At 32.6% G+C, this 140,216-nt stretch overlaps 18 protein-coding genes and 1 non-coding gene across 50 annotated transcripts; 10 read left to right on the top strand and 9 right to left on the bottom strand.

The window, feature by feature from the left end:
• The first annotated feature begins 6,081 nt into the window (after positions 1-6,081).
• LOC124946357 (THUMP domain-containing protein 1 homolog) lies at positions 6,082-7,743 on the top strand. Its single transcript, XM_047486905.1, has 5 exons — positions 6,082-6,416; positions 6,495-6,662; positions 6,726-6,970; positions 7,053-7,284; positions 7,362-7,743. The coding sequence occupies exons 1-5, from the start codon at positions 6,222-6,224 to the stop codon at positions 7,503-7,505; spliced, it is 984 nt and encodes a 327-aa protein (XP_047342861.1). The 5' UTR covers positions 6,082-6,221; the 3' UTR covers positions 7,506-7,743.
• Positions 7,744-8,080: 337 nt separating this feature from the next.
• Positions 8,081-8,152, top strand: Trnaq-cug. The gene has a single exon. It is a non-coding gene; the product is annotated as a tRNA-Gln (tRNA).
• LOC124948607 (nuclear receptor coactivator 5) lies at positions 8,142-11,967 on the top strand. 2 transcript variants are annotated; one of them, XM_047492442.1, is made up of 7 exons: positions 8,142-8,566; positions 8,695-8,961; positions 9,059-9,941; positions 10,010-10,090; positions 10,158-10,357; positions 10,434-10,859; positions 11,635-11,967. In XM_047492442.1, the coding sequence occupies exons 2-7, from the start codon at positions 8,727-8,729 to the stop codon at positions 11,850-11,852; spliced, it is 2,043 nt and encodes a 680-aa protein (XP_047348398.1). In that variant the 5' UTR covers positions 8,142-8,566; positions 8,695-8,726; the 3' UTR covers positions 11,853-11,967. The 2 variants fall into 2 exon arrangements, with proteins under 2 accessions (XP_047348398.1, XP_047348409.1); XM_047492453.1 differs by having other exon boundaries at positions 8,147-8,566; positions 11,638-11,967.
• Positions 11,968-12,630: 663 nt separating this feature from the next.
• Positions 12,631-16,641, bottom strand: LOC124948611 (SET and MYND domain-containing protein 4-like). Of its 3 annotated transcripts, none has more exons than XM_047492486.1 (6): positions 15,509-16,641; positions 14,770-15,424; positions 14,429-14,715; positions 14,070-14,353; positions 13,520-13,997; positions 12,631-13,236 (listed from the first exon to the last, which is right to left on the bottom strand). In XM_047492486.1, the coding sequence occupies exons 1-6, from the start codon at positions 15,693-15,695 to the stop codon at positions 13,229-13,231; spliced, it is 1,899 nt and encodes a 632-aa protein (XP_047348442.1). In that variant the 5' UTR covers positions 15,696-16,641; the 3' UTR covers positions 12,631-13,228. The 3 variants fall into 3 exon arrangements, with proteins under 3 accessions (XP_047348442.1, XP_047348432.1, XP_047348423.1); XM_047492476.1 differs by lacking the exon at positions 12,631-13,236 and having other exon boundaries at positions 13,271-13,997; positions 15,509-15,768; positions 15,957-16,641; XM_047492467.1 differs by lacking the exon at positions 12,631-13,236 and having other exon boundaries at positions 13,271-13,997.
• Positions 16,642-16,788: 147 nt separating this feature from the next.
• On the bottom strand, positions 16,789-17,771 carry LOC124948627 (prefoldin subunit 4). Its single transcript, XM_047492499.1, has 4 exons — positions 17,593-17,771; positions 17,420-17,524; positions 17,182-17,298; positions 16,789-17,095 (listed from the first exon to the last, which is right to left on the bottom strand). The coding sequence occupies exons 1-4, from the start codon at positions 17,629-17,631 to the stop codon at positions 16,943-16,945; spliced, it is 414 nt and encodes a 137-aa protein (XP_047348455.1). The 5' UTR covers positions 17,632-17,771; the 3' UTR covers positions 16,789-16,942.
• A 220-nt stretch (positions 17,772-17,991) lies between these two features.
• Positions 17,992-21,177, bottom strand: LOC124949330 (leukotriene A-4 hydrolase). The gene is made up of 10 exons (XM_047494240.1): positions 20,825-21,177; positions 20,558-20,670; positions 20,142-20,296; positions 19,972-20,083; positions 19,818-19,886; positions 19,474-19,747; positions 19,106-19,401; positions 18,747-19,001; positions 18,386-18,681; positions 17,992-18,312 (listed from the first exon to the last, which is right to left on the bottom strand). The coding sequence occupies exons 1-10, from the start codon at positions 20,865-20,867 to the stop codon at positions 18,069-18,071; spliced, it is 1,857 nt and encodes a 618-aa protein (XP_047350196.1). The 5' UTR covers positions 20,868-21,177; the 3' UTR covers positions 17,992-18,068.
• On the top strand, positions 20,562-25,542 carry LOC124949334 (cell cycle control protein 50A). 7 transcript variants are annotated; one of them, XM_047494265.1, is made up of 6 exons: positions 20,562-20,672; positions 21,520-21,630; positions 21,718-22,542; positions 22,635-22,800; positions 23,725-23,766; positions 25,224-25,542. In XM_047494265.1, the coding sequence occupies exons 2-6, from the start codon at positions 21,579-21,581 to the stop codon at positions 25,291-25,293; spliced, it is 1,155 nt and encodes a 384-aa protein (XP_047350221.1). In that variant the 5' UTR covers positions 20,562-20,672; positions 21,520-21,578; the 3' UTR covers positions 25,294-25,542. The 7 variants fall into 7 exon arrangements, 6 of the variants coding, with proteins under 6 accessions (XP_047350221.1, XP_047350230.1, XP_047350211.1 ...); XM_047494274.1 differs by lacking the exon at positions 20,562-20,672 and adding an exon at positions 21,005-21,098; XR_007101050.1 differs by lacking the exon at positions 20,562-20,672 and adding an exon at positions 23,017-23,073 and having other exon boundaries at positions 21,421-21,630; positions 25,224-25,335.
• A 146-nt stretch (positions 25,543-25,688) lies between these two features.
• LOC124955978 lies at positions 25,689-29,352 on the bottom strand. Its single transcript, XM_047511252.1, has 7 exons — positions 29,182-29,352; positions 28,912-29,073; positions 28,610-28,839; positions 27,074-28,505; positions 26,827-26,928; positions 26,705-26,757; positions 25,689-26,617 (listed from the first exon to the last, which is right to left on the bottom strand). The coding sequence occupies exons 1-7, from the start codon at positions 29,259-29,261 to the stop codon at positions 25,800-25,802; spliced, it is 2,877 nt and encodes a 958-aa protein (XP_047367208.1). The 5' UTR covers positions 29,262-29,352; the 3' UTR covers positions 25,689-25,799.
• Positions 29,353-29,448: 96 nt separating this feature from the next.
• On the top strand, positions 29,449-32,595 carry LOC124955984 (sec1 family domain-containing protein 2-like). Of its 2 annotated transcripts, none has more exons than XM_047511268.1 (10): positions 29,449-29,910; positions 29,984-30,226; positions 30,318-30,596; positions 30,673-30,858; positions 30,923-31,180; positions 31,262-31,390; positions 31,471-31,699; positions 31,787-31,895; positions 31,975-32,118; positions 32,179-32,595. In XM_047511268.1, the coding sequence occupies exons 1-10, from the start codon at positions 29,713-29,715 to the stop codon at positions 32,390-32,392; spliced, it is 1,989 nt and encodes a 662-aa protein (XP_047367224.1). In that variant the 5' UTR covers positions 29,449-29,712; the 3' UTR covers positions 32,393-32,595. The 2 variants fall into 2 exon arrangements, with proteins under 2 accessions (XP_047367224.1, XP_047367230.1); XM_047511274.1 differs by having other exon boundaries at positions 29,694-29,836; positions 32,179-32,593.
• Positions 31,668-34,639, bottom strand: LOC124956033 (DNA repair protein XRCC2). Its single transcript, XM_047511374.1, has one exon. The coding sequence runs from the start codon at positions 33,234-33,236 to the stop codon at positions 32,415-32,417; it is 822 nt and encodes a 273-aa protein (XP_047367330.1). The 5' UTR covers positions 33,237-34,639; the 3' UTR covers positions 31,668-32,414.
• Positions 33,573-47,670, top strand: LOC124955968 (histone-arginine methyltransferase CARMER-like). 5 transcript variants are annotated; one of them, XM_047511199.1, is made up of 15 exons: positions 33,653-34,311; positions 34,836-34,976; positions 35,107-35,601; positions 35,688-35,954; positions 36,170-36,392; positions 36,493-36,779; positions 37,031-37,167; positions 44,634-44,837; positions 45,192-45,305; positions 45,463-45,812; positions 45,886-46,242; positions 46,321-46,702; positions 46,782-46,926; positions 47,019-47,136; positions 47,233-47,670. In XM_047511199.1, the coding sequence occupies exons 1-15, from the start codon at positions 34,179-34,181 to the stop codon at positions 47,345-47,347; spliced, it is 3,468 nt and encodes a 1,155-aa protein (XP_047367155.1). In that variant the 5' UTR covers positions 33,653-34,178; the 3' UTR covers positions 47,348-47,670. The 5 variants fall into 5 exon arrangements, with proteins under 5 accessions (XP_047367194.1, XP_047367164.1, XP_047367184.1 ...); XM_047511238.1 differs by lacking the exons at positions 45,192-45,305; positions 45,463-45,812; positions 45,886-46,242; ... (2 more) ...; positions 47,019-47,136; positions 47,233-47,670 and having other exon boundaries at positions 33,573-34,311; positions 44,627-44,824; XM_047511208.1 differs by lacking the exons at positions 44,634-44,837; positions 45,192-45,305; positions 45,463-45,812; ... (3 more) ...; positions 47,019-47,136; positions 47,233-47,670 and adding an exon at positions 37,382-37,517 and having other exon boundaries at positions 33,573-34,311.
• Positions 39,653-44,036, bottom strand: LOC124956016 (guanine nucleotide-binding protein subunit beta-5). Of its 4 annotated transcripts, none has more exons than XR_007103065.1 (6): positions 43,297-43,612; positions 42,948-43,084; positions 42,763-42,881; positions 42,276-42,633; positions 41,752-42,171; positions 39,653-39,852 (listed from the first exon to the last, which is right to left on the bottom strand). XR_007103065.1 is itself a non-coding variant. In XM_047511362.1 (6 exons), the coding sequence occupies exons 2-6, from the start codon at positions 43,400-43,402 to the stop codon at positions 41,842-41,844; spliced, it is 1,050 nt and encodes a 349-aa protein (XP_047367318.1). In that variant the 5' UTR covers positions 43,403-43,506; positions 43,621-44,036; the 3' UTR covers positions 39,653-41,841. The 4 variants fall into 4 exon arrangements, 3 of the variants coding, with proteins under 3 accessions (XP_047367318.1, XP_047367310.1, XP_047367297.1); XM_047511362.1 differs by adding an exon at positions 43,621-44,036 and having other exon boundaries at positions 39,653-42,171; positions 43,297-43,506; XM_047511354.1 differs by adding an exon at positions 43,621-44,036 and having other exon boundaries at positions 39,653-42,171; positions 43,297-43,516.
• A 540-nt stretch (positions 47,671-48,210) lies between the features above and the next one.
• On the top strand, positions 48,211-49,846 carry LOC124956039 (PEST proteolytic signal-containing nuclear protein-like). The gene is made up of 3 exons (XM_047511389.1): positions 48,211-48,354; positions 48,937-49,139; positions 49,200-49,846. The coding sequence occupies exons 1-3, from the start codon at positions 48,318-48,320 to the stop codon at positions 49,440-49,442; spliced, it is 483 nt and encodes a 160-aa protein (XP_047367345.1). The 5' UTR covers positions 48,211-48,317; the 3' UTR covers positions 49,443-49,846.
• Positions 49,842-50,929, bottom strand: LOC124956046 (40S ribosomal protein S26). Its single transcript, XM_047511401.1, has 3 exons — positions 50,781-50,929; positions 50,091-50,399; positions 49,842-49,926 (listed from the first exon to the last, which is right to left on the bottom strand). Exons 1-3 carry the CDS (start codon positions 50,781-50,783, stop codon positions 49,894-49,896), a joined length of 345 nt encoding a protein of 114 aa, XP_047367357.1. The 5' UTR covers positions 50,784-50,929; the 3' UTR covers positions 49,842-49,893.
• A 331-nt stretch (positions 50,930-51,260) lies between these two features.
• Positions 51,261-53,224, top strand: LOC124956048 (protein aveugle). The gene is made up of 3 exons (XM_047511415.1): positions 51,261-51,519; positions 51,642-51,755; positions 51,851-53,224. The coding sequence occupies exons 1-3, from the start codon at positions 51,481-51,483 to the stop codon at positions 52,025-52,027; spliced, it is 330 nt and encodes a 109-aa protein (XP_047367371.1). The 5' UTR covers positions 51,261-51,480; the 3' UTR covers positions 52,028-53,224.
• On the bottom strand, positions 52,164-65,861 carry LOC124955992 (neuropeptide Y receptor type 1-like). 6 transcript variants are annotated; one of them, XM_047511303.1, is made up of 11 exons: positions 65,071-65,861; positions 64,020-64,123; positions 58,705-58,817; positions 57,535-57,737; positions 57,316-57,464; positions 56,446-56,567; positions 54,201-54,418; positions 53,745-53,845; positions 53,540-53,630; positions 53,329-53,459; positions 52,164-53,153 (listed from the first exon to the last, which is right to left on the bottom strand). In XM_047511303.1, the coding sequence occupies exons 3-11, from the start codon at positions 58,799-58,801 to the stop codon at positions 52,886-52,888; spliced, it is 1,380 nt and encodes a 459-aa protein (XP_047367259.1). In that variant the 5' UTR covers positions 58,802-58,817; positions 64,020-64,123; positions 65,071-65,861; the 3' UTR covers positions 52,164-52,885. The 6 variants fall into 6 exon arrangements, with proteins under 6 accessions (XP_047367259.1, XP_047367278.1, XP_047367253.1 ...); XM_047511322.1 differs by having other exon boundaries at positions 57,535-57,734; positions 64,020-64,240; XM_047511297.1 differs by having other exon boundaries at positions 64,020-64,240.
• Positions 65,862-69,360: 3,499 nt separating this feature from the next.
• Positions 69,361-73,826, top strand: LOC124957736 (acanthoscurrin-2-like). Of its 3 annotated transcripts, none has more exons than XM_047514980.1 (4): positions 69,361-69,512; positions 70,827-70,962; positions 72,547-72,709; positions 72,792-73,790. In XM_047514980.1, the coding sequence occupies exons 1-4, from the start codon at positions 69,495-69,497 to the stop codon at positions 73,135-73,137; spliced, it is 663 nt and encodes a 220-aa protein (XP_047370936.1). In that variant the 5' UTR covers positions 69,361-69,494; the 3' UTR covers positions 73,138-73,790. The 3 variants fall into 3 exon arrangements, with proteins under 3 accessions (XP_047370936.1, XP_047370946.1, XP_047370927.1); XM_047514990.1 differs by lacking the exon at positions 69,361-69,512 and adding an exon at positions 72,004-72,164 and having other exon boundaries at positions 70,837-70,962; positions 72,792-73,800; XM_047514971.1 differs by lacking the exons at positions 69,361-69,512; positions 70,827-70,962 and adding an exon at positions 71,784-72,164 and having other exon boundaries at positions 72,792-73,826.
• Positions 73,229-112,647, bottom strand: LOC124957699 (mucin-5AC-like). Of its 6 annotated transcripts, none has more exons than XM_047514880.1 (8): positions 112,515-112,647; positions 111,480-111,670; positions 95,930-95,997; positions 95,040-95,301; positions 82,381-82,501; positions 81,923-82,285; positions 75,814-81,837; positions 73,229-75,565 (listed from the first exon to the last, which is right to left on the bottom strand). In XM_047514880.1, exons 4-8 carry the CDS (start codon positions 95,127-95,129, stop codon positions 74,169-74,171), a joined length of 7,995 nt encoding a protein of 2,664 aa, XP_047370836.1. In that variant the 5' UTR covers positions 95,130-95,301; positions 95,930-95,997; positions 111,480-111,670; positions 112,515-112,647; the 3' UTR covers positions 73,229-74,168. The 6 variants fall into 6 exon arrangements, with proteins under 6 accessions (XP_047370836.1, XP_047370844.1, XP_047370873.1 ...); XM_047514888.1 differs by having other exon boundaries at positions 112,497-112,623; XM_047514917.1 differs by lacking the exons at positions 95,040-95,301; positions 95,930-95,997 and adding an exon at positions 86,830-87,257.
• LOC124957720 (putative inorganic phosphate cotransporter) lies at positions 105,617-112,505 on the top strand. Of its 3 annotated transcripts, XM_047514941.1 has the most exons (9): positions 105,617-106,317; positions 107,104-107,167; positions 109,442-109,707; positions 109,852-110,097; positions 110,221-110,305; positions 110,425-110,642; positions 110,952-111,101; positions 111,197-111,329; positions 111,439-112,505. In XM_047514941.1, the coding sequence occupies exons 2-9, from the start codon at positions 107,107-107,109 to the stop codon at positions 111,885-111,887; spliced, it is 1,608 nt and encodes a 535-aa protein (XP_047370897.1). In that variant the 5' UTR covers positions 105,617-106,317; positions 107,104-107,106; the 3' UTR covers positions 111,888-112,505. The 3 variants fall into 3 exon arrangements, with proteins under 3 accessions (XP_047370897.1, XP_047370906.1, XP_047370914.1); XM_047514950.1 differs by lacking the exon at positions 107,104-107,167 and having other exon boundaries at positions 105,618-106,317; XM_047514958.1 differs by lacking the exon at positions 107,104-107,167 and having other exon boundaries at positions 105,618-106,317; positions 109,611-109,707.
• Positions 112,648-140,216: the final 27,569 nt, after the last annotated feature.

Consider the following 140,216-nt stretch of genomic DNA (forward strand, 5'->3'; position numbering starts at 1 on the left):
ATAGATACAGTCTGTGTAACTGTTAAAAAAGCAAAAATCTTTGCGAACAAACACTGACTCTAACGATTGCATTGCACGCAATCGATGCAAATACACATGTTAAAATCGCGAAACACGAACGAACAAACACTGCTTCGAGATGTTCTTATTTATAATAAAAATATTCGATTACATCAAAGGATTGCGAACGATTGCAATGATGTCCTGAAACAAAAAAATACAAAAAAATAATTATTATCACTGTTATAATAAGAAACTACATAAATTACTGAAGAACCATGAAATATAAAAATATATTTACCATAAATATTCCTTGATACTTGCAGCAAAGTTATCATGAGAGACATCCAATAATTACTTGTCAAAAGACAAAGGTGAACTAATCTGATAGCGGTCTAAATAAATAAAAAACCAGTATGTGTTAATAAAAAAAAAAAAACCGAAAATTTCAAGATAATATTTTAAGTATAGGAATTTTAAATTAGAATTATTTTAAGTCCAATGAGTTTTTTCGTCTTTTTAATGTTTAAACAAATCAACAATTGTTTAAAAAGTTATTTATTGCGCTCTGCGTATGTTAAAGACTGTTTAATTAATCAAAAATTAACGAAAATATTAATTTTTATGTTTACGCGATTAGAAATAGAGAGTACCGATGTTCACTGGTCGGAGTGCAAAGGGAAACTATCTCGCGCACTGTCAAAGTTAATAGAACGAGAGTTTATGTTTATACTGCACAAGGCCAACAAACCCGAGATAAAATTTTGAAGTGTACGAATTTTAAATTAGAATTATTTTAAATATCTCGCGCGTTTTCGACTTTTCAATGTCTAAACGAATGCATTATTGTTTAAAAATTTATTTATTGCGTTCCGCGTATGTTAAAGATTATTCATTTAATTAAAAATTAACGAAAATATTAATTTTTATGTTTACGCGATTAGAAATAGAGAGTACCGATGTTCTCTGTTCGGAGTGCAAAGGGAAACTAACTCGCGAACTGTCAAAGTTAAGAGAACGAGAGTTTATGTTTATATTGCACAAGGCCGACAATACCGAGATAAAATTTTGAAGTGTACGAATTTTAAATTAGAATTATTTTAAGTATCTCGCGCGTTTTCGTCTTTTCAGTGTCTAAACGAATGCATTATTGTTTAAAAATTTATTTATTGCGCTCCGCGTATGTTAAAGACTGTTTAATTAATTAATAATTTACGTAAATATTAATTTTAATGTTTTCTCGATTAGAAATAGAGAGTACCGATGTTCTCTGTTCGGAGTGCAAAGGGAAACTATCTCGCGAACTGTCAAAGTTAATAGAACGAGAGTTTATGTTTATACTGCACAAGGCCAACAAACCCGAGATAAAATTTTGAAGTGTACGAATTTTAAATTAGAATTATTTTAACTATCTCGCGCGTTTTCGACTTTTCAATGTCTAAACGAATGCATTATTGCTTAAAAATTTATTTATTGCGCTCCGCGTATGTTAAAGACTGTTTAATTAATTAAAAATTAACGAAAATATTAATTTTTATGATTTCGCGATTAAAAATAGAGAGTACCGATGTTCACTGGTCGGAATGCAAAGGGAAACTAACTCGCGAACTGTCAAAGTTAAGAGAACGAGAGTTTATGTTTATATTGCACAAGGCCAACAATCCCGAGATAAAATTTTGAAGTGTACGAATTTTAAACTAGAATTATTTTAACTATCTCGCGCGTTTTCGACTTTTCAATGTCTAAACGAATGCATTATTGCTTAAAAATTTATTTATAGCGCTCCGCGTATGTTAAAGACTGTTTAATTAATTAAAAATTAACGAAAATATTAATTTTCATGTTTACGCGATTAGAAATAGAGAGTACCGATGTTCACTGGTCGGAGTGCAAAGGGAAACTAACTCGCGAACTGTCAAAGTTAAGAGAACGAGAGTTTATGTTTATATTGCACAAGGCCGACAATACCGAGATAAAATTTGGAAGTGTAGGAATTTTAAATTAGAATTATTTTAACTATCTCGCGCGTTTTCGACTTTTCAATGTCTAAACGAATGCATTATTGTTTAAAAATTTATTTATTGCGTTCCGCGTATGTTAAAGATTATTCATTTAATTAAAAATTAACGAAAATATTAATTTTTATGTTTACGCGATTAGAAATAGAGAGTACCGATGTTCACTGGTCGGAGTGCAAAGGGAAACTAACTCGCGAACTGTCAAAGTTAAGAGAACGAGAGTTTATGTTTATATTGCACAAGGCCGACAATCCCGAGATAAAGTTTTGAAGTGTACGAATTTTAAATTAGAATTATTTTAACTATCTCGCGCGTTTTCGACTTTTCAATGTCTAAATGAATGCATTATTGCTTAAAAATTTATTTATTGCGCTCGGCGTATGTTAAAGACTGTTTAATTAATTAAAAATTAACGAAAATATTAATTTTTATGTTTACGCGATTAGAAATAGAGAGTACCGATGTTCACTGGTCGGAGTGCAAAGGGAAACTATCTCGTGCACTGTCAAAGTTAATAGAACGAGAGTTTATGTTTATACTGCACAAGGCCAACAAACCCGAGATAAAATTTTGAAGTGTACGAATTTTAAATTAGAATTATTTTAACTATCTCGCGCGTTTTCATCTTTTCAGTGTCTAAACGAATGCATTATTGTTTAAAAATTTATTTATTGCGCTCCGCGTATGTTAAAGATTATTGATTTAATTAAAAATTAACGAAAATATTAATTTTTATGATTTCGCGATTAAAAATAGAGAGTACCGATGTTCACTGGTCGGAATGCAAAGGGAAACTAACTCGCGAACTGTCAAAGTTAATAGAACGAGAGTTTATGTTTATACTGCACAAGGCCAACAAACCCGAGATAAAATTTTGAAGTGTACGAATTTTAAATTAGAATTATTTTAACTATCTCGCGCGTTTTCGACTTTTCAATGTCTAAACGAATGCATTATTGTTTAAAAATTTATTTATTGCGTTCCGCGTATGTTAAAGATTATTCATTTAATTAAAAATTAACGAAAATATTAATTTTTATGTTTACGCGATTAGAAATAGAGAGTACCGATGTTCACTGGTCGGAGTGCAAAGGGAAACTATCTCGTGCACTGTCAAAGTTAATAGAACGAGAGTTTATGTTTATATTGCAGAAGGCCAACAATCCCGAGATAAAACTTTGAAGTGTAAGAATTTTAAATTGAAATTATTTTTAGTATCTAGCGTGTTTTCGTATTTTTACGTTTAAACAAATTCACTATTGTTTAAATATCTATTTGTTGTGCTCTGCGTATGTTAAAAACTGTTTAATTAATTGTAAATTAACGAAAATATTAATTTATAAGTTCCCGCGATTAGAAATAGAGAGTATCCATGTTCTCTGGACGGAGTGCAAAGAAAAACTAATTCGTGAACCGTCAAAGTTAATAGAAGGACCGTTTATGTTTATATTGCAGAAGGCCAACAATCCCGAGATAAAACTTTTAAGTGTAGGAATTTTAAATTGAAATTATTTTTAGTATCTAGCGTGTTTTCGTATTTTTACGTTTAAACAAATTCACTATTGTTTAAATATTTATTTGTTGTGCTCTACGTATGTTAAAAACTGTTTAATTAATTGTAAATTAAGAAAAATATTAATTTATAAGTTCCCGCGATTAGAAATAGATAGTATCGATGTTCTCTGGACGGAGTGCAAAGAAAAACTAACTCGTGAACCGTCAAAGTTAATAGAAGGACCGTTTATGTTTATATTGCAGAAGGCCAACAATCCCGAGATAAAACTTTGAAGTGTAGGAATTTTAAATTGAAATTATTTTTAGTATCTAGCGCGTTTTCGTATTTTTACGTTTAAACAAATTCACTATTGTTTAAAAATTTATTTATTGCGCTCCGCGTATGTTAAAGACTGCTTAATTAATTAAAAATTAACGAAAATATTAATTTTTATGTTTACGCGATTAGAAATAGAGAGTACCGATGTTCACTGGTCGGAGTGCAAAGGGAAACTATCTCGCGCACTGTCAAAGTTAATAGAACGAGAGTTTATGTTTATACTGCACAAGGCCAACAAACCCGAGATAAAATTTTGAAGTGTACGAATTTTAAATTAGAATTATTTTAACTATCTCGCGCGTTTTCGACTTTTCAATGTCTAAACGAATACATTAATGCTTAAAAATTTATTTATTGCGCTCCGCGTATGTTAAAGACTGCTTAATTAATTAAAAATTAACGAAAATATTAATTTTTATGTTTACGCGATTAGAAATAGAGAGTACCGATGTTCACTGGTCGGAGTGCAAAGGGAAACTAACTCGCGAACTGTCAAAATTAATAGAACGAAAGTTTATGTTTATATTGCACAAGGCCAACAATCCCGAGATAAAATTTTGAAGTGTACGAATTTTAAATTAGAATTATTTTAACTATCTCGCGCGTTTTCATCTTTTCAGTGTCTAAACGAATGCATTATTGTTTAAAAATTTATTTATTGCGCTCCGCGTATGTTAAAGATTATTGATTTAATTAAAAATTAACGAAAATATTAATTTTTATGATTTCGCGATTAAAAATAGAGAGTACCGATGTTCACTGGTCAGAGTGCAAAGGGAAACTAACTCGCGAACTGTCAAAGTTAATAGAACGAGAGTTTATGTTTATACTGCACAAGGCCAACAAACCCGAGATAAAATTTTGAAGTGTACGAATTTTAAATTAGAATTATTTTAACTATCTCGCGCGTTTTCATCTTTTCAGTGTCTAAACGAATGCATTATTGTTTAAAAATTTATTTATTGCGCTCCGCGTATGTTAAAGATTATTGATTTAATTAAAAATTAACGAAAATATTAATTTTTATGATTTCGCGATTAAAAATAGAGAGTACCGATGTTCACTGGTCAGAGTGCAAAGGGAAACTAACTCGCGAACTGTCAAAGTTAAGAGAACGAGAGTTTATGTTTATATTTCACAAGGCCGACAATACCGAGATAAAATTTGGAAGTGTAGGAATTTTAAATTAGAATTATTTTAACTATCTCGCGCGTTTTCGACTTTTCAATGTTTAAACGAATTAATTATTGTTTAAAAATTTATTTATTGCGCTCCGCGTATGTTAAAGATTATTCATTTAATTAAAAATTAACGAAAATATTAATTTTTATGATTTCGCGATTAAAAATAGAGTGTACCGATGTTCTCTGTTCGGTGTGCGAAGGGAAACTAACTCGCGAACTGTCAAAGTTAATAGAACGAGAGTTTATGTTTATATTGCACATGGCCGACAATCCCGAGATAAAATTTGGAAGTATAGGAATTATAAATTAGAATTATCTTAGGTTTTTCTCTCTTTACCGTCTATTTAATGTTTAAAAGATTATACTCTTGTTTAAATATTATTTTTTCTATTCCGCAAGCAATTAAAATTTTTTAAATATTTGAAAAAAATGTCGAGAGTATTAATTTATTATTTTTTACATTTTGAAAGAGGGAGTTACTATGCTAACGCGTTGGAATGCAAAAAATTACTAATCCGGTAATAGTTAAAGCTAATGAAAAGATCTAATATGTTCATATTTCATAAGGCCAAGTACGCAGAGAAGAAAATTTTTAAGTATTGAAATTTGATGTTATTATTATTTTTTTTTCGCATCTTACGATCTTTGTCATGTTTAAGCGAATTTGTTGAACTTCGCGTACTTTTATATTTTTAAAATAAATCTGAAATCACCGAAAATATTAAATTTTATATGTGCAGGCTTAGGATGAGAGAGCTTGAATGTTTACTCGTCAAATGTAAAAGAGAACTAATTCGAAAAGTTTGAAAGTTAATCAAAAATCTGTGTTTGTTGATGTTAAATAATAGTTATGACTTCGGGTTAAAAATTTGAAATATTAAATTAAATCATTTATTAGTTTTTTATACTCCGTTTATATACTGTTATTGTGACTCAGTTGTTAGTTACGCATGAAAAGAATATTACGTAAATAAACTTATTTGGTATAATAGAGGCATTGGGAGGTTTTACATTTGTAGTTTATATTTTATTCATAGCTGTCGCTAATGTCGCACACGTTACCAGCAAAGGATGGTAAGTAGCCTTAAAACAACGCGGGTTGTCATAATTGATATATAAGTGAACTTTTCAGTTTGTGAAAATATTCTATTTATTATAACAGTTATAATTATTTTGTTTATGTAAATGGAGCAAAAAAGAAAAAAATATTACTTTCCGAATAAGGAAAGTAATCAAAAGAAACGTAAACACTTTACTTTAGAAACAGGCATGACAGGATTCCTATGCACGTGTAATTTTCGTGAAAAGGACTGTGTAAGAGATGCATATAAAATACTTAACGAATTTGCCGATGAAATTTATGGATTAAATAAAGATAAGGTATATCAGTCGGTTAAGTAAAGTAATTGAAACTTTTACGAAAATTGTTATCTATATGCTACATAATTTTTTTTGGAGGTATCAACAATATGTACGAATGATGGCTCTATGGTAAATGAAATACAGTCTCCTGAGAATAATCAGCAAAATAATAGCGATGAAGAAGATATATCAACTGCTTTAAGCAAAGAAATTAATCAGTTAAAAGCAGAGTCTGAGAAACCAATTGCTTCAAGAAGATTTCAGGTAGATTTTCTATGAAATTAAATTTTTCATTATTTGATATACTAACTATATAACTTTTGCTAGGTGGTACATACTGGTGTAAAGAATGTAGTTTTTATTAAAAGTACATTATCTAATCCTTTAGAATTAGTTAGTCATATAATCAAAGAATTAGACAGAACTAAACAGCAACGCAGTAGATTTTTATTAAGACTTTTACCAATAGAAGTTGTATGCAAAGCATATATGAACGATATCAGATCAACAGCAAGTGTGATATTTGAAAAATATTTTTCTCAAGAACCAAAAACTTACAGTATTGTATTTAAGTAAGTATTATTCAGTGATAATCAAGATTTATGCAATTATTGGGAGTATTATAACAAATATAATAAAAAGTCTTTTCTTCAGTCGTCACAGCAATGACAATATACATAGAGAAGAAATTATTAATGACCTAGCAGAAATAATAAAGAAAAAGAATCCAGGAAATAGAGCAAATTTAAAAAATCCAGAACTTGCTGTTGTGGTAGAAGTAATACGGGGTATATGTTTAATATCAGTTGCACCTGATTATTATAAATATAGGAAATACAACTTACTTGAAATTTGTGCTGTAAAGCAAAATATGGCATGTGCCAAGGTATATTATATATCAATGATTATGTATGAATATTAATGATAATTTGCAGATAAATAATGTTTAATTATTTTCTTTAGGATTGTACAATAAAGAATTCAGATATAGACAAGAAAGAAATTGAAATTTCAGATAAGTCTATTACTAATGCTGAAGACTTATTAACACAAGACAATGAAAATGACAATGTAACAAAGTTTGAAACATCAAATATAAGCAAATGAATACGGGATGAAAAGTGACAGTATGTTTGCTTATAATTTAAAAGAGGAAAAGATAATATTTAGTTAATTGTAATCAAAAGTGAGTTCTTGTAAAAAATTCATTTTTCTCTATATAAAGTTTGTTTAGTTATCAAAGTAGAATATAATATTTGAATAGCATATATATATATATAATATATATATGCTATATATATATTACAAGTATATATATATATATATTTGTATGCTATTATTACTGACTTGTTAATATATGTATTGTATTATACGTATGTTCTTACAAAATATTATATATTATTCTTACAAAACTTGAGTAGTATTTTACAAATATTCTAACGTTAATTTATCATATTATTTAACACAAAAAGTTTCTTTTTAAATTTTATTTCATTTTTAACAATTTTTTAGCATTCATATGATACCCATACATTTTTTATGGAAGTAAAATATATTATTTCAATAATACCAATTAAATCATCAATATATTTTACATATTAATATTAAATTAAAGTGTTCTATATAAAAAAAAATGAAAATAAATGTAAGCTATCTACTATTTATAAAACGAAAAATATCAAGGTCCCATGGTGTAATGGTTAGCACTCTGGACTCTGAATCCAGCGATCCGAGTTCAAATCTCGGTGGGACCTGGGATTTTTAATTTTTATTAAATTTCATAATTTTTATTTTTAGAAATGCTTATTTTTTTATATATTAATAAGAACATAATAATATGTAAAAATATATGAGATCTTTTTAGAAACAATAATAACTGAAGAAAACTCATTAATAGATATTGTTGCATATGTTAAAGCCGGACATAAGATTCAGCGCCATCAGCTGACCGTGTCGTTTTTATGAATTAAATTTATTATGTGTAGCGTTGATGTGTTGAAGTACAGCGCTCATTTGTTTAGTGGCGGTTTATATTTGGGAGAAAATAAGATTTCAATGGGTGTGTACTATTGTCAAAATCGAAAAATTAATACGAATTCCATAGATTTCTTATTGAATCATATTTTTGTCATATGCATATTTGGGATAAATAACTGAATTGTAATAACGTAAGTATTTTCGTATTAAGATATAACCTCACAGTCACAAATTGTTTGGAACATCTAACGAATTATCCATTACAACGTTGGACATCGAAATCATATAGCATATCATAATATATTAAAATTGTTTATAGTGTTTGTGTACAAGATAAAAAATTGATTAAAAATGAGTGCGCGTCTTTTAAAAGATCCTGCTACCGTTAGTAGCCGCATATTCGTAGGTCATTTACAAACAGATGATATGACAAAACATGAACTAGAAGAACACTTTTCAAAATATGGAACTATTGTGGGATCACTGATAAATCGAGGATTTGGTTTTGTTCAATTTGAAGAAGAACAATCTGCTCAGAAAGCTATTCAAAATGAAAATGGAGCAATGTTTAAAGGCAGAAGAATAGGTGAAAAATCTTTTCATTCGTTCTCTTTCAAATTTTAATACATTATTTAAACCTTGTTATAAGTACTGTTAAATCAATAAATTCTTCTTCTTTATAGATGTTAGACCTGCAAAAAAAGATTCTCAATCTGGTAGTAATAATGCAGGTGGAGGAAGTAATAGCGGAGGAATAAATAATTCTGGCAGTATAGGTGGTTCTGGTATAGGTAATGCTAACAATGGACCAGGAAAACCACAGGGTAGCTCTAATAATCAATTTGGTAGCACAAACAATCATTTTAACAACGCAAATGACTCCTTTAGTAGTGGAAGTCAAGGCTTTAATAATACGAGCCAGAGTCTTGCTAATGATAATCAATTTGGCAGCAATTTAAAAGGAAACAGTTCTATGACGAGTCAATTCATTGATGGAAATCAGAGTAGAGATAGTACAAATGATCAATTTGGCAATATAAACCAACATCGTGGAAATAATAATGATCAATTTAATAATAATAATCAGAATAGAAACAGCAATCAGTTTGGTACTGGTAATCAAAACAGAAGTGGAAATGAACCATTTGGTACTGGTCCAGGTAATCAGAATAGAGGTGGAAACAGTCAGTTTGGCCTTGCTACAAATCAAAATAGGCCGGGTGGCAACCAAAATCGTAATCAAAATATACCTGGTGGTAATCAAAATTCAGGCAGTGGAGGTGGAGGAGGTACTACTCCAGGTGGAGGTGGTAGATTACGAGGCACTAGAGGTGGAAAAAATAGAAATAAAAATAGAGATAATTCTTCTGGGAACAATTTTAGAGATCGTAGTCCCATTAATAGAGGCACTCGTATAGATGATAAAGCCGGCCGTGATTGGGATCATAAACCAAATGACAGACTACGTAGCAATACTTTTGGAGGAAGAGACTCTTTTAATGATAGTAGCTCTCGTTATGACGATTTCAAAAATTCTGGCCCGCGAGATATGAATATAAGCTTTGGGTAAAATTTTTTTATAAAAATATTGATATTAAAAATAGAATAGCATTTTACAGAAATATATTTTTCAGAAACACTGGAAATACAGATTATCCAGCAATTGCAGCTGAAAAAAATGACTGTGAAATTATAGTAGTTAATAAAGCATTAACGTAAGTTGATATTTTTTACTAATGAATATTTTCTACATATGTCATAACAAATTATATATAATTATAGAGAATATGCAGAAGCCATTGAAATGCGTTTGAAGAAAGTAGGTTTAACGGTAGATCTATTATTTCCGAATGAAGATGTTCTTTTGAGCCGTGTTCTTGGTAATATAGCAAGTCGTGGTTGTTTATATGCTGTGGTAGTGACCCCTATTAACCAGGAACATCACTCTCTCACACTTAACATTTTACATGGTTTACCTCAAGGTAACTAATTGTTAATTGTTTAATTACTTAAGTGCATCTACATATTTGCACATGTATAATTTTAATTGATTTATAGAGCACAGGAATATGCCCGTTGAAGATGCTATTAATTTAATATCAAGGGATTTTGCTAATTACAAAGCAGGAGGTCGTTCAGTTCCTCTTAATACTCCACTTGCAATCGAGCGTCATCCTGACGCCATCCAAGTCCTTTTAAATATGTTAGCAGATAATCGTCAATTGACTGTACTACAATATGACAGAGTTATAAAATATCTCGAAGTTAAAAGAGAAGAACAAGTACAAGTAGAGTTGGGTGATGCAAAAGACATACCAGCTGCAACAACATTGACAGTTAATGATCCGAAACAAGCTGAGTTGCAATCGAGAATACTTAATATTTTGAATAGCAATAAAAGCAACTCGTCAGCACCAGCACCCAGTCCAGTTCCAGCACCAACACCAGCACCGGCTCCTGTCCCTCCAGCTAATTGGGGAACAGGTAAAAGATATAGAATTACACTGATAAACTTTAAATTCTATATACACACTATTTGGTACTCCAATAATTTTTGTAATATAGATATTATTGGTGTGATAGTATCAATAAATCAGGACAGTTCAACATTGAATGTTAAATCAAATATCTAATAGATATCCCATCATTAATTTTTGCTAGCAGCAAATATTAAAATTATATTATTTTTTTATTATAATTTTCTTCATTTTAATATTTAATTATTTCATGAACAGCCTTTCTGTAAAAAATTTATATCAATAATTTATATATTTAGTATAGTACACTGAAGCATAAGCTTAGTGTTATTGTTTTATAGTAAAACTGCAGTTGTGCTGAGTCTTTTGTAATGATTATAAAGGATTCTACTATTTCCTTTATTGTACTGTGGTACAAATCATGTCTTGCACACAATGCTTTATGAAATTTTTTTATACATTAGGGAAGATAATTCCTGCGTGACACACGTCAATATTTATCTTCTCTTTATTTTAATACCGCGTATACGGATTTTTGCTATGCAATTTCCGTTTTTTATCCGTGAATAATACTTCTCTTGAAGAAGTTATTACGTGCGCGTTCTTACGTGCAATTACGATTGTTCTTAATCAGAACGAACTTCGTACGCTTTGAAATTAATTAAGTGCAAAGTGGTGTTTTGTGAAATTGCGGCACAGTGTGGTCAAAGCGAACGAACTTCAAATCATACTTTGTCTGGGCTTGTACCCACCGACTTCATGAACACATCATGTTATGCCAGCAGCATCAACAAATGCCACATCAGCATCAACGACTTCTACAACTACTACGGGAGTTTCTCCATCGCCATTATTAAATGATCCAACGGTTCAAAAGGCTCTTGACAGTTTGTTACAAGGCAATTTGCTCAAAAGTATTGGTGACCAACAACCAGCAGCAGCAGCAGCAGCAACAACAACACCTCTTTTTGCAGCTTTTCCTAATATTGGTCGTTTTTAACTAGATTCACAGTAATTCATAAAACTTTGTTAATTACTCAAACCATTTTGTTCTTAATCACTCATTTTTGCTACCTTATTCAATGATAAATATATTGCACACTTTATGAAAATTATAGGAAAATGACATAAATCATTTTCTTATACTCAATACTGCATACTGTATCCCTATATTTTAATTCTTTCAGAAATGCTTTCTTTACCTACAATCGTATTAAAACTACAATGCTTCCTATACTAGAAAATTCTTTTCTAATAGAATCCTCAAAGTTTGCCTAAATTATTCTAAATGATCATATTACTTTTAATCACGTGTATGTAATTCTTGTATATTATTAAAAACTTTTGTTGAATAATGTAGAAAAATTGAATATCTTATTGAATCTTTATATTTGAACTTACATTTAATAGGGACTCGGTGTAATAGCAGTATGAAAATTTTTTAATTGTAAATGTCTCATTCTCTGATATAAATAATCAGAGATGGTATGTGTACTGCTACTATATGATTTCATCATAAACTCAGTATAAACATTACTATGGTATAATATGATATGATTTTAATTTAATATAAACGCGATATTAATTTGTTCAATTACACATCATGACTTATATTATGGAATATAATGATATTATAAACTTAATCGGCCTTTTATTGTTTTCTAGGAGTAGCAGTAATATCAAAATTTATTTCTTTTACTTAATACAAATAATGTAAAAATATTTTTCATTAATAAGAAGACAGTTACATTTTTAAAATAATATATAGAATCCTATATACAATTAAATCAATTTTTATGTATATATATATATTCTTCAATGATTTTTTTTTATATAATTTATAAACTTTACACTATCATAATGAATTATTAAATATGAATTTCTCAAGTCTTGCTAAAAATAGTTTCATCTTACTTTTAAATGTGACAATATAGTGCATTTCCTTCCGTTAACGAATATTTTTTTTCATATATTAATGATATAGATTTCTTTCTTATTATTAATAGGAATAAAATATACTTACTTTCTTAAAAGGTAAAGTATCGTTACAGACTTATAATGTTCAATGATATAGTTACATGTACACATTAGTTTACTGTAATTCCTTCATATTGACACTGATTGATAAATAAATGTGTGTATGTATATATATATATATATATATATGTATGTATATATATATGTATATATATATATATATATATACACATGTGTGTGTGTGTGTATATATATATACACATTTCTTCAAGTTGATGTAAAAATGATGTGCATGTATTTAGTGTCATCTAGCAAAATATACATATAACTTAAATAAAAAATTTTTAAAAACATTCATGTCTTTTATTAAATGTACTGCTTAATATATAAACCCATGTATTACGGATCTAAAAAACAAAATATATAATATATAATACACAAGTGCATTGTTTATATTATTAATCGCATTAATTCTTTTCATATGTTTATAAATAAAGCAGTAGCAAAATACTTAAATCAACAATTGTTAATGCAAGAAAAGCAACTTTATTAGGGCTAATTTATAAAATGCTAGATGGATAAAGGAAAATAAAGCAGCAGTTTTTACGAAGCATATAAATAAGCCATTATATATAAGCAAGCCAAGCAATTATCATTTCGTTTAAAATAATTTAAATCACTTAAATTTACCTAAATAGTAACTTTTTAGATATTGTTCTGCGTGAACTATCTCCTCACATGGTTGAGATACTTCTTTATATAAAATATTAAGAACGTTTTTTACTGCATCGATATCATAAATATTCTTAAGCAATCTTTGTTTAAAGGGTTTTAATTTTTCTACGAGTTGCTTATTTTGGGTAATCGAACCCACGTGATTACGAAGTATTTCAGTATAAATGGGCCAATTAAATACACATGCAGAACATTGACAATCAAAAAAATAATCCTGCATTATTTTTTCTTTCCTTTCTAAACGTGACATATATGCATATTCAGGGCCATAACTTGTAAAAATTTGATCTCCTGTTAAAATTGGATGTAACGCACGAGTAATCATAGTCAGTCCTTCAAAATGTCTAAACGTATTTGGACTACATGAATGATTGTACAAACTGTGTGTTACATATAAACCTGATCCAGATTTTACTCCTGGCTCTTGTTGTACCTAACAAAAGTAAAACAAAGAATAAAGTAACAAGAAAGTACCACCTACATTTTGCATATTTATGAAACTTACTGAAAAACAATTAGAAGACATAATAACAGATGCCCGAAACATGATACTACCACAAAATTTTAAATTAGAAAATTCTCTTATATCTTCCAAATAATCTATTTCATATTTTTTCCCAAAGAAATTAGTCTGTGTAGCTAGAAGAATAGTAGCAAGAGCTGAAATACATGCAAATGCACTGATACCTATTAATGGTCTAGTAATCATATTTGTTGCAAGACTTAAAGCAGATCGAGCACTAAAACTATAAAATACACCCTCATCTGAAAAACCTGCTGTCCTGTTATCTAAAGGTAAAAAATTACATTTAAGTATGTTATGCTAATTGTGTAATCTATCAAATATTAAAAATATAAAAATACCAGGATTGGATTCTGCAATTTTCGTATCTTCTTGTAATTCCTTTATCTTGGAACCATTTTCTGTTACAATAATTAACAGTCTAATAATTTTAGTAAGCATTCTTATCTTGTCTTTATCAACGTTCAATAAATTTTTTAATAGTACCAAAATTGGACATTCTGTCACATGAGCCATATCCCAAGCTATCTTTTTACATTCTTCTGAACAATATTGTGCAATTGGACAATTTGAACATGGTATTAAATTATAACATCTTGAAAGACATTGATGACAATGGGTGTAGAACCTACAATATTAAAAATATTTTAAAATAAATTTAATTATTAAAATGTCATTATACCTGTCCTCGTAGATGACGTGTGCATACGGATTTTCAATGGTAACTATATCTCCTGGGCTCAAATTTTTTGTAGCTATAAGATGACGTCCAAATTCTTTAGAAAAAACAATTTTGATACCATCGCTAGCAGCAGGACACTCCTTATTTTGACCATAAGCAAGAGATAAAGAACCTTCTTTCTCTAAATATCTTGGCTTTTGTGTTGTACATTTGATAGGAAAATGACTGATATTAAAAAATCGTTTTTCATGATTATCAAGCAATAAATTTCTTTCTTTATTTTTATCATTAATATGTATATCATTAGTATCTGTTTTTGTAATGTCTTCTTTTATATTTTGATTTAAACAAATTTGATCTATAATTTTTTCAATGTTAGTATGTTTATTCTCGGATATTTGTAAAATTTTCTTAAGTTCATCGATTGCTTTGGCTCCCCTTTCCATAAGTTTTGTTCTTTTATTTTCTGGATACCCATATAATAAAGCAGCATCAATATCTATCAAACATTCTTTATACATTTCTTTTCTGAACAAAGCTGCAGATCTATTCGCATGTGCATATGCCATTAACTCTTTATTATTAGCATATGCTAAACTTTTAGTATAACTCTCTATAGCATCAATGTCATCGCCCACAACAAAATGTTGATTTCCTAAAAAAAAAAAAAAAAACAAAAAAAACAAAATTTGTACTCGTATAAAATAAAAATATATTAGGTAAGAAAGTTTTTATTTACCTTCTTCTCTATATCTGACTGCATCCTCTGCATTTTTTCTTTCAACATTTAATGGTGGTAATTGAGATTTTACCATATTTTGTAAAATATGTCCAACAAGAGCTTCACATTCCTTTTGTAAACCGTATCCCACATGTGAAACATTCTTTTGTTTAAGATTCAATATTAACTCTTTTGCTATATCCATATTATAATCATAAAATATTATAAAAATAATAACAATTTACTTTGAAATAAAATTATATATAACTTCTGTAAAGCTGCAAATAATATTGGAATTACAATGAGTAAAAAATATATAAAATCATATATTTTAAAAATAAATTATTCAAATTAAATATTAACATTCACACTACTGTTCAATTCCTTTGTTTATATTAACATCACTGTACTATTCAACAAATTTCTATACTTGTAATAAATATATATTGTATTAGAAGTTGCTTACTCAAAAAATTACAGGCTATTGCATTGGCCGAAGTAGTACATGTACTAAGATTAAGACTATGAGATGAGACTAAAATTACCTCTAGGAAAATGAAAGAGGGAACTAAAGACTGTTTAACTACACAATCAAAACAAGTACACTCTTAGCGTAATTTAATCCATTAGGAATTTATTATATCAATAATACACTACATATTTTGTATGTATAATTAAAGATATAATTTTGGATTTTTAAGTAGTACTATATATGACCTACACGTAATAAAAAACAAACATAACAATATTATATTATTATATTTTTGTGATATCTTACACATTTAAGTGCTGAAAATAGAAAGAAATTGTTTCTAGTATTCAAACCATTTAAAATTAGCTTGAAATATAATAGATAGAAATATATAAAGATTTAATATCTTTAATTATTTATGAAAAAAACAAACAAAACTAAATGATTAATATTATATATATTTATTTTATTCTTGAAAAATAAATTCATGGGAGTATTTATAGAAAATTTTGTATAGGAAATAGATTGCTTATATTGTAACATGAATGTGAATGTACTAAGTACAAAGAACTTGGCTATAATCCAAATTTGCAGCAGTATTTAGCACACAATCATTTATCTTTTATATTCCCCTGTATTATTTTTAAATGTTATAGAAGTAAAAAAATAATCAAATGTTGAAAATAATTTTCTTTAAACTTATTTTTCTCAATGGAGTTAAATTTCTCAAGCCGAGATAAAACTAATATAATTATAATAAAAAATGTATAATATATATATATACATATATATATATATATATATATATAATAAGAAAAAATGCATATTAAAGATATTTGTGTATTATTTTTTTCATGTATTAAATAACAACAACTTTTTGAAATCAGCAGTCGACTGTTATAGCCAGAATAGAAATAGTTTTATATGTCAAATGATTATTGATACAAACTTTCTCTTTATTAAAAACTATTTTAAATAACTCAGTCTTCTTCCCTTTCTAAGTTTATATGATTGCCAAACTTTGCATATAACTGAGTCTTCAATTCACTCATCAATGACTTTAATTCATCGCATTTACTTTCCAAACTTGCTATTTCTGCTTTCTTTTTTTCTTTAGCATTTTCTAAACAATTCTGTAATTATAAATAAATTTAACATATAGTATTAAAATATATATTTTTAAATTATAATTTTGTTTCCATTTATGGATTATAAACACCTGTGTTTTTTCAATATCTTGATAAACAAAAACTTCTCCAATATAATATGGTATCTTAACATCATCGTCTGCAAGAGTCAATTCATCACAAGCATCTTCTAAATTTTTCAATTCATTCTGTGAATATAAAAAAGTAATTCAGTTTCGCCAATTTTACGTGAAATTGAACGACGTATGACCAAATAAGGCTATAAATTAGCAAAACTATCTAAGAATAGATTATTTTTTTTGTAATCACTTGTTTAAATTTAAGTTCTTCTTTATAATCTTCCAATTTAGCATTTTGTCTTGCAAATCTGTTGATTTTCTGTTGATCATCATAAGTAATATGAACATCAGAATCCTGTAAACGTAAAAAAATAAATTAACCTTTCTAATACTGTAATAAGACACCTTTAACAATTCACTTACCGGTTGAAATCCACCTTGTTCATTTTTTCCTCCGGCCATAATTATTTATTTATTTATTAATAAATTTTGAATGATTTATAAATTACGTATATATTTATAAAACGTACTTTACACAAATTAATATTAATCGGAAACCGTATATTCTACTTTCTTATACATCCATAACATTTTGTAATTCACGCGCATGCGCTCGAAAACGTCATGTTAATACGCATGCGCATAAAATCTACTCAGGACTAATTTTTATAAAATAATAGTGATTAATAAATGTTAATATACGTTAACAATGTTTATATATATATATATATATATATATATGTATTATTATGTATATATTGAATGAAGTAATAATTGTATCCATTGAAATTAATTGAGATAATGAAAAAAAGAAAAACTATATATTTTTAAAGAAGATTCATATTCTCACAGAATATGAAAAGCCAATTATTTATTATAAAAATACATTATTGAAGAAATTACATAAATTTGCAGTCATTAAGGTGAAGATCTTTAGCTACCATATGCGCAGTAACATACATCATTTTATTTTTATTTTTTAAATATGTATCAATCGCAGTCTGACGCATTTCCTTCCATTTGTAAAGATCACGAAATATCGGGCGAACAAATTTCAATCGCCCTTGTTCTGTAGCAAAATCTAAAGCATCTGATACTTTTGATGCCCAACGACTTTTTATACACAAACGTAGCCATAAAAATCTGGATGTACAAAAATATTAATAAAAAAATACATCTATTATTTCGCACTTAATTAATTTTATACTTAATTTACCTTATTTCAGCATTCTTTATAGAATTAAAATCATATGTATCTTGCATAGTTTCAAGTTTTTGTAATGACAAAATAGTAGATGATGCACGTAACTCAGCTAAAAATGTTATCTTTTGAATTGCAGTTAAATTTTGTATGTCATTTTTGTCAAAAGGTGATGTAGTAGTTTCATCCCATGAAATCCATTTTTGTGCTAATTCAGTGCAGGCAATAGCTAAACTTTTATCATAATTCGGTATAACTGGTGGCATGCCAGGTGTATTAAACCATGCATTCCAATCCACTGAATCTAATAGCTAAAATAAAAATTTCGTGTTTAATATTTTTTTATTTTTAATGCAATGTGCAATAATGTTGTTACCTCAATCTTATTTGGAAAATACTTGTATAGATATTCCTTCCAAGTATTAGTAACTATACTTTTATATTCATATGTACTTAAATATGATTTTAAAAAGGGTTCAAATACGTCTGAACCACCCAATAGTTGCTCTAAATAAAATAAAAGTGTATGACCTTTTTCATAAGGTACAACTGAAAATGAATCATCAGGATTGATCCCTATTAAGCTTGGAACTAAATTTGTTATCTGATTTGATTTTCCAAGTGTTTCAATCTGTAAAAAAATCTACTATATAACAAATAATATTCATATCTTATATTTAATATTTTCTGAACAAACGTATATAAAGTAATATATCAATATTTTAGTTTACTTACACATTCTTCCAAAGATTTAAGTCCATTTATTGCACTGAATTGTCTATATTTTTCACCAAACATCCTTCCATTTATTTTTCTCTCAACAAACATAGTGAAACCTTCATTCAACCAAAAATGTTCAAAATTTGCATTAGTTACTAAATTCCCAGTCCAACTATGTGCAATTTCATGAGCTACTACATTAGCTAGAGAACGATCTCCAGCAAGAAGAGTTGGTGTTACAAATGTTAGACATGGATTTTCCATTCCCCCAAATGGAAAGCTTGGTGGGAGCACTAATAAGTCATATACACCTAAAGAAGATAATATTATATGAAAATAATCAATTACTAAAAATATATATTTTTTACAAAATAATACTATACCCCACACATAGGGTCCACATATTTGTTCAGCAATTTGTAACATAGTCTCAGTTTCAGCAAATTCATATGCACTGCGATCTATATATTCTTGTTCAGCCCAGACAGTACTTCTAGGACCAATCTTTTTAGATGCTAATACACCAACTGCAATAGCTATTAAGTACGATGGTACTGGAATAGGTTGGTGAAATCTATATATTTTCGTTGTTTCATTATTTGTAACATCATCTAATAAAGCAGACATTAATACTGTCATCTCTTGTGGTGCTGATATCTAAATGATTTACTGCATTTGTTAAATAGATTCATATTTTCATATTATATTATATTAAATATCTGTTTACCTTAGCAGAATAAGTGAATTTGACAGATGGTGTATCTTGACAAGGAAGCACAGATCTAGCATGTATAGCCTTTACAACATAATTTAATATGCTTATATATGTATAATAAAAATTTTTTTTTCTGTAATAATTAAGATATAAATAAAATATTTACCTCACACTGAGAAAATAGATAAGGATGTTTTCCTCCAGTTGTTTGTTCTGGTGTCAACCATTGTAAACCAGTTGCATCTGATGCTGTCTCATAATTAATTTCAATTTTATATCTGAAGATGAAATTTTTTAATTATTAATAAGACTATAAACAAATAATTTAATTATTACCTTGTATCATTTTCATTAGTTGAATCTACAGGTGTTGGTAATTCAATAATAAACTTAGAACCATATCCAATATCACTTTCTACTTTATAATTCAAAGTAGATCCATTATCAACATTTATAACTGATAATATAATAAGATTACGATTATCTAAAATCTAAACATTTAATATGGTACAATTAATATTTTATATATATATATATATATATATATATATATATATATATATATATATTTATATTATATATTATATATATATATATATATATATATTTATATTATATATTATATATATATATGTATATTATATTATATTATATATATATATGTATATTATATTATATTATATATATATGTACATAATATGACATAAAAGATAGAAAAGTAATAGAAAGGGATAATTCGATTAATTTCTTACCACTGTATTCGTAGCTCCTTTTTTTTCTATGTCCAGAATTGCTTTACCTGACAAAACTTTTCTATCAAAATCAACATTTAACTCTAGATGAATATGGGTTACAACTGCTAAATCTGTAAATATTTATTTTTAATAATTGCTAATAAAAATATTATATATGTGTAAATATTAATTTTTATATTTTATACAATTTTTATAATGATATGCATCAAACATATTTATTATAATATACTATATAATTAATGATAAAATGCAAATATAAAATACCTGGTCTAGAAAATGAATTTGGATCATTCTCACTTAAAGCCATTTTATATATGTATATTAAATTATAAACAAATATTTAAATAGATTTTTATGAAATTACAATGACGATGTTACAAGTCACGGATTCTATTAAATGACATGCGCAATGTAACAGAGATAAATTTCTTAGATTTTGTTTATCATTAAAGATAAAGTATATCCATTTTTATCAGAAATATTAGTGAACTATCCAAATTATATTATATGGTGTTCACATAGTATTATTCTTCGAAAGGTACTATTTATGTATATATATTTGTATACATATTATATATATGTGTGTGTGTATATATATATATATATATATATTTCTTATTATATATGTATATTTCTTTTTATGAGGTTATAGTTTCTTGCATTTCATAAAAATTACAAACACATATTACTTTTGAATATTTATCAACTATGTCTACTACGCTATCTTTTTTTTATATTCGTCATGTGTCACAAATTAATAAAAAATTGATTGAAATTATTACCAATTATTAATAAAAAATTCCCTATAGTTAACATTCGTTTAGAGTTTTTTAATCATTCACTAGCTAGAAAGCATTTGTCGATTCTAGAAACTCTGAACTTCATGATTGTTTAGTTTACGAATGATGATAATTGAGTGTGTAGAATTGTCAAACTAATGTTACTTATAATTATTTAAGGGAAGAAGACGAAGATATCGAAACATAGAACTTTATCGTTTTACTTTTATTGAGAAATTATGACACCGATGAGTGATAGTAGTTCATTACCTAAAACAAAAAAGCCATCAGGTAAGAATTGTAATTTTGCATTAATATTGATGAAAAATATTCATTTCATTATGTCATCTTTTGATATATGTCTACTATTTTTGACAGATAGCGCATTCAAACAGCAACGTTTACCTGCTTGGCAACCTATTCTTACTGCTGGAACTGTTTTACCAACATTTTTTGTAATAGGAGTTGCATTTATACCAGTTGGAATTGGATTATTATACTTCTCTGATAAAGTAAAAGAACAAACAATAGATTATACCTATTGTAATTCTAATAGTACTGATGGTAAAAGATGTATAGATATAATAGCGCAAAATCCAAAAAATGCTTGTTATTGTGAAATAAATTTTGTATTATCTACGGATTTTGACGGAGAAGTTTATATGTATTATGGCTTAACAAACTTCTATCAGAATCATCGTCGATATGTTAAATCTAGGGATGATAATCAATTATTAGGAATATTATCAGATGAAGTATCTGGTGATTGTAAACCATTTGCATATGAAGTTAATGAACATAATATTACCAAACCAATAGTTCCATGTGGAGCTATAGCGAATTCTCTCTTTAGTGATGAATTAACATTACATTCTGAAAGAAATCGAAAAGATGTACCATTATTAAAAACTGGCATAGCATGGCCTTCTGATAAAAATATCAAATTTAAAAATCCAGAAGGTGATTTAAGAGAAATATTTTCTTCCGAGAAATTTGCTAAACCAAAAAATTGGGAAAAACATATCTATGACTTAGACCCACATAATGCAAGTAATAATGGATTTCAAAATGAAGATCTCATTGTATGGATGAGAACTGCTGCTTTACCAACATTTAGAAAATTATACCGTAGGGTTGATCATTCTGTTGAAGGTTTTACTGAAGGCTTACTTGCAGGAAATTATACACTTAGAGTTAAATATTGTATGGAAATTTCTTTTTATAAAGGAAACATTTTTTGATTTAATATATATATATATATATGTATATATATTCATATATATATTTTATTTTAGCATATTCAGTGTCTTCTTTTGATGGTACCAAAAGAATGATTCTAAGCACAACGTCACTTTTGGGTGGAAAAAATCCATTTCTTGGTATTGCGTACATAGTGGTTGGATGTATTTGCTTAGTACTTGGAATAGCATTATCAATCATACATATAAAATATTCCAAGAGGTAAGAATTATTATAGTATAAATCAATTTGAAATCTGATTTTATTTTTTTATAAAATGAAAATTGTGTATATTATTGAATAATTGAATATTAAGGAATCAATTTTTCCAATATAAGATTAATAGTAATATTCTATTGAACAGTAAACATTTTTAGAGAATAAAAAAAAATATATACAATTGTTATTGACAATGAATCATTATATAATGTTATACAGCAAACTAATGTAAAGACGACAACAAGAAAATATGTTTAAGGCACCATAATTGTTCTTGTAAGTGTTTGTAAAGTTGTGTTATGTTTGTCCAGTGTAATTTGATCAATCGAAGTATGCATTTTATATCTTTTCTTTTTATAAAGATGTATTATTAAATGTATTGTACTGTCTTTATAATTCGGAATGTCTTATAAAACAAGCTATTTTATTTTTATACAGATTTAGTAGCATGCAATTTAATAGATGAAAAAAATGCATGTGATTGTTGAATGTCATTTAATATTTCAGTTTGTTATTATTTATGTATATATTTCATTTCAAACATTCATATTATATTTAAATATAATTGAAGCATATTTGCATTAATTTAAAATAATCTACTTATAAAAGCATGTCAATCATTTCTGAAATGTGATTATATCATTATTTATATTTATTGCAAAGTTATTTAAAAATTTAGGTCAAATATTATAACATATTGGTAAAAACATGTAATCTTTATTATTTAGAAGATTAAGATTACTTTTTATTTTGTATTAATATGTATAAAATATTAGATATATATTACTCTTAGCATATTTTTTTTATAATTTTAATACAGTTTTTTATTTTTTTTTATGCATCATGTATGCATTTATTGTAATTATATTTTAGACTAATTTTTTTATATAAATAATACAAATATTTATGGTAGAATTCTTTTTTTAGCACAACTGAGATGATTGATGTGAATCCAACTACAGAATATCAGTAAGAGTAACTGGATTTAAAAACAATATTTATTGAATTGTGTTGGGCTAACTACCTCTATAATGAGATATAAATATATAATTTTGTCATATCTGGTCCTGCAGTTAAAAGAAACATTACAGTTTTAGAATAGTAAAAAAAATTGATTTTTATAAAAGTTAAGATGTTATAAATTACTTTATATTAGTAACAACGAAAAGGTGTAATTAATGAAAACACATTTTTGTGTACATCAATTATTATCACTAATACTACACGAAATAGTTATTTTGTATTATATGTTATGAATTTTAGAGATTTATATAGAGAGTGTTTTATACCAAATGCTACATCAGAATTAGTTTCTTCTTAATATTTTTATTTATTGATGTAATATTTTATTTTTAAGTTCTTCATATTTAAGTGATACATATTTGTATTATTTTTGTCAGTATTGCGAGTAAATAATACTAAGATATAACTATTTGAAAGATGTTCTATATATATATATACATATATATATATGTAACTCTAAGTAAAATAACAAAAAGTATAAGTGACAAATTTTATCCAAAGAACATAGATTTTAGAAGTAAATTGTTTTCCTTCTGATTTAAGATCTTATTCCAATCAATAATAATCTTAAAAATTTATAAAGTTGCAATAATGCAATTTTTCCATACCTATATATTATTTTCACAAATAATTAGTAGCATAAATAATTGTTCATAAGCATTTTTAACTTGTACAATTTCAAATATTAAAAAAAATAGTATGTGCCTTATCTATAGAAGAAACTATTGAATTTAGCGTCTTATTTATGTCTTTGAATCTAAACAAAGACACGATTACTATTCTAAATAAACGAATCTTTAGTATTAATTGAAAGTATGTCTTTATTGTCATTATAATAAACTCACAAGTTCGTGCTTTAATGTACTTATGCAGATATAAAAATACAAGCATTAATAAATTTTCTAAATGTAAGCATTACGATTTTCTTATATATAAATCCTAAATGTTCTTTGGTAATTTTACATATTTATACAATACAATAATTGCGAATTGTAAGAGCACAAGTCAAATATTGGCGCCATTGTCGTAATGTTAGGTTATGTTCTTAATCATAGTCAATAATCAACTGTTCCGAATGTAAGGAACTTTTCTCCTTATAACAAAAATCTTTAATAGGTTTTTTTTTTTTTTATTGAAGTAACAAGAAAAGAATTACCTATTTTAGCGTAATTTTGTCAAGGTATATTAAGCAATATAAAATATTTTTAATATCATTTATACGGTAACATAAATTTCATAGATTTATATTAATTTTATGCAGTAATATATTTTTATTTAACAGATGAACACAATTGCACGAATTGGTATTCGTACATGGCGTAGAAAGTATCCTAGCTATAGTACATTACCTCCAGAAGTTGTTGTATTCACTGATAAAGATATGATTATTTGTTGGCATCCAGATCAAGGATTTCCTTACGAATACTCAAAGCCTATAGAAGAAGAAGTTTCAATATCAAATGCAGTACTTAAAATCGGTGAAAAAGATATTGAAGATGTCTTCAAGAAAAAGAATCAAGATGATGTCGTTGCAGAATTAGCAAAATTAACCTTTACTACTAAGCATAGATGGTATCCTCGAAGTAGAGATAAAAAAGCCAAAAAAACTGAACCTGATAGACCATACTTGTAAAATATAAAAAGTAGATCTCTCTTTATGTTGTGTGTATATTCTTTAATTTACTTTTATTACAAGAAATAAAGTTATATATTATCTTCAAATGTATTTTTTTATTTTGATTATTGCACATTATCTTTTAAAAATTAATAAATATGTTATAACTATAAAAAATATCAGTCAACATTTAAATTATATACATGCACTTAATTTCACAATACAATTTTCATTTACATTAATTTTTATGCAGTCTTTGAGTTACGTAATAATATAATCTTATAAGTGGACAGATTATTTACAATTATTATTATTTTTTTATACACATCTAACAAAAATAATTCCTTTAAAATTTTTTACATTTTTATAAATGTTGAGGAAAGAGTTGTCTTTCACCTTCGTGCAATAAAATTTGTAATGCTTTATGTAACAAATATCTTCCAAATCTACATTTATCTCTCGAATTCCATGTAGCTATAATACCATAATATTCACCACTTTTACAATTTGTTAAATGTTCAATACCTAATGCATCTATCATTACTGCTTCTCGCGTATATGCTTCTACCGGAATTGTGTTTTGGAATACATGTAAACATATAACACCATAGCCATCATTCCATATATCTAATATATGTTTAATTTTTTTGTTTAATAAATTTTGTTCTTTTGAAACCCATATGTTAAAAGCGTCATAAAGATGAGAATAGGGTCTAGATCGTTTACCTTTCCCAATGTAAAATATAGAAGAAAGAAAAGTCATCCAAATCTCTGATTCGGAAAGCTGTAAAGTACGATGTGGTAAATCCTGAGTTATACGTGGATCCAATAAAAGATAATTAAAAGAGGTTTTAGATGTTCCTTCACGCCATCTACGAGATGGATCTGGTGAAATGAATTCTTTAAATACATCAGTTTCAATTGTCCTATATAAATTCAAATCATTTATCCAATCTCCAAATGCTAACCATGGTTTCATTTGATTTACATTAGAAATATCTTTTAAAGAAGACGAAGTTGTACACATTTGTTTATTTTGTATATTAACAAGACGTTTTAAATATAAGTGTCTTGTGGTAGTAGTAATTGGCCCAGGCATATCACCTAATTCAGTTAGCTTTTGTCTAAGAATATGATCATCAATGAAAAGCAATTCAGATGGAAAATTAGATGATGAGATATCTAAAAAAAAAAAAAAAAAGACATTAAAAAGTAACTTTTCAAAATGTATACATCTTAAGAATTTCTCTATAAATATTATGAACATACTTGTTTTATTCTTGCTAAAACTAGATTCATTTTCTTTGTTATCTTCTTGAATGCTGAAATTTTAGTCATAAACATTATAACGAAAAAAAAATAAAGCATAAAGAATTATTATGTTTTCTTACCTGGCAGGAGTGATACATTTTCGTCGTTCTAGTAAAATGACTCCTTTTTCTGGATCTTCATACTTATATTCTTCTTCTACACTTATGTATAAAGCAGAAGACCTAAAAATGTAATTATATTATTACATATTATTAATTAATGTGTTAAAAAAAAACTAAGCGTTTAACTATTATCCTATTAAAACAATTTCTATTAAAATTTTTTTATAAACTTTGACATTACATATTATAATTATAAGACACTAACCCTGACATTGATATACTTTGTTCTAATACATTATATTCATTTAGTTTTCTATTCTGTAAATCATTTATTTCTGTATTATTTGATAAAACTTGTTTTTCAATATTTAATGTTGTATATTTTTCAATTTCAGAAACACAGTTATGTGCCTTCATCTTTTTCAAATCCTCACATGTAGCTGATGATTGTATATGATTATATATTTCATAAGGATCATTATTATTTACATGTTGATTATTATTATTAATAATATTTGTGCTTTTTAAATCCGTTAAAGATTGTAAAATATTTGAAGATATTGTTGGATTATCAGAATTGGTTAAAATAGTAAAAGTATCATCATAAGATAAAACATTTATGTTTTCATCATATTTGCCTTCATGTAATTTCACAGCAAATCGTTTATCCACATATCTTTCATTATTTTTCTGTTTAGGAAAATATGAATCGTCTGGTGATAACGATAATATAGAAGTATCACTTGAAATAAGATTAAATGTCTTGTCTGAATGTTCTAATGCAGAATTCTTTTTTTTATCTTCATTTTTCGTATATGGATAATAATATTTTGTCATATCTTTACAAGAAGTCTGAATATGCCTTTGCTTTCTTCTTGGTGTAGATTGAATCATTTCTTTTCTTTGCTCATTGTATTCACAAGAAATCGGTGATTTATATTGTTTTCTTGGATATGGTGTAAAAATGGATTTAATGTATTTGTTTCTAGGATTATTTGATGGAGAATAGCTATCGACATTCGAAGTTTTAACTATATTTTGTCTTTTTCTTTTGTTTATTGGAGTATAAAAATTCGGTGAAGTACTTATAATTGAATTGTCTAAAATACTTGATGACATAAAAGGTAATTTATGAAGATTTGTCTTGGATTTTTTTGTAGATTTAGATTTACAAGACTCAATTAGTGGTTCGTTAAAATCATGCGATAATAAATCTTTTTGCTTGAATTTTGATGTGACATATTTTTTCTTTGACTTTATAGAATTAAATTTAGAACTCGTCTTCTGACTTGAAGATAATAATGGTAAAATACAATTCTTAGGTGAACTTTTTGTAGGCATACTTTGTTTCTCATGTTTTACATGATCTAAGAAGGTTTCATTAATAGTTGCATCACTTGTAAGTGATGTAGAAAGAGAATTAATAATTTCACTAATGAGAACTTTCTCCTTTTTAACATTTTCATTAATGCAAAGTTTTTCAAACATAAAATCTAATTCATCTTTCTTTAAATCTTGTTTTGATGGAAAAGATGATACAATGGAAGTCATACAGGAGTCATCTATATCACTAGATATATGTTCATTAGAATATATCAAAATCATTTTACTTGAGCCATCATAGTTTACACTTAACGAAGTATTTTTTGGTATGATATATTCAGCTACAGCATTACCATTATTTAAGACAATTTTATCTATAACATAAAATAGAAATAAAGTTATTAATAAAATTTTGGAACTCCTTCGATAAATCAAAATTGTATACAAATATTATATGTAACAATATATCTTTGTTTACCTAATGATAATTTATATTTTGGTTTTCCATCTTCATCTATATTATAACCACAATATTTTCCAAGTAGTGTAATAACTTTATAATACTTTCCATCAAATGCATAATGAAATGGACTTTGACCTTCGTCGTCTAACTGTAAAGGATCACCACCATTTGATAACAGTAACTCTAAAATACGTATTCTACCCCAAGCAGCGGCAACATGAACAGGTGTTAATCCATCAACAGACCTATAGAATTAAATATGAAAATTTCGAATTTATTTTATTTAATCTATGTTACACAAGTTGACTGATACTTACTTAACATTAGGATTTCCACCATGTCGTAAAAATAATTTTGTTACTTCTTCTGCAAATATTTCTGAATCATTGCCAATCACTAAATGAAACGGAGTAATACCATGTGTGGGAATTAAAACATTAGGATCTGCCTCTTTATTCAATATAAGAGTTGTCACTTGTCTATAATAAATTAAGTACGTAAATATTAAATGAAAAGATAATTGTATTCACTTATGTTAATTATAAATTTGTATATCAAACATTTATAATAAAAATATTGTACTTCACTTTATATTTGTATCTTCAAGACCATCGCAAAGTGAAGAAGCCAAAAATAGGTCCCCTTTATTTTTTGGCGTAGCTAACATTTTTATTTGAAATATTATATTTACTTAAAAAATAACATATAATAATATAAATAATAACTTTTAAACTTCAACTGGTCAAAGTATGCGATTGGTGCTTACATTATAAGCGGCTAACTTCAAGTATTACAAGTCTTATAGATGGAAGCGCCTCTAGTGTTTATTATTTTATTCAAAATTATCAGTCAAATTACCGACAGCAAGTAATAAATGTTTAACAAACATGAGAATTAAGAAGAATATTGTGAAAAACTTTTTTATTGTGAAAATTATTGTGAATAATAATACAATTAATGATTCGATGATATAGATTTTGTTATTTCTTTAATTATATACATATATAAATAAATATATGATAAAATAAAAGTTATTTTGTGCAATTTAAACTATTTGACAGATCTGTGAAAATAAAGAAAAGGAAGTGACACAGAAGTATTTACATAAGGGAATAAAAATGAATTTCATTGATGAAGTAGAAGAATTTACACATAAATGTTGGAAGAGTATTTTTATGGAGGTACACGAAGCTGTTGTTTTTATAGATTCTGCAGCAACAGAATGTCTTCACTGGCATACAGGTGATCAAGGATATCTTGTATTAAAAACTGCAGGAGCATTTTCTGTACATGAATTAGCTACCTATAGTTTACGTGTACGTATATATTTGTATAGAACAATAAAAATAAGATTGACATAAATATATTTGTTGGGATATTTTCATGTAGAATGTAAAGGATAATAATGATGGAAAAGCTGTGATTATTTCCACTTCTGCTTATGCAAATTTTTATGAATATATTATTAAAATGATAATGGAACAAAATGAATTTAAAAGTTATACAATTATCACTACTGTACACTATAGAACAATGAATTACGATAATAATATATCAAATAAAGAAATAAAGAATTATACAAAAATGAAAGAGGATTTACAAAGTTTCATAAATTCTAAAAATCCCTTGCAGGTAATTTGTTTGAGATATTTCATGTACAAATTAACTTTATTTCTTAACTTTATGAAAATATATATTATATTAACTAAATGTTATTTTATAGAATATTTCCATAGAAATCATTTATGTTCCCATTTTTATAAGTCTTCTAACCAGAAGTTTATTTACTACTCCACCATTTGTAAATTTAATGCCACCAATTCATATACCTGATGCTAATAAAATTAAAGAAACAGAATTGTATATAAATCATTTTGTAAGCTCTTTGGAAAGCTTATTTCATCACTTGGATATTATAGAAGATATATATTCAATCGGTAAATGTAGTGACTATATAGCAGAAACATTAAAGAATTTGCCTGCAGCAATCAAACGTAGATCTGTGAGTATATAATTTATCAAATATAAAAGATAATAATTCCACGTTTATATGTGTGAGTTACTAAATTTTATATTAGAAACTAAATGGAGCATCTGGGTCCAGAATATCTTTAATTTTAATTGATAGAACATTAGATTTAAGTGCAGTTACTAGTCATGATACGAATTCAGTTCTGTCAAGGATGTTATGTATTTTACCACATTTGCCTAACCACACCAATGATATTGCAGTAAATATGAATCCGGTCGTTTGTGAATCAATGGTAAATATATGAATATTTTCTTATTCTGTCATTATATCACATATTATCGATATTATCTTTTAAGATAGATGCACCATTTATTGAAATACCAGGATGCTTAGCAACTACTGATAAAAATTTGATTGACATCTTGATCTCAAAGAAACAGCAAGCTGTCCTTGTAACTGCAAATCATTTACTTCAAAGTATTTTAACATCAAAAGGAAGTCCTAAATCTAAAATAACTACAAGAGTTTCTGTCCATAGTTTAGAAAAGCAAATGTACAAATTTCAGGATAAAAATGAGATATATTCTACATTAGAATCCAGCAAACAATTACAGGTGATGTAATTTTTAATATTAATAACGCTTAGAATATGCTTACAAACTTAATAAATAATTTTTATTATTATGAACTTTCAGATAATTTGGGCAATTGTGCAGTCACTGAAATCAGATAAAAATATGCAGATAGAGTTGCTTCTTAGTATCGAAAAATTGATATCACAAAATGTAGCAGTCAGTAGAGATTCTTCAAGTGTATTAACACAAGTAATTATTAAGTTATCCTTGATTAAATTAATTTACAAAACTATCAGAACACATAAAAAATAAAATGAAATCCATTTTAGCTAAGCAACATCATAAGAACACGACACGATAGAAAATTAGATACAGAAAATCTTCTTGCTTTGTTAATATATGTTTATGCCCTTGCTGGTACAGAAATACATTTTTCACCTGCTCAAGAAGAACTTTTAGAAGAATCCCTTTCTATGGCTTTCTATGAAGACATGAAAGTTTTTAATGAAAGTACAGATATTACAAATGGAGTTTACCAACAAATTTTATTGTTATTAGGTTTGTATCAATAACAAATTTTCATTAAAATAATAGTAATTATATCCCTGTGTTTTAAGATAATTTAAAAAATATCAATTAATTTAGGAGTCACAGATGATGAATCTGCAAAAGAGATATCAATGAAGACAGCAAAACATTTTATCACCATGCTACATGATATAGCAAAAAAACGAGAAGGATTGCGCAATTATGTGTAATTTCATTAAAATCACATCATTTCTTAATTTTGACAAAACATTTTATGGAATAAATTAAATTCTGTTATATTACAGATCTCTGGTATCTGATCCTCATCCTAGTGAAATGGTTCAATATGTTGGTATATTAGAACAATTAGTTAAAGATATAATAAATCCGAAGAGACCTAAAATTCATGATCTACACGCAACATCAATGCATTCCAGTATTAGTTTCAAGTAAGTATATATAATATACTTCACCTATGATCAAATAATATCTAAACTATTATGTTATAGTCTTTTTTCGAAAAGCAAAACGGAACATCATCCTGCAGATAACCCATGGATATTAATATATGTTGTTGGTGGTATTACACCGGAAGAAAGTAGGAAAGTTCAAGAGATAGTGTCCCTGTATAAAACAAATTGTTCCATAACACTAGCAGGATCTCGATTATTAAATCCATCAGACATAGTAAATGAAGTCCTTTTAATGGGAATAAAAGATTAAATTTATAAATGTAAATATTTAATTAATCTCTTTCTGTTATCCACTTAATAATACCAGTATTAATCATAAAGCTAATAGTTCTTGTTTCTTTTTTTGACTCTATTAAGCACAAATGTTTTTCTGAATCATTATTTTTAAATAAGCGAATAATATAATTTAATTCTTTTAAAATATTTGTAGTAATAAATTTTATGGACTTAATATCATTTATAGTCAATCCACTTGGTCTTGTATAAATCGTTATAACATTGTATTGAGATGTGGTTGCTCGAATAAGTTTTATTAAATTTATCACGTAGGTATCTAGAGACTTAATATCATTATTTTCTCTGGTTTGCCAATAATATGCTGATATACTATCGATTGCCAAAATTACAATCTTTTCATTGCAAAATAATATACTTTCTAACGTATGTAATGTTAATAGAAATTGATCATTTCCATAACAATTAATTATAATTAAATTATCGAGCACGTCATTAACAATTTTATTTATCGTTTCATTATTTACTTTCTTTATATCAATGGATTTATATACATCAGTCACAATCGTCGTCATTATTTTAACTAATTTTGATATTTGAAAGTGACAATCAGTATTTATTAATATCGCTGAAGCTGCAAGACCTTTAACATGAATATCGTCGTACCTATAAGGAAGTATGCACTTGGCAAGAATGTTCGCTAACAAAAGTGATTTTCCACTGGATACATCTCCAGTTATTTCTATAATGTCCGTATTTTTTAATCCGTTAAAAAAAAGAGTATCATCAAACTCTGAAACACATAGATTTTTTCTTAACCTTGTAATTAATTGCAATCCACTTTCGAGATTTGATTGCATTGTAATTATATGTTCTATTATTTATCGTCTTAGGTATTAATTAATCACGATGATACTTTATATTCAAATTTCTTTTTATTATCATTTTTGTTTTTTCTTTTATCACAAGAAATCTATGATACATGAAGTTATATTTATATGAAAATACAGCCTTTTCCATTTCCTGAAGTAACGAAATGTATGCACCAATTAGCGAACGCATTCTACACTGCACTATCGATGATTGGTGGTTACCAGTGCTAATCATTGATCAGATTATAAGACAACTGATTGCGCCAACTGGTGGATTCGATCTAGGATACGGATTCTTTTCTTTGGTACGACAAGCATTGTACACTACCCTAACTTTCAATATACTCGGAGACTATACATACTATTATAGACCCGGCACGACGAACTGCGTCTCACGCAACAACTTAGCCGCCATTTTTCCTCCTTTCGACAACCGATGTTTTAACATAATTTGTCAAATTCATTTACATCGGTCAAATGACTTGCATAAATTTACAATAAAAAGAATACAAATTTCAAGATAATACCATAATCTTTGTCGATCTTTAAATATTAATAAACGCGCAAAGAAAAACAAACGATCATAAAAAAAAAAAAAAAAAAAAAAAGAAAAGAAAAAATAATAGAAGTAATGGTAGATCGGCGGTAAAATCTCCCTTTCGGCTTCGGGCATCGAAGGCGGTTAGTGCGCGTGTGCGAACCGCGCCGAGGGGTGGTTGGTCGATGGTCCGATGTGCGAACTCGAAAATTGCGAATTCGGGTGAAATTTTTCATGTTTTTTGCTCGGTCTTGGGCTGTACGTGAACGGTGATTCATTATTTATTTTATCTTTAAAAGGAAAACGTGCGGCTCGCGAGCTGCCACCGCGAAGCGAACGGGTGGCCGAGTCTTTCGTAGGGGCGCACAAAAACGACACGCGGTTGTCGAAAAATGGCGAAAACCTTTCGCGCGGTGACAGTATTGACTTTGTCAAACAATGGACAGTCAATACCAAAGTATAATAAACCGGTCATGCTCAACGTTAATTATGACCCGCAAGGCCTCAGCGTCGAACTCGTCTTAGGTATTTATCGCTTTTGAAAATAACGCCAAAACGTTCGATCGACGATCTCAACGCTGACGCGTTTATTCGCGGCGACATAACCACACTCGCTCGACCGGAATACATTATTCCCTTATTCTTCTTCCCGTTTGTATTGATATTTTCATACTTTTATTTCTCTTGTTCATCTTCATTAGAAAACGTTTCTGAACTATCGATTCTTTCTCTTCTTGAAATTTACTTTCTGTATTATGTTTTGACACGCTTTTTTTTTCCTCTCGTTCTTTCTTTCCGAATATGCAGTCTTTCTTCTTTTTTCCTCTTTTCTTTTTTCTTTTTTTTCTTTTTTTTTTCTTTTTTTTTCTTTTTTTTTTTTTTTTTTTTTTTTTTTTTTTTTTTTTTTTTTTTTTTTTTTTAACTAAAAACGCTAATTTTTAACTTAATATACATCCTTGATGTATATTTATTCATAAAAATTCATTGTACATCTTTTGATTTATTCTTTGATTTCTTAATACCATTTTTTATGTTTTAATATGTTACAGGTGATTCCACTGCAAGAGAAAAGGTTTCATTATTGGAATTTCCTGTAACTCATACTACTGAATGCTCTAGAGTTTCATCGCGAAGTTATGTTTTTACATTGGATTCAGATAGCTTGTTAATAACATTTGCTAATGAAACAGGTGAATAGATACAAAAATACTGTTCTGTTGTTGTTAGTTTTTTTCCTGGTATTACATTGATATATATGTTAACAGTACACTTTCGTAGTTAACAAATACTAATGCAAAATATAATTTTTTAATTATATAGACTTTCGAAACTTTCACTCACAAATATTAAAACTGAAAAATGGAAAGGGTATATCAGCATTTAATGAAAGAACAGAGGAGTCATCGGCCATGCAATATTTTCAATTTTATGGTTATTTATCACAGCAACAAAATATGATGCAGGATTATATCAGAACGAGCACGTATCAACGTGCAATTCTTGGCAATTTATCAGACTTTAAAGATAAAGTTGTGTTAGATGTAGGAGCTGGTTCTGGCATTTTATCATTTTTTGCAATTCAGGCTGGTGCAAAAAAAGTGTACGCTGTAGAAGCAAGTAACATGGCAAATCATGCAGAATTACTAGTAGCTGCTAATAATTTATCAGATAAGATTATAGTCATAGCTGGAAAAATTGAAGAAATAGATCTACCAGAACATGTTGATTGCATAGTCAGTGAACCTATGGGTTACATGTTATATAATGAAAGAATGCTTGAAACTTATCTTCATGCTAAAAAATGGCTAGTACCAGGTGATCACTGTTACATTATTTAGTCTTATTATACATATCCATTTATAATTTTAATTCATATGAGACATGCCATATCTTATTTATAGGTGGAAGAATGTTTCCTTCTAGAGGAGACTTGCATATCGCGCCATTTTCTGATGAGAATCTTTATATGGAACAATTTAATAAAGCCAATTTTTGGTACCAAACATGTTTCCATGGTGTAGATCTTTCTGCAATGAGAAATAATGCCATTAAAGAATATTTCCGCCAACCTATTGTTGATACCTTTGATATAAGAATTTGTATGGCTAAATCTGTCAGGCATATCGTAGATTTCCAGACAGCTGATGAGACTGATTTACATAAAATAGGTATGATAATACAATATTTGTTTTATATATTGTTACGTCTTTTTTATTTATTTTTTTTTATTTATTTATTTATTTTTTTTTTTTTTTATTTATTTATTTATTTATTTATTTTTTTTTTTTTTTTTTTTTTTTTTTTTTTTTTTTTTTTTCGAGTAAAATGGATTTATAAGATTTAATGTATCAAACTGATTTGTGATAAATTATAAATCTTTTAGATATAGATGTTGACTTTCACATATTAGAAAGTGGTACATGCCATGGTCTTGCATTCTGGTTTGACGTGGCATTTATTGGTTCTACTCAACAAGTTTGGTTAAGTACTGCTCCTACAGAGCCTCTTACACATTGGTATCAAGTGCGTTGTCTTCTTGAAAATCCATTGTTTTGTAAAAGTGGCCAATTACTTTCTGGAAAAGTAATTCTTATTGCCAATAAAAGGTAATTTCGAATAAATGTTATATGTATCATTTAATAATGCACTTGTTCTTTCAGTAATTTGATCAAAAATCGATTGCAATAATGATATATTTGATTGCAGGCAATCTTATGATGTTACAATAGAACTGAAACTTGAAGGGACGAATATGGAAAGCAGTAGTAATACTTTAGACTTGAAGAACCCTTACTTTAGGTATACAGGAGCAGCAGCACAACCACCACCTGGCTTAAATAATACTTCACCTAGTGAATCTTATTGGACAACTCTGGATGCGCAAGGTGCTCGACAGGCTGTGAATATGGTTAATGGCATGTCGGTCAATGGTCTTGGTGAGGTCTCAATGGATACAAGTGCAGCAGTTAATCCCAGTAATTTACTTGCAATTGGTAAGATCTAATTTCGGTCGAAAATCAATATTTACAACCTATAGCGATATAAGACATTCATTTGTATTCTACTAATAATATTTCATAGATATTGATCTAATAAAGTTTTAGATTGATTCGAGATATGTGTAAGTAAAAAATGGGTTACTTAGTTAAAAGGCAAATATGATATTTGATAATAAATATTTTGTACAATTAATAATAATAATAATAATAATAATAGTAATAAAAAAATCTAAACTTGTGCTTAGGTGGCCAACCTAATATTCATCCTGGTTCGATATCAAGTACCGGACGTGGTCGAGTAGGAGGTACGGCTACTAGTACGCAGGCAGCACAATTGATAGGTGGTGGAATCACGCCTAATATGTTTACATCTCCAGCTACTGTGAGTGTAACATATTACTGATTGTTTTCTCCAGCGAGCTATTTTCTCTATGATGCTTTTACTATTATATAATAATACATTTTTTGAAACAGAAACACTCAAATATAATGCAAAACATTCAATTGAAACAAGTAAATGGCTCGCTAGGTACTTTATCCTAATTTATAAAAAGATACTAAAGCGTGTACCTGCCTGCGTGTCTTTCGCGCTACAGCTTGGTGTTACTTTCCAGCAATCGCTGGTCCTTGGAAATACGTCGCATTATCCGGTAAATCCAAGTTTAATGATTGGTGATTACGTGACACCTGGAAACGGCATATCACCTCAGACTTACCGGCAATGATCTATGGCAAAATCATTTTGCACCGAGTATTCTCGCAAAGTAAAACAGTTACAGAATGATCCTCGCCATAGCAATTCTAGCAACACTGGTGACAAGGGCAACAATAAGCAAAGTCGTAAGTTGGTGTTTAGTTCGCCAGCCAGCAAGCTTCGACTCGCGTCTGCCGTTCGAATTTTACATGCAGTTGATTTAACCAGTCTTGAACCACATTTTGATCATAGCGGTAACAATGTCGCTTATTTGAGTAAGCCTACAGTTGATTCTGTATTTGGATTTGGTTGGGGTTCTGGAAGAAATAATTCTCAATGGGAGGCACGTTGGAGGAGATTGCGAGCCATCCCCTCGTAGCTGTCAATATTTTGTACTGTCATCTTTTATTTCATCGCCCCTTGAAGATCGGATCTTCCAGATTGAAGTGTGCACGCTTGCCAAATATATCCAGGAAGATATAATATTTTTTAACGACAATACAGTTTACCGTATGCAGCGTTCTACGCCTTACTATTTTACCAAGTCCTAATATGGTCTATACATCAGTAATTTGTAAGGAATGTAGATCGATCATAAATCGTGTTGTGATTTCTTGTCTTTTCCTTTAAAAGACTTTAAAATTTTTAGTACCAGCAAGATATCGGAGATTGTACATCGATTAGTTGTTGGCATAACTGGTTTTCAATATCAAACGACTTTTACACAACTCGTAGAATAGAAAACAACATTTTTAACATTTTGCAAAGTGCAAAGAGCAATAATCTGATAAGCATACAATATTAAGCACTCTGTGGCAGAATTTATTATATAATTATTTTAAATATTTTTTTATATATATATAAAAAATTATATATATATATATATATATATATATATATATATATATATATATATATATTTCGTTCCTCATATTCTTATAATACTGTTTATATTTTAAACTGTAAACAAATTTTACAATTTTTTTTATTTGCATTTTGTAGAGTAAACTTTGCATGAATAGGTGCATAATTTATAAACTTATCTTTAAATTTGGTTATATCCAACTTACATTGTATGTTACCATTCTTCTTAAATATTTATAGAATACAGTCTGATAAAACTTTCTGAAACTTAATTTTGCATAAAACATTTTTTAAGACTATTACTAGTACATGTACATATATATGTATGTGTACGTATTTTATAATAATATAATGTACATTATAGTTTATTGTATCAGTATTTAGGGTGCTTAAATTCATGTTAACACGAGGAACTGATTTACAGTAATGTATCCAAAACCTAAGCATGATAAAAATGTAGTAGGTTCTTTTTTTATCTATAGCGTGTTCTTCCATAATAATAAAAAAGAAAAAAAAGAAAAAAAAATATATATATAATTTATAATTGCATCAAATATCGAATACTCATATTACTTTTTATCTGGCATTCCACAAGTGCTTCTAATATTGTATGATTTGTTGTACATAACATAAAAGCCTGCTTCTCTTCCATTCTTTTTTTCTAAGAAAATGATTATACTAAAAGCAATATTTGAAAGATATGGATAACCAAAAGAAAATTATAAAACTTTTTGTTGCTTTTCTGAGTATTGCTTTCAACGTCATCATTGTATATTTGTGTGAGTGCGCATAGTTTTTCTTTTTATATAATTGCAATACAATGACTGAAAGTTAATGTGACATCTCAGGAAGCGATGCAAATAGTAGATATTTTCATTCTATTTTTTTTTTTTTTCCTTTTTTTTTCAATTTGTTTCATAATTACATGCAATTTATACATTCATTTAAAAAGTCTAGCGCAAGTATGGTGATGCTCATTATTAATATTATCCATTGTTTTATAACATCTATAAATCATTGGTTAATATAAATAAAGATAGTATTTATCATCGTTCATAGTATTAACAATTGCATCAAGCTATTGTTTCTATAAAATATTATAATTTAAACTACAAAAAACAAAATATTCCTTTTTTTTTTTGTTTTGTTTTTTGTTTTTATATGTTTACTTTGGTTTTATATATATTTATATATATATATATAAGAAACTAGCTTGAATGTATTTGGCATACTTTGAGGAGATAAATACTATTTGTCTCATAAATATCATCTGGTAGGTACATAAATACACGAAGGGAAAAGGTTAGAATTGTGTTCAAAATAATAATTATTTAGTATTTTATGGTATAGATAACTTATATAAATTCATTCTAATTACTAATGTAATTAATTACATCTCTACTTCCTCTGTGATGGTTGATATGAATACGATCTTTAGTAAATCTTAGTACAAAATAGTACAAAAAGATGATATAAATTTTCTTTTTATGTCCTTTCTTCCTTTGGCAGCTACAACAAATAACTTCAATTTGTTATGCTGTAAAAACTTATCACTTTTCCATTTTTATAAATTACACTAATGTGCTTCCAAAATATTATAATGATATTCGGTCGAACGCTAATCTAACTTTTACTTTCGTGTGAGAATATGATTTATCATGTTGCATGTCCGATATGCTCGAGAAAAGAATATCGTTAAAAATTAGAATTTATTTTGGTAGTACTGCGTTCATTTCTTTTTTCTTTATTAAAAATAGTATTATATGACTAAATGTGGCTCTTTGAAAGTGTATTGATTACTTAGATATTGATTCATTTCAAGATATTTGATTAATAGCGTGATTTGATAAACGAATTTCAATTGTAATAATAATTTCATTATCATTAACGTGTCATCCTCATTGACTCTTATCATCAACATTATCATTGTATTTTTCAACGTAAGAAGAGCCCACTCGAAAGCGTGCGTGTGTAGAAGCATACGCGACACATGTGCACCATCCAATACGATTACAATTAGTATGCACGCGCCATTTGTATGTATAGCCTTCGTGCGTGTGTGACGAATACGCGTAGTATTTTTTGCATCCATTACATTAATGAGGTTTATTTATACGGCGCATTATATCACGAGCAATTTTGAATTGCACCGACTGAACATCAATTTTGTTATTTACCTATATAAACATCCGTCGTGCTCGATTATTAATTGTAAATACTCTGACAGCTTTTTGGCTTTAATTTGTTTCCTATCTTTTTGGTAGCAAACACATTATAGTGTTCTAATTCTTTGTAATTAATCTACCCTGATAAGTCTGTTAGAAAAATTTTATAAATGTCTACAGACTACAAAGGATTTTTTTTTCTTTTTTTTTTTCTTTTTTTTTCTTTTTTTTTCCTTTTTTTTTCTTTTTTTTGCATTTTCTTCGTAAATGAATTTTAATGGGAGATCATTTAATCTCCGAGACACGTTGTATATAAATGTGTCGAAATTGCATCTTCGGCTCAGCTAAACGGAATAACGATTCCGTTAACTTTAAGGACGGTGCAATTCTAGACAAATCGTGTCGATTAATCGCTGTTTGCATAATAATACTGGTTCCATGAATTACCTTTTATAATAGGATTTTTTTTACTTTTGCTTTCATCGATCTCCCTCCACCATGTTTGTATTCCGCGAGTGTTCTTTTTTATACTGTCCGAAACGACAAGAATGTACACGGAACTCTATTACGTTCCATGACTTCGTTTTACCGCAAGTTAAGAATTATATAAAATTATTGATGACAGGCGATTTAGTAATAATGATATTTATATCTGTCGAATTAATAAATTAAGTTGAAATTTTACCTAGCCGGCTCGTTATTTAATCTCGTTCGAGCAACTTTTTTTTTTGTCTTTTTTTTTTTTTGTTTTTTTTTTTTTTGTTTTTTAAATAAGCCGGTTGTGGAATTGATCTGTGTGAGAATTTCACACTACGACTGAAATTCAACGGCGATGTAGTAAATAATGAATAATTATACAACAGTGTACGCCCGAATATGAATCAAACGAGATATTGTATTTGTCAATAAGAGACAAAATTATATGGTGCGCGGTACATACGATTTTTACTATTTCACCTTTTCTTTATTCTTAGGTATTTCGAGAATTCTTCTTCGATCGAACAATACCAAGGTAAAATAGATTTCATTAATCTAATCTTTATTTGATTTCACATAATGTGTAACACACTTTATACAATCAATGAAATAAATATTCTCTATCTCTTTGATCTCTTATAAATTAGGGCCAGCCTAACATAATAAATTTTAATGATCAACTATGGTATATTTATAACTATCTAACGATTAATGGCATCTATTATTTTCAATTGCATGCTAATACATATGTGATTAATAACAGTACCTTCAATTACGCCGTAATTAAACATAAGGCGTGTGTAAGGGTATATGTTTTCAAGTGTCAGTAAGCATTAGGAGAGAGATTAAATAAAATTTAAGCCCAAACACGTAATGTCGAATCCCAACTTCCAGTTGAAACGGCAGTACCATCCGGTGAAACTCTCAAACAAGACACACGATTTTCGTGTCCATATAAAAGTGCTACTCTTTGGCACTTTAGAGTATCCCATATGTTTACTGTATAATCATTATAACCAGCAAACAATAAACGTCCACTTACACTGAGGTCGATTGTATTAGCTCCGAATATGATACTCTCTTTTGCATAAATAGCTACTTCTTTATCAGCGCGTAAATCAAAGAGTCGGCATGTAGCATCATCGGAACCTGTTGCTACTGCATCGCCGCTTGGATGAAATCTTACCTATAAAAAAATAAAACAATTCGATTAATCGTAATATATTTATCTATCAATTGGAATATTATTATGAGTTAATTAAATTTATACCGAAGTTGTTATATTCATACCGAATTAACATCGGACTGATGTCCTTCGAAGCTTTGAACACATTGTCCGCTACGCATATCCCAAATTAAAACCATTTTGTCACAACTACCAGATACGAATGTATTGCCAGTTTCGCTCGGTGCTAAATCAATTGACATAACGTCGCTAGAATGTCCGTGAAAACTTTGAAGTAATTGACCACTTTCAACATCCCATAAAGCGCACGTACTATCACCGCTTCCCGTTAAAATTTGTTGATCGCTATTGGGAAATGCACAACATGACATATACGATGTGTGAGTCCCAACGGTTTTTTTACGAGTTGTAACATCGTCTTCTAAACTCAATGGATAAACTGTTACTTTGTTATCTAATCCCCTGTAAATATCAATTGAAATAATTTACATTTTCTCTCTCTCTCTCTCTCTCTCTCTCTCTCTCTCTCTCTCTCTCTCTCTAAAAGATTAATTTAAATTATATAGACGTATTATATTTGTAGAGACGTACCCACATGCTACTAAAGCACCACTAGGAGCATAAGCACATGCCATTACCCATATTGTAGGCATTGTAACTGCATGCTCTTTATTTGTTGTGAAAGCATCCCATATTATCATTTTGCCATCCTAAAAGATGATTCATAGATATATGGAAAATGTAAAAATGTGCAAAATAAAAATTAAAATATGTACCTGAGAAGAAGAGACAATATGACGCTTATCAGGAGACCAATCAGAACAAAGAACTTTTGCCTGATGGCCTTTCAAAACACGTCGAGGTTTTACATTTATGCAGTTTATTCCTTCCAATCGATCAGCTACACTAGCAACTAAAAGATATAATATTTAAATTTATACATGATGTTAATTCTTATAATATATAGAAATAAGAAAATACAACATAGCATATTGTTCTTTAATATGGTTTTTTAAATCATAATCATTCTCTCAACATACCTCATTTTTATATAATATAATTTTATAGAATGTAGAAATAAACATGAAAATAATTTATCTTTAATTATATATTTTAGATAGTTACGAGTAACATCATTTAGCTTTTGTCGTTCATCCTCTAAACGTATTTTTAAACTCTCTGCCTCTTTAACCAGCCTATTAATGTGTTCCGGTTCATTAACAGAGTCCATATTTAGGAGATTCTTGAAGATTAGTTTAGAATAATCACAGATCAATCCATATGGGCTTACTTCTTCACTTACTTGTCTTATATCAGCAACTATTAGTATTCCATCTATAACAACCTTTTTCATTTTTTTTCTTCATTAAATTTTTGTATTCATATATTAGTTACAATTTGTGAGATATATTATTTGTTATGAAAATAAAAAATTGACAAGTTTCTTACACAAATTATTAACTACAAGGTTTTTTATATTTCTATATATATATATATATGATATGATATAGCTTTTTCTGAAATATCATTTAATCTTTAATAATTGTTTACGTTATTTTTTTTATAAATTTTGATAAGATTAAAAAGCGGTCATCAATGATAATCAATACGAGTTCACAATAACAAATCTTGACGCCGGTGCAATAACGCTTTCATAACTAGTCAAACTTTATCTAAACACGTTGACTTTTAATGACAAAAATACATTTACACTTTCTACCCAAAAGAATTTATTAATTTTTCTAATAGATGACATATTCATAATTATTAATACTTTTTTTCACGAAACCAATAAAGTTACTACAACATTGTTCAAGATCATCTTAAAACTTCCAGCTCATTTAGCCAATCGCCATTTTAGATTTGAAGGGCGAGTTATTCTACAATTTGTGCAATATTGTTCAGTCGCAAAGTTACAATTATATATTTGTTTTACATATCTATGTTAACAAAAATTAATTTTAGATTAATAAAAGATTTTAAGAATGTATACATACATACATATATATATATATATGATATAGGGTATAATTATTATACCAATGAAATTAAAGAAATGACAATCATGTGCGATTATTATTAAAAAAACAAATATGCATAGTCTATACATACATATTGTAGATTGTGGACAGTATCATTTAATAAGTTTAATTTAAAATTGTATAACTCTCTATAAGAAATATGGATCTTGCGTAGATATTTATTAACCGACAGTTTCTGTGTAATCTCTATATTATTTGAATTTAGCGCGTTTTGCTTATACAACTGGAACGGATATTACTGTTAACCTCCAAGCCAGACCAATTTATAGATTATTCATATTTTTGGCCTATAAATAAGAAAAAAATATTTATTTAAAAAATTGTAATTTCTAAGTAAAACAACTATATTAAACTTTAAAAGTTATTTTATAATCCGTTGTCCATTGAAAATTAAAAAATTTTCTGGATTCGAGGTTACAGCGCAGGTCGATGAATGTAGATTTCCTGTGCTCGAACGATAGAGTGGGGTTAGACAGGACGTACTTTTGCTCGTCGCCGTCTTTATCATTCTTCCTCATTGAATTCGTGGTCCGGTTGACGGGCTTTCAACGTATCAAGATGGCTCTTCTATCTCTACGTCTGGCCTCCTCTTTGGCGAGGCAATTGCCAAATGCTACGATTCAGGTAATTTCTTAAAAAAAGCAAGAATCACTTGTGTCAAATTATTTCAAAGCCGCGGGAGAAATTATCGATAGCGCCGACATTTTATATTTGTTCATTACACGTTTCCACAATTTTTAGGATATTTAATAATGTCTTTTACTGAATATTATATTCTATAAAAAAGATATTCTTCATGTAAAAGCATTAAAAAATAATAATATTTTTATAAACATCGTTTGTAGGGTATTATGTATTATGTAAAGAGAGGAGGACTGTTAAGTTATGTAATAAACATTTAGGGAGTAGATATATGAAGACTTATGAACAGATAGAGATATATGAATACTTCAAGTATATTTCTATTTCTTTTTTTAGGTCAATTGGCCTGCTGTCACAGTAACATCTCGTAAATACCATGTATCCTGTAGTCGCCGTTCTGCAGAAATCTCTTCCATTCTGGAAGAACGTATCCTTGGCTCTGCTCCAAAGGTATGTCTATCTTATAGTTGACTAATTATTTATTCTTTTAATTATACGATAATATTTATGAGAGTTTATTATAAAATTCTTATTTATATCTAATATTTATATTATAATTATATTTAATTATTATTTATTTATTATTCTAATAATAATAAAATTTTAGGCTAATCTTGAAGAAACAGGCAGGGTACTTAGCATTGGTGATGGTATCGCTCGTGTCTACGGTTTAAAGAATATTCAGGCAGATGAGATGGTGGAATTCAGCTCAGGTCTAAAGGGTATGGCTTTGAATTTGGAACCTGACAATGTTGGTGTTGTCGTCTTTGGTAATGATAGGCACATCAAGGAAGGAGATGTTGTAAAACGTACTGGAGCTATTGTGGATGTTCCTGTCGGGGAGGAATTATTAGGACGTGTTGTTGATGCTTTGGGTAATCCCATTGATGGTAAAGGACCATTGAACAGCAAACTGAGATTCCGTATTGGTACCAAAGCCCCAGGTATCATTCCTAGGTAATATATTTAAATTAACAATTATATATAAGTCCAATGACTATATGTTTATGACGTGTATATATTTTTATAGAGTATCCGTAAGGGAACCTATGCAAACTGGAATCAAGGCCGTAGATTCTTTGGTACCTATCGGTAGAGGACAGCGTGAATTGATTATTGGTGACAGACAGACTGGAAAAACTGCCCTTGCCATTGATACTATTATCAATCAAAAACGTTTCAATGATGCTGGTGAAGAAAAAAAGAAATTATATTGCATCTATGTTGCTATTGGTCAAAAGAGATCTACTGTTGCTCAAATTGTCAAACGATTGACTGACAGTGGAGCTATTAATTATACTATTATCGTTTCCGCCACCGCATCTGATGCTGCTCCCTTACAGTATTTGGCACCGTATTCCGGTTGTGCCATGGGAGAATTCTTTAGGTAAGATAAAGTTAATAAGCCGTAATATGTCTATTACAATTTCATGATTAAATAATATCTTAATCTTTCTTTTTACAGAGATAATGGAAAACACGCTTTAATTATTTATGACGATTTATCGAAACAGGCCGTTGCCTACCGACAAATGTCTTTGCTACTAAGGAGACCGCCAGGTCGCGAAGCGTACCCTGGTGATGTATTTTACCTCCATTCGCGTCTTTTAGAGCGAGCTGCCAAAATGAATGAAAGTTTAGGTGGTGGTTCTTTAACTGCATTACCTGTCATTGAAACTCAAGCTGGTGATGTATCTGCCTATATTCCAACCAATGTCATTTCTATTACTGATGGTCAAATCTTCTTGGAAACTGAATTGTTCTACAAAGGTATCCGACCAGCTATTAATGTTGGTCTGTCTGTATCCCGGGTCGGATCTGCTGCTCAAACCAAGGCCATGAAGCAGGTGCTGTATAATATTTTAAATAGAACAAAATGATTAATAATTATACCGTTATAACATTAAATACTCATTGTTGTTATAGGTTGCCGGTTCTATGAAATTAGAATTGGCTCAATACCGTGAAGTAGCTGCTTTTGCACAGTTCGGATCTGATTTGGATGCTGCAACTCAACAATTGTTGAATCGTGGCGTGAGATTGACTGAGCTTCTAAAGCAAGGACAATATGGTAAAACTATATCATAAGATATACAATTTTTTTTTTTTTTTTTTATCAAGTTTTGTCATTTGTAATAATATTATTTTTATAATATATTTTAGTGCCCATGGCAATTGAAGAACAGGTTGCAGTTATCTACTGTGGTGTCCGTGGTTATCTTGACAAAATGGAACCATCGAAAATCACTGCCTTCGAAAAAGAATTCCTTGCTCATATTAGGTAAATAATGTTTTTTAAAATATTCTAATAATTAATTTCTGTCAAGTACAATTATATAGATTCAATAATTTAATTTAATCTTGTTTTATACAATAGGTCTACACAACAAGATCTCCTAAGTACTATTGCAAAGGAAAACACCATCAGCGAAGCATCCGACGCTAAGTTAAAGAAGGTTGTCACTGACTTCCTTACATCATTCTCATCGTAAATGATTGTTAAACATATTTAAGTATCAGTATAGACAATTAAATGAACATTCTTTACTAAGCAAGTTCAGTGCACAGGTGAAATACATTGATATAAAAAGTGTCACCAATGTATATCGTCTGCTTATGATAAATGTTATTAACAATTCCAAATCCATACAATAAATGCGATAGTCATAATAGACGATAGGAAAATATAATTTCAGTATAAATTAACTTACTATTTCTGTTATGATTTAAATATACTTCTCTTGAGAAATATTTACGAAATTACACGAGAAGTTTTATAATGGTATAAATAATAAAATCCAAAATTTTTTTCAAATTATTGATTTCCTTGTATATCCTTCTCCGACCTTGACGACTTTCATTTCTATGAAAAGAAATTTTCCAATTCTTTTTAATATTCGTGTTGATGTTTTTGATAGTAGTGAGGTAATTAAAAAAAAAAAAAAAAAAAAAAAAAAAAAAAGAGATACTTATTACTTTCAAAATATGACACAAGATGGCGCATTATTTTACATAAATTTCTAATTTGTGATTTTGAAATTGTTTGGCAAATATTATATGTTGTTTCTGCTAAATTTGGAAAGAAGACAGTAACATTTAATATTTGAATAGATGAATTGGCGTCATTATCTTAACTTAAAGATCAGTTTTAAACAACCAATCAGTAACTAGTTACAAGATATTATCATATTTTATAAAAGATACATAATTTTCATTATGAATATTATAATTAATAAAAGAAAAATAATTATTGTTACAATTATCCTGAATATCTTAGAGATATAATCATTGTTGAATTAAATCATTGAATATAAAATTCAAAGAATTTTGAAATCTAGTATGAAATTGTTCTAATGTTGCCAGCACTGTTTCTGTTATATCTATACCAAAGTAACTGAAGTAATGATTTTTAGGTTACTTTGGATCAATCGTTCTCGTTCCGGAAACAAGGAAAGCTAAAAAATGTCTAAGAGGAATCCTGGGGACGAATATAGAAAAGGTTTTATTCATTTTATTTATAATTTTACTATTTAAGTTGAATATAACTAGTTGTATTCCATGTTATTGGTAAGAGTACTTAAATTTTACATTTAGAACTGCGTTATTGGAATATAATATTAGATGATTGACCATCGAGAGTTTTATGTGCCGAAATGAGTTTTCTTATTTTTCATCTATTTATTATCTTTATACAAGAAATTTTGCTTAAGTAATATATAGAAAATTAAAAGATTCGATTTAATCGGTGCTTGATGTCGACATTTACGTACATTTATCGTACAAATTAAACTGTCTCGAATCTGTATATTGACAAAGTAACGACGTAATATTGTCAATAAATAAGATTTATGATCGATGATAAAACAATTCTTAACATATTTTATAAATTGTATGATAAAGATATAATTTTAAAATAGATAAATTTTTATAGATTAACTTGTTTTTAACGTATAAGAATAATTTATATTACATTATTTATAGGACAAGAAAGTTGTACTAAGCATGTTGCATAAAGATTTCTGGCTAAATAATCAAAGTTGTTTAACTTGATCTGAACTTTGCCAGTGTTTGACGTTGTCAGGGTCAAGTGTCTACAGAGCAGAGGACACCAGAGGGGACAGCAGAGGAAGGGATCGTTCACCGCTAAGATCAGATGACCACTGTGAATCTGGCAACTTTGGCCATGGTGACGTCAAGAAACAGAAACTTGCATTTGGGTTTGGAAAAAGGCAAACTGGTGCTGATCAAAAAAAGGGAATTCAGATCAAATTGGGTTCCGTATCTGTAAGTATATTATTTATATACGGTATATATGATGTTATATATAATTGATTGTCCTTTTAGAACTCTGCCACAAAAACTACTGTAGTACAGAGACCTACAGTGGCATCTGTATTTAACGCAGACGAAGAGGATGAACCAGAAGAAATGCCAGCAGAAGCCAGAATGAGAATGCGAAATATTGGAAGAGAAACGCCTACCTCTGCAGGACCAAATTCATTTGGGAAAACAAAACAAGGTTTTTGTGACTCAAAAAAGATATTTGAGAAAACACTGAAGAAAGCGATGGAAGAAGCTAATAAATGATTCCTTATTTAATCTACTTCTCAACTTTGTTGTTAATTGTACATTAATTTAATCTGAATCACAAAATTTATTAGATCTTCTCTATATAAAATTATATATAACTTGTGTTTTATTATGTAAGTAATGAAAGTAAAATTATGTTGTTTTATTTCTGAATTTGTTGTCAAGTCGACTTTAAAAATATCTATTAGTATAAAAAATTAGTGCTGAAACTATGTGTTCAATTTGCTTCTTCATATCACAGTCACTATGATTTTCAAAAATAATTGTATCTCTTTGCTTATTCATACTTTACTCTTCTATTGTGTGTCTACATGAAAATATCCTTGAAGAGCAATAAAGTGTATATTTATTCTGTAATTTATGAAGTATAGGGCAAATAAAATGTGTGGATTTTTATTTGATTGATTTTGTTACATTTATTTTTATTTTAAATTCTTACATAGAAAAATTATTTCCTGTTTTGCTGTCCTTGGCGTAAATCCTAAAAATTAAAGATAGTTTTTAACAATCGACAAATAATAATCAATACATGATTTTAATTTTTATTTATCTTTGAACAATTATACAAGTAATGTATTAATAATTAACGAATGTTAAATATTCTATTTTTTATTTAAATAAAATTTGTTATGATCTTATAATTACCCTTGGGAAATTCCGCACAGGAGGTGTCCTAATACGTCTAGCTTCCTTAGATCTATTACGGACCACTTTAGAGTGAATAGCACAGGAGACACAATAGTGTAACTTAGCATAAAGTTTGGGAAGTTGATAAGATGGATATTGACTGGCTTCTGTTATATCCCTTACAGCAGCTGCTTCTACAATATTGCGAATGACAAATTTTTTGATTGCCTTATCTTTTGGCACGCATCTTGCACAATTAGTACAGCGTACAGGATTTACATGACCACGGCCATGCTTAGCACGTCCACCGTTTCTGCGTTTGCAAGTCTGCAAAGATAAAATATTTCCTACATTATTCTTCAGTGTATTTCAATGTTTTTCTTCTAATAAGGGTTAGATATTTACATTAATATAGGCTCAACGATCTTATATTTATCATTAAAATATTTATTTTTATTTAAAAGATTATTATATGGAACGTATATTATTAAAAATTATGACAGATTTACTGTAAAAACCACATGGTTTGCTTTTTGTTTTTTTCTTTTTTCTTTTCTTTTTTTTTTCCAAATTAACACGTTGGATAAAATAAAAATATTTTCAGATTTTATTTAGCATTTACGAATGTTTAAAAAACTTTAATCTTTAAGAATTTCTTAAAAAGATAACAATTCTGTAAAATTTTATATGATAAATAAAACAACTAACCATTTTGCTTCGACAGTCACAGAAGGAAAGATCGGAAATAGGATACGAAACTGATGTAGAGTTTGTGAATGAGTCAAAACAAAGTTCACTTCCGGTTAACTAGTTTTCCTACAAATTATTTAAAACGATATTCATGTTCTCTACGTCCTTTTAAATGAAATAATATAATCTTATAATTACTTTTGCAGCCGTTTCTTTGACATAAAAATGAAAAGACGTAATTAAACATAAAAAATAATTATAAATAGAAATGATTCAAAGAGCAACTTGACGACCAAAAAATCACTATTACATTTAATATTTTAATTTACAATAATTATATTCATTCTATGATTTTAATATTATAAATATGAAAAAAATTACAAGTATCCCACTTATAAAATTAATTTTAAGCCAATTTAAGTATTTTCGTCCGTTTTAATAATGGTATCACTAGTTTTCACCCTAGATTTGTATTGCGATGATCTGTTTATATCAGCAAATGAAAAGATGCCAATCTTCTTTAAAGTTTGAATGAGTTTAATCTATGCTTATTAGTTAAGATCAATGTCACTATGACATTTTTTTTAATTAATTGATGATTATTTTTTAAAAGATTAACAAAATAAAACTGTGACAGGTATATTTTTTAATTTTTTCGATTTGTTTGTGGAATGGATAAATTAAATCATTGAGCAAATATTAAAGTTTTGCTATTACAATGGTAGAAGAAACTGTTAATTCTACAAATAAGCCAAAAGTAAGTTTAAGCTAATTAATGTTTATAGTTATGTTAAACAACAAGATTTGAACTTAATTATATTAAAATGTATTAATATATATATATGTATGTATATATATTTATATTTTATTTTATTTTAGATTAAAACAGCCCGACCTAGACCAGTGTATTTATGGAATGTTTTAGATGTCCAGAAATGGTTACGGAGACATTGCAGTGACTATTATCAATTATATCATGAAAAATTTCTTTATGTAAGTATAAAATATAATTTTTTGTTGGAAAAATGTGGTATTATTAAATCTATATATTTGTAATGTATCTTATTTATTTTTATCTTTCTTCAAAGCATGATATTACTGGAAGAGTACTTTTAAGAATAAATGAAAATATTTTATTAAGGCTTGGAATTGATAATGAACAACATAGAATGGATATATGGAGAGAGATTATGAAGCTGCATCTTAAGACTGACATGTTAGAAATTAGAGATATAGAGCGTCGCAACAATGTGAATTTTGATTAAAATAGGTATTTCTATTTAAATTTTATGACTATATAAAATTATGACTTGCTGTATTTTTAATACATGTTTATAAATGATATAGTTATATTTTTTAATAGATGATATATACAAATATAAAATAATATAGTTTCTCTACGCATGAGTTTGTAGAAGGGACTTTTTAAAGTCTGGTTGATTTTATTACTTTTATTTTTCTGTACATTTATTGACTAGAAATAGTTCAGAAATACTTTAATAGCGTACCACTTATTTAATTTATTTTTATGTTTACATTCTATCCGCTCATTATTAGAACGAGTATATGTATAATTTGATTCTCATTGATATCGATGATATCATATATTAATTTATTTGCATTTTAAATCATTTATTAAAATCAATATTATCCTATTTTTCATTATTTTACATTAAGATCATGTGCTTTGAAAAATTATAATTTAAAATTTATTTATGAATGTAATTTATACGGTGTTCCAATACTTTATGTCATTTCACGTTATTATATTTATAGAAAATATTTGGCTCAGTTTTAATTTGAGAAAGTTATTTAATATGCAAAATACTTGCAAATTTATCTTATATAAATGACTTAATTTAAAATTTCAAATAAAATTTGTAAAATTTTCTTAAATAGTAAAAGTAGTTTAATTTCCGCTTGGAATAATCAAAAGGAATGCTTCGTTATATTATTTTTAACGAGCTATGACAAAGAAAAAAATAATGCGAACTTTGAATATAGTTCTTTGACGTAATTCATCGTAAATTCGTTCCGTTCAGTTTTATAATAATATGCTAAACAGGATCGATCCAAAGAATCGATCGTGGAAGCTAAGATCTCTTTATGATTATGTTTTTATATTAAAGACACAATTCTTCTGTACCGATACTTTTCGTATGTTTGTGTCTGCCGGAGGAGAAGACGTAGAGTTCCATTGGTTTGCTCGGTGATCTTTGATCAGGACAGCATTGATTTTTTTGTTCGTTGCGAGACCAACGTGTTGATATATTTGTTTGTCGAGTAATAGATTCGTTTTTGCTCTTAATGGGTATTTTGGATGATTCTCGCATTGGTACACCTCTATAGAAAGACGGATAACCACTGGAACCTGTTCGTCGCCAATCATATCTGGACAATAGTTCAACGATTATTAAATAATATTTCTTGTAAAAATCCTGAATAAAGATTTTACAATTGAATTTTTCTATTTAATATTTGTTTATTTTTTTTTCTTTTTTTTTTTTTTTTTTTTTTTTTTTAATATAATTTTAAGTAACGAGATTTTATAATATGAGAAAAGCACCTGAGAATGTACCTAATGGATGCTCGTGTACTTTGCGTCTTGTCGAGATCCATACTGTCGGTCGGTGGACTGATCGGTAATTTTCGAGATCGAAATGGGCATCTCTGTTGAAATTCCCGCTTAAATTTTTCCTATAATCATTTTTTAAATAATGACAACGCTCATTTCCATAATTCATTATCCATAATGTGAATTAAGATTAATGACTTACATTATATATACCATAAACGAATGGATTGCAGCAACTATTCGACATGGCTAGCCAATCGCAACAGAACCATATAATGTTTATGTATTGATATCTGCAATAAACTATATTTTATGAAAAATATATGTATCAGTGTATGTTATAAAAATTAATTAAGTTTTATATACAGTTGGTATTTAAAGAAGTTTTGGAAAAACAATTTACTCACTGATTTACTTCTGAATAAGTGTATTCCAGTACGTTGTACGATTGTAATGGTAACCAGCATATCGCGAATAATACGACGACAATTACCAACATTTTGATAACCTGCGTTTATTATAAAAAAAAATAAGTTTCTTTTTTTATGAAAAACAATTCTTTTTTTTCCTTTGTTAAGCACAAATTTGGAGGTCGGTAATGTTCCATGTATCGATAATGTAGCAAATTTCTCTTTCTTATCATAAGGGATTTAGAAAAATGTTTCCATTATATGTCATTCAAGGGCTATATTATCGACGAAGTATGGAGCGTTATCTATTTTCAGGCGCGATGCTTAACAAATTAATGCAATAAATGGACAAATTAATTATATAGCATTGAGAATCTTCAAGATACTCGATATTTCATATTGTACATGAAATTCAGTTTATAGATAGATACGTACGTATAAAAGCGTGAATACCTTTTTTTTATTTTTCATAAAAGCAGCATCACGCGAATCTTCTGCATTTCCAGGCGCTCTGCTGCCCCAAAGTGTCCTAGCCATTCTAGCATACACGACGGATATTATTGAAAGAGGCGTCATGTATTGTAGGAAAACCAATAATGCTCGATACGTTAGCATCGAATTTTCCGACATGTTTTCATTATGGCAGAATGGTTTCAAATGATAACGTCCACCTGAAAATATCGAAATAAGACGTTAATAAAATATCGATTTGTTATTTATCATTCTTATCCTTCTTTTGATCGATTTAAGATTCGGCTATCTTTCGAAATATAGCTATAGTCCCATAGAAAATCTTATTGAAATGTATTGTGTCTTCGAGATCAGTCCATTAAAATATAATCTTGCCTTAAAAAAAATATTTTTCGATTTTGATGTAGCTGACAATGTGATACGTAGGGAGACCATGATCTTTCGCGGTAGCTATTACAATGATATTAGGATCAACTCGATACCTTTAAATGGATCTTTTAAGGACAACATGATCTTGTTACGCAATGCGATACTCTATTGGTATTATAGACTACCTATCAAAATTTTCCTTGCGTTATACTTTTCTTACATATTACTTATATATTATATCCTGCGTATGTTATTTATTCCATTGTAAGCTGGAAAAATCTAGTAAACATGTATAATTTCTCTTTATCTCTCTCTCTCTCTCTATATATATATATATATATATATATGTATATATATATATATATATATATATATATATCACTTTCATTATTTTTCTCATTATTTTTCTCGACGTTCTGTAACATAATTAAAAGAGTGCTTCGTAATTAAAATAAAAATAAATAGATAGACAGATATAGGGATAGAGATAAATGGATAGATAGATAGATAGATAGAGAGAGAGAGAGAAAGTAGTTAGAAAAAAGAGAGGAAAGGCGCGGTATGTATGTAGATTCGTTGACGTCTTCTACGCATAAAAGGTGGAGTCAGTTTTTATGAGCGATATTCATGGCACACACTTCTCTTTTTAATAGATGTTACGTGGATGGAAATAAGACTATTGTTTTTACGAGACAATTAACGGGGAATTACGGATAATGGGGAGAAGGATATTTTTAAAAGTTAAATCAAATATTTGAGCTTTCTTTTTTATTTGTTCATTTTTATCGGGGAATGAAAAAGACATACTCGATGCGACCGATTAAAAGAGCAATTTCTGGCGGTCTTTTAATTTAGCACAAGTTCAAATCTCAATGTATAGAGAAAATCGACCTGTTCTCCTAATGAGCTTGCATTCTCTTCTGTTCAATGCGCTTGTAACCTTCATTATCCGTTATAATAATTCTAAGTATACCATGCGCTATATTCTTGTCTATTATACACTTTGATGCAGTTAAACATTATAAATTCATAGTATAAGATCGATTTGTTCCTTGTATTTTTGTGGAAAATATAAAAAGCACTCTCTCGGCATTTTCTACAAGCGATTCGTCAATAAATCGAACGGGAACACCGCAATAGTAATGTACATATGTACTTAGTCTCTTTGAGGTTGTTCGAGGACTCGAGTAGTGATCGATTGTCCTCTCGTAAATTGGTTGGATTAGTAGAAAGTTATTATGAACGAAGAGTATACTCGATATCCAATTTGTTTTTTTTTTTTCCATGACAATTTCCGTGATCATCCTTTTGTATTATTGTAGTCGAATCGATAGAAAATAACATTCTGATTGTTCATTATCTATAAATTAGCTCGTATACTAGATCGATAGTCCGGATGTTATTGTTAGGAAGATGAAATCGTATGTATTCAATGCCAGATGGACTCTCGTTAAGCCATGGTGAAAAATAAATTTAAAATTAGAATGGAATACAAATAAACAGGAACGTACGTGTGGCGCGTAATAGTGGTCAGCGAATGATACCGTTTGGATTCCTTATGAATTGTTTTTTCAGGACATATTGCGGTACCTTTCATGTCGCGATATCTCGGTGCATCTTCGCACCGATAGACCGATTAAGAGTTTACACCGAGCATTGAAGAAAAATCATCTGCAACCTAAATCGAGTGAAGCACTACGATTTTATCGAGGTCGATCGGAGCATTAACGTTTGTTATTATTTCGAGGCGTTCAATTTTTAAACTTTTGATAATCATAAATCGATGTTCGCGTTAATCTGTAAATTAATTCACGATCGATAGAAGAAAATATAAAAATAAAATTATGAGTTCTCTTACTAGTCATATTTTCTGGTATCATAATCACTCTGAGCGCAAGTGCCATTGGTGTCGCTAAAGCTGTGGCCAGCATCCAAATTCCTGCTATGATGATTCTTGCTTTCAGTTTCGTCGGACTAGCACTGTAAATAATTAATGTGATTAATGTATTAAGATTAAAAAAAGAAAAGTTTACATCTTGAGAACGTCAAACTTAAATAGATCTTTTATTTTTTCGCGTATGTAATGTTTATTTCATCTAAGAATTTCGAGTCCAAAACCTTCTTTTCTTTACAATAAAATAATGAAGAAAAGAAATGTCAAAAATATATATTTGCGAGAAATTGTAAAAACATTTTTTAAGAAAGTCGAGGACGCAAACGAGATTACCTACGTGTTACCCTTCCAGCGAACTTTGTTTAACTTTCGCGGCACGATCGAGTGCATCACCCTAACGAGTTTAACAACGAGATAACCGAGTTTTGTTCAGTCGATTTTTCAACATAGCTTTGGACTTTATTTAGTCTTATCAATAACTCCATTATTGTTTTGTATATAAATCCTTTATAAATTGATATCAATGTTTTTTTGGAAAGCCGTTTTCTCAAGATGAAAAGAAACTTTCAGGATAAAACGGTATGGTGTTCTATTTTCCTGTATTTTCTCCATATCTTTACATATTTTCTATTCGTATTTCTCTCTCTATTTTATTTTAAATTTGAAAGGCCATTTAAAGTCATCCTCATCATTTAAAACATCAACTTTATATATATATATATATATAAGTTAATGTAGACATTCGTTAAGAAAATAAAGAACTTTTTAAAGACAATACAGCCGTAGATGTTAATCATTTTTGATGTATAATCATTTATTTTGACGATATCTCACCTGAGTGGTTTGAGGATGGCACGATGCCTATCGACAGCGATCGCTGTAAGCGTGAATACAGATACGTTCACGCAAAGTATACGAACGAAGGGACAGAAGGCGCACATAAAATGTGGAAGATTCCACCTCTGCAATAAGGCTGCTTGAAACTTGGAAGAAAAAAGAATGTGAAGAATGATATTGAATATATAAAGTATATAAATAGAATATGTTAACTACCTGAAATGGAATGACGAAGAGACCGATAATAATGTCAGCTAAGGCGAGATTGGCGATGAAGAAATTCGTCATGTTTTGCATTCGCCGTGTTGTCGTGACAACCCACATTACGAGAGAATTTCCAACGATTGCCAGGACCGATATACTTCCGTAACAAATACTGAGGATAACCGTCACGCTTGTCGGCACATCGTATAGATCTTCTGGAAATGAATAAATCAATGTGCACAAGGATAAGGTCAAATTCGAGCCCATACAATTCGAGCCCATACAATTCGAGTATCCAATAGTTTCATGTTTCTATTTATCAGACAGAGTTCATTTAAATACATATCCATTGAGTAACTTATAAAATAAATTCACCCAACTTGTAACACTTTCCTCTTCAAGAGAATATTTTGCTCGAAATACCTTCTATATTCTCGTTATGCAAAAAGATTCAATATCATTTGCTCGTAAGACTTTTATACATATGTATATACCTATGATTTATTCCTCCGTTCCATTTTATGGACCTTTTTATCAAAAATACGTGCCAGCTATCTCAGACTTAAGGGATTTTGAGTACCTTCCGAGTATTGTAAACCCAAATATCAAATTTCAAATTAAATGGCCACATTGTTTTTTTTAATCTTATTTAAATAGTATAAATAGTCAATAATACAGGATGTAAAAATACGAATGCATTTGGACATTGGAGGATGATAAAGGAGATCATTATAAATATATCAAAAATAAGAATCACCTCTCTATCTCGCAATTTTCGTAATAGTCAAATGAAATAAATAGCATTGGATTGAATTCTTTTCAAGTATTCTTTCCTTTGATAGAGTTCGAATGCGTTCATTTTTTATCACCCTGTATATATATATATATATATATGTCTGTCATCCATCACTAAAGAATCGGACATAAACTGATCGTATCGAAACATCTGTTTTCGGTGATCGACCGTAAAGAAAAGCGACATTTGTGTTTTTTCTCGATGTTTTCGTGCTTATATCTCGAAATATATTAGATGGAATTTTATATTCGATGAAATGGAAACGTAAAAAATCACATTCCATAAAAAACATGTCTTAAATAAGCAAAGGTTCTTTCGTCTGTTCTATCGTCGGGCTATTTGTTTTCTTTTATTTTACGAAGAAAATCGTGCTTGAAACTCCATACCATCGTTTTCGCCGTAGGATCCGTTTTTGTAGATCCAAAAGCTATTGTTTAACGACCAATCCTCGAGATCCTCATACGACAGCCACGAATCGTTCATCCTGCAAAGGCGAAATCTAAAACACATATTAATATAATATAATTTTTGAATTTAATAAATCGGACTTAAATTTTTAATGATCCAATTCATTAAACTTCGTGGAAATTAATGTGAATTTTGAAAATAATTAATGAGAATAGATAGAAAAGTACCTGTATACGTTTTTATTATTTTCGTTTTATAGACGAATTTTACAATACGATTTGATTTTCGAGCCATGAAAGAAATTGTAGTTAAAATATTACTTTTGGTATGTTTCTATGAATGTGACGTTATAAAATATCTATATTGTGCTATAGTTTCTTTTATAATGTCTAAACAGGATTATGCAGGACGAATGAATTTAATTACAATTTGTTGCGTTACCAGAAAAGAAAATTAATTGTCGTACATTCGTTATCGTTTATTTTTAATAGGGAACATTTTTTTTTCTCATTAATAATAATCATTAAGTTCTATAAATTTTATTTATAAGTAAATCAGAAATATATATTATCATTTTCGCTATTAATATGTCGATGACAAAAACGTATGGAAAGAAAAAAAAAAAAAAAAGAAACACCAGAGGCAGTACTCGTGAAAATCGTTTTTATAATTCGAATGTCGACCAAAAGAGAGTTATTTTTAATAAAGGGAAGGAAATGACAGGGAAAGTAAAACCGATGCGATTAATCGAAGGCCTGTTAAAATGTTCTTTCTCTCTCTTTCTCATTTTCTTTTTCTCTGATGAGAAATTGGAAAAACGCGTTGTGGGAAATTTTTTTTAGGTTTGCCTAAATGTTGTAAGTAACTTTGTAGATTTAGTTATTTAAACGAAGCTTTCAACTTTTTCATTTCATTTATTTCTATCTATACATGTATTATGGTTTCATATTATTTAACGTAAAATAAAAAAGAAGGATATATATATATATATATATATGTATATGTATATTTCAAAAATATCTATGTTTGCTTTCATGAGTATTGAGTAGCATAATAGTGCTATCGTCTATAGCCATATATAGCAATTTACTTAGAAGCATCAATGTGTCTACCTTCGCTTTGGAACTAACGTGGAATTCAATCCGAAAGCGTTCAATGTATATTCCCTTGTGAACTGTTACTTGTTCAAAGCTTAGACATAGCCCTTTATCTTCATGATGTGCACGTTTGCGATTGTATTGTGTTCAATAAGATGCCAGACAATCAGTTTTTCCAAAGATATCATATGTCGATATCATGATTGTTAACATATTTTTTGAAACGTATATTTTTTCAAGTCCGGCGAATCTCTTTAATAAGAAAATACATTCTTTGATCTTTTTTCATATGTCAAACGACATATTTTCGGATACTTGTGATACGTAAATGTACATATATTTCATGTAGATATATCATAATCATATATCATAAACACTGAATTGTTTGTATGCATTAATGTAGTTGATCTTTGAGGTAATTAATTACAATCTCGATTATGTTTTAATTATAATAATTTACTCTTACTTTCGAAAGATAAATTTAAATAAGTTAAACACGTTCTATGCTTTCTCGTAATCATAAAGTGTAAAATTAGTTAATATATATATGTAATAAAATATATATCCTGTTGAATTTATTAAATGATCTATCATCTTATAAAAGTGATTGGTCGCAATGAAAAACGAGCGCTATCGATGGACCGTATTAAACAAGATGTATGCAGGGAATAGAAGGCTTTACGCGTTCTAACGCTTGGAGCATTAACGTGCGGAGCAACGACAATGTCTCGTTACTGCAATGCTTCCTTGGCCTCGCGTATGCACTTTATACGCGATAACTCGATTACACCAGTTGAAGGACACAACACCGGTATATATCAACTAGTTTCCTACAATATGGTTTACCATATTGACGAAAACTTCAAACGTTTGGCAACATTCCATATTTTCTTGATAATAGCGATAGCAAGAGTCATCTATCAAAAACTTCTTAAGTCCCTGACGATAGGCAATATATTCTTACATGCTTCCAACCTGTATTGCCTATCATCAGGAGGCTTGAAAGTGCATATTTGATTGATGATACTTGTTAGTGATATTATCGATAAACTTGGTACATTTGGTCTTGATGTGCTGCTCAACTGTCGATATCTTTAAGAGAGTCTAGTAAATTTCTTCTCTCTTGTATAATGTTTTTCATTCGAAGAAGCAAACGAAGAAGAGCACGCGAACCGAAGAATCTACTGTGAGTAAACATTTGCGAGATATTAGTGGTGCGACCCGTAGAGCCGGCGAAATCATAGATATATAAAAGACAAAGTAGATTTAGCGCGTATGCACGAATGCCTTCCGTCACTGTTTGCACGGACAATATTGCGCGCTTGATCAAAAGCTCGAATCTTTTAAAGTCGCTCGAAAAATTTTCGTAGCAATTTTTTTTTTATTAAAATACGATATGCAAATATTTATATTTAATAAAAAAAAAAAAAAAAAAAGAAAAATATAGAAGAGAAACAAATAGAAATTTTAATAGTGAAAATCATTAAATATCCTTATTCAAATATTTGATGAACCCTTCCGTGTCATCGTTTAAACGTCATAATGCCGTCATTTTAACGAAATGAATTTGTTCTTAATTATAATTTCGTAATCCCTTCAGAAGCATGTTCTTAGTTTGATTAAGATCTTATTTCTTACATCGATTAAATATTCTTTAAGCGTAGCTCTATTTAACTCGTGAATATTATATATGACAGACGTTATCGTTGGTATACGACAAACAAAATGTCTCCCTCTCTCTCTCTCTCTCTCTCTCTCTCTCTCTCTCTCTCTCTCTCTCTCTATGATAAAGTGTAACATCGTTTCTTTTATTTCGCAAGTTAAATCCATAGCTCGATTTCTAAAGAATATTTCATGGACTATCCTTTTTTTCATTGCATAGGGCCTTTAGAGTACAAAGTGCTAAAAGTGTGATTATGGTTCCTTTGTACTATTGCGGTTGTACAAAATAGAGTATTAAGCGAAATACCCTATGTATATATATTTTAATTTTACTCATTGATTTGCATAATTATAACGCGTATATATATATATATATATATATATATATATATATATTGATATATGAAAAGATAATCTTTTTGTTTACTATGAGAATATCCTTTTGAATGTATTTCATGTTATGCGTGATTAACAAAAGAATAATCTTTTATCAAAGAATCGATAATCCGGATGAACATCGTACTTTGAGCAAAAGTATACGTCAAAAATATGTTGAGAAATTATATAAAATGATGGTGATTTTTTGAAGAAGGAAAAAGAAAACTTATTTCACATGCATTCGATATTTACGTATTTTTTTTTACATGCTTTTAATCTCACTTACATATGTATTTTTTTGGATATAGGTACTATCGATCATCGAAAATAAAATGACATTTTACAGCGAATTCGTGTTAGTGATCTGAAGTCACAACATAACGTGTACAGAAAATGAATCGTGGAAAATATCTGTTTACGACAAACCATCGATTATCGAGTGGGTTTCGGTGACAAGTATTATTTATGATCGTATTCGTACTTATATGCTTTTTACAATCATACATACTTCTTTTATGCTATTTTTTTTCTAACGTACGAATATGTGTGCCTAATTAAAATTAATAAGAAATATTTCTATCGTCTTATTTACTTGCCTTGTGTAAAATGATTTTTTTCTAATTACGATAAAAAAAAAAGCAAAGAATAAAAGAAAAACACTCTGGCTTAAAAAAATTCGATGAATTTCATTTATTCTGAAGTGGTTGCGAACAATCTTCTATTTGATTTAACGCATTCTTTTTTTGTTCGATTTATTTCGTTCAATTTATAAAACTCGCGGCCTGTGTCGAGGATGGTGTATGATTGGAACGTAAGTGCATGATGTACGTATCACATGTATGCTATTCGATCAATATATATATATATATACATGAAGGACTGTCACGACAAAATATAACGATGGAGGGAATAATGACAGAAGTATATCTTTTTTTTTTCTTTTTTAAATATTTAAATCGTGTTCTAACATTATTGTTCAATATTTTGTGCCGAGCGTAAAACTTTTCAATGTTTTCTATTATCTATACAATCGCTTCTTCCTACAACACGTTTGCATACTCTTCACTTTTTATTAGTTTATGATTTCTACCCTTCTAAATAGAATTTCTTTTCTTTTATGATTTCTACTCTTCTAAATAGAACTTCTATTCAAAAAAAAAAAAAAAAAAAAAAAAAAAATAAAATAAAATTTATAACATGCAAACACATAAGATCTGAAATAAAAAAGAGTAAGATAAAATTTGATAAAAATATTTAGACTTTTTCGACGTTCGAAGACTTTTATTATGCTTTTCTGTTTATGTATGGACGCTCTAGGTATATTAATAGAATCGATATACAACACTATCTTGTCTATTTCGAACAGAATCTGCTGTTATAAGTTATAGACATCATTGAGTCTTCGTACATTTATGCATTAAGTACGGTCGTTTGTTTCGAAGCCAAGAAATTTCGTAGACTAGTAATATGTGTGTCACGTACACATATTATATATAGTATGATATTATAGTACAATGATCAAAATTTACGAGCGTATTTTATTTCGTCGTGTTAAATTAACTGTTGGATCTAACCATTAAAAATTATATTTTAAAAAGACAGTTATAAGAAAAAAGTCATCGTAATGTAATCGTGACATACATAACATGCAGTATGGGATATATTGTACTAAAGATGTCTCATTTATGCGATTACTCGTAAATAAGATTAAAATAAAAAAATTTGTTCGTCTGTTTGTAAATTAGTAGAACATGAAAAACAAGTAGCCCTGTAAATACTATTAGATGAAGGATATTACTATAAATTATTCTTGATCGTAAAGTTAGTTAATTGTAACGAGCAATTTGATAGAATTTCTAATAAAAATTACTGTCTATGAATAATCGTGCATATGAGTGTGTTATGTGCTTTGAAAATGCATTTTATGTTCACTTGATTGATTTGTTATTCAGAAATAAACGATTATCGACGAACTATTGTATAATTTATTTATTTATACTACCATTGAAATTATCTCTCTCTCTCTCTCTCTTTCTCTCTTTCTCTCTCTTCTGGAATGTCAGTAATTATGTTATTTATCGTTTAACGACGATGTGATTGTAGAAAGGAAATTCGAGTTTAGAAATAAAGTTTTTGGCTATCCTGTCGTTACTTACGCGCCAATTTCATCGATGTTTATTTCGAAACGATCATCTGCCGATACGAGCGAGCGGTAGAAAACTCGGTTGGACTAATATTTGTATCTTGTTTCCCCGTAGCACTAAAAAAGAAATGTTTTATCCAACGGCGTCGATATAAATGTTATCGTAACATTTGTTTTGGAAAGAAGGAGGCTCGTTACTCTTCTCGAATTTTCAAAGAGATGCATCATTCGTGTCTGAAAATGTTATCCTTACTAGTAAGCAATTTTGTTTTTATTTTACCTTGAAATAAAACGCATTATAAAAGGAATTGCTTTAGATTAAAAAATAAATAAAAAAGAGAAAGTACATCGTATAAGTAGAAATGAATAAAAATGGAATAAAAGAATGAGATTCAAGTTTTCAATTTTCTATAGTAGAATAGGATAGTTAAATAATTGGTCGATCATTGTGACAATAAATAGAGTTTAGAGTTTTGCAAATAACTAAATGATTTTGTCTATTTCACAAATATTTATCTGATGTTGTTGCTATATCTATATAAATATTGCGGTCTTACGTAAAGAAGAAACGTCAACGAACATTTCATCGATCTTGAATAAAAATTACATTCGAATCCTGAGAATTTACGAATCAAGAATTCATTTTGTATTTAAATGATCGCCCTGCGGTTTACATAAATGCATTTCGCGTATTCGAAGTCTCTCTTTAATTATTTGCATGTTCTCAAACGAACTTTGGTCATTTGTTTGATATTCTTAAGACGTTTCTCTTGTGTCCTGAGTCTATTGTAAATCAAAATAGGTTCATTGTTTCTGAAAACAATCAGTTTCAATCAGGTTCCGATAAATACTATGAAATTTTCTACGAGATAACATTTATGAAAAGAAAAAAAACAAAGCCAATGAGTTAAGCTCTCGAAGAAATTGTCTTTTTTTTTTTTTCTTTTTCTTTTAATTTCCAAAGGAGAGAGTGTCACGTCCAAACGATATCTATCTAATAAGAATATTACGAAAGTCCGTCAGAGATCGAAAGAACGTAGGATAATAATTTCGTTAAAACTCACCAAGTTCTTTCTTTCCGATAATCAATGGATTCCGTAGCCGATGAAGATTCACTTTCCGCGGTTCAATTTCCCACTAGTAATTAAGTTCCTTGATTAATGACAGACAATAGCAAAAACGATAGACGTCTGACATTAAGGTACATTTTTTTAATTCAATTTAAAGTCACTCCGAAAAAACAAACACCTTCCTTCGCATTTTCATCGATCCTTTCAAAAGATCGATTAATTCGACGATTCTCGAGAAAAAAGTCTTTGCCCTTCCATCGAGGGTGGATCGAGAAATTGCCGAAGGCGCAATTTATTCGACTCATCGTTCATATTGTCTATTTTCGGCTTTTCTTGATCCTACGATGATGATCGCTCGAGGCGTTGATTTTATTGTTTATGTTTGATGTCTATCTTCTAGATAAACTTAGTTATACGACAAAATCTTGAGAAATCTTTTTATCTTGCATCTTCTGTAGAGAATAAAAGGAATTCTTTCATACACAGTGAAACACTTATGCACAGGAGATCCTTCAGCATTATTTTTTCACTCAAGATTTTCTTTGTTATTTTTATTATATTTTGATAACGAAAAAAAAAATGGTCTCACGTTCGAGAATAACAATGACAGGAGAGAGAGGGGGAGAGAGACAGAGAGAGAGAGAGAGAGAGAGAGTGTATGTGTGTGTGCGAGAGAGAGAGAGAGAGAGAGAGAGAGAGAGAGAAATAAAAAAAACGAGAAAGGAGAGAGAGACGGAGAGCGTAATTTTTTCGTGCACGTTTTACGCACGTGCACGTTCGTCGAGGAGTCGCGAGCAAGTGCGGCTCGTTTTGCGTGGACTATCGTCTCCGGTACTGAAAGGTCGGTAGTGGGAAGCATGGTGGGAGGGAGGAAGCATAGCAAAGGGTAGGGAGAAGAACAAGCTCGTTTCGATGTATTTATGTTTTTATCAAATGAAATGCTTCCCACATATCTCATTGACTTTTTCATTAATTAATATAATTATTTTGTTTAACTTATTTTATACATTAACGTCATCCAATTTTTATTCGATTTAACTTGTTCCTTTTAGATCAGCACATTTATAAATTGAAATAGGACACGAGTGTTAAAAAGACATCGTTAAAAAAACGTTTAAAAGACAACGACGAAGACGACGAGTAATGTCATGTACTTCGACATTTCCTATGCTAATCATTTGTACCGATATTGTCTACCGATTTCACACCTTTACGGCCTTTTTTGCGATGCGAAAAATCAGAGTGCAGGCGTTCATTTAGCGTGCTTCTCTTGATTTTATTTGTAATTGTCGTCCCGTATTACGAGCCAGAAATAGCACTTGAAAGGTGCGTTTCTCTTTCAGGAGAAAAGAAAAATTTATTTTTTGTATAAAAAAAATCAAGTGAGTGCGCGTAAGCTCAAATGAAATTATATTAATATCACAATGCTATTTTCGCTACGCGCTTTACAAAACGATATTTCTTTCTGTATTATCGTTAATACGCACCTACTGTTAAAAAATTATCTCGTTACAAGCTTAGACATTTTGTCGCCAGTGACGTAAGATCCGGAAAACGCATGTGACTTTACTTTAGTGATTACTAGCTAAATGCGTAAGCCGATATTTTTGTAAATACTGCCTTGTATTTTGCATGGACTATGACATTTTATTAAATACTCGGGATACGGTTTACTCTTCATCAAATTTTCTTAATTCTTTTTTCTTTTTTAGAGTAAAAAGAAATGGAATCTAGGGAAAAGAAAAACGAGATATATAAGTTTAATTAATACGGACGAACGTTTTTCAATTTCTTCAATGGAATAAAATAAATTTAATTTGCTATAGCAAATAATTTTTTGTTTATCTGATATTGATATCGTTTCGAGTATCTGTTAAATTTACAGAATATGAAAAATGCGCAGAAGAATTCTCGATTGGAGAAAAATAATTTAATTTTCCATGAGAACAATCATAATCTATTTAACTTTGATTCCATACGAAATACAATTATATTATGAAATTGTTTTGCATTCGATTAAAAATGTATTTGTTATTTTTGAGGATTACGAACTTCTTCTAAAATACGAATGTCCAAAAACGTATTGATTGTAAATATAATAATGACCAGAGGTAAATAATCTCCAAACGAGCGAATAGATCGAATTGTTTTTCGTCAGGATCGTTTCGTTCATGTTTTAACGACATCATCATTTTCTGAATCCTTATATAGCGGTCAACAACCATTGTACTCACAATATTAACGTTAAAGACGGAATGTGTTAATAAAAGGATCGCTATATCTTTTATTTGAGAAGAAATTAAAAAAAAAAGGAATAAAAAGTAAATAAAAATAACAAGAAAAATAAAATCTTTAAAATCCTATGAATCTTTATCAACAAGAAAGTTCGATCAGTGAAAGAGCAGGAAAAATGCAAACTTTTCTGTATGCCGGATTGCAGTTCCACAGGCGTCTAAGCTATAGTTGTGAATAACGATAGTCGTAGAAGAGAAGAAGAAAACATCAAACAATACCGTTATAATAACCTAATGTCATATGCAGATTTTCATATACGATTGAATATTCTGAAATTGTTTCTATCTATCCATTTTCTCTTTCTTTCCATATCTTTGCTTTCCGGTCGATTTTTTTTCGTGACAAAAAGAATATAAAAAAAAAGGAAAACGAAAATCGATATTCCATAGTGAAATTACTCACTGAGATAACACGGTTATAGCACAGCTTTTGTCTTTTCTATGCAGTATTGTCAAACAAATTTCCGACGTTTTCCAAATGTAATTTCCGACAGAAATTTCAAATTCTAAAAATGTTTTTCTTTTTTCGTTTGTGATCCAATTAACAGATCATGCCAAAACAATATATTAATGATAAACGAACGGACATTTATTTTACATGGTTTTAACGTTCGAGTTCACAATTAATACATGTTAATCAATGATGGTAAACAATTAGTTTCGTCTCCATATTCATGCAATCTATCATTTTCGGTTTATCGATTCCGTTTATCGATTATTCACATTTGTGTACACGTATACAAATAACGTATTGTTAATCTATCCAGATGTGATGTATCAAGATTTCTCTAATTCTTAAAATAATATCGAATTCTAGCAAAAATTCTAAGCTAAATTCTAAATTTTAAGATTAAAAAATAATCTTTTACTGAAGAGAAGAGAATGAAAAAAAGAATCAACAAGTCACACCCAAAGACATGTTTTTTCTTCTTCGTTATCTATTAAATACATAGAAAGCGGCTTTACGTAATTTCTCAGGTATAAGTAATTATCGGAAGGACTGACATAACTGAAGTTATGAAATTAGAATCAACAACAATCATGATACCGTTAATTTCGATCGTTGCAAATGAGAGCTTTGCTCATCAATATTCATATCTCGTTGTGTGGATATAAAGTTTTGTACAAACTCCCCTCAAAATGTCATTATAACTTAAATCGTTATTGCAACTGTCAGAAATATGGAAAGTCAGAGTTATTCCACATTGTCTTGGAAGTTGAAAAAATTGTTGATTTTAAAAGTATTGGCTCGTACCGATAAAGCATTAACTCGATGATTAATAAAAAATCAAAGTTTGAAATAAGCTATTTTCTATACGAATACATAATGCATTTTTGTTGAATTTATTCGCTAGCATAGATGCGATAAATCTATTCCCTGCGAGAATTATATTATGCGTGCTAGGTAATGAGAAAAGTTAAGTTATTCGAAAAATGATAGGAAAGAAAGTAACAGAATTAATCGAGGATGTCCATATTATAGACTAAAAAGAATTAATAACGATATTCTTATAATTAGCATAGAAATAAAATGAGAGTATGCTTCGCGTGTGAGTAATAATGAATCGAAAGATAATCGAAATGTAAACCCTATTTCGTTAAGAAAGATCTTGAACTACTTCGTAGTGTTGGCACGACTTGGCGAAGATGACGAGAGACCAATCTCGCGTCCTCCGTTCTTTGGTGACGCAGTCAAAACCGAAGGATATCACTGCGTATATATGTATACGTATTTATGCAGGTGTGTGCACGGTAAACGCATGAATGCGTAGACAGGAGGAAAGAAACGTCAGGGTAATGCGATTTCCCACAGGTAAAGGCAGCTCCACGCCTCTAAGCAGGCGTGTCGCGTGGAAAGCCAAGAGATTCCCAGTCCGCGGCCTTGTCAACGGCGGCTCTTTGCTTCAGATCCAACTTCAAACATCTACTCCAAGTATTTCCGTTCGGAAAAAAAAAAAAGAACGTAAGAGAGGGGAGTTGATGGTTAAAACCCGTATATAGAGGATTAACGCGATGTCATTCGTACAGATCGCCTTACAATTCGTGAACCGCCTCACACGCATTTACACGTCTCGACTTTAAAATTCGAACCTTTATTATCTTGAGGCTTCTTCTTGTCGCAAAATGAAGTCCTTTTTGCTTGTAAGTCGATTTATTTTTTCTTTCCTTCTTTCTTCTTCTTTTATTTTTGTTTGTTTGTTTGTTTTCTTTTTTTTCATTCGATATCTGCCCTCGAAGATCGATATTTTATCAATATTTTCACAACGTCAACGAACAATTTCGAGCAAATATTTGTCAAGTTTTTTATTGGCTTTTTTTTTTTTTTTTTTTTGTTAACTTTTCGATTTTGTATTGTGATTTCATGTGAATATTTCAATTGAACTCAATTGAAATATTCAGTGAGTCGTTAAGAAAGATCGAGCTAATGGCTTTGTAAAGAGGAAATGCCGTGATGATAATATAAGAATATAAGTGAAGATTTCTAATAATTCAGTTTGAAAGAAGAATGCTCGAAGCGGTGAAAACGTCCTAATTACGTTAATTAATTTGCAATTCATTCGAAACAGAGATGACTAGATGGAAAATTTATATGCATTTCGATCTATCGCATGTAAAATTCATGAATGACCAAAAGAATTTGATCATCGATCGAACTGTCAATTAATTTTCGCTTAAGAGCTGTTATGTTGGTACGTTAATTAAATTAAAATTCTCCAAGATTTTTTCGTTTCTTGTGATATTTTAAATCGTACACGTCCAATTGTCTTTGGATTATGAAAAACTTTAAAAAGGACAAGACATTGATATGATATAATTAGATCATAGATTACATCTCCTAATATACGCCTATATGGAATGTATGTTAACTGTGAGAGTAAAAAAAACAAGAACAAATATATTTATATAAATAATATTTACTTTTTCAGATAATGAATCTTTTTCTCTTCTTCTATACCTAATATTTGTCATATCGAAACTAATATTTGTCGAAAGTCTATGGCAAATCGTTCGAAGATATTAAATCTCTATTTGTAGATGGATAATATTTATTTGTAAAACTTTCTATTACTTTTGATTTTTTCTCTTTTAAATTTAAATGTATCGATTGAGAAGAAAAAAAGGAAAAAATGGACACTTTTGGAATTTGTCCTCGTTTGGATTTATTTCTTTTCAAAGTTACTTTCCGAATTACTTGCGTGCTAATAATCATTATCATTTCTTCTTTCTTATATCGTACCGTTGAAAATCGCGTATTTCTACATCGGTGCTTGACATTGTTATGATACGTACATATATAACGAGCATGATAATCACATTTAATATTTTGCTTGTCAAAAGAGATACTTATATGTACGTGTAGTAGTATACAATTATGATTACCTCTGTGATTCACGGTATACGATCTGACTGTCTTATGAGATTCTAGAATATTATTAGCCGTCCTCGCTTTTGCAGGTAACGTATCTCGTTGGATTGGTCGTGTTATGCAGTAGTGCTATAGAACTGACAAACTCAAAATTATCGACAAAACTTTTGCCGGTAAATGACGCGAGTGGTACGAAGGACTTGGATACAGCAGCCAGTGATCGGAGTAAGCAACATTATATTCCACTTCATCCATGTTACGTCTGATACATCACGTTCTTTCATTTTAATTATTTTCATCGTATTAGTGGACGTATCATTATACTTTTGAATGTATCGGAAACGAAATAGTTATTTCATTTATTATTTCATTTATTATTTCATTTTTTATTTTAACATTATTTCTTTGACAATTTCGACAATTACATTAGAAAAGTCGATAATAAAAAGTTTTTTTTTTACGTAAAGTGACTTACGATCATTAAAATGTTTATGAAGAAATAAATAGATAGCACTGGGAATCCTTTGAAATAGTTTGACTCATTCTTGATGATTTAATTCTAAGATTAGACAAATGAGCGAACTGGAAGCATGTTAGATTTATGCATAATTCTATAAGAAGACCTTCAACAGACACGTTACATTAGCATCCGATTACATGTACCACCTTTTTCCTTTTACGATAATAACCGTTCGACGTTTCAGAGCGTGAGAACGTTAGCGACACAGATAGTCAATATTCGCGGTAAACACATTTCTATGTATATATATATATATATATATATATATATATATATATATATATGTATAAATATATATATATATATATTTCAACAATAGTATAAGTTCATTTTACTCGTCCAAGTTCACACGATTGTTTACGATTGAACGGCCTTAACCCCTTGACTGATGATATCGTGTGAAACAAGTGATATGTTTTTTACGTATTTAAATATAAAAACGCACAACAGGTATAAGGAAAAAGTATAAGAATTAGGTTTGTGATTAAATGCGCTTTAAATGCGCTTACATTGAATACTATTTGCTATTGGATTTATTATTAGTACTTGATTGCATTCGCATGTGTAAACTGTATTGTTCGTTTACTTGCAATTAACAGTATCACTCTTTTTGAGATATATTTAATAAAGGTCTTATATGGAATGTTTTCGGAAAGGAAAATAAATGCCGACGACTGTTCATATACGGCTAATAATCAAATATTTGATAATGATAGTGAATATAATTATATATTATATCCTAAAAGGGAACGTTTCAAACGATCGATTATTGAAGATAATAACGAAGATGAAGAAGATATGAGCCATCAATCGGAAGAATGGATTTGGAAAATGACAAATAATTATCCGAAGATCTGGAAATATAGACAGATTCGTGGAATGAAAAAACAGTTAGATAAAAATTGTAGTAAGTTAGATGTTTCCTTATACGATATTCGATAATATTATATTTTGGGAAGTCATTGTCACGGAAACGAATCGTTACGCAGATCAAGTTATAAGCGATGAAAATAGATAAAAAATAATCGACGAGACTTAGATTCCTTCAAGATGTAATCATTTAACGTGATTGTTTTCGGTCTCGGCGAGCGATGTGATTTTTTCGTCGATTATGGAACGTACAATGGTTACGAATTAAAATCATAAGGCAAAGGCCTGAAGTAATAACAAAGATTAAAATAATCGTAGGCGATATATCACGTGCTTTAATTATTTTTATATAGTGTCTAGTATTATTTATACGTCGCTTAAATGCCTATGATTATTTTAAGACGATAATTTGATTGCAGCATTCTTAATCGGTAAAGAATACGGTCAGCCAGGCTACGGAGGGTACGGAGGTTATCCCGTATCTATATACGGACCAGGATATCGTGGTACGAATTTAACACCAGGATATAGGGGATATCCGATCGGTAATCCTGGGGGTGTTATTGGAGGTGGACATACTGGGTGAGGATACATTTGTTAAAAAGAATCGTTCAATTTCCAATTAATCGATATCGATAGAATCAGAGAAATTCTTCTTTTCTAGATATGGATATTACGGGAACAGATATAATCCTTATTATAATTATGGTGCTTTCGGTGGTTCCGGTGGTTACAGTGGATATGGGAGCATTGGTGGATATGGTACCTTAGGAGTTGGAGGTTACGATGATCCTTATCTTGGATATGGTAGTTATAGTGGTTATGGCCGTTACGATGGTCAAGGACTCGATGGATATGGAAATTACGGTTCCGGTGGTTACGGTGGAACTTATGGTTCTACGTATGGGATCAAAAACAATTATGATCCTTATGGTTACCGTAGTAGTAGTAGTAGTAACAGTTATGGTAGTTATGCCGGCTATCCCTCCGGATATAGGGGTTATTCCTAAAAGTTTATGAATTTGATATATATGTATAATGCTAATGCATAAAATCAGTAGTCGTTCTTTTTTGTACGTACTTTGTAACAACGTAATAATATTAAAATACGGAAAGTGTTTATTTTTCAAACTAAATGATGTTGTTTCGTATATTTGAATAATACTTAACATACATAATTAATACATGATTTGTAGTAAATATTAACATGACATTTAAATATGAAGTAGGGAAAACTTAAAGAAATAAATATAACCAACGAGAACATAATAATCAGTAATTAGTTCATTATATAAACTGTAATATATTCGGACGTAATAAATTTGTTGAACCTAATTGGATAGTTTTTATAAAAGTATTTAAAATTTTAAACGAATCAAATATCTATATAAATATTGTTAAAATATAATACAATTTATATTAACTAATCTCTTATTTTTTCTAATATATTATAAATAATTGTTCACACACGTATACATGCATAATGATTAATGTTCATTTATCAATATTGGTATTGCACAATATTTATAAATGCGTCTAAGGAAATAATCAAGCGCACTGAAATTGTGTATGTGGAATTATTTTTGTTTTTGCATTTTCCTTGAAGATCTGACAAAATAGCACATAAGGGAATAATATATTTACTTAAGTTTAGTATTCATTAAATGGGTTTGTCGCAATATTCAAGATGAAGAGTAATTTAAAAATATCGTCGGTATAATAAAAACATTAATCTATAAACGACTTATATACTCATACGTGATATTCCATGCACGAATAATCATAATCGTTTAATAAAGTCGTTTGGATGCAATATGTACATGGGTCGGTCAGTCGACATGCATTCTAAAGTATCATGCACAATAAGTAATGTTTAAGTTTTAATATCATCGAATCGACGACCATCTATTAGCTGACCTGCAGCTGGCAGAGGGATACTTCCAATATTTCATATTTAATTCTTATAAGAGCGAATACTTGTCTTCCCCGAGAAAAAAATAATATCTTTTGTATATTAATATGAATAAGTTAACTAGATTCATCATACTACTTTCCTATTTCTGATTTTTCTCTTCTCAACAACGTTTCTGATTGGAACATTCAAAAATCCAAGATTGGCCACACTCAAGACGTCCTTTAAATTTTCAATATTGCCAAGTTGATCTAATTGTAAGCCAAGAAGTTTTGTTTCTATATTTTCACCTGACGTGGTACATGCATTGCATGGATACGGAACAGGTGTTGCGGTGGGATACATAAGTTTCATTTTGTGACTATCTGCCTTGTTGCCGGGACAATACGGTATAAAAATGACAGGAATGAATCCAAGCTGACCAATGAGAGGAGGAGTGGATGTTGTGCTGCTAGTGATATCGTTTTCCTTGTGCGATTCAACTAAGTAACAAGGACAAGCTTGAGGATTTGGTCCTAAGGGTAATGAAAAGGACTTAATATTGACCGGATGTGGTGGTTGAACTCCTGTTGCGTTTATTCTATGATCCGTTTGTTCACCTTCCGACGATGTATTTACCTGTTTCATTATAGCAATAGTTTCGTTTTCGGGGGAATCAATATTTTCTCGTCCTTTGTTTTCTTCATTTCTATCGAACTTCGTATGCACTATAAGGCGGCTTCCTTGATGGTTTATTTCATAAGGTTGTTTTAGTGCATCTTTAATAATATCTTGGGATGCAAAAGTATGATTGGCAGAAAATTTATATTCTTTTCGATATTGTTTCTGACGATAAACAGGGAATTCTTCTAAGTCTTCTTTCGGTTCTTCTGCACGTTTAATATCCTCTATTACCTCGTATTGATTATTTTGCTTACGTTCAATTTTCAATCCGTATGTCTTAATGTTTTTATCAGTAATTTCATCCTTTTCTAGATTTTTCGAGAATGTATGCTTTAAATGATCTGATGTTTTCAATGTATCATGCATTAATGAATTAATTTCTTTCGCATTATGGTTGACATTTCCTTCATTAATTTGTTCATATTCTTGCATTTTAAATTTACTATGATCCAAATCAACGATTTTGCTTACTTTGATAGGATATGAAACCTCAGATAATTTATCATTATTTATTGCACTAGCAATATTCGATTTTATAAGTGATTTTAAATTAATTTGTCCTGGAAAATCTGTTTTTATCGATGAACTAATATTTATCGGTTTATAAGATTTGAGCCGTAAAATTTTCACAGGACCACGAGAACGTGATTTCGCGGAATGTATTACACTTGAGTAATAATCTGGATCACCAGGCCATGGTCCGTCAGGTCCTGGAGATCCGGTTGGCCATGGACCATCCGGGCCTGCTTCACCATCACCACCGACGTCTCCGATATCGCCTATATCACCAATAGGTCCTTTTGGTCCAACAGGACCCCCGGGGCCATTGAAATAAGATGGATATCTAACATGAATTGGGTAATCTAGAAAAATGAATAAAAATCATTACAAATAAAAACATGGCAAAAAAATCCATAAGATTTTACAATTTATCAGAAAATACACATACACAATTCTAATCTGTATTCAATTTTAAATATAAAGTTTCATTATACTATTTCATTAATTGCAATTTATACTACAAATATATAAATCTTAATGAATTTTTTAAGTCCTAAAATATTAAATAATATTAAATTTCTAAATATAAAAGAAAAAAAATAATACATACTTGGCTTTCCAAATAAACCGGATCTTCCGCTCGTTCCCAGAATCCTAGGATATGCTGACGGGTATCTAAGAGATCCATTATAGCTTAGATGTAGTGGATAAGGCAGATAGGGTGGTATATTCGGTCTGTTAGATCTTTCTGACGTGTCAGGATATTCGGCATGTTGTCTTCCTCCTGATTCTCCACGATATCCAGAATAGTCTACTCTACTTGAAGAAGTTCTTGTTCTGTCACGTTCAAGAGGTCTTTGTATATCAGGAGAGATAGTAGGCCTAGGTATAACAGAATATCTAGAATACGTTAGTATTCTTGAGGTATCAGAATTATCGTCGTATTCAGAAGTATCTTGTCTACTTGGAATATCAGATGTATCATGATATTCAGGATATGTTTCTGATGTACCACGATTCCCAGGAATGTCCTGTCTACTTGAAGTATCATAAGTTTCTGGGGTCTCAGAATATACAGGATACGGTTGCGTTTCTGATGTGTCATTCTGGTGTCCAGATGTATCTAAAGTATCAGAAGTACCTGGTATAATATATTGACTATGCGGTCTTGGACTATCTGGAAATTTGTCAGTTTCAGATGTGCCAGGATATGGAGAATGCGGTTCGTTTCTTGATATGTCAGAGTTTACACGAGGCGATGGCATTCCTAATGTATCCAAATGTGCTGGAGGTAGTGAACCCAAATGTACTGGAGGTAGTGAACCCAAATGTGCTAGAGATGGTGAACACAAATGTGTTGGAGGTTGTGTTCTTGTCGGCATTTCTACAATAGCAGGAGTCGACGATATGCCAAGGTATTCAGAATGTGATGGCGTTCTCGGTGTATTCAAATGTGCTGGAGATGCCGGATCCAAATGTATTGGAGGTAGTGAAACCAAATGTGCTGGAGGTGCTGAACCCAAATGTGTTGGAGGTTGAGTTCTTGTCGGTGATCCTACAATAGCAGGAGTCGAAGATATACCAAGGTATTCAGTATGCGATGGGGTTCTTGGTGTACTCAAAAATGCTGGAGATGGCGAATTCAAATGTACTGGAGGTAGTGAAACAAAACGTATTGAAGGGAGTGAAAACAAATGTGCTGGAGGTGCTAAACTCAAATGTGTTGGAAGTTGTGAGCCCAAATGTGTTGGAGGTTGAGAACCCAAATGTGTTGGAGGTTGTGAACCCAAATGTGTTGGAGGTTGTAAACCCAAATGTGTTGGAGGTTGTGAACCCAAATTTAATGAAGGTTGTGAATCCAAATGTGTTGTAGATTGTGAATCTAAATGTATTGGAGGTGGTAAACCCAAATGTAATGAAGGTTGTGAATCCAAATGTGTTGTAGATTGTGAATTCAAATGTGTTGTAGGTTGTGAACCCAAATGTGTTGGAGGTTGTGAACCCAAATTTAATGAAGGTTGTGAATCCAAATGTGTTGTAGATTGTGAATCTAAATGTATTGGAGGTGGTAAACCCAAATGTAATGAAGGTTGTGAATCCAAATGTGTTGTAGATTGTGAATTCAAATGTGTTGTAGGTTGTGAACCCAAATGTGTAAGAGGTAGTGAATCCAAATGTACTGGAGGTAGTGAAACCAAATGTATTGGAGGTAGTGAAAACAAGTATGCTGGTGGTTGTGAACCTAATTCTGTTGGAGGTTGTGAACCCGCATGTGTTGTAGATTGTGAACCCGAATCTGTTGGAGGTTGTGAATCCAAATGTGCTGGAGGTGCTAAACCTAAATGTGTTGGAAGTTGTGAACCCAAATGTACGGGAGGTAGTGAAACCAAATGTATTGGAGGTATTGAAAACAAATGTGCTGGAGGTGGTGAACCCAACTTCGTTGAAGGTTGTGAACCCAAATGTGTTGGATGTGATGAACCTAAATGTGTTGGAGGTAGTGAAGCCAAATGTGTTGGAGATTGTCTTCTTGTCGGTGATTCCACCATACCAGGAGTCGATGATATGCCGGGGTATTCAGGATGTGATGATGTTCTTGGTGTACTCAAATCTGTTGAAGATGGTGTTCTTACTATTGTTTTTACACTAGCAGATATGCCAAGATATCTAGGATGCGATGGTGTTTTTGATATATTCAAATGCGCTGGAGGTGGTGAACCCAAATGTGCTGGAGGTGGTGAACCTAAATGTGCTAGAAGGTGTGAACCTAAATGTACTACAGATGTTGAATTCAAATGAGCCGGAGGTTGTGAACCGAAATGTGCTAAAGGTGGTGAACCCGAATGTGCTAAAGGTGGTGAATCCGAATGTGCTAAAGGTGGTGAATCCGAATGTGCTAAAGGTGCTGAACACGAATGTGCTGAAGGTGGTGAACCTGAATGTGCTAAAGGTGGTGAACCTGAATGTGCTAAAGTTGGTGAACCCGAATATGCTAAAGGTGGTGAACCTGAATGTGCTAAAAGTGATGAATCTGAATGTGCTAAAGGTGGTGAACCCGAATGTGCTAAATGCGGTGAACCTGAATGTGCTAAAGGTGGTGAATCCAAATGTTCTAAAGTTGGTGAAGCCGGATGTGCTAAAGATGGTAAATCCGAATGTGCTAAAGGTGATGAATCCGAATGTGCTAAAGGTGGTAAATCCGTATGTGCTAAAGGTGGAGAATCCGAGTGTGCCAAAGGTGGTGAACCCGAATGTGCTAATGGTGGTAAACCCGACTGTGCTATAGGTGATGAACCCGATTGTGCTAAAGGTGGTAAATCCGAATGTGCTAAAGGTGGTGAACCCGAATGTGCTAAAGGTGGTGAATCCGAATGTGCTAAAGGTGATGAACTTGAATGTGCTGGAGGTGATGTTCTTGCTGGTGTTTCTACAATATCAGAGGTCGACGTTATGCCAAGGTATTCAGGAGGCGATGTTGTTTTTGGTCCAGCAAAATATGCAGGAGATGACGTTATTGTTGTAGTGTCTGTTATAACAGAAGTCGATGGTATGTTAGGCTGGATAAGTGTTTCTGATGCACTCGATTGTGCAGAAGATGATAGTCTCTCTGGGATTTTTGCTACATCATGAATGCAAGACGGTGGTATTTCAGTCACTTTTAATATGTCAATGTATTCAGAAGAGACTGCTTTATCTGAAGAAGAAGTATCTGACGCTTTTACTGATGTTTTTGATGTGTTAGTACGTCTAAGAATGGCTTTTCTACCTAAGTTATTATATATTTTTTGTAAGGCAATCTGCATAGGACGACGTGGTTCTTCATTCCCTGCAATTCTAGAATCCCCAAAATACGTTCGTGTTCTTGATGTGGTAGAAGGTTTAAAATATAGACTACGTGGAGTACTTGGAGTAACAATAATCTTTGGTATGTCCAATTGTCTAGGATCTGTAGGACTGCTTGGAGAACTAGAAGTCCCTGGTGTTCCAAAGGCTTGAAAATGCGGTTGTATACCTGATGTGCCAGGGTTTACAGAATTCCTTGGCGTTATTGTTGTACCCAAATGTGCAAGAGATGTTGGTTGTTCTGGGATTTCTTCAATAACAGGAGTCGATTGTGAGCCAGAGTCTCCAGGTGGAAGAAGTATGTCTGATGCACCCGACTGTACAGAAGATGGTAGTCTCTCTTGAGTATCTGCAATATCACGAATGCAATGCGATGGTATGCGAGAATGATCATCATATGATATTTCTTTTGATGTGCCAACGTATTTAGAGAAGTCTAATTTACGTGATGTACGAGAAGTACTTTGTATGGCAAACTGTGCAGGAGGATCTGTTGTAGATGAAGAAAGGGAAGTATTTTGTATTGTTTCTGATGCATGAGTATGTTTAAGATCATCTTTATCTATTTTATAAACGGTAATAAATATAGGACGATGGAGTCTCGTAGAATTAGAAGATCCTCTACTACGGTTTTTGGGTAATTTACTAATTTGTAACCCACTTGGAATACTAGAAGGCCCCGCTGTGCCAGGTAATGATGATATTTCTTGTGTGCTCGAATGTGCAAGAGATGATGTTCTTGCTAGTGGTTCTGTAATGTCTGGAGTTAATGGTTTGCCAGAGTGTGTTATTTCTGATGTGCTATGTTGTCCTGGAATGTTTTCCTGTTCAGGGCTGAGTGGTATTTCTGGTCTCTCATAGATGTTAGTACAGAATTGTCTTCTTATTCTGCGAGGAAATCTAGGAATATTGAGAATTTCTCGTTTTCTTTTGACAACGGCAAGAATTTTAGAAGATGATGCTAATTGTGAGTTTGGTTGTGTATCTGGGGTTAAAGAATACGATGATGATTGATCTGTGGGACTGTCTGATCCACCTGAAGTACTCGAAGTTCTAATATCTTGCTTACCATAACCACTAGAAGTCGCAGAAGTTGATGGCATGCCATGTACTGCCATAATACCAGAAGTCCATTGTATACCAGAATATGTAGACTGCGAGTGGGTTCTACTACGCGATACTATTTTAGATTGATTATTGGGTCTTCTACGTGTTTTTCTTACGTTTGGTCTCTTTCGTTTTTTGTCTGTTTGAGTACTTTTATTGCATTGTTTAGCAATTTTAGAATAGGATGATTCTTCAGGAGATGCAACTACCTGTGACCACATACGTTTTCTAGAGTGTTCAGAAATATCTGTTTGTGTAGAAGTGCTTGGATGTGTAGAAGTGCTTGGATGTGTAGAAGTGCTTGGGTATGCAGAAGTGCCTATCTGTTTAATTGTCTCTGGTTTTTTTGAACTGTCAGAAATTTCTGTTGTTGCTGCAGCAATGCTAAGAATTTCAGAAGATGGTGATTGTGAGCTTGCTGATTTTAATATAACATTGTCAGTTATGTTAGGGTGTGAAGAAGATGATGATAGATCTGAAGAGTCTGTGGTAAATGTTTTCGAGTACATTACTTCTGGTGTGCCAGGAGTTGAAGGATTCGATGGTGTTTTTAATATGTAATATTCTGATTCACTTAAAAAGTTCGAAATTCGAGTTAGTACAGGAATATCGGGTGAATTTTGAGGATCTAGTATACCTTGATTATTAAAAACCACTCCTGCATCCAAATACGCAGAACTCAATGGCATGGCAGGATGAAGAATTATTCCTGAGGATACAAGTTGCGATGATGTTCCTGGTGCGTCAAATTGCTGAGGAGCTGGTAATTCTTCTACTCCAGAATTATCTACTACGTCTAAAATATTCGAAACTTCTGATGCGGTAGAGGTTGAAGGTGATGAAGGACTGTCTTTGTCATCCGGATTATTTGAAGTTCTTGTTGTGTTCAGGTATGTAGGTTGCGGTAGTGTTCCTGGCGTTTCTGGTGTTCCCGGACTTCCAGGAGTCTCTGGTGTGCCAGGATTTCTGAATTGTATTCCGAATGAATTTGGACCAAGAGTGTCTTGTTTATCTGGTGTAGTAAAAGTTATTGATGTATCAGGGTACGTAAGATGCAATGGTGTTCTTATTATGCCTGGAATGTTAGAAGTTCTTGATCTTTCATAATAGCTCGGATAATACGATGTTCCTGATGTACCTGGAGTAAGAAAAGTTCCAGGAGTTTTTGGTCTACTTAAAATACTAGGAGTATCTGATTGCATAGGATGCGATGGTTTTTCTGGAATGACAGGAGTAATGGATGTGTCAGGGTGTGAAGGTTGGAATGGTTTTCCTGGAGTAACAGATGTTCCAGATGTGCTAGGATATTCCGGATAATATTGCTTTTCTGGTGTGCTTGGAGTACTAGACATCCTTACTCTTGCAGGTTTCCTAGGGAATTCAGGATGTGATGGTGTATCTGGAATGTCAGGAGTTTTTGGTTTTCCTGGAATGTTCGAGGGCCTAGGAATTTCTGGTGTGCCAGGCTTTTCAAAGTATTCAGTATGCGATGGTGTTCCCTGTTTTCTCGGTGTGCCTGGTCTTCCTGGAAGATTAGGAGTTCTTGACGACGTTGGAGATTCTGATTTTCCTGGAATCGTAGGAGTTCCTGATTTTCTAAGGTATCCAGACCGAGGTGGTGTTTCTGGTGTACCAGGAGTGGCAGGATATTTAGGTATTCCAGGAATTCCTGGGGCCCCAAGTGCTACAAATCGAAAATGAAGGTTATGAAATAATTTGTATAATATTAATACTTATATCCGGATAGTATTTGTTTAAAATTTTCTTACTTTCTGGTTCTGATGGTGGTATCACAGTAGGATTAGTATTCGTTCCTTCAAATTGTGCACATATGGATGGAAAATGTAACTTGTCCCAAGCTCTTAGAATGCCGTGATGATCATGATGATCGTCATTATCATGCTTATGAGATTGTCTATTCTCATGATGTTCATGTTCGTGAAAAAATAGTTCGACATTTTGTCCTGGGTGGACTACTCTATATCCCCATCCATCACTTATGTAAAATGTTGTTTTTAATTTTCCAAAAGGATCTACATAGCCGTAACATCCATATGTAATGTCGTCTGGTCCATGCACTTCGTGATGAAATTGTCCATTAGGACTCACCTCATAACCGTAATTATATGCATCTGAAAAAAGGTACTTCTAATTTAAATTTTTTCCTCAAGAAAATGACGTCATTGTTATTTTATAAATAATTTTATTTTTAAATATTATTACTTACTTGAATAAAAATCTTGATTTAAATATTGAGCCTTGTGTTCATCACTAATGTCTAAAATTAATTCCGTGCCTTTTCTATTTTCTTCTAACTGTGTGAACTGCGAGACTACAATGGTAATAACCTTTGGAAAAAGATATTTTTCTATGTTTAATCATTGTCGTTTAGTTAATATCTAGAGTTTTGGAATTTAAATCCACTTTCGATCGTCAATGTATTACCGAATGGAATAGGAAAATTTACAAGAAGATCAATTTTTTATTATCGTCAATGTAACACTTGATGTTTTATTTCGAAAACGATAGAGTTCTTATCGTGACGTGCGATCTCGTCAAGGATTAAAAATGAAGGGAAAGCGAATTCGTTGAAAAAGTCTGTGGATTCTTATACGTTCAACTTATAGGTATACGACATCTATAAGCGAGCATCCTTCATTTTTCAGACTCATTCGTTTCGTTTAATGTCAGTTATTTCGGCGTTACAACATTTAGCGAGTAGTGAGAGTAACGCGAGATACTTCACGTAATACTTTCCGGAAGGTTTCGATATTTCTTTTCGCGATGCAAATGTAACATGTTTAGTTTTGTCGATGATACAAAACAATGTTCGATTAGACAAAATAATTACACGCAGATAGTATTAGCTAGATATTAAAATTTATAGCGTGATATTATAGGTCATTGAAATTAACACGTGTCCGTCTCGTTGTATAGTACAGCTTGAGATCATTTTTTTGATCGGTTGTGAGCGGTTGATGATCTCAGCGATTCTGTTGTTCCACCTACGAAAAGGGAAAGTAAGATCCCCTTGAGGATACGGAGATCTTCATTGGGCTATATACGTAAAGCCAGAAATTGATAATGTGGGAGGACAATGTTCAATAACAATGAGATAATGTTTAGAATTTAGTTGCGCTCGATATCAAGGACGACTCTTCTCTTCGAACGGAAGTTTTTTTTTCTTTTTTTTTTTGTTTTTCCCCTCTCCCATTACGAAGACCACTTGTATGCTGTTATTTAAGAAGAGCGTCGATGAACTATCGAGAAGTCGATGAACGTTAAATTATACGCTTGTCCAAGAAGGGGAATAAAAAAAAAAAAATAGGCGGATCTTGCGTCGCGTGCTACTCCACGTGACTACTTTTGACATAATTATTAATAACGATAATATAATTATATTACGTGAACGGTATAACAGCATTGGAAAGGTACAAATAAGTATTCGAGAAAGAAAAATAATCGATAAAACATCGTTTCATAATCTTCGATTGTAGTAATGAAATAGGATGCGTTTAAGTATACATGTCGATCGATCGACATCAAATCAGTTTTCATTTTCTTTTTTATGGAAATTGATCTTTCGTTAGCCTCAAACCGGATCTTCCTTTCTCTCTCTCTCTCTCTCTCTCTCTCTCATTCTCACTCTTTCATATCATCTTAATTATTTACAAGCAAATCTACCGGTCAGATTACCAATATTGTATCGACTCGAGCATCGGAAAAGACGAATCGACGCATCATCTTTTGGTGAAAGTCACCAATGAGTTGTATAATGGAACAACCGTCGATATTGCCGACGGCTGTAAAGGCCAAGATCGTTTCTTTCATGATCGTTTGTCTCTTTCAAGCGTCTACTTTTGGACTCTGGGTTCTTTGCACGAGACTATCGAGACGTTGCTCGATTCTTTTCAAATTCCTTCCTACCTTTTTGGAACTTTAGATCATTTCTCTTAATCCTGATAAAATCATATTTATGAATTGTGAACGAAGGATAGAAAGAGAATCGTAGAAAGAAAAATTCTGATAATTGATTAACTCATTGTATTATATATGAGATAGTCTTACGTTAACGTTATTGTATCATTGTACTATTTACTCTTTATCTCACTGTATTGATAATGTTAAAGGGAGATTTTCCTTTTAATGAATTTTTTCGTCGCGTCGTTGAGCCGCGCTATTTACTTAAACATTATATATAAATATATGTAAAATAAATTTATCGAATAATTTATCGAACGATTTATAAACATCAAAGTAATGCTAATTATGTAGTCAATCATCCGTTAAGAATCGATAGAACGTCTGAAAAGTCTATTGTCGCGTAGTTGCGACAGAGAAAAGGTGTATTGCAGAAAGAAAGCTGGTTTTGTAGAATGTAGAAAAATTCATTGTCAGGCCCCGTTGAGAATTGTCTGAGCGAGATGTCTGTTAAGCCGTATTCGTGGGGTTTCGCGGTTTTCTCTATTAAACAGCGAGAATAACCAGCGGAATGTCGGCCGTACATTTGATCTCTGCAAAAGTAATTTTACGCTACAAAGTTGATGTAACGTGAAAAGTAATCGTTCGCATATTATGCGATACGCGTTAAATAAATTTATTTCAACTTCTCATAAGGTCCTTTAGTTTATTACTCATCCACGACTTTACAACCTACGAGTTCTATTCCGTCTGGGACTATTACGAAAGTATGGCATTTATATAAGCGCGATAATAACGGAAAATCGACATTGAATTCCTGACCTTTTACAAGGTAATCCCTAATACGTCCAATGGATTTACTAATGAAAAATTATATACTAATTGTCATTTGAAAATTGACAAGTCATAAATTGGGCACTTATTCGCCGTCGAAGATGCGCGTAACGAGCAATGACAGCTGGCTGGGAAACGCTTTGGTGCGGAACAAATTAACTGATAGTGAGCTTCGTATTTAACCGGCCGTATCGTACCGTTTAACGTTGCATTTCTTTCTTTCTCTCCTTCTCTCTTTCTCTCTGTCTCTTTATCTCTCTCGGATGTATAAACAGTATAAATGGATTGCATCGAGAGATAGTCTCTCGGAAGATCCGAGATAAAAAGATCCGACGGTTTGATCGGTAGTCATCGATCATCGTTGGATTTTCAATTGGAAGACATCTCATTTAAATGAATATCATTGTTACGCCTTGTAAATATTTCGTTATCGTTCTAAATAGAACTTTGATAATCAGATATGACATCGAATTGAAAAGAATTTTCCTACTTCGATCTAGATTTGTCACATGCCACGTAAAACTCTTTTTTTTCGCCATAAAACTCATCGATATTTATTTTAGTTCCGCAAAACTTTTATCATCGAGATTGTTTTACGTGCAATCCGAAAACGATACGTAACAAAACAGGGAGCAGGAGGAAAGAGAAGAGGAAAGGATAACAGATGAATGATCGACTGAAATTCATTCGTTGCCTATATCAACAAATTATACAATAAGGGAAGATCCAATATTTTTCCTATAAATGGAACTGTGTTCCATTTAATCGATTGTGTTTAGATAAACAATTGAAATAGAAAATGAAATAGAAAAGAAAAAAAAAGAAATAATTAGAACGAAGAGAATTATGAAGGTATTGCGAGTTGAAGGAATTATCGCGATAAAACGAGAAGATGTTAGTCGACTGATAATAGAAGTTCAAGGTTTAAGGAGTGTATGTATATTCTTCCGAGCATATAACCGAGACGTTTATGTCTTTGGCCTTTGTAACAGTGCTCCGATACGCGTCGCCGAAGAATCATGAATGAAATGTAGTGCAGCTGTTGCTTCGATGAATGGAAGTCAAGATCAATGAAAGGTGACGTTCACTTTCAGGACTAGTCACTTTTACGATCTCTCATTTGCCTTCTAATGAAGCGCTTGACGATTTTTATACGTATTATCGTAAAATTGATCCAATTCTCGACTCAAATTAATATTAATTTATATAAGATAATATTATTATAAAAAAAAAAAAAAAAATATTATATCAATATATCTTTTCGAAAGATCGTAAGCCTAGATTTTGTTCTTTTAAATTCATATATCAAAATTAAGAGTTCCACGTTAGATGGAATTTTCTTTTCTCTATCACTAACTCTTCGTCGAATCGATTTTTGCGATTTTCTATTTGCAGTCGAATCGACATGCTCCGCCAATTTCGCAATCCTTTGGAATTTTGTCACGCGAACCAGCGCACGTACGAGCATAGATGTAAGCACGTATCATCGCTATATTTGCGTATGTAATCTCAACCGTTCGTATATTGCTAAGTAATTATACCGTGTTCGATCGATTATTTTACTTTTGCTCTATTTTCAAGAATTTCTCAAGGTCCATTCGCCCTCTATTCGGAATTTATGAATTCTCGTAGACGATGCTTTCGACGTCGCTTTGAAGTTTGAAAAAAAAAAAGAAAAAAAAGAAAAAAAAAACAAAAGGAAAAAGAAAAATAAACTTATAAAGAGATATCGATCGTTTTGCACTTTCTTGGAAAAAACAAAGAGATAAAAAAGAATACGTTCGATCGGTGATCACTGAAAGTGACGCGCACTATCGAAACTGTTGTATTTTAATTTTTCACATAAGAAATTAGATTGCACTTGGCCTCGAGTAGTAGCAGGCTCATCCACGCTGAAGTTTTCGTAGACTAAGGGACGTACCAGGGTGAAGAAAGCAAAGGTCGTAGTAGGGCTAAGGCACATCTTGGCGAGCATTTTGCCGAGCATCTTTGCCGAGAATCCTGCCGAGAATCCTGCAGTACTGTTGCCTCCTGTTATTGGCAAGACATCCTTCGTCCTCGTTGTCGCGCCAATACTAAAGACTCTCTTTCAGCCTCGGCGAAAGATGATCTTCGGATTAGTACACAGTGTATGTGTCAGCCGAACTGAAAGACTGAAGTCGTCGCCAGTCGAAGAAGCCTTTTATACAGGGTGGGGATCGTCTACCAGACCAACCGACCAACTTGATACCCATCCTCCTTGTATCTCCTCTCTTCTCTCCATTCTTTTGCCACTACCACCATCTCACCAGACTCTTTAGTGCCTTTTTCGTCTTCTTCGTCGTTTTCACCTTCATGAGTTGTCTTCCCCTTCAATGACATTTAAAAAGATTCGAAGTAAAATCTAGCGTAATTTTAATCCTGTAAATTCTGCTGATTTTTCACGTTTTATTTATTATCAAATCGCATAAGCGAAAACGTTTCTCTATCCTTCCAATCGGATCTATTTCGTTCTCATCGTGATATATTTTGTTTTTCTTTTTAAAAGGCATCATTAATACATCAATTAGCGAGTTAGTATGTAGCGACTCTTACGACGATCTATCAAGTCGATAAATGTTTCAGTATTCTAGGGAATATCACAGATAGTAAAAAAAAAAAAAAAAGTATCTTGAAACATTATTCTGTTAGCAAAATCCTTATTAATTCGTATTAGGCGATGAACGTGCGAAGACGCGACGTGATATATTTATAAATGCATTTCGCTGTTGTTTCGTGAGAAACGTACGATGAATCACCCGATAGACCTCCCGATAGAATCTATCGAAATTTGTGACTCGTCCTTGCTCGATACAAGGCCATATGAGATTGATTGCTATTGGCTTTTTGCTCCGCTTTTATCCTTTGAATGAGAGCGCATTCTTTTCTAAACTAATGCATTTGGAGAGAGAGAGAGAGAGAGAGAGAGAGCTGCTACCTTCGATTGAAAAAAAAAAAAATGTTGATTGAAAGAGGTCGTCTAGAACGTTGCTATTTTGTAGTATCTCGATTAAGAGCTAAATGCTTGTAATGATCGATAAAGGTCAATCAACTACTATACCGTATATGGTAGTCGAGATATTGAAATACTTACGAACAATCTCTTTTATTTCTACGACGTCGTATCGGAGATAGATAAATTCTGTGCACTCGATTTATTTCCATGAAATATATGCACTTGTAATAGAAAAAATATTGGGAAGATGTTAGATGACATCTCAATAGTTTTTATTTCTCAATATTTTTTGCAACGATCATTTATCGTTAAACTTCTTCGACGGTCTATCGAATGGGTGGCATTAACGTCAAGGTCTTCGACATTTTTGCGACTATCAAATTCATGGGTTAATTAAGCGTCGCGTAATTAATTTTTATTTTTTTTTGCTAAATAAAATAAAAAAAAAAAAAAAACCGTGTAATAGGAGACGATTGGTTGGGACGATTATCATAAAAGGAAACCGAAGGATTTGTTCTGATGGATCAAAAAGAAGAAGAAAAAAAAAGAAATGTGAGAAGTATGAAGACTGACTCGAAGATGGACTCGAGTTCGTCTTACATAATTAAAATGTAAATCGTAAACCTTGACTTTATTTGAACTGGCCCTAAGGAGATAATTGGGTAACTTTAATACTATCGTAACACGGGAAAGAGAACGTATTAAGAAATATCTTAGAAGAATTTCCGCTAGTTTCCTTGTTATTCCGCGTGCAGCTGTTTATTTCTCATGGCATAGAAATATAAGTATCGAAAAAATCCTCTTCATCGCTAATGTCACTTTGAACATCGTTCTGAAATTATACGTTTTACGAGAATCTCTTTCGAGTCGATGAATAATATCGCATGATTTACGTTTCAAGCATGTTCAAAGTAACCATAACGAAATTTTTCTGAAGGATTTTTCATCTCGCGCGCTATTGTTATTCCTGTACGTTTTATTCGCCACGAAAGACTTTTTAATTGAACGAAACGATCAATTCGCAAAAGGTGTACGAAAGGTCGTAAGTAAAGTTATACGCGTATAAAAAAATCATAAGTATTGTTCTCTGAATCTAATTGGAATTAATAGATGATATCGATTAAGAAATCTTGCTATATTTTAATTAATAACATTCGTCTATTTTATTTTCTCCTTCTTTTCTTATCATATTCAGTCTTCCCTTGGTGTTATCACGGACAAGAAAAAATATGGCTATCATTACCATTCATAGTTCTCGAGAGAAATTATTCTAAGAAAGAGTTAAGACGAAGTAAAAGAATCGAGGATCGTTCCAAGGGCTCGGCTTTCATCTTCAACCTCATATCAGATACACAGATATAGTTTCTTAATCGAACATTGAGAAAGCATTTCTAGTCAAAGCGATTCTAATCGATCATGAAACTTTCGTTAAAATTTAAATCACTTTCTCCGAATTCTGTATTGTCATTTCGAGCGAAGATCCTTGATTTATTATATTTTTATAAGGACATTATCTCGATGTGATAGAACGATGAAAGGAATACGTGAGAGAAATTTCCTTCGCGATATTTAATCTCCAAATCCTTATTTGTTTTTATTTATCTTTGATTAATCCCCGCGTGTTCTTTGATATCTTGATATTTCACGTTCAAGGAGATTTATAATGGTGTGCGATAACGTGTGTCTCTGAAAAGGGTAGAAAAGAAAAAAAATAGACAACTGTCTTTTTTCTCCGATTATTTTATCTTAGAGGCGAGCTAATCCTCAAAGAGGACTCTGATTTCCTGTTCTTTGACTTTTGATCCTTGGAACGACGAAGAACAGCATAAAAAATTTTTAAGATGATTTGAAAAATATTTCGAATTATCTATGCGATCTGTTCTTTCTATCTCATTGGCATAAATCATTTTCTCTTTTTAAAATTTAACTCTCATTCCAATGTATTAAATATTACGATATCTAGGTAAATTTCTTCCGCGTTCCGTGCATATCTATGTTATATCAGATAAGCTATGCCGAAATTGTCGAAGGAGGCATGTTAAAATGGATAGAAGACTTTCGATTTAAACTCTCCGTCGTATGGAATTACATTACGACATATTTGAATGGAACCATCACTTTGAATGCTTCTAAACGAACTAATGTTACATATGCGTATACGCATAACTGTGCATACATATGTATATATATATCGTGTGGGTGGGCGATGTTCGCAGATCCATTAGTCTGTATGATAAATCAAGCGTTTCTAATTTCCTTATCGAGTTTCTAACAATATACATACATACATACACACATATATATATATAATCTTATGTATATATATATATATATATATATAATCTTAATACCATAATGGAACTTAATATCAGTGTATTTCTATCGTGAATGTTTATTCCTTTGGATTAACGTGCGATCTTCTTCGATGTATTTATACGCATGTCCAAAGAACACGAAGTTGCAGTTAAAACATAATTCTTGTATTAGAAGGTTAAGGCCAAAAGGTCAAATGGATGGATATACCTGTTCCCCTGATATTCTTTTTCAGAAATATAATTCATCGACATTAAAAACATTTCACAACTCTAATCGCTCATTCTCATTAGATCTCGTAAAATTAGTATAATCGAGATCGATCGATATACCGAATGATAAATATAGACAAAGTGAAATGGTACAAAATGAAATTTTCTTTTAACATTTTCTTATTTTTCTAGCAGAAAAATAGACTTTAAGAGAGAGATAAGAAGAAGGATACGACGACGCATTGTCGACGTCGCATCGTTTGTCAAACGAATGGCAACGAAAACACGAAAGGAAAGTAATAAGATATTCGCGTGCTCTCGTACTTGAAATCGATACTTGTTAAGAAAAGACGAGACAAAGTTCTATCGAAAATATCAGGAGGAAATTTATAGCATGATCCTTGCACCACCGTCAGCACTTTCAGAATCAAAGTTTATAGCCATGTTCTTATCTAAATCCTTGCACTTATGCTTGTAAATACATGTAAGTACACAGAATATTTTGCATAGTATACCCATATATATATGCATATAATTTACACGCAAATACCTCTAACTCTTTACTATCAAAAATTTTAAATGACATCAATGTGAATGACGTCTGTCGTGAAATTAGAATTAAAGATGTCAATTATAATAAAAAATGTGAATTTTTCAACAGAATTTAAATAAGATTAATTTTATAGGCTTAATATTATAATTGATCGTGATAATTTGAGCTAGTTAATAAATAGATATAGATGACAAAACGAGTAAATAAAACTTTATAAGTAGTCCATTGAAATCCCTTTTTTCTTCTTCTAGTTATAGAATTAGTATAAATTTCGAATACGTTTCATTTCCGAACGCGAATGAATTTTGAAACAAACTCAAATTGATTCCACGTTAAAATATTTTAAACGTGGTATATTAAACTATGCTTTCTAAAATTCTTAAACTTGTTTGAGTTGTTTCGTTTTTTGAGTTTTCTCTATTTTTTTTTTTCGAATTCTTTCCGTTTCTTTCTAACAAATTTAAAACTCAATTTCATAAAATGTCAATGTTGAGGTTACCAATAGTTGACCTAGAAGGTAGAAAAGTAAAACACACACACACACACACACACACAAACACACATACATATATATATATATATATATATATATATATATAAGAAGAAAAAGAAAGAGAAAGAAATATGAAATTGAAACTATATGGATATAGCGACATTTCCGAAAAATTATTGCGCGAGCTGTGAACGATTAAGGTCTGTAATCTTCTTACGTTTGGAGAACGAAGCCGGTTTTCTTGAAGCGCAAAGGAAAGAGAGGGAAGAATGATGCGTCACCATCCGAGAGGAGCTCGAAAGACTTTCCTACGTAAGCCGGTCGATGATCGTGAGACTCCGAGTCCCAATTTTTTATTTTAAATTCCATGACTTTACTTTCGCAAGCATTTGTACGGAAATAACAGGAATGTATAACTATTAATATCGAACAACGCCTTCGCACGAACATCTTTCGTAATTGACGTGAAATAAATTAATCGTATATTTTTATTGTCAAAAAAAATAGTTGCGATAATTTCTTTTTCTTTCCATTTCTGTTTGCTTTTTCTTTTCTTTTCTTTTTTTTTATTTATTTTTTTTTTCTTTTTTTTTTTTTTTTTTTTTTTTTTTTTAACGACAACAGTAGCGAACTATTAATGAACTTTTACGGTGAAATAATAACGAACATTGGTTGATTCTGTAAAATCTTAATTAATTTTATCTCGTGTAAGATCATACGTATTCTCATACGCATAACGAATATTCATAATAAAGTACGTGTCAAGGATAGAAAGCTATATATGAAATATCTCACAGAGAGATTAATATTTTAACATCGAATTTCAAAACAAGGGAGGGAAATGAAATTCCTATTTTAAGAACGCTATTCGAATAATTTTCAACGACGAACATTTTCCATGGAAATTATTTTTACAAAGAACAAAATTGTTATACCGTTCTGATCCTTTAATTAAAAATAATATGGATGTATTATTTGGAATGGGATTAACGACTTATTCGTGAGTATGAAAAATGATATTATAAAAGATATCGTCGGCTGATTGTTTCGTTAACGTTAATTATAAGAAAGAAAAAAAGAAGGAATATAAATGAAATAATACGTTTAATATTCGATGAAAAGTTTCTAATTTACTCATAAAGATATCATGTCTCGATATGTCGGCCTCTGACCGGCGATAATTGACTGTCTCGTCTAGTCTCGTCACTAAATAAACTTAATTACGTGTCGTCGCTCAAATGAAAATGTGAGTCGTCATAATAGCGTAAACGTGAAACATTGTTCCACGTTCCATGATATAACAGCACCAAGGTACAATTTAACAGATAGCTTATGATCGTTAACTAGATATTTATGTTTTTCACAAACCGAAACCGCATTGTTTTTTTTCTTTTTTCAAATGCAAATATTTGCACCGAAAGATATATATTCTCATAAAATTCTACAAACAAATGGTGCAACGAAATCGTCTGATTTAATATTCATGAAATTTTTATTAAATTAATTACTTATCATATAAGCTTTATAGAGAGAAAAAATAAATTAAAAAAAAAAAAAAAAAGAAAAAAAATCTCGAGAGCCATTTTTTGTAATAAAAACAAACGAGGATTAATTTGAAATGGAAGAATGCTTATTAATTATTGTCACAGGAGGAAATGGAATGAACATATCGTACGTTTGAAAATTCAATGGATTTTTGTAAAAATATTTTCGAATCGATCCAATTGTGCCGTTTTATTTTGTATAATGAAAATCAATTGATAAATTTATTGATGCACTTAGAAAATTTTCAAAGCGTCTCTAAATCAACAGATAGTTTTAATATTTATTCTTTTAAATAATACATAAATTTGCATCTATTTGTATAATCGATGCTCGTTAAAATGAGAGAGAAAAATAAATCATTTGAAGATAAAACACATTTTTCTGTAAAATAAAAAAATATTATTATTATTATATATATATATATATATATAATAGGTTTGTTTCTACGAAAATATAAATAGATTTAGAAGACAAGATTTATTTGATTTAAAACGATAGTGCGGTCAGAATACTTGACCGCATCCCGATTGAAAAGTTTTCTTTTCTCATCCACTTCTCTCTCTCTCTCTCTCTCTTTTGCATATTTTTGAAATTAATTAGACAGAAGATAGTTATAGGAGAGAGGCAAACATATACAGACGAACGAGTCCATGTGCAAGAAATTCACTTGCGAAAGCGTACCAAACCATTTTGTTGGCGTCCTCGTCATCCTTCTTCTCATCGTCCTACTGAGAACTGTTACAAGCTTTGCGAGCATCCTGATTGTAATTCCTACAGCACGCAGGCACGTCATTAAAAGAAAGATTTACGAGTAAATATCAAAGCATGCCTATGGCCACGTTACCGGTTGTGGACGCGCTCGTATCGACTATGTCATCAACCTTTAGAATCGATGGCGTCTACTGTCCCGCCCATATTGCCAATCTTTTAGTACTATGCTAATCCCTTTATGTTTCTATTGTCGCAAATCATCATCTTCTTCTTCTTCCATTCTTTCATATACATACATATAAATATTTTTGTTTGCAACTACGATTAAATACGTGTATACGATACGATACATACCACGTTGAGAAATAATTACTAATAATTATCTTATGTTCAAACAAATACGAAAAGATTTTCACACAATAATATATCTTTTTGATATTGTCTTTTTTTCTTCTTTTTAATGGAAAAATGAATTCGTTTCTTTATTCATTAATAACCACCAAGACAAGAGAAAACGAGGAAATGTCTACTATTAGGATCTATGCTAATATTTTTCCAGTTTCAACCGATCATTCTTTAATATCCCTTGAAAAGACTTTTAAGATTTATACTTGGAAAAATATCCTATTAAAAATATGTGATTATTAATACTCGGCCAAATTTAATGAAATTTCGAGGAATCGCAACTGTTTCCATAAGGGATCGTCAAAGGAAAATGTATTGCGTTTAAATTGCTCAGAAAACAAATATTTCATTTGTTGCGTAATTAATTCGAAACGATATGCACCGAACTGATTAAGAACGAAACGATATCGGAGGATCGTTTTCACATGCCGAGAATATTTCAATGATTTAACATCTGTGTCTCTGTCCGTTATTTCACGTTATACATTTGGATTGCGTTAATTGTCTCATTAATGGTTATCGTTTCTCGTTGGTGGCACTCGAGGGTGGAAAATTTATAGACGTTGAGTACTCCCGCACAAATCATAGTATTACTTCGTTCGAAAATCGCGAGCACGATCTAACCTTGACCCGAATAATTGAGCTTACGTTTTACTCATGGAAAAATTTTTTCTCCTACTTTTAACGATTCAATAAATATAATTAATCGATCGGAAATATTGGAAAAGTATTTGCAATCGATTTGTAATTTTGTATAATTTTGTCAATTCTACGAAATATCATTTGATACGTTAATTTCACAACGGCGATGATTCAACGAAGCTTAAAATGAATTCAATTCTTTATTTATCTATTATTCCCTTTGAGTTGGAGAAAAGATTCGGTTTTAAGAAAAACATGCGGTGGCCAAATGCTAAATCCTTACGTGACTTCGTCGCAGCTCTCCGATTCGTCTCGCATAAGGATATATCGCAGCCAAACCAGTTTGGACCAGGAAAACATCGGGATCCTTCATTTCTTTCTTTTCTTTTTTCTTTTTTCATCGTAACATTCGCCAACAGCTACAAGAAAGAAGGTGGGCCCTCTCGTGGTTCTTCTCTCCCCCTAATTCTTTTTCTTTTTTTCTTTCTCCTTCCTTTCTTTCGTCCTTCCTCATCCTCTTATTCGTCTTGACCGGCCGGTGAACCCTTTGGCAAAATTAGTCGCGAAATCGGTAGGGTCATTCCTCGGAATATTCACACAATTTACATGAAAATCGTTTTACCGATTGATATTTCATCGTTGCAAATATTTAAAATAAATATTTCATCGAAGATTATAATTAACGTACAACCTATTTTTAATTCGTTTAAACATTATTCTTCTTTTTTTTTTTTTTTCTTTTTCTATTATTCCTTGAACGCATAATTATCGTTAGGTAATATTATTTTCAAGAATTTATTATTCTTTCGCGAACAATGGTAAAAACTACCCCCTCGTTTTTCTCTAAGGCACCTTGTTCGTAGCGAAGTAGGACATTCTTGTAATTAAATTCATAATTACGTAGAAGAATGACGAAAGTAAATACTCCGAAGAAATATAATAAAAGTAAAGATTCAATGGATCTTGCTATTTCAATTAATATATCCGCCTAGTATGAAATGTCGAGATGAGGCGATCGTAAAAACTTGCTTGAAATAGCGAAGGAGTATTGTAAAGGCCGTTCGAAAGAAATGCTTATGATCGAAGAAATCTTTACAAACGTATTCGACAGCTCGTAAAAACGAATAACCGAGCATCTTTTACTCCTGTTCATAAGGTGGGCCATGTACTCACGTGTTACAGGATGTAACGAGCGTTACCGAAGCGTGTTATCCTTGAGTTTGACTTTCTGCGTTTCGATACTGAAAAAGAACGACGATGAAGAATAAGGCTAGCGAAGAGAAAGTAATGATGGCTATTCGAACGCATTGATTCGTAATGGGGGTATAAATCTTCCCGTTGTATTTGCGAAATTCCCTTACTTATTAATTATCTACTCGATTATTTTTTATTCGCATTTGCAAAGCACACGAGATGATTCGATTTGTGTCAGGAGAGAAGTGCACCTGGATTTAACGAACTCGCCTTATCGAGATTTAAATTTGAGAAATATCAATGTTAATACGGAGAAATTTCATTGGTCTTTCGTTTCGGTTAAAATTTCTCTAAAAAAAAAAAAAAAAAAAAAAAAAAAAAAAAAAAAAATATTCTGTATCTTCGATTTAACGCGAAGAAGAAAGTTGAATCGATCATTTCAATAAGAAAGGTAAATATTATACGTAAAAGTCGTTTTTATCGTTTTTTACCATTAAGAAAACAAGACAGAGAGTTTAATCATATCGATTCTTAGATCGGCTCTTCAACGAAAACGGGCATTTAATCCGATTTTCGTTTTCGATTAAATGGTTATGGTTCGGTCTTGTAATAAATTTGCAAATTTCGAAAACCTGATCACGAGTATCAAATATGGATTAGTCACATGCAAATATCTTCGCTTTTGTGATCGTTTTTCTAATAAAACTTCAAAAGATCATATAAAATTGATTCAAAGTTATATAATGTCCTCCTTTATTAAAGTTTCAAAGAGATTATGCTTTATGGGTCTTTTCAAAAGATATTAATATAACGGATCCAACATAGTCGCCTGTATTTTGCTATTCGAAAAGAATGATAATTAATAATCATGAATAAATACTTTTTGTATTATTCTTAAAAACCGCGAAGGACACTAGCACATATTTTTCAATATTTCATATTTTGCAATGTCGCATGTGAGAATGAAAATCGATTAATCGCTTTCCCACAAGAGATCCTTGTTCGAGAATGGCCTATTATTATTATTCACTAGCCGCTACCAATAAACTTTTTTCTCTTTTTCCCGTGGAAAAGAACGACGTTTGGACGCTTTGACGAATGACTCTTGAAAGGGACCGATTACAAAGTAATATTCCAATTTATTAAAAGCTCTGGTCGTTAGAAAGTCACGAATCTCGCGACTATTCTTTTATACGTTGTCGTTTCTTTCATAGAATTGCAAAACAAACAAAATATGAATTGAACAAATAAACCAATAGAGGAATTATTTTGGAGAAGAGTCAATAAAATATATTTATCCTTTTGACATAGATGTTTACGATAATATATAATAGTATAGTCGACGTATGCGAGAGAAATTATTTACGAGCGGAATCGCTCATACGATTTCTCATGAATGATGAAATTATCTGAAAATACGTGATACGAATTAGACCACAGGTATGTAGACCTCCATCCACGTTTATTAATTGTTTGCGTTCTCTTTTGGCTAAATGCATATTTATAATAAATATATATTATACCGTAGCAAAGATATTTAAAAGTCGCTGTACTTTAAAATTCTGTCGGACAAATAAAGAAAAAAAAAAAGAGAGGATGAAAAAGTAAAGAGAATGGATCCAAACTTTTCGTATTACAATATTGAATCTTTTTTATTTTTGTCCGTTAGTAGATATCGAGTTTTTGCTCTCTTTGCAAAGCTCACTATTGCCGGAAACATTAAATGGATTTTTACGAGAAGTCAATCAAACACGAGCACTCTACTTTTTATCCCGTAATGAAATACGACAACGCGAGTACCAGGATCGATATTCTTTACACATCATAGATATATATATATATATGTATGTATATCTATGTACATATATAATATATATGTTATTTCCGGTCGAACGAAATTTTGTTCTTGTTCTTTGCCTTCGATCGAGATCAAATGATAGCGTTAATGATAAATACAATATTTCAATATAAGTTATTGTATTCTTTCTCTTTTTATTATTCCTTTTTTTTTTGTTTTTTTTTTCTTTTTTTTTTTTTTTATTAATTCCATTTCCTTTCTTCCGTTTTACTCTTCTCTTATAAAAATTGATCCGACGTTAATGGTAGTTTTTGTATTTTGCACTTTTTCTTTATTCGCGAATCATCGTAAAAACGGTGAGAAACGAATGGTCGTTGTTATGTTAAGGATTTGTGGCGGAAGCGATAGGAAGATTCCGGCATTATTATGCCAACATGATTATGAAAATAGATCGTTTCAATCTTGATAAAAGTATAATTGCAAAGGATCACGAGTTTTTTACTTCGATCGTTCTTACGAAAAAAAAAAGAAAAAAGAAAAAAGAAAAAAGAAAAAAATAAGACAATGAATCGTTACGTATTGCCATCTGATAAGTTACAAGAATATCGATTTATAATAATGTATACGGAGATCAATTCTACAATGTTTGCTACATTTTGTAATAATAATAAGATTAGGATTTTAGAATAGAATTTTAAAAATTCTACCGAGCTTCTTCGAGTTCAATGAGCGTAAAAATTCGACAATAAAGAAGTCGAGCGCGATGTGATTTTTATGACTTTTAAACTTTATAAAATGCGATACTTTTCTTTTCGTTGAAGAAAAGTATGTTTCCGATATTAAAAACTTTGAAATATTTGTCAAAGGCTTTAAAAGTTTTTCTCCTTGGAACGTGTGCTTCTTTAATGACAAAAAATAATTTAAAAGTTCGAAGAAACAAGAATGAGAATCCATTTAAATGAGAATAATATTAAAATTATAAAAAAAATATTGTAATTCGTTGATTACGTGTAAACGAAAAGAAAAATAATCAATAAATAAGTAAATAAATAAAATAATTAGTTGTTACTATTTTAATGATAAGTTTGATTGGTAACAATCAAGTTCGCATTTTAATTGCTTTTCTAAGCTTTTGATTTTATAGATAATTTATTCTTCCCCCTTTTTTTTTTTTTCTTTTTTCTTATCTCCATTCGATTTCTTTAACTTCTCACGTTCATTTTATCGTCGTTTTTATCGATCTGCGTGATATTTTGTTGATCCTTAAAGCTTTAAAATAACATGACAAAGGCCTTCGTAGGTGTAGAATTACGCTTCTAAAGTCAACCTAGAACGTGAAAGACGAAAGTTTACCTCGCGGAACGAAAAGTAAAGTTTAATATTACCTTCGTTGAATTCCTTTTCGTTTGAGAATTTGAGCTCAATTTTCTATCGTAACTAATTTCGTTGCCAAAGCTGTTACGAATTTTGATTGGCTCATGGTTTTCTTTCTCTCTTTTTTTTTTTTTCTTTTCTTTTATACGGTAACAACAAGGCAATATCGTTTTTCCTATTTTCCATTTTCTTTACAATCGAAAATTCTTGAAATAATACTTAATTGATTGATACAGAATGAATACAAAGTCTTTACTATTTGGATATCAATTATCAGAACAATTATCCTCTTAAGTAAGAATAAAACTCGAAGATCAATATTAATTGAATTTGATATGAATTATAGGAAGTAGATGATACTATAAATAAACTACTCGTTAAAAGTTCTTGCAGGTAAGAATAGACTGACTGTGATGCAGTCCTAGGAAGTTTACTTTCGAAATAACATTTCAATCCGGCATCTTAATTGATTATTTTCTTAACGAAGTCTAAAACAACTTTATCGATTATAGTCTTGTAAAATAATCTTCCGTCTCTCTCTTTCTCCATCTATCTATCTCATTAGTCGAAATTCATTGAAACAACTTGTAAATCCTTTATCTGAATACGATCGTAACGATCGAAACATTCAAGCTTTTTTTCTCTCTCGTCTCTCTTGGCAATACTTGAATCATCTGCACCTGCTGCAAATATTCCGAGTCGTCGTAATGTGTCTCTTTTAATGTGTCTTTTTAATCAATCGTACGAAACTGACCGTTGATAAATATCGAGTCGTTTTAAAGGGCATGAAAGCAAGCCGATCGTAAAATAAAGGATGAGTAATATTAATGTCACGTAAGAACAAAAAGTCTCCCCGTCGCCTTTAAATACTATCAAGCTGAACTATTGCTCAATGTATTCGTCTATGGAAATACGAACGTGCCGTAGATGACGCACTTGCGAGGGTTGGTTCATTGTCAAAATAACAATAGTTATAGATAAGGAATATTCACCGACTATGATAATAATTTTATACATATATAGCTATATATGTATATAAATATACAAGCTATCTATATAAGGTATAATGTATAGACGACACGCAACTGACAATGCTAAATTATTACAAATTGTGAAAGCGAATCTTCTTATTACTTTTATATATTTATGAGTCATTCTTTTGGATAAAAATAAAATTGACTAATGCGTATTCGAACATGTAATTTTGAAAACAAACTTGGACATATTGTTTTTCCTCAGAAAAGAAATAAAATTTGTTCGTATTTTATTAAGTATTAAATAATAATGGTAAGAAAACACGATGTAAAACGTCTATCAGACGTTTGGACAAAGATTAGAACGATTTGCGAGGAATAATTTTCCATAAGAGTATCGACTACCAACTTGGGAATCTCCTTGACACGTACCTGTTTTCCACGGATATTTCTGTATATCGTAGAGATGAAAGGGACCAAAAAAAAAAAAAAAAAAAGAAAAAAAAAGAAAAAAGACAAAAGAAAAAAAAAAGAAAGACAAAAATGCCAAAATTTTTTTCTTTTTTTTTTTTTTCTTTTTTTTCATAAAACAGAACGATCTTGTTAAACTGAATTGAAATCGATCCCTTTTATTGTTGATATTATCATAAACCTTTTCATAGTTAGATAGATAGAGGAAAAAAGAAAGAGAAAGATTTTTTTCAGGACAGCGATCTTTGACTATCCATACGTCTCGATGTTTGGAAAAGGGAGAAAAGACGAAAGAGAATTAAATGGTGAACGAAAGGAGGAAAATCGATTTTACAGTAACGAAAGTGCAATTTGCAGAGAGCTATCTATCTTTGAGCACGATCCTTGACACCCTTTGAGGGGTAATTCGAGTTCGCGTTCGAATATGCTACGTAATGTAATCCCTAATGTGTCGTATGAGAGTAAGCGAGAGAAATCCTACTTGCGATGGAGTAGAAATGCGCGTCCACAGGTCCGACAACCGGTTGTCGCATCTTTTCCTTTTCGTTATATAATGCGAAGCATCGCAATTACTTATCTGGGCCAGATTCGAGATTGCCGATACACAACACGATGTTCGATATATCTTGTATACTCATGTATATAACACAGAAAAGAGAATTTGCGTCAGCGTCGAACACGCTTGGGAATAATCCTACGTATTATTCATGAACAACTAGAATAAAATGTTTCGTTTATGTCGAGAGAATATTCGATACGATTGTAAATTATACTACAACAAATTTTTTCGATTCGCTAAAGTATTTTTTCAAAGTTTTGAAAAAATAAATTATTTTATTTCATTTTAGAACATAACAATATGATATCGTCATTCTTCGTCGAATATTATATCGTAAAGAATTAAACGAGATAGATAAATAGGAAGAAAGGGAATATGTTATATGGTTGACACAAACTTCAAGATTTAAGAGTAATCTCTTTGGCATCGATGCGGAACTCGGAAGGTAAGATGATATTTGATATAGTCATAAATCTCTAAGGAATCTTTTCATAGAGAAAGTAATTCGATATACGAACGTAAAGTCGATAATCGTCTTATGGCGTTGATACGATGCAATTGCTCTTAATACAGTGAAGGTATAAAGCAAACATCGTCGTGCTTTCATATTGAAGTTATACATTACTAAGATGATCTTTTTTTTTTTACGGTGTAAATTAGAAGTAATAAGTAAAATGGTAATCCTTGGGATAGTATATTTTTACGAATAATCAAAGTTATCTCAAAGTAGGAAGTTGCTTAAAAAAAAAGAAAAAAGAATAAAGATCTACTCGTATTTCATTATGTTTTGTGATTCATTAAATGTACACACATATGTTGAATTTTTACCTTCTGTTTTTTATAAATCCCGCTGACCTATCCTCGCCAACCAAAAGGATCCTTACGAGAAGAGAAGAAAATTTTGATTCACATCGCGACGCTTTGACAAAATGACAGTTCGTACTTCCGTCTAATACGAAGTTTTTCATTTCAACATTCTTACATTTACTTTGTGAGGTATTTCCTCTAGAAAATTCCTTTGAAAGCTTCTTTGAAACGTATCGAATATTTCCTATGAATTTTTCGAATATCATTCAAGTGAGATCTCGTTTATCTTTAAGGTCTTAAAGGAAAAAGATCTATAAGACTTGAAAAATTATTAATGATTTTTTTCCTTGGACTTTTACTCCAATAATTTTCTTCTATCGAAAGAGCAATGGGTCTTTTAAATTTCAATCGAAACTGAAGAAGAATCTCATTTATGTTAGAAGACATAGCACGATGAATAATTTCACGACGACGTAGAGCACTCAAATGGCTTATTACCTTGTTCGCCTGAAGATTGGCAACTCTCTATACTGTGTCGATAATGTCGCTCGAAAATGATATTTTGTCGATAACTTTTTAGGCTCCTTAGGATAGGCAACATGTTCGTAAAAGCTAACAAATTCGATAATGATTTTTTAAATCTCATTTCCTATATATTTCACGGAGAATGGTTCGATTACATAAATGAAATTAATACATTTTGGGTTAAAATAAATAAGAGTGTAGTACATTCGCTTTGAGGTAAGGAGAGTATTGAAACGTTTCGGGCGTCGTACAGGCAAACGTTCCAGTTCCCATGAAATCATTATTGCACGACGTAGGTCTCTTGATTACGAACGACGATAGTTGTTAATAGCTCTCTTTGTTCCAATTTCATCTTCGTCTAATTGCGATCTCTATGCTTACGTTTGCATTGCAGTTTTCCAGTTTCTCCAATAATACTGGTTTATTTTTCCTTTGAATAAATTGCTATTTCTAATGAATTAAAACGATCGCATATTGAATTGGAAAGCAATAGCCCATGATAAAAGAGAGAGAGAGAGAGAAAGAGAAAATATATTTTCCGCTTAAAAAATATCAATGGGATTAGAAGGAACCAAAACAAGAGGGTTAATTATTTAAATTTAATCAGATTTCGTTTTTGTCTTACATAGTAGAGAAAAGAAAAACGTTTATAATACTTTTTCTCTTTTAAAACGAAAAAGAAGACGAACAATTTTCCTTGGCCATTTAACTCTATCATTCTTTTTCATCCTGTCTACGATATCCGTGTGTTTTTCAAGTCATCGTTTCAACCCTACTACGAAAGATTTCTCAATAATTTAAAGGAGATGAGACATTAAGTCTAGATAAAGAGAATAAAACGGATATCTGAGTTTCTGCTGTCTATGTCACGTTACAACAGTTTTAATCATAAAGTTATGCCTGAAGCTCGAAGGATATTTCTTCTCTCGCTTTAAAATTTTCGAAAATAAAAACAAAGAGATATATCAAACAATTCGCGCGTTATTACAATTCTGCAAAAAGAGAAAAAAAAAAATAAAAAAGAAAAAGAAAAGAAGAAAATATTTCGAACTCGATGAATAGTATAAAGTCGCTTACTGTATTTTTTCTTTGTCATCGATTGAAACAAAAGTATGAAAAGGATAACGAAAAGGTCCGAAGGTCGTCATTTTAATCTTTCGCAAATCCGACGTTTCTTTTGTCCTCTAGGGGATTTGAAGATTTGATAGAAAAGATTAATGAATAGAAAGGAATAAATGTTTGAATTTCAATTAAAATTCATTTGGATTCGAAAGGTCGTTGCTAATAACCATCATCATTTTATTAACGATCGATTAAAAATCATTTTCTAAAGGAAGAACTCTCTCATCGAAACATTTTTTATTTCTCATATTAAAAGAAAAAAGTAGGAAGCAAGAAGTAATTCTACGTGCTATAATATATTATGTATACGGCTATCTGAAAATTTTAAATAACTTTTTAATAACTTTGAAGAAAAACGTTATCTCTGAGTAATAAAGTATCTTTTCTATTAAACGTTCATCCGCTGGAAAAAAAAAGAAAAAGAAAAAGAAAAAGAAAAAGAAAAAGAAAAAGAAAGAGAAAAGAAACAACGCTTACACGCTTTATGAAAGGGTATTGAAAGATCGATACTTGTTTCTCTTTAAAGAGCATCTGTTAAAAAATTTTCATCGGTCGATAATCAAAACGTCGATAACGTCGCTCGGTCGATAATCGAAACGTCGATAACGTCGATCGGTCGATAATGAAGGATCGTAACGAAGGGTCGGTTTTATCATTTCTCGAATAAATTATCCTCTTCCATAAATATATATTTTATTGACAGAAATTGATAAAAAGTTTAAGAATAATAATTATTCGAAAGATAAATGTCTTTTTTTCTGCTTGAAAGAAAAATTGCAATAATCTTAAGGTGAAGTTAGTGGTTCTCATTAATTTTTTTCTTTATTAATTCTCGAATGAGAATAATACAATTATATCGTTGAATTAATCTCAAGTGATTTATATTCGAATTATTTATATCTGAATGTTCTAATCGTTAATCTCAAGGCTCTTTCTTATTCAAGCATCGTTTTGACGAATTTTAAAGAACATCTTTCTAAAACGATCATTATTATTAAAATACTTATTATTAATATAATATTATAATTGTATAGACACAAGGGGGAAAAAAAAAAAAAAAAGAAAAACAAGAATTTGTCATGGACAAATAAAATAGTGAGACTAAACGAAACGACGATGCTTAGAAAATGAAAAAGTCGCTTTTTGAAAAATGAAAAAATATATCTATAACGTTTGCCGTCTTTTCGGTATAACAAAAAGAACTACGCTCGCTGTAATTTAAAATTTATTTAAACGTTCTCGTAACTTTCTTTTCTCTATGAATAAAACTTACTAACGTGCTCGTCGTTGGATAACTTTTCTGTCCCTTTTTTTCCTTCTTCTCTCTCAGTTTCCAGTTTCAAGGAGCAAAGAAAAAAAAGAAAAAAAAAAATTCTTCGTAATCGTCCTAGATAAAAAACAAAGAGATAGAGATATTCTTATACGATAATTTATCGTTTCTATTTCTTTACTACGTTATAATTTTCTTTTCTTGTTATTATGTTTGGACGAATTGATCGTAAAAAAAAAGAAAAAAAGAAAAAAAAAAAAAAAGAAAAAAAAAAAAAAAAGGAAAAAAAGAAAAAACAGAAAGAAAATAAAAATAAGAATAAAAATAAATAACTAAAACTATTAGATACAAAAATAACGATGATAAATCGAATGAAACTTTTTGCCCGTGGACTCCAATGACAAGAGAGTTTGAATATAACTGACGCTTTCCTAAGCGTAGCTATGTAAATGCATGTATCTATGTATATAATACATCCAATATGATAGAAGTAAATAAAAGCTATCTGGTGATGACGCCAGAGTCGTGCCCCTCTCCGTTTCATAGTATGTATACGCTTTGTTACGACATAAACGATGCAACGCAACGTCGACGATGACGAAGAGAAATAATAAGGGGAGGAAAAAGAAAAAGGATGGAACGAGAAAAGAGGAAGAGGAGCAGGAGGAGGAGGAGGAGGAGGAGGAGGAGGAGGAGGAGGAAGAAGAGGAGGAAGAGGAGGTGGAGGTGAAAAAGAGGGAAAGACTTTACGAAATCGTATCGGTCGCAACTTAACGCCGGCAAACGGCAACGAGCTGTTACGGTCTGAGCTTCTCCTTTTCGAAAGAGGGAGTTCGTTCTTTCTTGCATACGTCTATGTGCGACGCCTTTGTCTAACAGAGAGAGAGAGAGAGAGAGAGGGCGGAGAGGGAGAAAGAAGAAGAGAGAGAGAGAGAGAGAGAGAGAGAGAGAGAGAGAGGATTTTGTCGATCTCAGACGTAGAAAAAGAACTTTTGGCAAACAGTGACGACCAAGCGAGTAGAGCAAACCAATTCACTTGCCAGTGATTCTCACGAAGTTTTCGTGTGGATCAGCCTCCTTTTCTTTGGATCCAAATCCATTTCTTTCTCTTTTTTTTTTTCCTTTTTTTCTTTCTTTCTTTTTTTTTCTTCTTCTTCTTCGTCTTTTGCTTTTCTACATCTTATCAAAGTGACTATCATACGAGACATAAGCTCGTAATATAGCCAAGAATTCGTTAACGAGGATTTTGGGTCCATTAGAAAAATTATTCCATTTTTTTTCCACCCACCGATTCTGTCCCCTCTCCCCCACAGGAATATTTCTCTATTTACAAGGATTTTAATGTATTCGTGAAATATTCAACGGTGATTTCGTGAAATATTCAACGGCGATATTGTTTTAAAGATTACACTGTGACAACGCATAAAGAAAAAGGGGACACGATGGCTTGCGATCGTAATATTACGAGTAAGTGATAAATTATATTTCTTTTTTCATTTTTCTTTCTTTCTTTCTTTTTCTTTTTTATTCTTATCTTTTTATTTTGCATTATTCGTTGTACCTACTTGAAATGTTAATGATAATTAATTATAAAACATAATGACAGTATTACCAAGTCTGTACTTTAGTGACGTGTCTGACTTTGTAATCATTATAGGTACAATACGAAAAGTATTATCGTGTCCGTGGCACTTAAATAAAGAATACTGTCAAGTTCTAATGTAATCGGGAATTTATTTTATCGCTTTTAACGTAACAAAAGTTAGGTCGATTTTATATTTTTACGTATATTTTTTGTTTCAATTGTTAACAAAGAAAATGTATCAATCATGAATTTTCCATTCGAAATTCTAACGTGGTTCATCGAACTCTTGTTCACAAGTGGAATTTTACAAAATATCTTGTCGAAAGAAAAATATTATATTATACGGAAGGCAGATGTACAATGCCGACAATCATGATGAATAATGGAGCGCGAGAACATGAGGAGGAGAATGAAGAAAAAGAAAAAGAAGAAAAAGAAGAAAAAGAGAAAGAAAATAGAAGGCATAGTTCTACGCATTCGAGTTGCTCGAGCGTTAGATAAAAAGAGATTATCGCGATCTTTAATAGCTCGACCCGAATTAATGCATGTCTGACATTAGACGACGGGATCTGCACGCATTAGTTTATACGCTGACACTTTCGTTTTCAAAACTCTGACGTCAGTTTCTATTTCGGTTATTTTCTTTTTATATTTCATCAACAACGAAGAAAATGCAAATAGATGTCGGAAAATACGAAGGAGTCCAAGTTCTAGGTGAAGGTTGTTGCATAGGTATTATAGTTTTACCTATATCTCGTTCGTCTCCGAATCGTGCAAATTTCATTTTCTTTTTCTTTTAAGCCTTGTTCTCATTCTTTTCGTCATATTATAACAACAAGGCTAAATAAAATATTATCTCACAAGGAAAAACATTAGAAAAAAAATATGGATAATAATGAACTTAGAAATTATAAGAAAAAAGAAAAAAGGACAATATTACATATCTTAATTCCTTTAATTTGTTTGTGTAATTATCTTGTTGCCTTATATATATTCCTAAATAATTGAATCAAAATTTAATCGAAAATATAACATTTATTTGGAAAAACCGATAAAACATTTTTATGCATCGTGAAAATATTTATATTAATAGTTGTACGTAAACAGAAAGAAAAAAGAACAGGTAAATAAAAAGAAAAAAAAAAAAAAAAAGCGAAAACAGAAGAAGAGTACATCTTTGCATCTAGATAATGAGCGATTTGTTAAGAGAAAAGGGTGAAGCTTAGAATCATAGATAAATCTAATATTGTACGCTCTTAATTGTATCATCGCACGAGGGATATATATATATATATAAATGTACATGGGCATGTATATGTAATAGATTCCCTTGCTATAACACGCGAAATGAGAACGAAATAGGCACGTTGATAAGTTCGTTTAACGTTCATGGACATCCGGCCTACCCTCTCCTCCTCCTCCTCCTCCTCCTCCTCCTCCTCCTCCTCTTGTTATTCAATGTCTAATACACTTAATAGACGTAATGTAGATAAAGAGGACTCGTATCGTATTTTGTTGATCCAGCTTTTTCTTCTACTTCTCATGACTCATCAAACGAACGTTACTAAAGTAGATCGATAAGATTTAAACAATGATCCTAATTGAATTCTAGAGAGAATCCGATATCTTCTTTTAATCCCCTTCTAATCCTCTTTTAATCCGTTACGTTGTAACAACGTAAATCGCGACTCGATAATGATCTCTCACGATCGATGAATCCTCTAAATTGTATCCGTAAGCAAAGAAATAAATTGCAGTATTACGTCGATCGTTTGCGTAATATCTTATTTGATAACAATCATTTACCTATCATCTTTCGATACGATGAATTAATATTTTGATATAAATGAAGATCTTTAGAATTTCTATTATATATATATATATATATATAATTTTTTTTTTTTATACGAACATTTAAAGAAAGAGATCTTTCGTTTTTATATGATTAAAGATTAAAAAGTCATACCCAAACTACGATAGAAATTAGAAAAATAACTTTACGATCTGTTAAGATTTATTTTAACTACTTACGTTTCTAAATTCCACATCGAACGTTTCGATTCTTCCTTTTTTTTTCGATTTCGAAAGATCAGTTTCTCCGGAGAGAGAGAGAGAGAGAGAGAGAGAGAGAGAGAGCGAGAGAGAGAGAGAGATAGAGTTCAAAGTTCAACGCGAAAAGATGAAAAGGTCACGAAATGGAGTTGCTTTCGTTCTCGTTTTACAAAGAAAAGTTCTATTGCTCGTTCACGGCCACGAACAAAAATGAAAATACAATTGCTGATGAAGATATATATGCACAATATATGCGTAATGTGTAGATACGATTACGTTACATAAAAATTGCTTAAAGACTTTGATCTATGCAAACGAACATTTGTCATCGATTATCGATGATTTCCTATCCCCTTCCGTCATATTATAATCTCGTATACGTAATCTCAATGTAACCTGTTTTTCCAGAAAATGAATCGGTCGAAAAGTTTTTCCCATTTTTATTCTATTCTTATTAAAATAAATATTCCAACGTGTATATTCAATTATATTTCAATATATAAATATTAGATGTTATTGATCGAACGAAACATATAAATTGATGTTTTTCTAATCGATTTAATTGTTTTTTTATTCGATTATAATTTGATATCAATATTATCTTATTAAATAATTAAAAAATACGAGACATAAACTTCGATGGCTTAATTATTAGGTAGAAATATTCATTGAGATTTAAGCTTCGTGCGAGTTTCAAAGAATAAAGGGTCTGACTCTTTCAAATTTCTAAATTTGGTTCCACATATTTAAACGATCCAAACGATCGCGTTTTAATCAGACAGCTATTAAATGAAATATTTAAACATCTCGAAGAAATCCATAAAGATATCTCTGTACATATAAATTTGTTACGTACGAATTCTTTGAATATTTATCATCCGGTAAAGTCGTTTAATTCCAGGAAATATTTTTCTCTGATCATTAATAACAACCAGCTAATTGACGGATTTTCAGATCGACTAAGTTGCCTGCAAGTGTTAAACATTATGGTGATACTCGGTTTCATGTTGAACTATATGCTGCGTGTTAATCTGACGATTGCCATCGTATCGATGGTGAAGACGTCTACTAATAAGTATTCACATTCCAATAATTCCCACGAAATCATTCCAATTGATAATAGTAGTTTGACGATTGAAGCTCCTAAGACGACAATGCTAACTGGGAATGTTTCGAGAATGAACGAATCGACTTTTACTTCGACGTTGACAACTCGATATGTACGTTATTTTCTCTATTTCTTTTGCTATGAGATATTTTTCTATTTTCAAAGAAAGAAATCTGAGAGTGTACAAGTGGACGGAAAAAAAAAAAAAATACGAAAAAAAAAGAAAACTCCAACGATCGATCGATTCCTTTCGTAGGAGGAGTTAGAGCAAACCAGGTATCCATGGAACGAATATGAGGTCAATCTAATTCTCGGAAGTTTCTATTGGGGTTACATCTGCACGGAAATACCTGGAGGTAGATTGGCTGAAATTGTTGGAACCAAAAAAGTCTTTGGCTATAGCATGTTGGTGTCCAGCGGTATCACTCTTCTCACGCCACTTTTCGCCAAATTCGGATACGTCGCAGTCGCTGTTCTTCGAATTGCTCTTGGTTTTATGCTAGTAAATACTGTTTGCAATGTTTCCTTTCTACCACCACGATATATACACATATATATATATATATATATATATATATATATATATATATATACATATCTTTAATCGTTTGATTTTATAATTAAGGGTGCCACGTGGCCTGCTATTCAACCGATGACTGCTCGATGGATTCCACTGACCGACCGTAGCAAATTCGTTTCCAATATGATGGGTAAATTACATTTTATGTTTATATCAATGCTGAGAGAAGTGAAAAAAAAAACAAGAAAAGAGAAAAAAGAAAAAAAAAGAAGTAACGAAAAACGAAATAATTCAATTTATTTCCTGTAGCATCCTCATTGGGTGCGGCGATCACGTTGCCAATTTGCGGTTTTCTCATTGCCTCTCTCGGATGGGAATCTGTCTTCTACGTAACGGGAATAGTCGGATTGACGTGGAGCATAGCGTGGTTCTATTTCGTCTATGATTCACCCTCGCAACACCCACGCATCTCCGCCGAGGAACGAAACTACATCGAGGAATCCATAGGAACTACCTCGTCCACCAAGGTATAATAAAGAAAGAGAGAAAGAGATAGAAAAAAAGAAAAGAAAAAAAGAAAAGGAAATAGATCTTTGCGCATTTAATCAAATCAATTCGGTCCATCCTAACGAAATTAAAAGAGCTTCCTTCTCTTAATCGTCCTTGTTTACAATCGATCGTTCGAGTAATTTTACGTTTAACGCCAGGCACGATACAGGCTTTTTATTTTTATTTTTTTCTTTTTCTTTTTTTTCTTTTTTTTTTTATCCTTAAAGACGATAAACAAAACTGCATTTTTATAACGCTTCTATCTAGACTTCACCTTGTACGATTAGCATTTTCCAGTACCGTGGAAATCAATTTTCACTTCGCTTCCGGTTTGGGCGATCCTGATAACACACGGGTGCAGTGTATTTGGATACTTCACGGTTGTTAATCAATTACCTACCTATATGAAATATATACTCAATTTTAACATCAAAGAGGTAAGTCAAATCGACGAATACGAATACAATGAAATTTATTTGCATATAACGAATAATACTTTTAAACGTTTTTGTCGTTTTAATATTTTGTATAGAACGGGATGCTATCTTCGTTACCTTATCTTGGGAAATACATTTTTGCTTTAATGACTTCAACGTTGGCCGATTATCTTCGTCGTACGAACAAACTTTCGGTTACTGCTATTCGAAAGATTTTCACGACTTTCGGTATGTATTCGATATTGACACATTTTATATATATATATATATATATATATATATATATATATATATATATATTGTCAGGGTTTAATAATATTGTGAAATAATGTTACAGCGGTGATGAGTCCGGGATTACTTATGATCATTCAAGCGTACCTTGGTCGCGATCCTACGATGTCCGTGGCAATTTTTACCGTTGCTTTGACGATAAACGGTGGAGTTACAGCGGGTTATCTTGGAAACGGCCTTGACATTGCACCCAATTTTTCCGGAACGATATTTGGCATTGCCAATACAATTAGCTCGTTTGGTGGCTTTTTGAGTAGCTTCATGGTTGGTTCGATTACCTATCAAAATCAAACGTATGAAAGTTGGAGGATCATCTTTTGGATCCTAGCGATTACTTACTGTACGGGCGGTTTAGCTTTCGCATTCCTTGGCACAGGAAAATTACAAAAGTGGAATTATCCGGAGGTTAATAGTTTCGGTAAAAAAATGAGAAATCTAGAAAACGACGTTGACGCAGAAAACAGAGAACCGTTGAACAATAAAACACTTTCGTAATATCGTTATAGATCATAGAAAAATGATACATTTCCAACGAATTTCACTTCATCGACTAACTTATTTATCACGAGTAAGCACGTCGCAGCTAATAGAAAAATAAACAAAAAATACCCTTGTACATATATTCAATATATTGTCTATCATAGACGGTGAAACGCGTTATGACTTTCAACGTATCAAAACAAAGTTCAAAACATTGTTAAGTAATATTGTATAATATTGTACGAAACGTAAGATTTATTGTTTGACGCATTACCATGTAAAAATATGTACAAAGTAATGATAAATATAAAAAGAGAAATTTTCGATATTCGAATATCGTTCGATAAAAATGTTTATGCAGTAGAAAAGGAAATGTTTTCATAAACAAGAGATAGGATTTTATGGAAGGTTACGAGAGCGTCGATAAGGCCGATATCTGTTATCGTACGTAAATATGTAGGTACGATTCCATCGGATGATTCCTTATCGACCGGTGACTGAAACTACGATAATATTTCGAAGAACGAATAAGGAGTGGCGCTGGTATTATCAATTTAAACCTTCGGATAGTTTAGCCATAACAAATGAATTAAAAGATGGTAAACAATAAAGTATCTTCGTTACTATTTGAAATATATTCACAGATCTCTTTTACGTAATCGCTTCGTGCATCCTCGTTTCTCGTGTTCCTCGTGTTTAACGTCTATCCTTCCGCGAACGAACGAACAGGAGGTGGAGAAGATAGAGGAGGTAAGAACGAAGAAGACGTGGCGCAAGTGCGTCGCGGTGTCCGGCGTAGGGGCGCCCTGCGTTGCGGTGGTGCTCGCCGTGACGCGTGGCGCTGCGGCGCTCCACCGATGTGCCAGGAGAATAGAAATTCGAGAAGCTAAATGGTGACTGCTAGGCGAGCCAACCGACCGACCGACCGACCGACCGACCGATCGACCTACTCCTCCCTCCTACTTCTTCGCCTGCCATCAACACACTGATAGCGCGCGTCCTAGAGATCACGTGTAACTCTCTCCCAGTCTGCCTGCTACCTTCCCCCTCCACGTCGTTCGCGTCACGCTAGACTATTCCTTATTCCCCCACTCTGTTGCGCGAGACGAGCGAAGCTACTCCTTCCTTATCGGCGGCGCTCAGATCGTCCATCGAAAGCATTTAACGTTTCGATCGGAAAATGTTCTAAATTTTCTAAGATAAACATTTTAATCATTTTATTATTTATTCATGATTATCCATCAGATTTATATTTTAAATCTATCCGATTTACTTATCTATCCGCATCCATTTCTATCGTATATTTATGATACGGATATATCGCTTTCATTTTTATATTCGTACCCTAAAATTGTCGATATTATTATCAAAATATATATATATATATATATATATATATATATATATATATGTATAAATTTTTTTTCTTTTTTACGCAGATCACTAGAGTGCTTTGTTAAACGTGAAAATTACAATGGAATGGGAGAAGGATAAAAAAGAAGAAAGAAGTGAAAAAAATATTATCGAATAGTGGCGCGCTCCGTTGTAATTAGATTGCTACTCTCTTATAACATCCGCGTTTAATTATTTCATCGTGATCGAGAGTCCACGAGCGTCTCGTTAAATATATATATTTTCTAAATGCGTAAATTTACATAGAGAAATACAATAAAATTGGTATGTTAACATGCGTCGCGTAGTATCACATAATACACGGACGATTTCCAGGAGTATGCATTAAGAAAATTTCACTCGAAGGGAAAAACAATGATAAAATATTATATATTCTTCCTCGTTGAAATAAGAAATAAGAAAAATAAAGAGAATAAGGAAAGAGATGAGATACAGGCGGGGAAGATGAGCCCGAAGAAACAAGGAAGACGAGAGGGAATTATCCATCCTCCTGTTTGGTATCGGAGACGATATCACAGGAATGCCTGGAATTCTTGGATTGCAGTACTGAATTCAGTTGCTATGTCGAGATTACACGGATAACAGGAAGTTAAAGGAGGAAGAGTTGGCTCGAATTTGCCGCGCGGGACCGCCCGCTCGAAGAAACTTTCGTCCGGCTAACAGATACGCGAAGAAGGAATACGTCCGTCGGTTACCTCTCGACGCTATCGACGCTATTGACGCTTCGTCGAGTCTCATACTATCCTGTTACCTTGTGATTAACTAAGGTTTAATCAGCTTTACAAGCTAAACTTCTTTTGTCAACATGCACGTGCATGATAATCCGGATGCTATCTTTCCAGGCCTGCTACGAGGCTCGATGATTGTCGGAAATGCTTTTCGTCGATACCACACGCACCCGGTGTTCCAACCTATCTCATCCCGAAAAACGTATATCATCGACAATGAATCGAGAAACATTCTGTTTCCCTGTTCATCCGATCAGACTCTACCTTGGATCTCACGCGAGGATTGACGTGTAACAAATAAACTTTCTTAGATTTATGTTAACCTGATACACAAATTCACAGAATGTTAGACGCAGAGTCTCCTCTTTCGCGGATGAGACAATGAAGGTGAAAAGAGATAAAGACCGGAGGTAATGTGGAAACCGACGTCTAACGTGTTGCATTCTATTTCTTTATTGATTTTTACATGCTACCATTCCGATCTTATGAGATTATTTCTCTTTCGTCTTTCTTTACCCTTTTTTCATAATATCGCGAGACGATCTAAAGTTTTCGTTGCTGGTGCATTCGAAGAAAGAAAGAAAGAAAGAAAAAAAGAAAAAAGGAAAAGAAAGAAAAAAGATACAAAATGAAAAACAAGAGAATCGTCGTACTGCTTACGCGCTTTATTTGAGCAAGAAACATAAGACATAAATGGAAAACCATAAACGTCGAGGTATGGGATGGACGTGTAAAAAGAAGGAGAAAAAAGAAAAAGAAAAAAAAAAAAAAAAGAGGAAAATTCGCAGAAGCTGAGGGTTCAAACGACCTCCTTATTCGTCTTACTTCCTGATTCTTACGTTCGCGAATTGATCGCACAATGTTCGCGCCGTACGAACAACAAAACGCAAAACTTTTCACGATACGCCATTTTCTCGGTGTGTACCGACGCGACAACGATGACGACTAAGCTCAATTTATTTCTCTTTCTCTTTTCTCTTGCTTTTCTATTTATAATATGTTTTACGATCTCGAGAACATAAAGGTGCAAAACGTCGAGTGCGGAATAAGAATACAGACATTGTGCAATGAGTAAGGTGTAATTAACTCTGCGGGCGGTTGTCGCCATCGGGAAATTATGGCTATGTAATGATGGCTCGACGTGAACGAGCATGAAAAAAAAGGAAAAGAAAAACGGACAAGTTTCGCTTTGAAACGTGAATTCGACGGTGATTATCGCCTACGACTTACGAAGTAGCTTTTATTATATCGCTCATAACTCGATTTCAAACGAATCGTGTTTTTAAATGAGAATGAAATGGGAAGAAGAGAATTGAGAAGGACGGACGAGAGAATATGGCGGACCATCGGCAAAAAAATGTCGGGAACTAGAGTTGAAAAGAAGAAGAAGGAGGAGAAGAAGAAGAAGAAGAAGAAGAAGAAGAAGAAGAAGAAGAAGAAGAAGAAGAAGAAGAAGAAGAAGAAGAAGAAGAAGTCTCGACGGTTTATTAAAGGGTTCTCCTAATAACGTGTTTGAGAGTAAAAGAAGAAGACACGCATCCATGTTCGAAGTATCCTCGAGTAAGAGAAAGGTGCTGATGGCGGAGGAGCGAAAAGAATGGTCGAAGAAAAATGTCGGAGGGTCTAACGCATCGAACAGCATATCTCGGCAGTAGTTTACTTATAGCAGCCGCCCCCGATTCATGGGAACATCCTCCGGGCAACGAACGAAACGTTCTTGCTTCCGAACGGGTCCTTGTCTTCTCCTTCGTCCTCGTCTTCTTCTTCTTCTTCATCTTCATCTTCATCTTCATCTTCATCTTCATCGTTTTCTTCTTCTTCATCTTCATCGTTTTCTTTTTCTTCTTCTTCTTCTTCTTCGATTTCGATTTCGAGACACGAGCATGTAAACGGAGCCTCTTTCTAGACGGTAATTTCCGGGGAATGCGCCGATAGCCCTTCTTCGTTCGTGTCGAAAAACGGCGTACCTTTGTACCTCTTTTCTCTTTCTTCCTTTTTACACAATTCTGTGATCGATGGAAGAATGGTCCAGGAGTAAATACGACTACTATAATTATTTCCATCTTTTGTAACGTCCGTCTAACGTCGACGTTTATTCTTCTTGAAAATAATTAAATCACGATTGAATCGTAAAATGCAACGGGACGTTCGTAAAGATAATAAAGAAAATGAGAAATGCAATTCATGTAGATATACGAGATGTAAATTCGTATAACGATAAATATTTCTTTAATACGTAGGAAGATCTGGTGCTCGTTAGTAAAGCGAGAGAAGGGTCCATTGCCTTCCTTCGAGAGAAACAAGAAGAGAAAGGAGAAAAGGAAAACGAGAAGCAACGAAAGGGAGAATAGGTACGTAAGGGCAGGTATGCGGGTGAGAAACACCCGGGGCGCATCCAGATCCGCCCACGTTTAAGTCGCACACCCGCGTTGCTGGCCAGCACTCTTCCATCAGGACTTGCCCCTTGGGCTTTTTCGAAAAGAGAGAGAGAGAGAGAGAGAGAGAGAGAGAAGGGGAGGGAGAGAATGAGTCGTGGTAAAGTCTCAGGACCCTAACAGCTCTTCCTTCCAGGTCTCCTCCACCTGCAGAGAGAAGCACAGCTCGTGCACGCGATCCACGACTCGAACGCCCCCGCGGGCACACGCCGTCATCGCGCCAGCTTTCAGGAAGGAGCAAGATCCAAGAAGAAGAACAAGAAGAAAAAAAGGAGGAGGAAGAGAATATGTTCAAAGAATATTCGTCCTTCCTACAATTTTTAATAGTACATTTGTCATAAAGATTTTTAATTGATTAATGAATTTTTTTATCAGAAAATATTGATTAATTATTAACTTTTACATTATCCTTGTTTGTTCGTCATAGCTAATTTGTTATTATATTTTAAAAATCAATTACGGTCTAAGGAAAATTTTTAATTTATCCGATAAAATGATCGAACTTATCGAGGGTTGGAAACAATGCACCTTTTGGTATGCAACCCGGCGCGACATGCGCGTATTCGGATGGACTAACGCAAGGGGGGGGGGACCCAAGAGATTGCATATTTTCTTTTTATTTCAATCTCTCTTTTATTTTACATTACAGAATGATACTGTAATTGCGGAATACTTTTTTTTTCTCGATTGTTGTTTTATGAAGGTTAAATGTATAGCTAGTGTTGCATATGTATGTAAAGGAGAATCAGTAAAGAAATGGAAATGAATGGTATTAAGGTCGATTCGATTTGGTCGTGCATATCGATCCTTCGTGCATTATGTACGGGTGCAATTGGATAGAGGAGGCGGAGATGAACTTGTAACGTACGTGGAGCGTGGGATCGCCGGAAGGTATACTCTCTTCATCTTCTTCGTATTCTTCCTTTTCTACCTCGAGGTCGGACAATCGATGCACGATCGCGAGTATCATAAGAAGGAAAGGTAGCAAAGAGACGAGTACAATAATGGCGGATTAGAATGCGAAGAGTAATAAACTTCAGCGTGACGTGGCTAATTATACGGCTTTTCTCTATAAGGTGTCTCATTCCAATAGATCTAAACGAGTAACGTTGATACAACGTAGAAGATTACAACAATAATCGTATAATGAATTTTTTTTCTTCAACTCAAATTCTTTTTCTCTTTTCTTTTTTCTATTTTTTTCTTTTTATATAATGTCGTTCCATTTAAAAATTTTAATGTAATTACCGTAAACTGGAAATTATTCGGAATAGATAAAGGAGAAGCACGTTTAGAAATTATCGAATCATCCCAACGTGGAATTCCTCGAGCGATGCAACTCCTACGGTCGTTCGTTTATTTATTATATGATTAGCTTTCATTTCGAGACCACGGCCATGAGGAGTCTTCGTGACTCGTAAAGTTTCACTCGAGCCACGAAACGAATTCCATCTTTGAGCCTTCGTAATGAATCGCGTGTATCTCAAAGTTTTGTTCATTCGATCTTTTTCCCTCCCCCCCCCTCCCTTTTTTTAACTTTAATTTATCAACAATTTCTAAAACACTTACGACGAAGAACGATGATCGTATGAGATCATTATTAAAATCACACGCACGGAGAAAAAAGAAGAAAAGAGAATAGAGAGAGAAAAAAAAAAAGAAAGAAAAAAAAGAGAAAAAAAAGAGAAAAAAGAGAAAAAAAATCTAATTCCTCGTATCTTCGACTTTTTCAACGCCTACTCGCATCGTACTAATAAAAAGAAAATGAAAGACTTTGCATAATAAGGTTCTGGCGCCGATACGTTATTTTTACAGACTCGTAATCGTAGATAGATAGATATATACATACAGTGTTACACTTGCCCGTAGTAAAAGTAAAACGATTATCATCGTCGGAGGTTACATCATCAGAATTATTCATACCTATACAATCGTAAAACATTGCTCGTTCATCGAGACAGGAATAACCGATGAATTTGCTCTATATGATCGAAGAAGGAAGGAAGGAAGGAACAGTACGATCGATTTATATCGATTAAGACATCGAGGCGTAACCAATTCGATCGGACCGTAAAGTCGTTTCGAAAAGGTCGAAAAGACCGAGCCGGAAATCGCGCGTAAGCCCGAGCATCGGGCCCGATAGCAAGACGATACGCGATTCTTATTAATTAAGACGGTCTGTTCGCGCGCCAGGTGTATCTGCTTCACCTGCGGCCAACAGCGGCAACAGCCTTTGCGCGTTGTAATCCACATAACACAGAGAGAGAGAGAGAGAGAGAGAGAGAGAGAGAGAGAGAGAGAGAGGAGTTGGGTCAACTTGATTCGAGCAACGTGCTATGCGGTGTGGTACGTCTGTCGCGTTACTACCGTTGGCCTCGCGTGTATAGGGGTCGCCCACATGACATCTGACCCACATCCGGCCGACGTTCACGAAAGCAATATCGTTCGGCCATTAAAACGAAATAGTTCGGTTCGCGTATGTTACAGGAAGGATTTACGGCTAATCGAGCGATACTCGATTGCTCCAACCGCTACCGATTTTTTTTATTATTATTTGTTCATCGCGTTACGCTTACTCGTAATGTCACGGTCGAGATTTTCAACGGAAGTCATACCGTGCTAATTTTATTCCGAATTTTGTAATATTTTAAAGTTTTTCTTTAAAGATATATGTTTATTGTTATCGCTCGTCGCCGTGAAACGTGCTCGCACGTTTGCCAATTCTTCCGTAAACGATTACAACGTGTTTATCAATAAAAGATCTCTTTTCTTGAGAAAGATTTCCTGTATCACGAATGCATCGCTTGAATTATGAGTTGCCTTTTACGTTAGCAAGAACGTCAGGTGTAAAACGGAAATACATGAGTAGCCGTAAACCGTCCCGTATAACGTTTTACTCGAACATTAAATAACAGACAGGCGTTCGATAGAAATAACGATAATATAAAAATAGAAACTAAGATTACGAATGGAGATAAGAAGAAAATCTAATACCTTTTGGTTAAAAAATCTTTCAATAAATAATCTATTCAAATAATTTCCCTTCCCTTTCCTTCCCTTCCCTTTCTATTCTTAGATAAATACGTGTAAAAAGAATAGCTTCGTTTAAATATCCAATAAAATTTCTCCGTAGAGAATTCCTTTACTATATCGGAATCTACGAAGAAACAACCGAGAAATAGCAAAATGAGTATCCCAAAGAGAATTCAAGTGAGTTTACGGATACATCGTTCGATCGAATGCAACGCGGATGCGGACGAAACGACTTAAACACCTTTTCCTTCCGCGTAAACGATAGCCGCGAGTCTCCTTGAAATTAAAAGCAACACCTGTAGGTACGTAGCTGCTCGGTAGGCCACGATGTGGTGTAACGCAATAATGGCAAATAAGCCGACGGTATCCGAACACCGACGTTCGATAACGACCAGAAATTCCCGATTATTAACGGTACAGGTGTTTACACGAGGAACCGACGATCGCATCGCTCGCTTCAAGATCGAATAACCGAGGATTGCGCAAGGGAATACCCTGCTTTCTGTTTTCTTTTCTCTCTCTCTCTCTCTCTCTCTCTCTCTCTCTCTCTCTCTTTCTCTCCTTCTTTTCTTATTTCCACTCCTCCAAAGGCGTGCGTTCGGTAAACGTTTTATTCCTTTCGTACGATCCAATGCAATGATTATGAGAGGAGCTAGAAAGAAAAATCTTCAATTCATTACGTATTCCGAATTTTGAATAACCTTGATTCTTAACGATCACGAAAAATAACTCTTAGGTACGAGATAACTATATGGTATGATCAAGTTCGTATTCTTTAGAAATTATATACTTATATATATATATATATATATATATATATACGTGTGTGTGTGTGTGTGTGGTGCTCGTGTGGATCGAATAGCGATGTTCGCTTTCGTGCGAATACATTCGTTGATTTCGAAAGAGAAAATAATTTGAAGAACCGTGGGATTCGAGAGACGAATAAACGACGTCTTCCTTCTATTGTTACTCCCTTTTTCGCCTCGATTATCCATCATAATGATATATATATATATATATATATATACGATAGGATTTCGAAGAGGAACATGCCGGTTACGTTTGGCATATTATACATACCTAACCAACACGTATCCACTGCGTGTTGCGTAAAGATCGTTAAGAAATAAATCACGCTTGTTTCGTGGTTTTACTCGGAATTCATAGAATTGCCATTCGCTAATATCCGTCCTTGGTCATCTTCAAAAATGTTGAAAGAACGGTTAACACGAATGAACGGCGAAAAGAACATCGTCGTTCGTACGAGAAAACGAATATACGAAAAGAGAAAACAAAAACAAAAAAAAGAAAAAAAAGAAGAAGAAGAAAACGACGACGACGACGACGACGACGACGACGACGATTCGACGAGCAAAATCGATTAACACAATTCTCGTTAATTAACGAACTCTCTCGTGCGACAATTCGCAAGGAGAGTCGCAGGTGCGAGTTTGAATCAAGGTGAAAGCCGTGGATATCGATTCGGCACAACGAAAATTGGCGAGACGCTTGTATTCGGGCATGCAGCACGTAAATGCAAATTCCTCCTTTTTCCCCCTCGATCTTTTCACCCTAATTTCCTGGCGCGATGGCATCTGACGACGACGACGACTACGACGACGACGATTACTACTACTACTACTACTACTACTATTATTATTATTACGAGTTTGTGTGCACACGAAGCGCAACTTTGCTCGCGTGCTCGCTCAGCTTCCGGTTCCGGCGCGTGCTACTATATACACACACCAAACCACAAAACTCAACATATACGTACGTCATAATATTCTGTAATACCCGAGCACACACACGCATAAAGAGAGAGGGAGAGGGAGAGAGAGAGAGAGAGTAGCAGGGTGGTAAGAGCTCCTTCACCTTCGTAGAAGCTTTGCACCTGACGCGACGAGGAACTCAACGATGCCGAGGGGTTGCCGGTGAAATTTCAAGGGCCGCCCCTTCCTCGTAGATCATCAGATAAAGATGTTAATGATCGCGAATTGAGACGAGGAGTCAGGGACGTATCGACAAATGACCCGCTGAAAATAATTACCTTCGGCCAAGCCCGGCAACGTCTTTGTTTCGTGATCGAGTCTTACCTCTTTTGTGTCAGCCACAAAATAATTCTTTTAATTCGTACCTGCCAGCTGCGATCGCGCGAATCATTTTTCTTTTTATTATTCCCTTCTCTCTTAAGGTAAGCTTCTGGTATATCACGAGCAAAGGGAAAATAATTCTTTGGAAAGAGTCAAAATGAAGGACTCAAAAATAAAATCGATCGATTAGTTATTATACGTTTCGAAGCGATGCGAATTACGGGCTGACGATAACGCGACGTGGAAAATGTTACGTAAATGCTCAACATCAGGCTGTACACGAAGCGCGACAGTATAATGCTCGATAAACGAGCCACATGGCGGCCTTATGGACTATGTATTATAAGTCCTTTGGTTTTCGGCGTATCAGCTGCTGACAGAATTGTCCGTCCTTCTCTCTCTCTCTCTCTCTCTCTCTATTTCTCTCTCTCTCTCACTCTCTCTCTCTCACTCTCTCTCTCTCTTTCGCGATTATTCACTCTCGAAATTGAATCAACGCTGGAATTATATGACAGAAATTAGAAAGGAACATTTAGGTAGCGCTGAAGGTAGGATAGATCAATCTCGATGGTAACTCGAAAGATCTGAAGTTGAAGAAGGAATTCCATGTAATAAGACGAATGAACCGAACGATTTCTGACACTGGGCGGAATATTATCAGCGAGCAAATCGAGAACGAGGCGTCGTAAATGCTGGCAATTAGTGGCGGCAGGTGGTGCTTCGAGCCAAAATGATTCTCCTAAACACCGGAAACATCCGTCGCTCGTGAACGTGATTCGGATTCTAGCAGGCTGCACCGAAGAATCAAGTCAGAGAGAGAGAGAGGGGGAGAGAGAGAGAGAAAAGATATATCCCTCAATCGTCACAGAAGTTGCGAAGGCGTAATATTTCACGGACTAATTGTGAGAGAAATTGCCGTGCTTTCTCATAAAGGTCACTAACGAATACTCGTAGAACGATTACGCTTCGAGTCACGCATAATCGTAGTCCTTTCTAGATTTCGACATTTTCTAATCGATTCTCAAATTACCCTGGCCTCATTATCGACAATAATCTCATAATGTCCGTTCTCTATGATATCAAAGTAAAAATTGTTTTGGAATTTCTTTTTTTCTTCTTTTTTCTCTTTTTGTTCTTTTTCACTTAAAAAAGGAAACTACAGTTACGCGTAACGTAAATTTTTCCATACGATTATAAATCATTGTGTTTGAGATTCAATCGGGAAAATTAAAAATGGTCATAATGCTACGCAACATCAAGTCGCTCGTAAGCATTCGTCGAGCTCTTTCAAAACTATCATACAAAGAACACCTGACCCTCATACGAGTAGAACTTTTGCCTCTTGCTGATAGCTCACTAAGCCAAACGTGCCTCGTACAAATCACCTGCTCCTTTGCATCGTGTGATTTCAAGCTCTTTTCTCCTTTTCTCTCTATTTCTCTCTCTCTCTCTCTCTCTCTCTTTATTTCTCTTTTGCTTCACAGACTCGAAACAAGGAGCACTCGGTAGCGTTCTCAAAAGAGAAACGTATGTACGTACATGCATATTCGTTCGATTCTTTTTCTCCTTTTTATCTCTCTTTCTTCCTCGATATATAGTTCGAGAAAAGAAAATAAAAGGAAGAAAAAGAGGAAGGAGGAAGAAAGAGGTCTTGCCTGAAGGAGAGCGGGGGAGGACGAGAAAGAGGTTTCTGGCGAACGAACGCAAAAGGAAGGTTTCGATTCGCTGCCTGGCTGGCGCCATATGGCACCTAACGGAGCTTACGAATCACCCGTCGCGCGGCATTACGCAAACGAATTATCGCGGTCACGACAATTTTTTCTCTCTCTCTCTCTCTCTCTCTTTCACCTACTTTCAAATAGCTTTTTTCATTTTCAAATTATACAAATATTAAATGATTTAATTCAGTTCTAATAATGTTCTACTCCTATTCATTATTAAGATTAAATTTGTTAAAACCTTGTTAATCATCGCGCATTTTACCCTCTCGTTTATGAGATTAATTAAGTCTCCTATGAAATTTGTTAATGTATTAAATAATTTTGAGATAACATTACAACATATTTGAGATATCCTTATTCCGTAAATAAAAAGACCTTTGCCATTTGATTTCCGTTAATCTCTCATATACGTACAATAATCAAAAATTTTCAACAATTTTTCTCCAATATTTGCATATGACATAATTTTTCCTTTATATTTCCTTTATATAATATTTATATGAAATCAGCATGATTTTTGATATTAATAAATGTTTACGATCTATATCGTGAACGATGACTCGTTAAAATCATCGATATAATCGAATAAAATTTATGGAAATTTATAACGAAAGTCATTTTAAGGTTTAATCGTTCGCATATGCTTATACGTATAAATCACTAACACGGTTGGTAGAGTTTACCTGCCCGCATTGCGGGCTCGTTAAGTGTTAATATCAAAGTTTTTAGTGCGTCCTATACCGTCCCACATCTTCATCTTTTTCTCTCTCGCTATTTTACACAGTAGCTTACTCCTTCCTCACATAAGCGAAATAAAAGCAAAACGGTAAATAGGAAGAAAAAGAAGGAGGCGAGCCCGAGTGTAACGTGAATCATGAAACCGCATACACAAGCAGACGTTGGGTGCACGCGCGAAAAAGCGAGAGAACGAGAGAACGGGATGAAGAAAAAGAGAGAGAGTGAGAGAGAGAGAGAGAGAGAGAGAGAGAGAGAGAGAGAGAGAGAAAGAGAGGAGTTTCGCGTGTACACAAGACTGGCGCCGACAGTCTCCGTTCGTAATATATTGCGACGTGCACGTATGTACGTTGGCGTGGTACTACTTTGGTGGAGAGCAACTAGATCCGTATAGGTACATATATCTATATCTCGCGTGTTTCTGCGTGTGCGTGTGCATGCCCCTGTGTTTGCGTGATAATCGATGATCTCCTCGAGTAGCACGACGGTAAGTCACTTCTGGCGAAAGGAGTCGAGAGACAGAGGCAGAGACATAGAGAGAGACGGAGAGAGAGAGAGAGAGAGAGAGAGAGAGAGAGGGAGAGAGAGAAAGAGCAACGATACGTTTCTCTTTTTCTCTCTTTTACACCCACATATTTCTCTCTTTCTCTTTCTCACGTCCCGTTCGATGTTTTTCTCGATACGTTTGTAGTGCTCCGAGTCATGGAATCGAGGTCGATCGTCTCTCATCCATAAACGTTCATTCATAATCATCAGGTGGTTAATGATGTCATTAATGATTCATGCGAAAGAAGTAATTAGGCGCCACGCGGAGAACCGTGGGCGTAACGAACAACTCGATCGAGTGCCCCTAATGGTCGTTCTGCCTTCTCTTCTGAATTCCCTTTCGCTTCATTCCACTCATCTTCTTTTTCTTTCGTTGCTGCTGCGCTTCTTCTTCTTCTTCATCATCTTCTTCTTCTTCTTTTCCTGCATATTTCTGACTCGACGTCGAACGTGCTCCGTTAAAGAGAGGGACGATACGATACACGCCGAATAGGACAAAAAATTGAACTCTTGTGGGAAAATATACGTAGACGGATCGGTATATCTTTGGAGAATAAGTGTTAAAAAAAAAAAAAAAAGAAAGAAGAAAAAAAAAAAAAAGAAAAAAAAGACAGAGGAACTTTTCTTCTCCAAGTTGTTTAACTTCCATATTTCTTACGTCAACGTTAAAGATTAAATAGGAAGGAAGAGAAGTGAGGTTAAACGAACGTTCGACCTCCTTTCGATCGACTATCAGTGAGCTCCCCTTGAAGTTGCTCCTCGAAACTTTTGCCTGAATCCGATTGTATATATTCGGTCAACGAGACGGTGGCCGGTTTGCTCTTACTGAAAAAAGTGTCTCGAATCGCGTCGAACTCGTTGGCCGAGTTCTTGGGAAGCTTCGCGATCCTCGGAACTTAAAAAGGTCTGTCGCGCCTCACCAAATTTGGACATTTTTCCTACTTCGCTTGAGATCATTAACGAGGCTACGTTGTAGGTATGAAAAATTTCAATGAATGGTGAATACGGCAGCACAATAGCTACCCCGGTTAGCGACTTATTAAAATGGACCGTGAAATCAGTTTAGCGAATCACCAGCGGCATTCCTTTTAAATCAAATGAAATAGAGGATACATATATATATGTGTGTGTGTGTGTTTGTGTACAAGATCCAAGTTAATGCGATATCGTCACGATTATTCGATGCAATACAAAGATTATATATTTTCAATGAAGAAATTGTAATGGATCATGATAATTGGATATTATTTCCCATAAGAGAGGAACCATAAATAAGTAAGGAGGAAGGCTTACGTTGTAAATGAAGCTACGACAGTAACAGTAGCAACATCAGCAAGAGCAAGAGCACTTGACTACCGTGCGTCGATTGCTCGACGACGATGCTCGAGCCGTCCGCGCGAGTTTGGCCGAGAGCCGCATTCCGGAGTTGCGGCTCGACTCACCGTTCGTCTCTCTCTCTCTCTCTCTCTCTCTCTCTCTCTCTCTCTCTCTTTCTTTTTCTCTGATCGCCATTGGCGCCATACACGCATTTCTCCGCGTCGCCCTTTCGAAGACATGACTCGTGACTCGCACGCCGCACCCGCACTGGGAGACGACACACAAGCCTCTTTTTTTCTTTTTTCTTTTTTTTTTTTTCTTTCTTTTTCTTCAACCATTCTACCAGGCATTACGTATTCTCCCATTCTACTCTAGTCTCTGATTTACGTTTACACGCTCATCCCGTTAAAGTGGATCTCTCGTTCCTTTAATTAATCATCTTCGGACCGACCCTTTCTTTTCGTTCCACGAAATACGCCCGACACGATGCATCTGGCCACGTTGAGTAATTCTTAAGTAAACTGGAACTAAGAGAAAATGAAGAAGACGCAAAGTGGCCGTCTGTCATAGATGAACGAATGATCGAAGCGACTGGTGTTACTCTAACTATTGCCAAAACGAAACGCAAGTTGAAATAAGCTAAATGACGGGGGTAAGAGGCAATGGAGGCGTCGTGCCAAATTCGATATTTTTCGAAACACGAGCAAGCCGTTGTCTCCCGGTGACAGTCGTCGAATTCCAACGAGACGATGAGAATTTCGAAGGCACGCGGCGTTCTCGTATAAACGTCAGCGATCCTCGAATAAAGTTCGCGCGGTTGATAGCTGACTCATCGAACGTACCTCCGTTCTTACCGAATATCTAAAATGTCATTATTAGCGAAAGTATCATGGCAACAAAATTGTTTGGCTAAAGAAAAAACAAGAAAAAAAAAAAAAAGAAAAGAAAAAACATTCTGATCTTCACTTTTGGACCTTTTTAATTATTTTCTCTAACAAAAAGATTTTCTATAATTTGTATTTATAAATATTTAAATTATATGATTAATAAAAAAAAAAAAAAAATATATATATATACGAATGGGTACCTAGAAGCAGGGCGTATGTTAAATTTCATAAAATTTACAGAAGAACGTAAAAACAATTCATTGCTCATTGTAGCAATTAAGGTAGCATCTGGTGTAACATACGCCCTTTTCTCACTTTGATGAATAAATGATAATCCAATAATGAGAAAGTAATTTATTAACCGCAACACATAAAATCTTTATTTTCATTAAAAGAATTTTCGTTCGTTATTATTCATTTTTCAAAGTGAAAAAAGAGTTTATGTTAAACCATCTGCTTCCTTAATTGCTACAATGAGCGATGAATTGTTTTTTACGTTTTCCTGTAAATTCTATTAAATTTAACATTAAGCTCTTCTTTTAGACACCCATTCGTATATATATATATATATATATATATATATATATATATATATATATGAAAAAAAAAGAGAAATCATTACGGTAGTAGGTGGAAATCATTGGAGACGTTGAAAAGTATCTAATAATTTGGAATATGATGAGAAAAAAAAAAGTATTTGATCTATAGCACATATTCGAACACAATTGACTTATATAAATATCATGAAAATGAACTAGCCCATTGATATATATATATATATATATATATATATATATATATATAATTTCTTGAAAAATACCTGTTTTCAATGTAAACGTAAACGACAAAAAACTCTCTCTTCCTTGCTTCCTCACAGACACTGCACACGATCAGACGAATATCGAGTTTGGCGACGAACGCTTTTACTTATACTATATGCTTAGACTACTGACCTATATCACTCGATTGATACGGATCTATATAATTTCTTGGAAAATAACTATTTTCAGTACCAATAATTGTCGACAAATAATTGTCTCTCCTGTTTCCATACAGAGACAGATTGCACGCGAATGCAAACAAGTTCGTGAACGGAAGGCGTTCATTTAAACTATTCTACGAAAAGAATAAAATCATTGAGATGACAAAAGAATGGAAAATATTTTTCTTCTCGGATGTTTATTTTCTATTTTACATAACTTATATATATATATATGTATATATATATATATATTTATTTATTTATATTTATATTTATATTTATATTTATATTTATATTTATATTTATATTTATAAGATGTAATCGGCGAGTTAATCACGAAGAAACAATTTTTCTATATCGACATGCAAATATATCGAAACGTAAATACGTTTATGATATATCCAACAAAATTGAGGGGAAGGCTTTAATCGATAATCACCATAAGGCATTTCTCCGATCAAGTTCCGATGCACGATCTTCAAACCAAATCGTGAGCCGCGTTGACCGATCGTCCATCCTCGCGATGCTGGTCGGCCGACAAACGCAGGAGACGCATGCATGCGATGCATAATAACGTGGAACACGCCGCGAACCGATGGTTACATCGGTCTCGAACAATGTAAAGCTCGAAATCCGATCTAACTCGTATCTCCATTGCATTCGTAGAGACGGATCGACGAGCTCGTGCGATCGACATCTCGTTTTAATCACGAAATCCGACACACAAACCTGTCTCTTTCTCTCTCTCTCTCTCTCTATCTGTCTCTGTCTCTCTTTCATTCTCATGATTCCATGAAACGTCAACATTTCAAACGTAAATTGATCGTTCCTTCTATCAATACCAAAGATCGAATTCGATGTAAATGATGTTTTAATAAGTTGATAAGAAGAAGATGAAGTAGCATTTAACTCGCGGAATCTTGTTTCTTAGATGGATGAAAACAAAAAAAAAAAGAGAAAAAAGAAAAGGAAACCATATAAAAGAGAAGGAAGAGAGTATTAAGGAGGATGGAGGATAGACGAATCATGATGGAATATTATCGTGCCTTTCCACTCGAGATTAAAGGCCTGAAATAAAACGGGCGAGGCGCGAAATGACAAGAGGTGCCAGTTAACGAGGTGCCACGGAACTTTACGATGAGACAAACCTCCTTCTCTCTCTCTCTCTCTCTCTCTCTCTCTCTCTCTCTCTCTCTCATGCCATCCGTTTTGGTATCTCCAGATTCGGCTGGACCATACAAACATGTTCCGTAGCAGAATATTTCCGGTGATTCGTCTGCGAACAGTGCGTGTTTCACGAACATTTTACTATCCACCTTTTCCTTCGCTTATTACTAGACAGATACGAGTGGAAAAGAGAGAAAAAGAATGAGAGAGAATAAGAGAGAGAGAGAGAGAGAGAGAGGTCGATGCGTCGTCGACGGCGATCCAAATAGCTCAAATGAGCGGCCGGTATGGCGCCAGCCGGTAACTTTATATCGTAGCCCACGGCTAACTACGGCACTGCTTAACCCAAGAGAGAGAGAGAGAGAAAGAGAGAGAGAAAGAAAAAGAAAGAGACACACAAACGGCATGGCCGGTTACGAGTGAACGAGAGTGGAGACCACCGATGTATTTATACGACGCGCTAGGGGAGTACATCTGTTTCCATCCGGGCACGTGTCTACGGAATTAGAACGTTTCGGATGGAGAGACGGAAAAAGTGACGAGACGCGGCAAAGCGTGGTGGTGCTGAGATATCCATCCTGAGATGGCCTCTTCGTTTGCTTCGAATTTGCGACGATATGAAGAATCAAGCGATCTTTGACAACGTTTATCGTGTTTCATGAATAACCCTTTCCGTCCCCTCCATCCGCCCTCTATCCCTTCATTCACTCACCTCGTCTACGACACGTGTATTCTTTTTCTTTTTTTCTTTCTTTCTTTCTTTCTTTCTTTCTTTCTTTCCTAACAAAAGATCGAATGTAAACTTTCCTTAAATGTCTGAACTTTTCGTGGAAAATTAATATAAATCATCAGTATAAAATTATCAAGAATTAATATGATCACGCGATATTTTCATGCGCGATATTGAAATAATAAAATTTTGTTAATAATAAATATTTGTTCCCATTGTTCTAATTCTCCTGTCTTATTTACTCGTTAAATTTTATTTATTATTATTATTATTATTATTATTGTTAATATCTATGAATTCTGTAAAATGACAAAGGTATTTGAATGAACGTTGAACTGTCGAATCGCGAAGATCGATCGCCATAAATCCGACATATTTTCATGTAGAATAAATCAAACGATTCAACGAAATGTTTTAACGAAAAGAAAAGACTTGAAAGGTCCGTCGTATGTTTATACGATAGTCAAAGTAAAAAATAATTCGAAACTCTATGATAGAAAGATAGATACACGAGCATGATACGAAGATTCCGTTGTTACAAGGCCCTCGGAGAATATTCCAAGAAACTTTCGAAATTATGGAAATGACGGGGAAAAAAGGGGGAGGGCGTATATCGGTAGGGTCTTCGCGCCTGAAGGCGTGCGTGCGAGTTGCCTCCGTATATGCTTTTCTTCCTCGTTCCCCTTTGCATCTTGAACCACTCTCTCTCTCTCTCTCTCTCTCTCTCTCTCTCGGGGCTCATCGTTGACTTTTCTCCTTCTGATCTCCTCTCTTCTCCTTTGTGTAGATCTCCGGTAGCACTAAGATAAAATGAACGATCCAAAGAACCTTCCCATAATTATCATTATATTAATCATTATTATCGTTAAGTCGTTGATATCATAGAAATTGTCCTTTATCCCGAAACTTTTTTCTTTTGTCAAGATAATAAACGACGATGTAAAATCTTGAGGATTGACTTGTTCTTTTGTTGTATAGAGGGGAAAAGCGAAAAGAAAGAAGAAGAAAAGAAAATCACTTTTTTTGAATCATCGATTTGTAAATATATAAACATTATTTATTTACTTTCGTTGGAATGGATCATAAAGTTTGATTAGAATTTGACTCGATGAGAGAAAGAACTCGATGAAAGGAGGGTGGTCTTTGTCGTCCGGAGAAGAATTCTCGGTCGTAAATCGTTCGAGAATACGAAGAGAGGAAGAGGAGAAGCAAAGAGTAGAAGGATGAGCAGAAAGTTCTTCTCAACGTGACACAGAGCGTAACTCGCGACACGGCCCTGGCACGTCGTTCGGGGTGATAGGGATGCCAGCTGGACGTCGGCGCCGCGGCGTCGTTTTCGCCGTCCTTGTTTTCCGACGACGCGTCCCGACGCTCTCTATTTCTCTCTCTCTCTCTCTCTCTCTCTCTCTCTTAGCCAGACAAATACGTGCAGGTGTTCCGCGGGTGGAACTGAAATGGACCGAGTTTCGCTATGTGGATGTATATATATAGAGCGTCGAGTACCGAGTGCCGACGATCGCTTCGAACTTAACTATCTACTCAAAATAATCCACTCGGTGAGTCCAATTTAAAATTGTTATTATTATAGAGTAGCTAGAAGTTTCTCCTACCTAATTGTTAATGGCCATCATTCTCATCGCGTCATCGCCTCCTGACGTATCGTGACGTTTTATTTATCAAACGGAACGTTTCATAAGCGATATCGATTTTATCAGAAATCATAACTCAATTACACATATATCCGTCCACGTGTTAAATGATCCTCATCGTTCAACGTCATCCTAATTAATTAAATGAGTCAGGAATTCGTTCGTTCGATTGCACGGCACGCTATAAATTCAACGATCTGATCTCGTTGGATCTTGTTGGCGAACGAAATTGTATTTTACGTACGTAGGTATCGTACGTAGGTACGTGAGTACACCGAAAGTAGCTTTGAAAGAAGAGAACGTAGAGAGATAAAGTGGGAAGGGTCGAAAAGAAAAGAATGCGCGACCTGTTCGCAGGAATTCGCTCGTCGTCGCATCGCGAACAAGAGAATCCGCGTTGTGGAAGCGAGTTAAGTTTAGCGAGCGAGAACACCGGCTGACTCAACTTCGAAAGGAGTGTCGACGAGAGGAGAGGGAGGAGAAGGTAAAAATGCGAGTCGGCAGAGAGAGTGGAAAGGGGGTTGGACTCTGCTCGTTCAAACCGACTCGAACGAGCTTGGAAATTAAGTATTCCGCGAGTGGACTCACCGAAACGACCGTGTCCGCATTCGGAAGATGATCTCGGATCTGTCCTCGTGCAACTCGATTACTTTTCCCGAGCATGGAACACTACTAAAGTACTACGTATTTTCTGAACGAGTAGTTAGTTTTCTACAGCGAATGAAATAAATCTGATAAAAAGTTGAATTCCGAATTTTCCGCTATTCCCTTTACGATTCTCAGTTGGTCGAGTATATCTGCAATGGAAACAAAATTCTCTCTCTCTCTCCCCCTGTACGCTAGATTCGTACGGGTCCAGTAAAATCAGCGTGGGCGAGCAGACTACTAGTCTATAAAGGGAATATGCACGTATGCGAATGTGTTTGGAGATGTATGCGTGGCGCCAGATGTCGCGCCTCGTAATCTTTCGAGCGAACAGAACGTTCGTACTCCCTCGCCCTTATCTCGAACTCTTCTTTCCTCGTCTGACCGTCTATCGCGCCCGTCTCCTTCCCTTTCTCGGCGTCCTCCTCTCGCGAACTCTCTCGCTAGGACATTGGAATGGCGTATCGTGTTTCCATAGCCGCAACAATAACGGCGAGTTTATGCGAGGGCTGCCCCCATGGAGCCCGACCGCCCGTCGTCGTCTGCGTCGTCGACTCGGCGCGACCGAGTGCTCTATCTCCCTCTCTCTCCCTTTCCCACTCTCTCACCCTCTCTCTCTCTCTCTCTCTCTCTATCGTACTGCATCGAGGTGTAGAGTTAACCGCGAAACGGCTCGTCGGGAGATTCCACATGATTCTTTAGAGTTACGGTAGCGTCGTTTGTTTCCCCGTAGAGTACATCCTACGTGTATACGAAAGAGATAGAGAAAGAAAGAAAAAAGAGAAATAAGGTGCTACTCGATAACCCGTTTGAGCGTCTCCTTTTATATACCTCGAGCGTGGCAAGAATTTATTCGAACGATTATGCTCGATTCGAGAATCGAAATTGAAACAAAATTTCCCTGATTTTTCGATTACGTAACCTTGCGATCTTTCGACGGACAACGTTATCTACATCACGATTATTACTCTTGCTCGTTTGATAACTCCATGTAAAAGGGAGAGAGAGAGAGAGAGAGAGAGAGAGAAAAGACATTTTAAATCCTCCAGATGAAATGAAAAACATTTTAAGACATCATTCGATGGATCGTGATAAATCCCGCAATCGAACCATCTGACCGCAGCGTGATTGCCGACCGCAGTAAAGGACGTGCTCGGTACTCGAATAAACTAAAACGAAATCAATACGGTCGCAGCGTTAAAGTGGCATATCGTGACTCAACGACCTAAATATATCCGCCGGCCAAGGTGGACACCGGTGAGTACTCTAAACGAAATGTTCCTCTCTCTCGCTTCGTTGGATGTCGAGCGACGTGCTCGATGCGACGTGCGTTCCTGCCTTTCGACGCGGCTTTTTAACCCTTTAATCCGTCGAAATAGGAAGAGCACGACTTCTCGACCAGAACGACTGTATCTTTGTCCGTCTAATTTTACGATCTATTTGTCTCCCTCTCTCTCCCTCTCTCTCTCTCTCTCGAAGATACGTGCTCGTTCGACTCTATTACGAGTTTACATTCATTCGATGACCTCCAAGTAGGGCTAATTATATTTACAACGAAGACATAGATAATTATATTTTTCTTTTCTATTTGATCTTAAAAAAAGAAAAAAAGAAGAGAGAGAGTGTGATAGAGAAAGGAAAAGAAATTTGATGTTGTGGTATTACATCAGAATGATTACGGAATAATTTTGTTCCTTCCTGTAAAGACTATCGAAACTTCTGGTCTGGTGTAAGAGGCTAAGTTTGTCTTAACGAATGTCCGAGGAGTATAAAGCAATGTCGATTGACAGGCCGACGACGGTTGTACGTACGCGAGTGGAAAGAGTTAACGAGTAAACGTCCGCTTTAGCCTCGCTAAAGTTGTCGGCTAACTTCGAGGAAAGATCGTAACGAGCCATTGCTATATCTCTCCCTCTCTCTCTCTCTCTCTCTCTCTCTCTATCTATCTATCTCTCACTCTCTTTCTCGTTGCAACTACTGCGACAGTAGCTATCGTTTCGCTCGTTCCATCGAATAAACACGTAAATGACCCCGTAAAACGTCTCCTTTTCAATGGCGCATGAATCAAATCGAAGGTTCCTTTCCACGAGACGTTACCTAGTAGCCCGAGATACAGAAAGGGGAAGAGAGAGAGAGAGAGAGAGAGAGAGAGAGAGGGAGACAAGATGCTCGCGGTTTTCTTCGAGAGACGACGAGTAGCTCCGTAAATTAGCATTTACGAGATATCGTTCCCAGAATCGATCGATCCGTCGTACTCGTTGAGCCCGAGGGGAGGATCGAGGGAGGAAGATCGTGATCATCGTAGTCACGAAAGCGCGCGCGCGTGCGAGAGAGAGAGAGAGAGAGAGAAAGAGAGATAGAAAGGGTACAATTTATCGCCTCTTCTCGTTCGACGTCGGAAAAACGACGCCGAGTGGCCTCCTTTTAAACGATACGACGCAAAATACTATACGCGTGTTCTTCGAGTTTACCCTTTTATCGTTCGCCGATCGATTTCGATCGTGTATCTCGAGATTCCTATCTAATGAATTATCTATTCTTCGGGATCGACCGTCAGGATTGTGATTCTTCTTTATTTATTTTTTTTCCCCGTTTCTTTTTTCTTTCTTTTTTTCTTTTTTTTTTTTTTTTTTTTTTTTTTTTTTTTTTTCTACACAAAACGAAAGTATAAATAAAAGATCTTACACTCCCGTTTATCCAAAGCGTCCTAGATTTTTCAAATTGTACAAGATATTTGCGTTAAACGTCAGTGGCAGCAACGGCAGCAGCAATGACGATAATCGTTGAATACGTCCACGCACGACACGAAAACGATAAACGCCTCCGCAAAGCCTCACCTCCGAGTTTTGCATTTACTCTCTCTCTCTCTCTCTCTCTCTCTCTCTCTCTCTCTCTCTCTCTTTTTCTTTCTTAAGTGAACGTTGCTTCTTTCTTTTTTCTCTCTTACCAGACTCTCTGCATTATACCATCTCTATCTCTCTCTCTCGGCTTCTCTCGTTTCTCCGGTTCCGAGAATGACTCACCTGGAACATCGAGAGGCACATTTTGTTAGCACGAAACTTGCCACTGGCCTTTTTTGAGGATATACTTACTAAGAAAAAATAAGTCAATCCGACTGAAATCACCCTTTTGAATGTTATAATAAAACACTCGTAAAAGATTTTTCACAACTTTTAAAATCTTGATTAATTCCAACTTTGGCAGAGGCAACTCTCGGCGCAATCTCTTTAACTATTCCATTTTATCTCATACTCGTACTGTAACAGAAGCACGAGGAGAGATGGTTAGAGAGAAAGAGGAGCCTTACGGACATATGAAAACGCGTGATTGCTCGCAATCTTGCTTCAGCGAGTAAGGTTCGTTGAAAGGAACGAGAGAAAAAGAAAAGGAGAGAGAGAGAGAGAGAGAGAGAGAAATGAAGAGGAACGTGAAAAGGGACACGTCAGAGGAGCCACGATGAAAACCGAAACGTCGTGTTGTGGTTCCCACAGGCTGCGCGATCACGGCCAGATCCTCTACAGTACCACATAGCACCGCATAGCACCACAGAGCATAAGAGAGGTCCGCAGATACGAGCCGTTATCTCCCGTGCAATGCAAGGGTGACGAAACCCAACGACGACGTAAGCTGGACATGAAAGGCGACCGACGCGTGTACCACAGACTCTCTGGTACGCGTCGTGACCAGGAACGTAACTCTAACATGTATTTCTATGCCGTTGAAAGAGTCTCATGTCCATATTATTTCCGTTTTCAGTTTTTCTTTTCCTTTCTTCTTCATTTCTTTTTCTTTTCTTTTTTCTCTTTTGTTTTTCTCTTCTTCCGTTTTCTTTTTTTTTTTTTTTTTTTTTTTTTTTTTTTACGTAAAAATGTAACACACATAACAGAGTTTTACCCAACGACATTTAAATGGGTTACGTATCTGTCGATAGATGCGATTGAAATACTCGTCTCTCTTGGGTTCGTCGACGAGAATCACGTTTTCGTTTCTAATGGAAAAGAAAATCTCGTTCGTATTTACATAAATGCATTCCTAGAGACGTCCCTGTGGCGTGTACGCGGTTACTTAAACGCGACATGAGAACGCGTAGTACGTGCGTGGAAGTATATATACCAGGGACTTATGATTTGTAGATGGGTCTGCACTGACTTCAGGGAGAACGGTCGGCACTTTGTATGCAGAATGATTCTCGCAGCTGGTGCAAGCGGGTCACTTTATTTCAGCGAGCAAAACGAGCCGCGTGCCATTGCCTCGCACAGGGATATCGGGTTGCCCGCTTTTGTCGGGAAGTTATGCACCATGGAACGGAATCTTTCTGGCTTCTCGTACAATCTGACTATCCAACAATGGAGATTCATCTAAAGATTGCTTGGCCACTGTCGAGATAAAACGCATGTCCCCTTTCCGTTCGATGAGATTATGCAACAATGAGAGTAGGATAGGAAGACAGAATCGTTGAAAATTCTCTCGAACATTTTATTATCGTAAAACCTAATTAACACTTAAATTATTATCATTTCCTAAAGATTACTCGATATAATCAGCAAAAGTTCTCTTAACGTTAGGATATTCGAAGAAAGCTTCAACAGTAAGGGTTCTTACCTGCTTGAATTCTTTTCTGAAAAATAAACATTTTGAAAAATGTTACTCGGAAGAACAAGTAATTAAGGAAAGCTTCAGGTAAACCTCTTACTCGGATCAGGGGTATCGGTTACATTCCATTCAAAGGTATATTTGAAATATCAATGACAACGTATACAATAGGGCAATGACCACCTGGGTCAGTGAACGATAACCAATGGATCGTTTTGCTTACCCCAAAGGGAGTTTAACACCTGTGCTGTATCCCAAAGATACTTTAGCGAATTTATCTTCCGCAGTCTCTTTTCCAAATGGTTCTCGAGATATCTGCTTATCCAAACTATCTCGTATTTTTTCAAACCTATCGATAATCCCATGAATTTAAATCTAGATTTGAGCGAACGTTTTTTTCTTTTTTTTTCTTAAATTCTTAACAACGATTAGCAATATACGATAATTAATATTTACGTTTGAAAAGAGTTTATCCTGAAAATAATGTTGGCGTGACAATTACCGAAAAGGGATCATCATCATCGTCATCATCCTTCGTGTTAAATCTTTAAATCGATCCAAATTCCCAAGTTCTCTTGAAGGAAAAACAAGCAGAACAGTTGTAATCATTGGTCGTTCTTATCGGCTTCGAATCAAGAATCATAAAGTTTTACGATCGAGCTGCGACACCGTTATAGAGGTGATTCGAGGAATTCGAGAAACGACTCTAAGATGGGGGACAATGAAGAGACACCGAAAGCGATCCCTCGGTCAAGAATCCGCTGCTTTTTGTTCGTTTACCGAAGGCGTCGATTTCACCATGGCAACGAAGAAGAAGAAGAAGAAGAAGAAGAATAAGAAGAATAAGAAGTATAAAAAGAAGAAAAAGATGAAGAAGAAGAAGAAGAAGAAGAAGAAAAACGAACAAAGTTAACGGACAAAGCTCTTTCCTTTCACTCTCCTTTTCTCTTTGGCTCATCGTATGACTCGTCTTCTTTCTTATCCAACATGCCGTTTCTCAAGACGAGAAAAGAAACGTTAAAAGAAGAAGAGTCTTACCGAGTAAGACCAAGGGTTCCAGAATTTTCTGTTCATTGGCGTCACGTTGTCTAAGCGTTGTCGAAGGAACACATTGTTCCTTCCTCGTATAGTCTCTCGATACTGTATATACATATACATATATACATATATATATATATATATATATATATATATATATATTTTTTTCTTTCTTCTTCGCACTATTTTCTAAAAGTGAACAAGGACGAGGTTAAACGAAAAATGTAAAATCCATCTAACCGCAGGTGAAATCTTCTTGTCCGCGAGACTCGCATAAATCAGAAAGAAGAACTTGGATTTTGATGTAGGATACATGTCTCAGACCAAAACCAAGAAAAGTGTCCAACCTCCTCGTTTGACATTCGTAAATTTTCCTCATCGAACAATAACGTCCTGATGTACGACGAACCCCCGACAGACGACGAGACGTGGTTGGCCCTCGCTGCGCTTTGTAACTGATACCTAAGGTATCTATCCTTCTCGAAGACACCTGTTTCAAACACAACTGCCCTACGGCTCGCTCTCGAAGGCGAGACTAATCTTCTTGCAGTTACATCGTTAGAAGCCCTTTCAAGGAGGGCTCTTCGCTTCGTCGGATCGAGAGGACACAAAAACGCGTCGACGTCGGGGCGTCGGAAAATCTTCTTTCGTGAGGAAAGATGAGAGAACGTTCCTCTCTCTTTTCTCTTTTTTTTTTTTTCTTTTTTTTTTAATACCTTTCTTTCTTTCTTTTTTTCTCTTGTATATAAATTTGAATAATAAAAAGAAAAGAAAATGAGCGAATCGTGTTCATTCTCAACATATCATCGACGACTGCTGCAATAAAAAGTTCCATCTTATTATCTTGAAAAAAAAAAAAAAAGGAAAAGAAAAAAGGGGGGAAAAAAAAAACGTAAAAGTTTAAAAGCGATATTCCTTCCTCGGGATTGTTTTACAAGGACACCTTTAGAATTTATCGTTGGCGTCCAATGCGAAGAAGGATCATAAGAAGATCGGAGAAACGTGCAGTCTCAGGTCCATTCGTAAATTTTCTACGGGAAGGAAGCGTATGGGATAAGAGAATTCTCCCGTAGATATCTCTTACCACTCCCACGAAGAGTCCCAGGGGGGAGGACGTATCCCGCAGTGAAACGATTGTCCGTCGGTTCTTCAAGCTTTGAAATCGATATCTCCTCGGTATCCATCGTTAAAACATTGTGCATCTACAAGCACCTGTTGTAAGTAACTTGGACGGCTGGAAGGGTGAGTGCAAAAAAATATTCTATGAACCAACACGATATTCTCGTGCATAATAGATGTAATATATTTTCATGACACCAAGACGATGTTCAAAAATATATGTAAAATTTCTTATAGTAATCGATTTGTTGGGATAAGATCTAACAAGAATAAGACACGATTCTCTTGGAAAAGGATACGAAGGTCAATAGGAGCTCTTATTATCGTTTCATTTTACCTAAATTGCGACGCGTAAAAGGAGAAAAATTCGACAGAACTCGGAATCATTGGGCGAAGAATTTAAATAGTCATTTATTCATTCATCGAAATCAAAGAACCGATCGAATAAAATTCTATAATAATTTGTCACATTATTGTTTTGATTCTTCTTTTCATCATTTATATCTCCCTTTTCCTCGTCTAACACTTAATAACTCCTGATAAAATTCTTGGACGTTTTATTCTTAAAGTATCTTTTTCTTTTCTTTTTTCTCTTTCCTACAATGTTGCAAGATCGAACGATTATAGAATTAAATCGTTAAGATCAGATAGAAAGAATATAAATTAACAATCGATGAACGATGAATGCGAGTATTTATATCAATTTCGAATTCCAATAGCTCGTTTCTCTGTTGGCCTCGATTGCAAAAGATTCCGACCTTGTCTGCGAATCCAGTCAAGAGTAACGTTATATAGATTCTTTCGCATTGGGACTGAGCTGGGACATGGATGGTCACGAAGGAAACGCAAGAGATTAAGAGGGGAGAAGATGTCGAGTGGTAATAATGGAAACGAAGATGAGAAGGAAGGAAAGAAAAAAAGAAAGAGAGAGGGAGAGAGAGAGAGAGAGAGAGAGAAAACGAAAAATAAGAAGGAAAGAAGAAAGAAAGAAAGAAAGAATGAGAAGGAAAGACAGAGGGGAGAGTCAAGGGGACTACGAAGATGATGGCACGTTTGGATCGTGTTGCCGATGGGACTGGAAAGAGTTTGAGAGAGAAAGAGAGATAAATAGAATGAGAGGAAAATAGAGGCAATGAATGATGCCGCGGCAGGTGCATCGTGGCGCATTTAACGAGTGCTTCGCTCTCAGGCTCCACTGCACCTGTAGCACTTGGACCGAAAAGAGCGTTCCTTCTCTTCTCCTCTTTCCCAACCGTTCCATTCCAACCCTCCATCATCGCCACGACGACGAAGGCGATATTCGAGAAGAAGCCAGTTCCTCTTACCCCACCTACGGATATACACATCCAAAGGCTCTTTTAAATGAATTACGCAAACGCGACGGATAATTGGCGTTCCTCTTAATTTACGACTTTGAGAAGATCGAGAAAACGACGAATGGAGGATAAATTCTCTCTCTCTCTCTCTCTCATTCTGAAATATATTCATATAATTATTGATATTAATCGTGTAA

This window comes from Vespa velutina, chromosome 1 (assembly GCF_912470025.1).
Source record: "Vespa velutina chromosome 1, iVesVel2.1, whole genome shotgun sequence".
Lineage (NCBI taxonomy): Eukaryota > Metazoa > Arthropoda > Insecta > Hymenoptera > Vespidae > Vespa > Vespa velutina.

Coding starts and splice junctions, on each gene's coding strand:
- LOC124957720 (XM_047514941.1), top strand. CDS start 107,107: ATGCAAATAGATGTCGGAAAATACGAAGGAGTCCAAGTTCTAGGTGAA. Junction 109,708..109,851: donor CGACGTTGACAACTCGATAT/GTACGTTATTTT, acceptor TTCCTTTCGTAG/GAGGAGTTAGAGCAAACCAG. Junction 110,098..110,220: donor TTGCTCTTGGTTTTATGCTA/GTAAATACTGTT, acceptor TTTATAATTAAG/GGTGCCACGTGGCCTGCTAT.
- LOC124955984 (XM_047511268.1), top strand. CDS start 29,713: ATGAATTTCATTGATGAAGTAGAAGAATTTACACATAAATGTTGGAAG. Junction 29,911..29,983: donor TAGCTACCTATAGTTTACGT/GTACGTATATAT, acceptor ATTTTCATGTAG/AATGTAAAGGATAATAATGA. Junction 31,700..31,786: donor ACAAATTTTATTGTTATTAG/GTTTGTATCAAT, acceptor CAATTAATTTAG/GAGTCACAGATGATGAATCT.
- LOC124955978 (XM_047511252.1), bottom strand. CDS start 29,261: ATGTTAGCTACGCCAAAAAATAAAGGGGACCTATTTTTGGCTTCTTCA. Junction 26,929..27,073: donor CAAAGTATATCAATGTCAGG/GTTAGTGTCTTA, acceptor TTACATTTTTAG/GTCTTCTGCTTTATACATAA. Junction 26,758..26,826: donor AAATGTATCACTCCTGCCAG/GTAAGAAAACAT, acceptor CTAAAATTTCAG/CATTCAAGAAGATAACAAAG.
- LOC124956039 (XM_047511389.1), top strand. CDS start 48,318: ATGTCTAAGAGGAATCCTGGGGACGAATATAGAAAAG. Junction 48,355..48,936: donor TGGGGACGAATATAGAAAAG/GTTTTATTCATT, acceptor TGACGTTGTCAG/GGTCAAGTGTCTACAGAGCA. Junction 49,140..49,199: donor TCAAATTGGGTTCCGTATCT/GTAAGTATATTA, acceptor TTGTCCTTTTAG/AACTCTGCCACAAAAACTAC.
- LOC124949334 (XM_047494265.1), top strand. CDS start 21,579: ATGACACCGATGAGTGATAGTAGTTCATTACCTAAAACAAAAAAGCCA. Junction 21,631..21,717: donor TAAAACAAAAAAGCCATCAG/GTAAGAATTGTA, acceptor TATTTTTGACAG/ATAGCGCATTCAAACAGCAA. Junction 22,801..23,724: donor CATATAAAATATTCCAAGAG/GTAAGAATTATT, acceptor TTCTTTTTTTAG/CACAACTGAGATGATTGATG.
- LOC124946357 (XM_047486905.1), top strand. CDS start 6,222: ATGGAGCAAAAAAGAAAAAAATATTACTTTCCGAATAAGGAAAGTAAT. Junction 6,663..6,725: donor TTGCTTCAAGAAGATTTCAG/GTAGATTTTCTA, acceptor AACTTTTGCTAG/GTGGTACATACTGGTGTAAA. Junction 7,285..7,361: donor AAAATATGGCATGTGCCAAG/GTATATTATATA, acceptor TATTTTCTTTAG/GATTGTACAATAAAGAATTC.
- LOC124957736 (XM_047514971.1), top strand. CDS start 71,900: ATGTTTTCGGAAAGGAAAATAAATGCCGACGACTGTTCATATACGGCT. Junction 72,165..72,546: donor ACAGTTAGATAAAAATTGTA/GTAAGTTAGATG, acceptor ATTTGATTGCAG/CATTCTTAATCGGTAAAGAA. Junction 72,710..72,791: donor ATTGGAGGTGGACATACTGG/GTGAGGATACAT, acceptor CTTCTTTTCTAG/ATATGGATATTACGGGAACA.
- LOC124957699 (XM_047514896.1), bottom strand. CDS start 95,129: ATGAAGGATCCCGATGTTTTCCTGGTCCAAACTGGTTTGGCTGCGATA. Junction 82,502..95,039: donor GAGAGCTGCGACGAAGTCAC/GTAAGGATTTAG, acceptor CTTTTTCCAAAG/GTTATTACCATTGTAGTCTC. Junction 75,566..75,813: donor CGGTTTATTTGGAAAGCCAA/GTATGTATTATT, acceptor TCATTTTTCTAG/ATTACCCAATTCATGTTAGA.
- LOC124956033 (XM_047511374.1), bottom strand. CDS start 33,236: ATGCAATCAAATCTCGAAAGTGGATTGCAATTAATTACAAGGTTAAGA.
- LOC124948627 (XM_047492499.1), bottom strand. CDS start 17,631: ATGGCCGGAGGAAAAAATGAACAAGGTGGATTTCAACCG. Junction 17,525..17,592: donor AACAAGGTGGATTTCAACCG/GTAAGTGAATTG, acceptor TTACGTTTACAG/GATTCTGATGTTCATATTAC. Junction 17,096..17,181: donor AAGATATTGAAAAAACACAG/GTGTTTATAATC, acceptor TTATAATTACAG/AATTGTTTAGAAAATGCTAA.
- LOC124956016 (XM_047511341.1), bottom strand. CDS start 43,525: ATGAAAAAGGTTGTTATAGATGGAATACTAATAGTTGCTGATATAAGA. Junction 43,085..43,296: donor AAAGCTAAATGATGTTACTC/GTAACTATCTAA, acceptor TATATCTTTTAG/TTGCTAGTGTAGCTGATCGA. Junction 42,172..42,275: donor ATCAGTCCGATGTTAATTCG/GTATGAATATAA, acceptor ATTTTTTTATAG/GTAAGATTTCATCCAAGCGG.
- LOC124948611 (XM_047492476.1), bottom strand. CDS start 15,695: ATGGATATAGCAAAAGAGTTAATATTGAATCTTAAACAAAAGAATGTT. Junction 15,425..15,508: donor AGTCAGATATAGAGAAGAAG/GTAAATAAAAAC, acceptor TTTTTTTTTTAG/GAAATCAACATTTTGTTGTG. Junction 14,354..14,428: donor AATTGCAGAATCCAATCCTG/GTATTTTTATAT, acceptor TTTTACCTTTAG/ATAACAGGACAGCAGGTTTT.
- LOC124956048 (XM_047511415.1), top strand. CDS start 51,481: ATGGTAGAAGAAACTGTTAATTCTACAAATAAGCCAAAA. Junction 51,520..51,641: donor ATTCTACAAATAAGCCAAAA/GTAAGTTTAAGC, acceptor ATTTTATTTTAG/ATTAAAACAGCCCGACCTAG. Junction 51,756..51,850: donor ATCATGAAAAATTTCTTTAT/GTAAGTATAAAA, acceptor CTTTCTTCAAAG/CATGATATTACTGGAAGAGT.
- LOC124956046 (XM_047511401.1), bottom strand. Junction 49,927..50,090: donor CTGTGCGGAATTTCCCAAGG/GTAATTATAAGA, acceptor TTTAATTTTTAG/GATTTACGCCAAGGACAGCA.
- LOC124949330 (XM_047494240.1), bottom strand. CDS start 20,867: ATGGCTTTAAGTGAGAATGATCCAAATTCATTTTCTAGACCAG. Junction 19,748..19,817: donor AATTCACTTATTCTGCTAAG/GTAAACAGATAT, acceptor TAAATCATTTAG/ATATCAGCACCACAAGAGAT. Junction 19,402..19,473: donor ATGTGGACCCTATGTGTGGG/GTATAGTATTAT, acceptor TATCTTCTTTAG/GTGTATATGACTTATTAGTG.
- LOC124955968 (XM_047511199.1), top strand. CDS start 34,179: ATGGCGAAAACCTTTCGCGCGGTGACAGTATTGACTTTGTCAAACAAT. Junction 35,602..35,687: donor TAAAAAATGGCTAGTACCAG/GTGATCACTGTT, acceptor TCTTATTTATAG/GTGGAAGAATGTTTCCTTCT. Junction 35,955..36,169: donor GACTGATTTACATAAAATAG/GTATGATAATAC, acceptor TAAATCTTTTAG/ATATAGATGTTGACTTTCAC.
- LOC124955992 (XM_047511288.1), bottom strand. CDS start 58,801: ATGAACGATTCGTGGCTGTCGTATGAGGATCTCGAGGATTGGTCGTTA. Junction 56,568..57,315: donor GCCATCCTCAAACCACTCAG/GTGAGATATCGT, acceptor AATTATTTACAG/TGCTAGTCCGACGAAACTGA. Junction 53,631..53,744: donor ACTTATTCAGAAGTAAATCA/GTGAGTAAATTG, acceptor AGTTTATTGCAG/ATATCAATACATAAACATTA.
- LOC124948607 (XM_047492442.1), top strand. CDS start 8,727: ATGAGTGCGCGTCTTTTAAAAGATCCTGCTACCGTTAGTAGCCGCATA. Junction 8,962..9,058: donor GTTTAAAGGCAGAAGAATAG/GTGAAAAATCTT, acceptor TCTTCTTTATAG/ATGTTAGACCTGCAAAAAAA. Junction 10,860..11,634: donor TCCAGCTAATTGGGGAACAG/GTAAAAGATATA, acceptor ATGTTATGCCAG/CAGCATCAACAAATGCCACA.